A 139,869-nucleotide genomic window follows, 5' to 3' on the forward strand; every position below is an offset into this window, starting at 1 on the left:
GGGGCACCCACAGGCTGCGAGTGAAGTCCCGGCCTGAGGGAGGCAAGTGCCAGCTCCTGTACCTGTTTCTCTGTCTCATCGTTTAAGTCAACAGCAATTATTGGTCGAGTCTCCACCGCAGACTTTTGTGAGTTTTAATGGCTGGTGTGAGACCATTAGAAGGATTTTCGAGGTCCTCCAGCTGAACTGTCTCTACAAGGAGGAGAAAGAGATATGGAGGGGGCAGCTGCCTGTGATTTTATAGCTAGTTTTTTCTTCTAATGTTACTTTTCAGTATTTCATTAACGTATAATTTCCATCCGTTTCAAGTGTGCAGTGACTTTCAGCAGACTTAGAGAGTTGTGCGACCAGCACCACAACCCAATTTCAGAACGTTTCCATCACCCCGAAGAGATCCTTCAGGCCCACCCTCAGGGTCTCTGCGTTCGCGCTGTCATTCTGAGCAGGGCTCTATTGTGTGTGAGCCTCAGTCTTTCATCTATAATTTGGGATGGTTCCCCTCCTTGATCTCAAAAGACAGATGCCAATGTCACCGTCATGAAGGCTGAGGGACAGCGACGTGGTCATAGAAAACACGAGTTTGTACTCCCCCCTCCAAATGCTTGTGGTGACGGAGCATCGGGGGAGGCGGCTGCTGCTGACTGTGCGCGGGGTCCTGGGGGGGTCTGTGCCCGCAGGCGCAGCGCCTCCCCCCCCCTCAGCAGGTGCCTCTGTTTTCACTTTGCTGTCACAGCAGAGCCCCTGGGGCTCAGCGCCTACGTTTATCAGGACTGGTCTTCCTCCTCCTGCCCCTCATCCCTATGACCCTGCCTTCTTCTCCTCTCAGGGTAAAGCCACTCACCTGCAGTCCCGCCGGGATGGGGCAACTCATTCTGTTGAGTAATTTTCCAAGCCTCTCTCTCAAGTCCCGCTTTTGTCTGCCCCTGAATGCACCCAAGTCGCCGACTCCCCCCCTCTCCCCGTCACGCACTCACGCTGGGTGGGAACGACCCTCTCTCCCAACGGTAACAGCAGAGAGAATCGCTGAGCGCAGGTGTCCGTGCTGCTGTGATCGCAGGGCACGGTCACCCAGGGAGGGCGCCTCCGTGTTCCCGGCCCACAGGCTGAGCCGGCTTAGCCGTGGGAGCTAGGATTAAGCGACTCATCCAGTTCCGGGAGCAGGGTCAGCCGTGCACGGCACTCTCCGCTCTGGGGTTCTCAAGCGGGCACGCTCATTCTTACCTAGCTGTACTAAACCGGAAATTCCTCGTTTGCTTCCTTCTGACTTCATCTGGGTTTGCATCCAGCATCTCCTTCAAGGAGGTACGCTCCATCCGCTGTGTGGTCTGGAGAGCTGCCCACCTCTGTGCACCATTTAGTCTTGAGGTTCACCTTCTCGTTTTCCCATGGGGCTCTAATACAGTTTCGCTGTACTGGGCTACCTGGTTTAGTAAGCGAGAAGTCCTAGGTGTCACCTTCAGTCCTCACTGGTCATCCTTAGGTTACGTGAGAAGCAGATTACCGGTTTGTAAGCGCACTCTGGACAGAACCAGCCACCGACTTTCTGCCCATCGTGATGGCTTGCTTCAAACCGTGCTTTTCTGTGCTTTCTGTCTTCAGATGCAAGCTTTTTCCTCCTCCCTGTCTGTGTCTAAAACTCCACCAGACTTCATTTGTTCCTGCTGTTGGTACGCTTGTTAAGGACTGTCACTCCTCCCTTCACCTGCAGGCTCTTAAAGCTGGAACCTGGGTTCTCGCCCTCCCAGTTAGGTCCCTGCGAAGCATTGTGTATGTCTCCAAGTCCTCATCCCTCCCGAGTGTGCTGGTCCGCGCAGTCAGGCTTCCACCCTGGCCGCCCACCCCCTTCCTGAAACTCCTTCCTTCGCATCCTAACCAGAAAAAACACAACATACACAGTGTGTTCACCCTCTGATGGCTTTTCTATGACCTGGGTGACTTGTTTCCCTTTTACACTTTTTCGTTTTCTCTACAAAACCAAATGCGTGTTGATCAAAGACAGCGTTGAGAAAGGACCATGACAGGATAAGTGACCCGTGGCATGGAAACTCAGACCCGGCCTTGGGTTCGGGGTGTATATGCTTCTAGGACTGTTCGTCTGAGGAGGTGGCTGACTTGCTCCCCCGACGCGTAGCGTGTGTGATGACGTGTCGCGGTGAGCGTCCTGCTCTTCCCACTTAGCACCTTAGCGCTTTAATGTGAAATATCTTACAATCATGAGCCCTTATCTTACATTGTGTTTCAAAACATTTTGCATAATAAATTTTCTCACTAGATGCAATTTCCCCAATGTACTTACTGAACAGCTGTATTTCGTTTTGTGAATTACCTTCAGTGTTGTCCGTTTAATGCCTGAGGGTATAAGGATTTTTTTTAGACAATTTTTTTGGTTTGTTTTTGGGGGGAGGTAATTTGGCTTTTTTAATTATTATGTTTTTTAATGGCGGTACCGGGGATTGAACCCAGGGCCCCGTGCATGCTAAGCATGCTCTCTGCCACTGAGCTATACCCTCCCCTCCACGAAGATTTTTGTTTTTAATTGTTTCATTGAGGGAGGTGTCAGTGATTGACAGCACATGTTCTTGAGTTAAACTCCTTTGATAGAATTTGGCTTCAACTTGAGTGAATGTGTGAACTTGGCCCTGTGTTTCTCTGTGCCCATGGTCCTAAAACTAGCACTTATCATAATCGCCTGGAAGATTTGTTAAAACTGTTTTCTGGGCCCATCTCCAAAGTTTCTGATTTGGCAGGTCTGAGATAGGGCTTAAAAATCTGCATTTTGCAGGGGAGGGTGTAGCTCAGTGGCAGAGTGTGTGCTCAGCATGCACGAGGTCCTGGGTTCAATCCCCAGTATCTCTATTAAATAAATAATTGAATAAATAAACCTAATTACCTCCCTGTTCCAATTGGAAAAAAGAATCTGCATTTTCCCAAGTTCCCAGAGGATGCTGGTGGTCTGGGGGCCGTACTTTGAGAACCACTGCTCTAAGCCTTAGATATATTATATGAAGCATAGATAATAGAATAAAAAAGATTGTTGCAAGAAATGAATGTGGTCTGTGGAGGAGCATATAATAGTCCCCACACAAGGTAAATACTGATTGTCATAATAGCTCCTTAGAAAGACAGGGATTACAGAAAAAAGTGTAAAGGCGATTATCCAGATTGAAGGGTTAATGCTTGTAAAGGGAACATTCATGCAGTTGTATTTTATCCTTAGCCTAAATTCTGTCACTTCTAAGTCAAAAATCTACACTAACTTCCTCTTAATGTTTTAAATCGTAATTACGTTTTTGTGTGCATTCGGCTGTATATGTATAAGTATAAATATAACCTCTAGCTGGTAATCCATGTCGACTACCCTGATTAATAATAATCTGATTAGTGACTACATGAAGGTGTACGTGTGGGTGCAGTCACGCTCCCGGATCCAGACAGCCTTGCCAGCGCCGCAGGTGTTCACTTCCACCTTCGAGGTGTTTACTTGGAAAGGTGTTTTACTGGTGGTAGTTCTGACAGCTGCCACCACAGGATGGTTTTGCTTGTTACGAACTTTGTATGAACGGAATCAATTCAATTAGCGGGTTCTTTTTGTATGGTTTCCCTTACAGCTACAGTTGGGGGACGTGAAGAAAAAGGGTTCTGTGGAGACGTGCTTGCATCTTTGTAGACCTAAGCGCTGACTCACTTGGGGTTTGTAACTGGAGGATGAAGCGCTGGGTCGCCGAGCCTACGGCGGCTGTGCTGAAATCGCCCACGAGCTCGGCAGTGCCGTGTTTTCTCGGTTTACTCCTACCTGCAATGCAAATGCCTTCATTGTAGGCAGCAGAGTCTTTAATTTTAATCGTTCTGATGGGGGGGAGGTCATTGTCTATTATCTGGGTCTTAATTTGCATTTCTCGGGGTCTAATGAGTTTGAATGTCTTTCCATATGCTTATTGGCCATTTGGCCATTCTCTTGGGGTCACCTTTCCAAATCTTTTTGATTTATTTCCATGCAATTTTATCTTGTTTTAATACCTTGGGGAGGAAAAAATGTTCCTCTTCCCTTCCACGTTCTTCTGGCTGATCTATAAATTAAACTGACATGAGACAGATTGACAAGAGAAAATCAAATGTTTACTACCGTGTGTACCCGGGAGAGGCCCAGGAAGACTGAGTAACTTGCCAAAGTGGCTAAAATGCTCACCTTAAATATTTTCTTCAGCTAAAGACAAGAGGATGTCGTGGGTAGTGGTTTGGGACTTTGAAGGGGAGGAAGGTGATTCACATGGAGATGGAAAAGCAGATGTTTGGTAAGTAAATGTTTGCCCGGCCCTGCAGAGACAATGGGACCCCGAGTGGACTCTGATCTCTAGGACCTGCTGAATTGTCCCCACCACACCTCGCCTGTGTTCTTTGCAGATCTCTGGTGGTAGCTCTATTCTCAGAACAGTCCCTCTATATAAAATTTTATGGGGAGAAAAAATTTCTTCTATATAGCACAGGGAACTACGTTCAATATGTTATAAAAACTAAAATTTTAATTTAATTAAAAACATGAAAATGATTATATGTATACATATATGCATGACTGTGATGTGCTAGACACCAGAAACTGACACATTGTAATTGACTGTACTTCAATACAAAATTAAATTAAATTAAAAATTTTAGGGGGAAAGTCAAAGTTTCTGAGTCTTTTGGGCCTCTATTATTTTCAGCTCAAAATAATGTACATACCAAAGAGACATTTTAGGGTGGCAAGTTTTGCTCCCCTGCAACGGGAACTGTACAACAGTTTGGAAAGAACTGTTATTATAAGACAGAGCTTTCCAAACCATGTATATTATTTCTCCATTTATTGCTGATTCCTTCACTGTTGTCTACAAACTTGTGGCTCTCAGGGGAGGGACACATGATTTTAGACTTGTTCGTAGGTGTCTCGTGTGCACGTATCTGACTGTTCCCCTAGCATGTAGACTTGACAGACTCCGTCCCCTCTAATAGTACGTGTACTCTTTGGGCTTGCTTTTGATGTCACAGTTCAAGGTGGACGAACCAAGAAGGCAACAGACTTAGGAGCAGACTCTGTCTATGAAGCTCAAACATTATGCTAAGTGAAGGAAGCCAGACACAAAGGGCCACATATCTGATAATGCCATTTCCATGAAATGTCCCAAATAGATAAAGCCACCAAGACAGAATGCAGATTAGTGATGGCCGGGGCTGGGAAAGGGGGAGATGGGGAGCAATTGCTCAGTGGGTCTGGGCTATCTGTTTGGGAAGATGAAAGTCTTGGAACTAAATAGTGGTGATGGTTGCATAACACTGTGAACGTTTTCAGTGCCACTGAATTGTACACGTTAAAATGGTTAAACTGGGTGGGGAGGGTGCAGCTCAGCGCATGCTTAGCACGCACAAGGTCCTGGGTTCAACCCCAAGTACCTCCTCCAAAAAAATAGATAAGAAAACCTAACTACTCCCCCAAGGGGTTAAATATTTTATGTATATTTTACCATAATAAAAATAAAGTAGGCTCAAGAATACTTAAAATTCTCTTTATCTACAATAACGTCTCATCTAGGAAGCACAAACAACCCTGTGGGTCAAGCTTTCATCCTCGTGGAGTTAACAAAGTGTATGCAGTGCAAAGACTAGAGAACCCAAAGCTGGGAGAGGCCCAGGAGACTCAGAGGTTAGAGAAACCCCAGGGGCGGAGGGGGAGGCGCTCCTGTCTTAGAGGCACAAGCTCAGTGTTTGATAGTGGGCAAGATCATTTTCCTCTTCTTGGTATTCCTCATTTGTGGTGTAGGGGAGCAAAATTTGCCACCCCAAAATGTCTCTTTGGCGTGCAGATTATTTCAAGCTGAAAAGAGTCAAGGCCCAGAAGACTCCGGAAGAAACTGACTTCGCCTTAGCTACCTACAGGACAGAGCTGCCACTGGAGATGTCTGCAGAGAACGTGGGCTCCATGTGGTGGCAGAACGCAGTAGGACCTACAGCTCAGAGTCCACTCTGTGCCTCCTCGTCTCTGCGTGGCCCCAAAACATGTCTACTGAACACTGGCTTCTGCATCTCAGTGTGTATTTCCTTGCTCCCTTGTGAAGTCCCAGACCACGCCCCTCAACATTCTCTAGCGTTTTAGCTGAAGATGGGATTCAAGGTGAGGGTTTCAGCCATACTGGCGAGTTCCTGTCTTCCTGGGTCTCTGCCATTATACACGTTATTAAGCTTTTGTTTGATTTTTCTCCTGTTAGTGTGTCTCAAGTGAATTTAATTCTTAGACCAGCCAGAAGAACTTAAAAGGGTAGAAGAACACACATTCCTCCCTGACACTGGTCCTTCACAATGTGCGTCTTCCAGCTGAGTAAAACCACTGGCACCCCAGCTCTCTCCCATTCTCTACTATATAGGTGAAGAGGAGAGAGAGGGAAACACATGGAGAAATTTTCTTCTCTCTGTAAGAATATATTTTGGCCAGGAGATGCTGGTGATCTTTACTACAGCATCACCCAGAGAAGCCAGAGGTTAGTTGGTGTCAGTCTTGAATCCCCCAACCCCCATCCAGGTGACGCCACTTAACGGCGGTGCTGCAGGGTCCCGCGGGCGCCGGCAGGACCACGCCGGCAGAGCGGCCGACGCTGGGCTGGCCGCGGGGCAGCCCGGCGGAGACCTCGGGCCCCGCCTCCCGCCTGCGCCGCGGGGCGCTCGGCCGCGGGGGCGCGCGCACGTTTGCGGAGGTCGAGGGGCTCTCGGCGCCGGCCGGGGGGGCGCGCTTCCCGCGGCGCCCGGCAGACGAGGCCCGCGCCGCGCGAGCTCCGGGCCCGCTGGGGGGCGGCGCCGGCCGGCTGCCGCCGCTCCTCCGCGGCCGCCCCGGGCGCGGCCTCCGGGCGGCGCTGCGGGCCGCGGGCCCCCCGGCTGCCCGGGGCGCCTGGGCGCAGACGCCTGTGTTTGGCGGACAGGCGCCCCGGAGGCTCGGGGTGGACAGCAGTGGTCTGCAGGAGAGCCGAGGCCACGGGGGCTGCCATGCCTTCCTCCGCCTCAGCGTCCGGCAGCTTCCTGCCGCCGCGTTCCGTGCTTCGGAGGCGGCGGAGGACGAGGAGGACGAGAGCAGCCCCAGCCGGGACGCTGGGGATGTTCAGCAGCTGCTGTCCGAGGAAGGAGGGCTGAGGAGCCCCGCCCTGACCCAGGTGGGCTGCTTCCTATCTGGCCTCCCCGGCGAAGAGAGCGCCAAGGCGCTGGAGACAGCCTTTGGCTGCCAAGTGTCAGCAGAGGTCAAGCGGGGGTCCCTGGAGTGCAGGTCAGCGTCCGACGGGAGTAAAGCCTGCTCCTCAGCGGCGGACACGACGGAGGTTTTGTACTGTCTCTGCGAGTCTCAGGACGAGCAGCTCGTGAAGGATGCAGTGGCCCAGGTCAAGGAGATTTCTGTTCACTTGACAAGTCCATCTGAAGTGATGCGGTCTTCTTTCTGCCTTAAACATTGTCAGAACTTGGAGAAAGTTTCACTGCAGGTGGACAAGGGGATATTCCTGGAGAACGATGCTGCGCTGAAGCCAGACACTCAGGTTGAGAGGTAAGAACTCCCTTCTCACCAATTTTTCCATCTTTAGCCTCATCCCATGCTCTGTTCGGAAGAGGACAGTTTCATACTCTCTGTGTCTTAGGGTCAGAATTTTCTTCTTGCTGAAATTTCTTCCTGCCAACTCACCACTGAAGATGGGAAACGTGATGTTCAGATTAGGAACGGAGGCTTTGCAAGCTTACTTTGTTTTAGTGTTCAGTGTTACAGTTTTCATGTGGGAAAGGGGCTCCGGACACCCTAGACATTTCATATAATTTCCCTCCCTACCAAGTCTTTCAAAACTTTTGTTTTAAACTGTAGTCACTGTGCTGTACATTCCATCTCAGGACTTAGTTATCTTATAACTGGATGTTTGTAACTTTAGATTACCTCACCTATTTAGTCCTGCCCCCTCTTCAACCTCTGGCAACCACCAACCTGTTCCAGCCTGTTTTCTGCATCTATGAGCTATTATTTTTTAAAAAATTCCACATGTAAGTAAGATTATATAGTAATTGTCTTTCTTTATCTGACTTGTTTCACTTAGCATAACACCCTCAAAGTCCATCCATGCTGTTGCAAATGGCAGGATTTCCCTCTTTTTTATAGCTGAGTAATATTCCATTGTGCATGTACCACATTTTCTTTAACGATTCATCCATCAATGGACATTTAGATTGTTTCCATATCTTGGTCATTGTAAATAATGCTGCAATGAACATGGGGGTTCACATATCTTTACCAGATAGTGATTTTGTTTTCTTCAGATAAATACTCAGAAGTGAGATAGCTGGATCATATGATAGCTCTGTTTTTAATTGTTTGAGGACCCTCCATACTGTTTTTCATAGTGGCTGCACCAATTTGCATTCCCACCAACAGTACACAAGGGTGCCCTGTTCTCCACACCCTGGCTAACATTTGGTATTTCTTGTCTCGTCGATGATAGCCATTCTAATAAAGGCTGTGAAGTGATGTCTGATTGTGGTGTTGATTTTCATAGCCCTGATTAGTGATGTTAAACACCCTTTCATGGGCCTGTTGGCCATTTGTTTATCTCCTTTGGAAAAATGTCTATTCAGGTCCTCTGCCTACTTTTTTAATCCATTTTTTTTCTATTGAGTTGTACAAATTTTCTATATATTTTGACTATTCACCCCTTATCAGACATAGGATGTGCAAACATTGTCTTCCATTCAGCAGGTGACCTTTTCCCTTCAGTTCATTTTGCTGACGGTTCCCTTTGCAGGACAGCCTGCCAGCTCTTGGCACTTTTCCCGTACGTCCTTTTCACAGGTGCTCTTGTCTCTTCTTCCTCCGCGGTCACAGCACGACCATCACTCTCTTCATTTCCGGGCAGATCTCTGCTCTGTGTTCAGTTCAAACAAGAATCTGAAGTTTCTGGATGTGAGGGAAGGTTTCCTGAGTCAGTCCTCGGTGAGGATTCTTTGCCAGCAGATAACCCGCGTCACCTGTCATCTCCAGAAAGTCGTGTAAGGGGAAGCCAGTCCTGCGACGGTGATCCCCAAGCACTTTCCATGTGGGAGCCGTATGTGAATGCCCGGCCAGGCTCCAGCCAGCCAGGTGCTCAGAATACGAAGAAATGAAATGGTTGCTATCCTTACATGTGTCTAGTGGGAGAATCCTATTTTATGTTTGAGTCATTTTGATGAAATCTGACAGAGTTTGGATATTTGACAACATCGACTGTGGGGTGCGTTGGAATCATACTACATTAAGTCATGTTATGAAATCTGGCCGAGAGCTTGGATGTTTCTGTACGTCTGCTAAGGGGCACATTCGAAACTCAGCCTGTGGAAAACAGTCACATGCGTGTTAGGAGACCTGGGCAGGAATTGCAGAAATATTCCAGAGATCAAAGTTTCAAATACGTGAATAACAGTGTGTTGATGGAGCATTTATAACTGGTGTGTGGAACAGACTGAGAAATTTAGTCTGAGTAAGGTAGGTTGTGGCAGAAGAAAACCGAGATGTGGGTCACATGGGCAGGTGACCACTAGCGCATCCTTTTAAACCAACACGTGTTCTTTTGACAGTGGCCATTCTGTCAGGTGAGGTGATGTCTCGTTGTGGTTTTGATTTGCATTTCCCTGATGATAAGTGATGCTGAGCATCTTTTCATGTGCCTGTTGGCCGTCTGTGTGTCTTTTGAACGAGGCCTATTTCGGTCCTCTGCCCATTTTTAAATTGGATTATTTATTTTTTGATATTGAGTTGTATGAGTTCTCTAGTTTGGGTATTAACCCCTTATTGGACATATCATTTGCAAATATCTTCTCCCAGTCAGTGGATTGCTTTGTCACTTGGTTGGTTTCCTTTGGTGTGCAAAAGCTTTTTAGTTTGATGTAGTCCTATTTGTTTTTGGTCTTTGTTTCCCTTGACTGAAGATGCAGGCAGGAGCTCTGAGCAGGAGCACCCCCTGTATGCCGGCTCTCTCTGTCCTGAAACTGAACTTTGAAACTTCTTCTGAATGAGCCACAGGGAAGGTTCATTATCCACAAATGAAGGGTCGAGGGTTGTAAGACCAAGTGTGTGCTTAGGGAGAAAAGTATTTCACAACAGGGAGATGAGTTGCCAGGTTTGAAGGTACCAGATAAAAGCTAGTTTAAGAAGTTCTAAAAATACAAGTGACAATGAAGGTCTGACATAAGAGTGTAGTGGGAGAGGCAGTAATGTAGGTAATGATTTTTATCTCAAGTTAGGGTGGATTGAGCATGCTTTAAAAAGAGGCCCTAAAAAAAGTCCTTTCTCCAGTCAGTTCTTACTATATACAGAGGAAAACATGATTAGCTTCATTATTGTATAACATGAGGTTTACTGAGTCTTATCCTGAAGAAGATGGTACAATCAGGTCCTGGGGAAATTTTTTTTCACACTGAATTGTTCCTTGAAGACCAGAGTTTGATTAGAGAAAATCTAATCCACTGAAGTGTTCTATTCCACTTAAAGATTTTTTCAATTCCATGTAAAATTCTACAATCATGATAGATATTGGGAAAATAAGCACCAAAAACAGCTCTTAATGGTCCATACCTTCAAGGAGTCTGTAGTTTGTTAACTTTCAAACCCTAACTTACCGTCGCCTAAATGACAACCACTTTGTGGAAATGCAAATGCATGGGGATATGGTAGGAAGTGATTTATTCTTACTAGAAAGCCAGGCATTGAGGAGCAGGGAAAGTTGTATGTGAACTGAGTGTTGAAAGAAATAGAGAATATGACATTGGGAGGAAGGCATTTTCCTCTACACTTCTGGGTTCTTCTGGCTGGCCTAAGAATTCAATCGACGTGAAACAGAGCAACAGGAGAAAATCGAAAGCTTAGTAACATGTGTGCATACAGGAGAGACCCAGAACGCCTGATTTCCTTCCTCAAAAGGCTGAGATCCTCGCACTAAATGCCGTCTTCCACTGAAGACAAAAGAGGACGTTGGGGCAGTGGCTTGGGACTTCAAGAGGGAAGGCAGTTCACATGGGATGGAAAAGCAAGTGTTTGGTTAAAAAAAGAAAGTTTGGCCCTGCAGAGACAGTGGGACCCGGAGCGGAGCCTGCTCTCCAGGCCCTGCCGAGTCCCCCCGTCACAGCAGCCTGTACTCCTTGCGGTACCTGCGGTGGTAGCCCTGCTCCTGGGGCGGCCCCTCCGGGTTCCTCAGGAAGTTAGCGGGAAGGTCAAAGTTCGTCCTGGGTATTTTTGGTCTTGATCGTTTTCAGCTTGAAATAGTCTGCATGCCAAAGAGAAATTTTGGGGTGGCAAGTTTTGTTTCAAAAAAAACAAACACGGGGATGTTTCCTCTGAAGACCGACATGAGCGTACAGGACAAAGGTGTGTCAGGCCCTTGGCCATCTACTTCCATCTCCCGCCCATCGCCATATGCTACTTCCATTAGGAGTCTGTCCTTTTCTTCTCTCTAGCTGTCACTCCATCGGCTTGTCCTTCAAGGCGGCTTCCTAGACCTCTCCCTGTCTCCGTCTTGACTGGTGACTTCTCATTCCCACTTGGTGTTCACAGCACCAGCCATCTGCAACACCCAGGATGGAACCCCTTCTTATTTTCCCTAGGATTAAAAACATCTCCCCTGCCGACGCCTATCGGGACTTCCGCCTGGCTTTCGTTGGTTGGAAGCCTCTGACAGACCTGGTCCTGGAAGGCAGTGTCCACAGTGATAAGAGGCTGCTGCTGCTGCTGTGTGAGCTCTTGAAACATTCAAGGTGTGATGTGCGTTGTCTCAGGTAGAGCTCACGTCATTGCTGTTCTCAGCATCGAAGGGATGCTACGAGCTGCATCGTGCTGCTGCATGAACAAGAAAGAAGAGGGTGGTCGCTCTGACTGGACGCCATACTGAACAGGGAAACATTCTCAACGAGAGTGTGGATGGTGTGTCAGCCTGTAATCTCTCCCCAGCCAGCTCTGTCCTCTGCAGTGAAAAATGAGCCCTGAATGCAAAGAAACACTCAGAATTTTGTGTCATCTTCTAGCTTAGGGACATGGCACTTCAGGCTGCATGCTGCCGACCTGCTGTGATTCAGAGCAGTCATCAACCTTAACTGGCCACTCAGTGATGCTGTAGAAGCATCAAGTGTCCTAATTCCTGGTAGCTTTCTGGTTCGAGAGATTCCCGTGTCCTCAGGGAGCTCTCCATCTTTGGGGTACCATTCCCTCTGCCTGCCGAGTTGAGTAGCAACCTGAGGCACTAGCTAGCAACACAGGTTTTGGGATTTGGAAATGAGCCCTGATCTTTGCTATGACATTTATGACCTATATGATCTTGAGCTGTTTCTGTCTCTATAAATTGGGGTTTCGAGAACTGAATGAAACATGGGATGTGAACTGCTTTCCGTAGGGCCAGACACAGCTGGCAGTTCTTACTATCATGGCTAATTTCTGATAAGTGCTGCTTTTCATTGAATTAAAAAATCTATTAATGCTGAAGTTTTGATAAATGATGTTTGATTAAATGATGTTTCTCAGTGGATACAGTATTCCAGGCTCCAGAATGACAAACGGCTGGTGTAGAATCTCCTGTTTTTGCTCACTTGACTTGAGACACTTCATGTTCTACTTTTATTCCAGATACTTAACTAGATTTATAGTATCCTTGTTGCAGGTTAGGCTACAAGGAAAGAAAAGTACTAATTCTAAGAACTCGAACTTTACTTACGACATACATTCTAATGGGCACAGTATACAGATTGCTTGTATCCTGTGTCTGCTTGACGTAAAGGTATCGTCTCTCCGCAAAGTATATGTAAGGGGAAAAATTAAAAAGCTTAAGTAACTTGTAAAGATTTTGAACATATCAGGGGGCAGAGCCATGATTCAGACAAGCTTGTCCAAGGGTCGCATACTCTGATCTACGTCCGCCAGAGCAGCTGAGTTTCAGAACCCGCGTAATGGGTGAATGGATTGCCTCAGCGTTCTCTGAACCAGCTGCCCCATGTTCAGATTTCCATCAGCAGAGGGAGCTTCCAGTTCTCATTTCTGCAACACGCACTCAAACAGATTTTGGAATTAGCCACCTGAGTGGCACGTGGTAGCTTCTTGTTTTAATTAGCATATGCCCTAATCACTTATGAAGTTGAACTTTTTGAGTATCAGGCATCAGTTTTTTTTCCTATGGAGCCACATGTTTAAATCTAAGTGGTACTAGGACAGATCCAGGTTGGGGAAAGTGATCGTTTACAAAGTGTGAGCACTACCAGGCCATGCTGGTGAAACTTCACATAGAATTGTATTATGGATTTTTCCTCTTAGAGATGAGGCTGGATATTGATCAAATGGCTGTGGAGACATCTGAAGAAGTAAAGGAGATCAACTCTAATAATTCAGGCCCGGGTCTGGCACATACTAGAGCAGAATGAGGTGAGAATCAAGGTCACGATCTTTAGGGAAGCACAGTTAGCTGATAATGGTCTCTGTTCTCCCAGAAGAAAGACTTGCCCCCATTTAATCCCACAGGTTGGGATCTTATTCTGACACTGCTCAGCGGTGGGCTGCTTTCTCCTCAGCTCTCAAAATCATCCAGTCCCTGAAATACCTGGGTCTCACAGCCAGTGAGTTCCTGGATGAGGGTGTCAAGTTGCCATGCACAACGCTGAGACACCCAGAGTGCTTCCTCCAGAAGTTGTCGTAAGTCTCTCATTTGTTCCCATGGAGCATCTCTGTTTTAGGTCTGGGGCCACACAGAAGAGCGACGGGGAGACTGAACTTACAGGGCAGTCCCTTTGGGACTTCTGACCGACGCAGACATCTGGTTCCCAATTTTGGTCCCAGGCAGATGACTCATGCATTTTTACCTGTCATTCCTGGTCCTTTAGGCTTTGATCACCAGCACGAGATAAAGAGCGTGGGAAATTCACAAGAAGGGCCATCAGCTGAGAAGGTTGTGGGGGAACTGTCTTACCACTTAGGTGGTACTTTTGCAGGTTGGAAAACTGTCACCTTACAGGAGCCTGTTGTAAGGAGCTGTCTTCCGCTTTGATTGTCAACCAGAGGCTGACCCACCTGTGCTTGGCCAGAAACAGCCTAGGGGATGGCGGGGTGAAAATTCTGTGTGAGGGACTGAGTTATCCCGAATGTAAACTACAGACTTTGGTGTAAGTCCCTGCTGGCTGTGTGTGCATGTGTGTGCGGTGTGTGGACGTACATACACCCGGATTCAAGTAGGGCAGAAATAAGAGCACTTAGTAATGCCACTTGAATGAAGCCAGCAAGACCTTGGTGGAAATTAGGGAAAGAACAGGTAGAAACAGATGTTAAGTGTTTGCGTGTCTTTTAAGAGCAGGGTTGACTTTCTGGCCTCTTCCTATTCTGAGAATTCGAGATAAGCAGTTGGTTCTCAGGTTTGATGTTCTGGATACATCCTGAAAATTCACATGACCTACTTCTTCCAGCAATTGGGAATGGAGTGAGTTATACGGACGGGTTTAAGACTAGAAAGGAAAAACAAGGACTCAGTTTGTAGTGGCAGATAGAGGCAAGGAGAAGGCCGTGTTTCTGCCTCAACAGCACTCATTAGAAGAATGTAACGTTTCCTGTATGATGTCACCGCATAGACTGCCTCGTTTTAAAGTTAGAGTCGATTTGGGCATCTAAACAACAGAATATGTCTGATGCTTAAGCATTTATGTGTATTGGGGACTCTACTAAATTTTACAAGAATGATCTTTTTAATCCTTACAACCACGTGTGATAGTTACCTTTATTTCAGTTTTGCTAATTAGCTAATTAGAAAAACCAAAGCTTAGCCACTTAGCTTGCCCATGGTCACATCTGAGTAGTAGGTATGAAGCCCTCTCTGTAAACTGAATTGTCAACGATCATTATTTTAAATACCCATAGTCAGTGTTTGACCAAACCTGCATTTTGTAAGCTTTCAAAACTTAATTTTAGATTTTGCTTTAGCCCCTCTCCCCAAGCTCTGTAGGTTCAAGTACAATTTTGGAATCTCACACAGTACAAAGCATGGCGTCTTTTGTCCAGTTACTGCCCACCTGCTCTTGGTCATGTCCACCTGCTGCTGTCACACCATGCTTGGGGCACAAGGCTGTCAGGTGGGTTGTAGGTGACCTGCCCAACTATACCATGGGGCCATCCTCTGTGTGGTCTGGAGGATTTGTAGAAGTCTAAGCTTGTAGGAGTGTCTACAGTGTTTAAATTAGGAACACAGCCACTATGATGTTGGAACATTGGACTTTTGGTGTACCACAGTTATGTCAGGACGATTCAGTACTGGACTGGAAATAAAGCGTAAGATGGGGAGAGTGGCATCCCAGTGACCTGACCGTGCAGGAAAGAACTGAGGCCTCAGATTCAGTCTCGGGTCTGTCTGAGCCCAGAGCCCTGGACCTATGTGATTTGCCGTCATTCTAGGGAAATCTCCATCTTAGGAGATGTGTGTCTGCTTGTCCATAATACAAGGTGGTGGACAAAGGCCAGTTTAACTCTCTGCCACTAGGTAGGGTAGAAACAATGATCATTCCATGTGTATGTGTTTATGCACAAGCCTGCCTGAGAAGGCACAGTGCTGAAAGCAGCACGCCCTCACGGGGCGCGTGTCACAGGGGGATGACAGACTTCTCTTCACGTGACTGTCCTTGCAGGCGGTGTCATTGCAACATAAACAGACAAGGCTGCAGATATATTGCGAGGCTTCTCCAGGGAGACTCCAGCCTAACAGGCTTGAGCCTGGGTTTCAACCCCACGGCCCCTGGATTGTGTTTTCTCTGTGAAGCTCTGAAGAAGCCAAACTGTAACCTGAAATGTCTGCGGTAGGTAGTTCTTCTTCATTTTTAAGACGTTTTAGAAATGTTTGATCTTCTGAAATTTTTGGAACATAAACTGCAATAGTATCACTCCTGGCCCAGTTTTAGGAGCAAACCCTTGTGGACGTTGAGTGGGTGCTTGCAGAGTCGGCCAGAGGGCTTGGGGAGTGAATATAAGCTGGGATGGCTTCTGGTGAAGTAGGCTGCAGGAGCACACTGCTTCTGCTGGGGTCCAGGGATCAGGACACAGGATCTGCCCCAGCTCCGTACCCAGGGAACTGCAGGTGGGTACTGCCCCCAGGATGTGCGGTGGCTCCAACAGGATGGTGAGCTAGGAATCACTTTTCTGTTCCAAGTCTGTCAGATGCATCGCACTGATGTACCCAACTTTGCAACCAGAACCCTAATGGAAAGAGAATCTGGGTCACATAAGCCTTGAGCAGAAAGAACACTAGGATATACGGTGGTTTTGTTTCGTATCTTGACATCTTGGCTGTACTTGGGGAACTTAAATTCTTGATGGTCAGATGAACTAAATCTAGGAGGAAGTGGACCCAGGCAGTAGTCAGGTTACAGTGTTGTGTCAGTTTCTGGTGCACAGCATCATGCTCCAGCCATACACATACACACGTGTATTCCTTTTCATAGTCTTTCTCAGTATAGGTTACTGCAAGGTATTGAATAGAGTTCCCTGTGCTGCACAGTAGGACCTTGTTGTTTATCTATTTTGTATATAGTAGTTAGTATCTGCAAATCTCAAACTCCGAATTTATCCCTTTCCCTCCTGGTAACCATAAGTTTTTCTATGTCTGTGAGTCTGTTTCTGTAAATAAGTTTGTGTCTTTCTTTTTAAGATCCCACATATAAGTAATATTATATGGTATTCTTCTTTCTCTGACGTACTTCACTTAGTGCGATGATCTCCAGGTCCATCCATGTTGCTGCAAATGGCATTGTTTTATTCTATTTTTATGGCTGAGTGGTATTCCATTGTATATATATATACCACATCTTCTTTATCCAGTCATCTGTTGATCTGGGCATTTAGGTTGTTTCCAGGTCTTGGCTATTGTGAAGAGTCTATGAACATTGGGGTGCATGTATCTTTTTGAATTAGAGTTCCCTCCAGACATATGCCCAGGAGTGGGATTGCTGGGTCATAGGGTAAGTCTATTTTTAGTTTTTTGAGGAACCTCCATACTGTTTTCCATAATGGCTGCACCAAACTACATTCCCACCAGCAGTGCAGGACGGTTCCCTTTGCTCCACAGCCTCTCCAGCATTTGTCATTTGTGGACTTTTGAATGATGGCCATTCTGACTGGTGTGAGGTGATACCTCATTGTAGTTTTGATTTGCATTTCTCTGATAATTAGTGATATTGAGCATTTTTTCTTGTGCTTATTGGCTATTTATATGTCTTCATTGGAGAATTGCTTGTTTAGGTCTTCTGTGTATTTTTGGATTGGGTTGTTTGGTTTTTTCTTAAGTTGTATGAGCTGTTTACATATTCTGGAAGTTAAGCCTTTGTCGGTCACATCATTTGCAAAAATTTTCTCCCATTCCATAGGTTGTTATTTTGTTTTGCTTATCATTTCCTTTGCTGTGCAAAAGCTTGTAAGTTTAATTAGGTCCATGTGTTTTTTTTTTTAATTTCTATTACCTGGATAGACTGCCCTAGGAGAACACTGCTAAGATTTATGTAAGAGAAAGTTTTGCCCATATTTTCTTCTCGGAGGTTTATTGTGTCTTGTCTTATATTTAAGACTTTAAGACATTTTGAGATTATTTTTGTGTATGGTGTAAGGGAGTGTTCTAGCTTCACTGATTTACATGCTGCTGTCCAGTTTTCCCAACACCACTTGCTGAAGAGACTGTCTTTTTTCCATTGTATATTCTTGCCTCCTTTGTTGAAGATTAGTTGACCATAAGTCTGTGGGTTTATTTCTGGGCTGTCTATTCTGTTCCATTGACCCATATGCCTGTGTTTCAAGCATCAGAATTTTTAAAGGATATTCCAGTTGATTCTAACATTGAGTCAAATTTGAGCTCCTCTGAAGTAGAAGTTTGAGAGGAAAATCCATGGTACCCGCAGGTTGGAATTCATCTTTCTAGATCACTGAACAAGAGCCCAGCAACAGAGCAAAGGCACTGACTAGGGGCTTGGACATCAGAATATGGTTCAGGTCCCATGTGATATTAATGAGCTGTGACTTCTGACATCTAAGCTTTTCCTTACAGAATGGACGGTTCTTCTGTACGACCTATCCTCGTAACAGCACAATTAATGCATCTAGTGAATTACTTTGTAAACTCACCGGCCTCGTTGTACAAATGTTTATATGACAAGCACGTGGGTCCATATTTGCTACCACGTCCCAGCCGTCATCTGTGATGGAGCCCCTTCCTGTCTCCCTAACTTCACTGCGTGCTTTCTCCTCACCTTGGTGTGTAGCACTCAGCTAGCCTCTCCGTTCCTAGAACCACTCGTTTTTTTTTCCCCACTGCAAGGTCTTTGTTCTCAATTGTCTTTTTTTTTTTTTTTTTGACTAGAGCATGCAGACCCTGAAATCTGCAGCGCTATCTGCCAAAACTCACTTTTCACCTTGGTTACTATGGGGAAGAACAAGCTAGCCTTGATGGTTCAGAAGTCTTTTATCTATTGAGCCATGACCTGTTCTCTATAACAAACAGTAAATTGTTTACAGTATTGTCCTGCCTAATCACTAGAACTGTGTATTTTTAAACACTTTCTTACTGAGGTGAAAGTCACATAACATAAAATGATAAACCACCGAGTGTCCAACTCAGTGGCATTTAATAGACGTACAATGTTGGGAAGCCGCTGCTACTGTCTAGTTTCAGGACTTTTTCATCTTCCCACGTGGAAAACTCTACCCGTGAAGCAGTCATTCTCCGTTCCCCTCAGTTCCTGGCAACTTTCCTGCTCTGAAGATTCACTTATTCTGTATATTTTGTATGTGGCTTTTTATAAAGGGGTTCTTTCAGTTAGCATAATACTTTCAAGGTTTATCCGCATTGTAGCACGTGTGTTTCCTTATGTGACTAAACAATATCCCATGTGTGGATATACCACATTTCGTTCATCCATTTACTCTTTGTCAATTTTCAGAGAGAAGTTGACTCTGTTTTCTGTATCTCCAGTGCCTGCCATCGTGCCTGGGGCAGCCCACGGATGGTTAGCGAGCCCGTGTGTGGATAGATGTGCACGTGGTACGGTGGTCACGGGCACGTGGCTGAGGGGCCAGTCTGGCTTGAGTCGGCTGGCTAGGTGTATGTAAGCTGGCGTGAGCTCTGTCTGCCCTACATAGTGCCTCCCTCTGTCCTCCGCTGGCAGAGGCATCTTCTAGCAGAAGTGTGTGGAGGCACTGGTAACATTACGTATTACCGAGTGTAATTAACTCAAGTTGCTGTAAGGAAAGGAGGAAACAATCCAGTCACTCCCTGACTCTCAGGTTTCTGATCTTTTAGTCCTTCCATCATTTCACACCTCACGTTTGGAGCATTTGGAGACACCTCCTTCCAGATGCCTGGAAGATGACCGTCTGCCTCACCCCCCACCCTCTGAAATGCTGCCGTCTGAGCCACTGACTGTCCCAGGATTACTGCCTTGTCGCTCAACTAGTCTGCAGCTTTGGGTTCTTGATTTCCTGGTGTTGGTTCTCAGCTCAGCACCCCAGGGGATTGTCAACTTGCAGGTCAGGCTACAGCACTTGTCTTTCAAGACTCCAACGCTCCTCATATCGCCGCGGGTGAACCCTCAAGGCTTCGCCATCGCTCACGGGGTCCTGTGGCCCCTGTACTTAGCAATGAGCCACTCTTCCCGCTCTGCCTCTTGCTTGGGTTTCAGCTGCACTGGCTCCTTCCCCCTTATATCAGAACCGTTCACTCTGCACTTTTCTTTGCTTTCTTTTTCTCATTATTTTTCCAATGAGGAATTCACTGACCGTCACAAATCTACCTGATCCTTCTGTCCTATCTATTCTAATCCTGTTTGTTTTGTTCCAATACCAGTATCCCGTCTTCAATACATGTCCTGATGTCACTAAAATCAGCACCATGAAGAAAACATGTGTATATATTTTCCATTTCTTCACTACTAGGTCCCCATCAAGTGAGAGTCTGCCTGGCCACGTGTCGGTTCTCAGTAAGACCTCACTTGACGAGTGAGTGGGTTTCTGTTCTTTCTCAGCCGGCTCTGGGGCTGTTCCACTGCTCCTTACGGTTATTGGAATCTCACATCTGCTCTTGGCAGCAAGCGGAGCCTGGAGACTCTGGACCTGGGCCAGAAGGCCCTGGGGCGGAGTGCGTGATGGTGCTCTTTGAGGCCTTAAAACAAAATCATGGCCCCTTAAAGAAACTCAGGTGAAGACAGACGACTCAACCATGGAAATCCAGAGGCTGTTGAAGGATGTGAAAGAAAGCAGCCCCAAACTGACCGCTGAGTGTCGGGATGCCAGAGCCACCGGGTCCTCGTGCTGTGACTTGCTGTCCTGAGCGCCCTGGGACAATTCTCCCAAAGCGGGAGGGAGGCCATCTGGTGTCCCTAAGGCCTCTCGTTAACGGAGACCAGGTTGTCAGACGTTAGTTACTGGATCAAAATACAGAATTTAGCCCTGGTTTCCACTCTCTGACTTTTGCTAAATTCTGCACAAGTCATGTACCCACTTTATGTTAAAATGTCTATAAGGCTAATAAAGGGCAAAGTGCTTTGTCTGAAGCCGTGCCCGTTCACATGCCAGGAGCTAGCGGAGTAGGCCGTATGCGCGGCGTACTTGGTCTGGGAAAAAATAGGACAAAGGTTGCACCTGACTGTGTGGGTCGCTTCTGTTGTTCTGCCCCAGTGCAGGTGCTTCCTGGCCTGATTTGCTAGCTGCCCACTGAGTCTGCATGATCCGTGCAGTTTGTGGCTTCCTTCATCATTTCTAGGATATTCTAACCCAAGAGGCGTTCAGCTTCTGTGAAGGGCTGGAAAGCTAATACTTTTAGGTTTTGCAGGCTGCACGGTCTTGTCACAACTACTCAGCTCTGCCACCACGGTGCTGAAGCGGCCAAAGGCGGCACGTAAAAGAGCGAGTGGGGCTGTGCTCCAGTGGAACTTCACAAAGACAGGCGTCAGGCCAGATCTGGCCCAGGGGCCGCAGTTGGCCAGCCCCTGGCCTAGACTCTCCTGCTGCTGATGAAGCGCAGATTGGATTATGCCACTGTTTTCTTCAAACTTTCTTCTTCCTCCTTTTCCTCCTGCCCCTCCCCTCCACTCCCCCTCCCTTCTTCTTTTTAATCTCCATAATGATTCTGCTTCGGCCTTCCAGCTGCTTCTCCTATTCCTGTATCTGACATACCCCACTTCTCTCTAGTTTTTTCATTGACGTACAGTCAGTTTACGAAGTTGTGTCAGCTCCTGGCGTCCAGCGTCATGGTTCAGTGACACATCTGCATGCCTATATTCCTTTTCATACTCTTTCCCATTATGGACTACTACAAGATATTGAATACGGTTCCCTGTGCTGGACAGCAGACCCTTGTGTATCTATTTTATATACTGTAGTTGTCTTCACCCTTTCAGTAATTCTGTGTGTACGTGTGTGTGCGATCCACAGCACTGGAGAAAACAGCCTTTCTGTTATGTGTAATCTAGTGCTGTTGGCTCACAGAAAAGGCAGAAAAGCCCCGTCAGCGCTTTCTTTAAAAAATATAACCACCATTTAGTGCTAACGTCTAGGTACTGACACTAGGGAGCGATCTGTGTGACCGTAAGACCGCCTGGAGTGTCCCCGTGCGGGTAGGGACGCGGGACACTGGACGTGATCAAAGCCCCAGCAGTGAAAGCAGCAGCCCGTACTTAGTGATTTAGGTTGAAAGCTTAGACGACACAATTTGTTTTGGATTCAGGATAATGGTTTTTCTCAGTGACATTTTGTCCCCAACAGTTTTCACCTGATAATAAAAAACCTCGACATTTCAAATTTTTAGGTGAGATGAAATGCCTTTTTTTAAAAACACTATTCTTGAATATTTTAGCTGCACGTGATTGAAAGCTGCAGTCATTACCCCTCAGCATCTCGGAGACACGGTCCCCGGGGCGGGGCCTCTGCTGCAGGCGTGGGACTGTCTGCTCTTGGCCCAAGTGCCGTTTCTTTGCAGCCAGGTGCCCATTTCATTTTGGCTGCTGTTGAGATGATCTCTCTGGTTTGTCTTTGAGCCCTGGTGTGTTTAAGCATGGATTTCCTTTTTATTTTCTACTTTTTGCTGTTAGGGATTTAGAATTTTAGGAAAAAAAACTTAAGCCTCTATCTTTTTATACGTTGTCTCCCGTTTTCTGCATCGTCTCATGTTCCGTATCCCCTTCACGCTGTTGCTTCTGTGCTATGTTTTGTGGGTTAAACATCACATTAGTTCTCTTTCAACTAGTGAACTAGGGAATGCCACAAATTAACGCGGAATGATAATTAACTCAAATACGGAGGTAGTGTGGCTTAACTTGGTGGCCCAATGACACCAAGAAGGACCCGATTTCTCTTCCTGCTTTGTGCTGCTATCCTTATCAGACCCTAATGAGGATAAATCTGCTCAAATGTTCAAGGTTGCTGTGGTGTTTGGGGTTACTCAGCCGGTATTGCCTTAAATCAGACTTTTGGAGAGCAGTGTTTCGTGGACTTGGTTAGGCAAGGACTTCAAGGGCATATGTGGTGCAGGAGTTGAGTATGGATGGGGAGCAGTGGTCAGGTTATTAGAGATGAGTGAGTGAAAATCCAGCATCCTGCTTGAGTACAAAGCTCAGGGGGAGGGTCTGTGTTTTCTGAAAGATGCAAACATGGCTGAGGGAGGTCGTGATTGGCAGCGCCTGGGTCAGACCCTCTTGCTGGGTATTTTAAATACATTCTGGTTGACACTTTGTAGCAGTTCATCCCCCCCAAAAGATCATGTTATTATTTTGTCTATTTATAGGGAAGATAACACAGTGAGAGGACTCAATGCCCCTATATTTCATAGACTCTAAGAAGCAGATTCAGACCTGAAAACGAAGTTCCTCCGACTGTAAAGCCTGGGGCTTGTCTTATCGCTTACTCTGTGTCGGAATTTTAAAATCTTAAGGAATTTGGGGTAGAACAGCATAGTTTAGGACACTGTAGGTGGCTCTTGGTGGGGTAATTTTACCGCCCAGGGGAAACGGGGCAATGTTTCAGGTATTTTCATTGTCACAACCAGGGGGCACTCTTGGCATCTAATGTGTAAGACCAGAGATGCTGCTGAACGTCTTACAATGCACAGGACAGTCCTTGCCACAACAGAAAAACAGTCCCATCCAAAATTGCAATCGTGCTGAAACCGAGAAAGTCTCCAGTCCAGCTGTTCATGACTGTAGAATAAGAGTGGTCCTCAGCTGAGCCTGCCTTGGCCCCCAGTCTGGAAGAGCTTGGAGACCTTTTATAGATTGTGGCGTAATACACATAACATCAGTTTTACCATTTTAGTCATTTACAAATACACAGTTCTGTAGCAAGCAGTATATTCCCAACATTGTGCAGCCACCGACACTGCCTACTTCCAGAGCTTTTTCATCTCCCCAGAAGGAAATCCTGTACCGAGTAATCTACTTGCTGTTTCTCTGGATGTGACTAAATTCTGGGTTTTTCTGGTCACAACTGGTTGTGCTCGTAGCTTCTGGGGGCGAGACCAGGGGTGCTGCTCTGCACCCTACGATTGCACACAGCCACCCCGCAACGAAGAATCGTCCTGTCCTGAGGTTGAAAACCCCGCTGCCGATGGAGAGCACGTTACGTCTCCAGGATATTGTGCCCTTCTGCGGGCCCCCCGCTGGGTAAAAGAAAGATCAGAGAGGTAGTTTATTTTTCTTGTCTCTTCCTTTGAGAGAGAGAAGGTGTTAAAAACCTCAGCCTTATGGTGTCAGGTGGGCGTCACTCCCTGCACTTGGTGCCTCTTCCTGCCTGGCCTCCCAGCATCAGTCCCTTCATAGCTCGCTCTCCGGGGCCAAAGGGCCTGAATGGCTGCAGAATTGTGTTTCCCACTCTCACCATCCTGCAGAGCCTTGGCAAGTCCCAGAGAGAAGGTGGGGGCCATCTCTGCCTAGAAGTGGAGGTAAACTCTTGCCTTTGGGTTGATCTCATGAGGGCTCCTTTCCAGGGCTGTGTGTATGAGCCAGAAGATCCAGGCACGGGACAGTGAGTCCTTCCCCCGAGCTCACAGTTACTGAATTTGCCTCTCATTTTGCACATGGTGGTTGTGGAAGACATATTTGGGGTCATAAAGTCACTTCCATAAAAGTCTCAGTAGGAGGGATAGAGCAGAGAGCTGAATCCAGGGAGACTGAGGGCTTAACCCTTCTTCCCAGAAATACTTGCCAGACCTTCTTTTTCAGCCATCCCGATTCCATGATTCCAAGCAAGAGGTCTGTGATCACCAAGTGCCTGGGTCACAGAAGTGGAACATTCCATCATAGGAGTCAGAAGCAGGACACCCCATTGTGGTCCACGAGGGGAACCTCAGCGTGCAGAGCGCAGGTACAGGGCACATCTAAGAGATGGGTCCGCCTAGATCATGGAAATACCATTCTTTCTGTGGAGGCAGAGAGTGACCCAATGGAGCAGTCAATGATGGGTGACTGAAAGTCACAGGGACACTTTGGTCAGGGCTGGACTGGAATCTGTTGTCTCCAGCAGATCCTCTGCCCAGCATCCCATCCTAAATCTCAGTCCGTTTGGGTCTCACTCAGACTCTCATTCAGACCTTGCCCAGCTCCCATTCTGGGGCCCAGCAGTTCTCACGTGGGGGTGATCCTTCTCTCTCCTCGCCCCCCACGTCAAGAGACATTTTTGGTTGTCTCAGCTGGGAGGGGGGTGCTACTGGTGTCTGGTGGGTGGAGTCCAGAGATGGTGCTAAGCAACCTACAATGCACAGTGGAGTGCCCCACCCCCATGTGACAAATGATTATCTGGCCCCAAATATCAACAATGCCAAGGCTGAGAAACCCGGCTTAGATGATTCTCTGCCTGCAAATAATAACCACCTCTGACCACTCAATGTAGGGGGAAGGCAGGGTTACAAGTCTAGGGCAGCTCTCCAAATGCAGCTTACGGTAAGACGCCCCTGTTCTTAGACAACTGGCAATAGGTTCCGTGTCAATGAGCAGAGATGAAGAAGAAGCTGGAGAAGAGACACTGACTGAGATATTTCACAAAGAAAAAATTTAAACAGAAAGCCCTCTCTTTGGCCCTGCTGACCTCTCCGCTCACCCTTCAGCTGGGTTTCTCCTTGCTCGCTCTGCCCCAGCTGCGCTTGGTGTCGCCACCTCCCAAGTGCAGCCTGCCCTGGGTCCCGCTCTTGCTGTCCTCTCTTTCTGCCTGGTGAGGGTGTACTTGGGGGCATCGCAACATTTCACGTGGTCACCACTTTTCAGCACAGTCAGCAGGTCCTCACCCAGCTGACAACCAAGTCTCATGGAGGTTCCTCCCCATCACACTGAGGTGGGAAGCCCCATAAAAAACACTGGCAGGACGCCCAGTCAGGGCCACCACTCTCCTGCCAGCATCATTCAGTTCCCTGGCGCAGCAGCTTTATCTCACTTTTTGCCTCTGAAAGGGCTTACTTCTAGGAAAGTGGAACTTACCCCTAAAATTCTATTGGTTCCCTGAGCTCACTCCTGATTGGTTCTTTCTTTCACTCCTGATTGGTCTATTTCCCTCACTCCTGATTGGTCCATTTGTAGTACTTCATTTGCATGGAGCTCACTCCTGATTGGTTATTTCTCTCCCTCCTGATTGGAGGGAGAAAGCTTGTTCCTAATTAGTCAACTTTTGTTATACCTTACTTGCGTATGATGTTGCAAAGTGTAAACTGGCAGCCTATAAAAACCTGTGTAAACCTACAGACGGGCTCCAGAGTTTGGAGTGTTAACTCCTCTGGGCCCGCTGGCATAATAATCCGGAGTTTTCCAACTTTCCGAGTGCTGCTTGGTCTCACGCCTGGATGCAGGTTGCTGTCACAGCTGGGCTGTAACACTTGAGCCCTAACAGGCTTTTCTACAACAACACCTTCGTCCATCACCCTATTTATATCCTTCTAAGCCAGTGGTTCTTAATTGGATGATTCTTAACTTTGTCCCCAGGGGGACATTTGATAATGTCCAGAGATGTTTTTGGTTGTCACGTGTAGGGTGGGTGGGTGCTCCAGGCAGCTAGTGTGTAGATGGCAGAGATGTTACTCAGCGGCACACGGTGCAGGACAGTGTCTGCTGTGGACTGAACTGTGTCCCCCTCAAATGCACATGTTGACTCCCTAACCCCCAATGTGACTATGTTTAGGAGACAGGGTTTTTAGGGGATAAGGAAGATTAAATGGTGGTCGCCATAATGGTGGTCTCCTAGTTGGGTAGGACTGGTGGCCCTGTAAGAGGAGGAAGCCGGGGCTCTGTCTCTCCAAGTTCATGCACTGAGGAGACGTTGTCTGCAAGTCAGGAGGAGTACTGCTACCAGGAACTGAACTGGCTGGCACCGCGGCTTTCCAGACCTAGAACTGTGAGAAAATTAATTTCTGTCGTTAGTCCACCCGGTCTGTGGTGTTTTGTTACGGCAGCCCAAGCTGAATAAGGCAGTCCCCCACGATGCAGGATTACCTGGCCCCAAGTGACAGTAGTGGTGAGGCTGAGAAGCCCTGTTGAGTTTGAAGAGTCTCAGATGTGCGTGTGTAAGTCTGAGCTGTAGGTGGGGTGACTGACTCACCCTGCTTTTTTATATGAGCCATTCTATTACCTGACAGTCGACATAACAATTACATTAAGTTAATTTGCAGAGTGAACAACTAACTGCTACAATATAAACATATAGTGTATATGTATGTGTGTGTGGTACATACATAAAGATAAAATGAAATAGCTAATCTAAAGAAAAAGTTTAGCAGGAAAGATGAGGACACTGTGTGTTGTGGTTTTGAGGCCTTTTAAATGGAATATAGGAACAAAAGTATTTACCAAATCAAACATACTTCAATAAAAAATAAATTTAAAAAGTATTTACCTATGACTACACATAGATCAAAATGTTGCGAGTTACAGCTAGTATCATATATCGGAGGAACATGTGACACGAATACAACTAAAGCAATTGTATACATAATACAGTAAATGTTCCCAAAATTTATAATTATTTAAAAGTATTTTTATGAAAGACCTTTACCTGATTGGAATTTCAAAGGAGACATGAGGACACTTGTTAGGAGAAATAATAAATACACACGTCTCTACCCATGAACATATGAATGATAAACTCTGCTATTACTTTCTGGTTTGTGGGACACATTTTTTCCAGCAGTGACCAGCACAAGCATAGGTATAGAGACAGGAGCCCTGTAACCAGGGCTGGAATTTTTTTCAAGTTAGAGGAACCACTTTGGTGGTAGGAAGGTGATGAGTCCAGGCTGGTTGGAAAAAGCTGATAAATAATCTAAAGTCCCAGGGAAAAAACTTAGGGCAAATTTGGGCACCCATCTGAGGTCAACCCAGACTTGTGTCCAGAGAAAGGTGGGTCTACCATAGATTCTTAAAGGTCTGGCGCTGGAACGCTTGAGAGCTTGGTGGTGCAGGGGCGGTCAGAAGTGAGTAGGGAGAGATTTCAGAGAAGGCCAGCGAAGTGACTGTTTCAAAAGGAAGTGGTCGTCTACAAGTGAGAGAGAAACAGAGACAAGATGCAGGCTGAGAAGTGTCCACTGGTTCCAGGAAACTCACCGTTTGTCACAAAAACAGCCTCAGGGGAAATCTGGGGTGAGAAACCAGTTTCCAGTGGTTGAAGAATGAGCAAGGAGGGGCGAAGCAAAGACTGTCAGCGCGGGTAAGATCTCAGGGCAGTTGGTCCCCATATCCGTGGACCAGTGAGAGTGGGAGGGGACGGACATCCTTCCACATAACTGTATCCACGTTCTGAACCTTTGGCTCCTATTCCTAACTCAGAGTTGGAAGACTTTGCTACTAATGGTGGTGGTGGAACATGAATAAATCTCTAGGATGACACCGTGGACTCATGTATCACTAAGAAGCTGTTGTTCCCTCCTCTTGGCAAATGGAAGGTGAAAACAGAGGAGTCATATCTTGCCTCAGGAACACAGCTTTCAATGGAGATTGAATTTGGTCCTTTCCCGCTACCTCCTGATTCTGCGGTGCATCTGTTGTATGAAATGGAATGAAGGAAACAGATGGGGAAGGCAGACTGCGAGTCCGGCCTTATTGTTGTAATGGGAATATGGGAACTTGAGGGTAAACACAGAAGGAAGAGACGCTGGGCTGATGTAGGGAGGAGATGCTATCTCAGCCTTCAAACCTCAGCTTTCCTAATACCCAAGAGACCAGGATACTGTAGCGTCAACCTGCAGAAACAGATTTCCAGGCACTTTGAGAAAGGGAGGTGGGCTAGACCAGCGATGAGTGTGCCTGATTTAAAAATTACATATATGTATATAATTCAGCCACGAGAAAGAAGGAGATCTTGTCGTTTATGACAGCAAGGATGGACCTTGAGAGCACTGTGCTAAGTCAGAGAAAGACAATTACTGTATAATACCACTTATGTGGAGTCTAAAGAAGGCCAGACTCATAGAAGCAGAGAGTAGAATGATGGTTACTAAGGGCTGGGGTGTGGGGGAAATGGGAAGGTGATGTTTAAGGATATAAACTTGCAAGCAGTAGACAAGTGAGTCCTGGAGATCTGGTGCACAGCATAGTGATTGGAGACAACAGTATTGTATGACAGTCATCAAACTTGCCAAGAGACTAGATCTTAACTATTCCAACCACAAAAAAGAAATGGTAATTATGCGATGTGATGGGGCTGTTAGCCAACACTACAACGGCAATCATTTTACAATAGAAAAGTGGATCAAATCAACACACTGTACACCTTAAGCCTACACGATGTCCTATGTTGGTTGTATTTCAGTTTAGGAAAGCTCTTCTCAGTCTGAGATGACAGGTGCCCTCTTATGTCTCCAATGCTGCCGCAAACGTAGCCTCTTCTTACCGCACCTATCGTGGTTCATCTACACCATCAACACCAGTGGGTGAGAATGAGGGGGGAAGAGGTCCCCTTTATCCACCCAGTTGACCAATTTAGAGTTCTTGTTGATCCTACCACCTGCTTACCCATCATTTATAAACAATAAAATGAAGTATGGCTCCTGTGCCTAAAATATGTCAAAGTGTCCACCTTCTCTGAGTTGTTCTCAGCTGACATCTAGAATAATGTAGGAGGCTCCTGGCCGGTCTCACTGGAGATGTTCTTTCTCATTTTTCAGTTGAGATGAGCTTAGCAAAAGAAGAATACAAAGGAATTTTCTAATTGGAACAATGAGTGTCTACAAGAAACTGTAGCAATTAGCTTACTCAATGGTAAGGTATTAAAAATATTCCCCATAATATTGGTACTAAGAAAAGGACACCTGCTATCATTACTCATGTCCATTAATGCACTGGAGGTTCTAGCCAGGTAATAAGACAGTAAAAAAAAAAAAGGAATCAGTTTTGGAAAAAAACTCTAAAAATGTTTGAATCTAAAACTGTCAAAATTAAGATGTGAACTTTGCAAGACACATTCAGCATACAAAAATATTTTATTCTCACAGTACCAGCAACCCACAACAGCAATAAAATTATTCAAAGAATGACACCATTTACAAACTAAAAGTCATGCAAGTAGGAATCCATCTGGAGGTGATGTAACTGGTGGGTATATCTTGTGGGAGTTAACGAAAGTATGCACATTCTCTACGCAGAAGACTACAAGATACTCTTTAGAGAAAGTACTGAGATGAAGTTTAGTGGTGAAATATACCACATTTATGGTTGGAAACTTCCGGGGATGGAAAATTGAGATGATGGTTCTCCCTAAATTGATCTGTAGCTTCAGTACAATCTCTTGTGAAAGTCAGGAGCGTGCTTTGTGAAAACTGACATCCTAAAGTTAATACTGAAAGTCAAAGCGTGCAGAATAATCAAGGCAATCTTGAAAAATAAGAACGAAGCTGGAAAATATATGTTACCAAGCCTCGAGACCGTGGTGTAGTCATCACTCATAGCTGGACCCCCAACTGGGTTACCTGTATCAGTTATGGGACCCCTCTCCTCTGGGTTGTCAACCACAGAAATAGGTAAGTCATTCTCAACTCTTCTACCCAACCCCCCATGCTTTTGTTTTCTTCTGCATGTTTCCTTATTCTCACTGCAACCAGAAGGGTCTTTATACAGTGCACAGGCATCGTAACACATCCTTGATCAAAATGTTTAATGAGCTCCCTTTGCCTTAAGGATAAAATGTGTGTTTATTTACGTGGCTTCGATGGCCACGCTTGATCTGTCTCCTGCATTTCCCCAGCATCACCCAGAGCCTCTCTCTCTCTCTTTCAGGATCAAAGCTCCCATTATACTGCATGTTTTCACCCCCTATCTTGCACCTGAGCCTTTGTATAAACTGGTGCAGACACCCGCCATCATCTCCTTTCCTCACCTCTGCACCCTCCTCAGTTTCTCTATTTGACGGAATCTTGCACAGGAAGAAGCTCCAAGGGCATCTTTTATTTACGCTGTCACAGGACTTTTCCCCTTTTATTTTCTCACTTCTTTAAGATCTCTACTCCTGGGCAATAAATTCTGTTACGGCGGGGACGATCTTGCCTCGGTGTGTTACACCTTCCCCAGTGCCTGACACAGAGAAGGCTCTTGTACCAGAGACTAGAATTGCTTATTACAACTCTTATATCACTGTTCACTTCATTGCTAATGGGAACAGCTTGCCATAGAGCCACTTGGAATAAAGGCTCCATTTCTCAACCTTCCTTGCATCTAGGTGGGGCAAGCTATTAAGTTCTGTCCATTGGGAAATACATGGAAGTGTTTTTTGAGTGTTTCCAATAAATCTTCATAAGAAACAATTGGCCCTTATTTTACACCTCCCCCCCACCCGCTTCCTCCGCCCCTCCCTCTCACTCACTACTCACAGTAGTGAATTATAGAAAAATATAATTCAACATTAACTAGAAAGTCTTGGACCTTAGAGCACGTCGTAAATGAAGAACAGGAAGAAGGAAATTCAGCAGTGGGGCACTGGTAATAATTGGTGAGATTTTCCATTGCCTGTAGGACCAGGAATAATGATGGTTACCATGCACTGAGTGACTTACGTATGTCAGAGCTTATGCTGGCTTCTGGTTATTCTTGATCTCATTAAATCTTCATGTCACCCCTTTGAGGTTGGAGTTAATATCCTCTGCTATTTAAGAGAAAACTCAGATTCATAGAATGAGTTTGACCTGTTTGAGGTATTGGAATGTTGAGGAGAGGTGGTGACCCACATAATGGGCATATTGATGGACTGATCAAGTAGAAACTCAAAGAAAGGAAAGGGTTTGTGGTGCCCAGCCAACATTTCAAGGGCCATACTCAGGAGTCTCACGTTCCAAGCACTACTCCAGCCCTGTAAATATCCATTTATCCAACATATATTTCCTGAGAACTCTCTCAGTAGTGGGAACTATGAACACAGCCGTTAAATCTGACATAAATTTAATTCACGTGAGTTCACAGTAGATACAGGAAAATAGATATGAATGTAGTATTAGGGTTCAAGTGCTGTCAGAGAGAAATTCAAGGTGCTTTGGGAGCATAAGAGCAGTGTCTTCAGTCAAGCCGGAGGGTTTGGGAGACTTTCTTGGAGGAGATAATATTTACTAAGAGACCCAAGGAACAAGGCAAGGTGTGGATGAAGAGGTGAGGAAGATGAGACCCTTCAGGCGCACGGGACAGAGGGAAGGAGGGCGTGGCTGAAATCCAGCCAGGACACGTCTCATGGCCGTGCGGTTTGATTGCATCTGTTGCCTGGTCCCTGCCTCTCTGGCTCCCGTTCCATTTGATAAATGCCTATTCTGTACTGGTTGTTAAATATTTTGAATCACATCTGCTGAGAAAGCAAAGAAGAAACGGATAAAGACAAAAGTCGGAAGGAAGTGATTCCCGTGGCCATGCTGTTAAGGTGTTTTCGGGGAAGACCAGAGCGGTTAACGTCTGGCTTGCAGGGAGCCCGCGCGGTAATACGGAGAGCCCAGAAGAGACAAGGGGGTTTGTCTGCAGAGGAAACTGAGCATCTTCGTACCCACTCCTGCCGAACTCCGTGCAGTTCTGCCTCGGTTTTCTGCGACGACCCCTCCTCCGCTGGGCTCCCACAGCCCACATTCAGGGTAGGCTGTCGGCTTTGCCTGCGGCCACTACATCTCTTGGCTGTTTCTCCAGGGGTCTCTGTGCTCTGAACCTTCTCCGGCATTCCCGACTTGAAACCCTGTTGGCTCTCTTCTGAGACTTCTTCCTGTGAAGCCAGTCTTCAGCCAGGAGCCACACGAGGGCCACCAGGACCAGGAAAGCTAGGCCAATCCGAAGGAGATTCTGGGCAGTGTGATCCCAGAGGGCGAGATCTGGGGTCAGAAGAACAGGCGATCACTCACGGGAACCTACTGAGGCCCTTTGCCACATCTGTCTCCTTCCTCCTTGCCAGATCTTCCTTCCTCTGGCGCCTGCAGCCCCAGCTGCCAGCTTACCTTTCTCGAATGGTGTCTCTGTGGTTAACAGATAGGAGTCCCAGGGGTCTGCAGATGATAAGGAAAGTGAGGACGTGAGGAAAAGAGGTGATGGTGGCCTCCTCCGTCCTACCCTTGGATATAATCTACCCTGTGGCTTTTCTAGGTCTCCACCCCACACTCCAGGCCCTAGTGGCTTCATCTGACACACAGAATGGAGAAGTCAAAAGACAGATACGTCAGGGGAGTAATTCAGCTCCGGGACTATTACGAATGTGTCCTCAGTTTCCTCATTAGGTCAGTCACTGCCCCGTCTTCCTCCTCACAATCAGTCTCACCATTCAGTCTCGCCAGGCTTCTTCGCGGTCCCAAATGAGTGCCCCCCACCCCCCGGCCCGCGCACACCCCGCTGTCCCCTCTCTGGCGGCGTTTCCAGCCCCGCCGGCCTGCTCGCCGCCCACCCTGCCCGTCTTCCTGCCAGGGGGGGGCACGAGCGCGGGCCACTCCCTCTCTCTGGAGCCTTCTTTCTGCGGATAGCCACAGGACCAGCGCCCTCAGCTCTTTCAGCTGTTTGACGCCTCCTTCTCTGCGAGGCGAATTCGGACCACCGTGTTTGCTGCGGCGCCCCCCCCCCCCCGTCTCAGCACCGCCCTTCCCTCCCGTGTGCTGCTCTGGCGGCGGGTGTCTCCTGGCGCTGACCCGCGGTCTGTCCTCTGCTAGAACACAAGGGCCACACGAGCAAGGGCATTTGTCTGGCTGACAGACAGACTGAAGCTCGCAGCACACGCTCGGCACTCGGGACACTTGGCATGAAAACCACGGTGTCTCGTGTCAGTGGGCGGCTTTGATTCCGTCCCCAAGTTTAGAAGGAGCTGTGACTCACCAGGAGAAGACGTGTGCTCTGTGCGTGCAGCGCTGGTATCCCCGACATCGCCTGGCAATGGAGACAAGGGGAAAAGAGTCAAGGGGCTTGGGCTTCCTCTGGTCTTGCCGCCTAGCCTCTACACACTGCGCGCCCGCCTCCCTCCTGCCATCTCTCTGGTCTCCTCGTGAGCTGTCAGCTGGGCTTCGGGGAAACTGATGTGGACAAGGGCGTTGGTGAGAGGTCCCTTCTCTGCATCTCCCCACCTGCACCCTCACTGCCTTCCTCGTCACTGTTTGGGGTTCGCTTAGGGATCCAGAAAGGACGTGGGGGGGGATTCCTCACCTCTGACCAGGAGCTCCACAGGCTCACTGGGGAAGGACCACGCGTAGTTATTATAGGAGCCAAAACATCTGTACGTCCCTCTGTGGGCTGCGCTCACCGGGCCCACAGGGAACTCAGCCCGGATATTCCCGTATCTGCTCTGTGGGCGCCTGGGTGTTCCCTCCTTGAGCAGAAAGAACGTGTTTGTCGCTGTTGCCAGATGGCAGTAGAAGGTCACGTTCTCTCCCGAGGCCACCTCAGGCCTGGGCTGGACTGAGAGGGTGGGCGTGTCATACATTCCTGTGAGAGAAGGGGGCTGGTGGGCAAAGGGCATCTTTCTCCAGCCTCCTGTATCTCCCATCCCCCTGTCCTTGGGACCAGGATGGCAGGATGTCGCTGCCCAGAATCTCCACCTCTTCTTCTGTTTCCTAGATCTGCCTCGGTCACGGACACACCCTTCCCGGTCACTCCCTTCCAGACTGAGACAGTTACCCCCCTAGCTTCCAGGAGTGTTAATATGACTCTCTCCCTGGGGACTGCCCCACATCAGTGGTCCTCAGATTTGGTCCCTGAGACCAGCAATGTCAGCATCGTCTGGAAGGTTGTTAGGAAATGCAGATTCCTAGGGTCCGTCTCAGACCCACTGCGTCAGAAGCTCAGGGCAAGGGCAGCTGTCTGTGTTTTAAAACATTATTATTTTTTAAAATTATAGTAGAATGTACACAAACTTATCATAACTATTTTTAATTATAGAGTTCAGTGGTATAAGGTCCACCACACTGTTGTACAGCTGTCATCACCATTAATCTCCAGGACCTCTTTCATCTTGCAGAACTGAAACTCGGTCCCCATCAAACACTGACTGTTCGTTACCCTTCCCCCAGCCCCTGGCAACCACCGTCCTACTTTCTGTCTCTGAATTTGACCAAGTGCCCCGTATAAGTGGATCATGCAGTACTGATCCTTCTATGAGTGGACATTTCACCCCGTGTCATGTCCTCGAAGTTCATCCATGCTGAGCTGTGTGTCAGAATTTCCTCCCTATTTAAGGCCGAATAATACTCAGCTGTATGGATGGACCACATTTTCTTCATCTGTCCGTTCACTGCAGACACAGGTGGTTTTCACCTTTCGGCTATTATGAATAGTGCGTCCATGAACACGAGTTTATGGAAGTAACTGTGATTCTGATGTTTCCTTAAGTTTGAGAGCCGCACCCCCCAGCTATGGAGCCATCTGACCAAGATTACCCGGCCTCGCGATCGCTTCACCCCCATTCACCTCGTTTTTTTCCCGTAGCATCTTTTATCCTCACGTGCTATATAATTGATTGCAATTGTTTGACTTCGACTCATGGTCTGTCTTCTGCTAGAATACACGTGCCACAAACTCAAGGATATTTGTCTGGAACCGCCCCCGCCCCAGGAGTGGTTCTCATGCAACCCCTGGTGGATGCCGGGGTGTGCAGAGCCCCAGCCTCATTTCGAGACCACTCTGAAGGGCCACCCCAGTCCAGAGTTCCACGTTTGCCTGGCTGGGGTCCCCGCTGAAACTGCATCACAGTCCAACTCTGCCTTCGGCCCAGCCGCTTTCCCTCCCTCACCCCAGGCGGTGTGTTTGAGAAGACGCCACAGTAATCCCCCTTGTGCACAGATACCCATCTCAGACTCTCTTTTCTGAAGAACCCAAGACAAGTCTGCTCCTGGGACATAGAGGAGACACCTCTAAAGATAACCCCTTGTAGGAAATAATCAACCCCTTCACGTCACCCCCAAGACAAGGGCCAGTATCTGAGTGAGGCCTGGGAGAGACTGAAGCGGGTGGGCAAGTGAACTCTCTCCAGGATTCTGGCTGAGGAGCAGAGTGGGACAGTTACCTGTTACCACCAGATCCAGGGGGTCACTGGGCTCTGACCAGAGCTCCCCACTTCGGTAGGAGCACCTGTATATCCCCGCGGTGTGTGAGGTCATGGCCGGGATGGGGAACTTGACTTTGTTCGTCATTCTCGATGGCTTTGGTCTCTCTAAGGCAGAAAAGCCTCCCTCAAAATACAGCTGGTATTCAATGGCCCCGTGGGCTCCCTGACACCAGATGATCACCGGTTGTCCCTTCGGAACCATGAAACTGGGTTTGGCCCAGATGACAGGTTTCGAGAGAGTCTCTGGAAGAGAATCAGAAGCTGGAGTTCCTGATGAAGCCCCTGGCCACCCCACTGCCCGCCCAGCTGCTGGCATCCAGCCCTCCTAGCAAGCCAGAGCCCCTGCCCTCCCCCCCGGTTGCTCCAGGGCGACCCTTAGTCTGGACCCAGACTCTGCGGCTTTGAAGGGAGGACTCACGCTTCTGCGTGCCGATCCTCTGGCTCAGAAACAGCCCTGGAAAACAGGAATAATGAGACCTGCTGCCCTACCCGCACATGACCCCTGAACTGCATTTCTCTCCCATGTAAGAACTCACCAAGAAAGAGCAGGGCAGCGAACGCAGGAGGCATGGCTGAGGCTCTGCTGGGCTGATGTGGCGCAGCTGGGTGGAGACCGAGCCCAGCGGCCAGGGAGACGCACAGGATGTGGTTGGTGAAGCCCAGCATCAGTCAGCGTGGGACTTTCACACTGACCTTTTTCACGAGAAGATTCGAATGTCTCCCTCCACCTCTGGCCATCGGGTGTGAGGACAGATGCATGGTGCCCATGACACCTATGACTGTACCTGTGCTTTCTAACCAGAATCTCTGACAATTTTCTGCCCCACCTGAAACTCATTTCTGGGTCAGCTTCTAAATTGTGAAATATGGACATTATGCCCAGGGAAGACATAGGGCAGGGTATAGAGTAAAAACCTTAGAATCATAAAAATGTGTGTTTAACCTTGGCTCCCCTGCGTGCAGCATGCGTATGCTTGGGTGTTAATTCATCTCAGAACGGAATGGTAACACTATCTTCTTTAAAGGTTTCTTATAGTAGTTCAATAAAATGCTATTTTTAAGCAAAAATATGTTCTGTTTCTTACATAACAACATTCCTTTAGTCTGTCATAAAGCAGAAATTAAATATTAATATATTAAATACTTTAATATATTTTAAACTCAAAATGTTTCCATTGTTCTTTTTTTAAAGGCTCAAAACACTTTTTAAAATTAATTATTTAATTGAAGTATAGTTGATTTATAATAGTGTATTAGTTTCAGGTGTGCAGCATTGTGTTTCAGTAATTTTGCAGATTATACTCCACTATAAATTATCACAAGATAATGGCCGTAATTCCCTGTGCTATATAGTATATTCTTATCGCTTACCTATTTTATATATACTAGTTTGTAAGTGTTAATCCCAGACCCCTAATTTACTCCTACCCCCTTCCCTCTTCCATTTGGTAACCACAAGTTTGTTTTCTATGCTTGCGAGTCTGTTTCTGTTTTGCACATGCACTCATTTATTTCACTTTTTAGAGTCCACATTTACATGATATCAGACAGTATTTATCTTTCTCGTTCTGTCTTATTTCACTACGCATCATATCTAGGTCCATCCATGTTGCTACAAATGGCAGAATTTCATTCTTTTTGATGGCTGAGTAGTATTCCATTGGCTGTATATACACCACATCTTCTTAATCCAATCTTCTGCTGATAGGCTCCTGAGTTGCTTCTATGTCCTGGTTATTGTAAACAGTGGTGCTATGAACATTGGGGTGCATGTATCTTTCTGAATTAGTGTTTTCATTTTTTCCATATCTATACCAAGGAGTGGAGTTGCTGGATCATATGGTAGTTTTATTTTTAGTTTTCTGAGGAACCTCCATGGTGGCTGCAGCAATTTATATGCCCACCAACAGTGCAGGAAGGTTCCCTTTTCTCCACACCCACTCCAGCAATTGTTATTTGTAGACTGTTTGATGATAGCCATTCTGACAGGTGATACCTCACTGTGGTTTTGATTTGCATTTCTCTAATAGAGATGTTGAGCATCTTTTCATGTGCTTGTTAGCCATCTATACAAATGTCTGTGCAGTTCTTCTGCCCATTCTTTGATTGGATTGTTTTCTTTTTTTGATATTCAGTCGTATGAACTGTTTATATATTTTAAATATTAAGCCCTCGTCAGCAAGTCACATCATTTGCAAATATTCTCTCCCACTCTGAAGGCTGTCTTTTCATTTTGTCTATTGTTTCTATTACTGTGCAAAAGGTTTTGAGTTTAATTAGGTCCCATTTGTTTATTTTTGTTTTTCTTTCTTTTGCCTTAGGAGACGGATAAAAAAATATTGCTACAATTTATGTCAAAGAGTGTTCTGCCCGTGTTCTCTTCTAGGAGTTTTATGGTTTCCAGTCTTACATTTAGGCCTTTAAACCATTTTGAGTTTATTTTTCTATATGATGTGAGGGAATGTTCTAAATCATTGCTTTACCTGCGGCTATCCAGTTTTCCCAGCACCACCTGTTACAGAGAATGTCTTTTCTTCATTGTTCTGGTTTTGGTATCAGCATGATGCTGGCATCGTAGAAAGAGTCTGGAAGCAGTCATTCCTCTGCAATTTTTTGCAATTCTTTGAAAAGGATAGGTGTTAACTCTTCTCTAAATGTTTGGTAGAATTTTCCTGTGAAGCCGTCTGGTCCTGGACTTTTGTTTGTTGGGAATTTTTTTAAATTACTGACTCAATTTAATTACTGAAAGCTGGTCTGTTTATATTTTCTATTTCTTCTTAGTTCAACCTTGAAGATTGTACTTTTCTAGGAATTTGTCCACTTTTTTCTAGGTTGTTCATGTGATTGGTGTGTGATTTGTGCACAGGAGTCTCTTACGATCCTTTGTGGTGTTGCTTGTAACTTCTTTTTCGTTTCTGAAATCACTTATTTGGGCTTGATGTCTCTGGTTTCTCACGTACTCTCCTGAACCTATTTAATCCAGCCCCAGTTCTCACCTTAAGCTCACACCTGTATTCCGAGGACTATCCCCATACACAGACAATGAGCCCTGTTGGAGAGGATGGATTTCAAGTCGTCATTCAACCACTTAAAGAGTAAGTGACACTGAGGGTGTTACTCATAATTTAATCATTTTGATACTTGAAAAAAAGCCAACTTCATTGAGATATAATTTACGTGTTATACAGCTTACCCATTTAAAGTGTATAACTCAATAGGTTTTTAAAATTTTATTTTACTGAGTTATAGTTTCCAATGTTGTGTCAATTTCCAGTGTAGAGCACAATTTTTCAGTTATACATGAATATACTTACATTCATTGTCGCATTCTTTTTCACTGTGAGCTACCACAAGATCTTTCCCTGTGCTATACAGTATAAACTTGTTTATCTATTCTATATATACCTGTCAGTATCTACAAATTTCGAACTCCCAGTCTGTCCCTTCCCATCCTCCTCTCCCCTGGCAACCACAAGTTTATATTCTATGTCTATGAGTCTGTTTTTGTTTTATATTTAAGTTCATTTGCCTTCTTCTTCTTCTTCTCTTTTTTTTTTAGATTCCACATATGAGCGATCTTATATGGTATTTTTCTTTCTCTTTCTGGCTTACTTCACTTAGAATGACATTCTCCAGGGACATCCGTGTTGCTGCAAGTGGCATTATGTTGTCATTTTTATGGCTGAGTAGTATTCTATTGTATAAATATACCATAGCTTCTTTATCCAGTCATCTGTCAATGGACATTTAGGCTGTTTCCATGTCTTGACTATTGTAAATAGTGCTGCTATGAACATTGGGGTGCAGGTGTCATCCTGAAGTAGGGTTCCTTCTGGATATATGCCCAGGCTTGGGATTCCTGGGTCATATGGTAAATCTATTCCTAGTCTTTTGTGTAACTCAATAGTTTTTAATTATATTCACAGAGTTGCTCAACCATCACCACAATCTAATCTCAGAGTTTTTTTTTTAGATGTATTTTTATTGAAGTAAGTCAGTTTACAATGTTGTGTCAATTTCTGGTGTATAGCACAATGCTTCAGTCACATAGGAACATACATACATTCTCATATTTGTTCTCATATTCTTCTTCACCATAAGTTACTACAAGATATTGAATATGGTTCCCTGTGCTATACAGCAGAAACTTATTGTTAATCTATTTTATATATACTAGTTAGTATCAGCAAATCCTGAACTCCTAATTTATCCCTTCCCACCCCCTTCACTCCCTGGTAACCATAAGTTTGTTTTCTATGTCTGTGAGTCTGTTTCTGTTTTGTAAATAAATTCGTCTTTTTTTTTAGATTCCACATATAATATGTGATATTATGTGGTATTTTTCTTTCTCTTTCTGTCTTACTTCGCTTAGAATGACATTCTGCAGGTCCATCCATGTTGCTGCAAATGGCATTATTTTATTATTTTCAATGGCTGAGTAGTATTCCACTGTATAAATATACTACAGCTTCTTTATCCCAGTCATCTGTCGATGGACATTTGGGTTGTTTCCATGTCTTGGCTATTGTAAATAGTGCTGCTATGAACACTGGGGTGCAGGTGTCTTTGAATTAAGCTTCCCTGTAATTTCAGAGCTTTTTAATCACCTCCCCCCAAAAACTCAGTACCCATTAGCACTTACTGCCCATTACCCCCCCACTTTTCCAGCTTTGGGCAACCTCTAATCTACTTTGTGTTCCTATGGGCCGCAAAGAACTTTTTAAAAATTGTGATAAAATATACATAACAGAAAATTTACCATTTTAACCATATTTAAAATTTTTTTATTACAGTAAAAAAAACCCCACATGTGTGAAACTTACTGTCTTTACCATTTTTATGTGTACACCTCAGTAATTGAAAGTACATTTACATTGTTGTGAGGCAAATTTCTAGAACTTTTTCATCTTGCAAAACTGAAATTCGATCTCCCCAAAAGGGAGTTGTTGTTTAACGAGCATAGTTTCATTTTAACCATTTTTAAGTGTACAGTTCAGTGGCATTAGGGACATGTACATCATCATGCAGCCATCACCACCATCCATCTGCAGAACTTTTTCGTCTTCCCAAACTGAAACTCTGTACCTTACATTTGTATCATTATCCAACTCATATCATTTCTGAGCCTCTGTTTGCTCATGTGACATGTGGGTTGATTAAAATAAAATTCACAGGGCTACACTATGCTCATGTAAATAAATGGCCAGCACACTGACTAACGTAGACCTGAAGGTCATAGATTATAAGCCACCACACTACTTGCCCATAAGCCAAACCTTATACTTAACCTAAATCAATCTGCTATATGAACTGTCAAAGGCTGATGCACTCACTGGCCAGACGCGGTGTCGCTGAGCAGAGCCGACTGATGACCCTACACGGGGATTTGGGGTGATGCGGGTGTTCAGGGGTCTTGTGGTTTGACGTCGTCCGGAAAAGCGTGCTTACTTGAGGGAGGCCGTTTGATTGGCTGTCACTCACAGGTGTGTTCCCTGGAGTGAGCCTGTTTCTGACATTTAGAGCCAAGGTGCTGTCTGATTGGTTGGCTCTGCAAGGCATTTTCACTGAGGTGAGTGGTGGCTGGTGATGGGTTAAAAGCCAGTTCTGCTGGTTGCTTGTCTTCCCGGCTAGAGGAGAGTACATTCCTGGGAGCGCAGAACCTTTTTATGCTCAGAACCCCTTTTCCAAACAAGGTCCTACCACAGACAAAACCATGTGTGTGAGGCTAATCTTATCCCTCTCTTGGAATCAAACCCCACTGCATTGCTCTGGTCCAAATCTTGGCTCTGATGTAAAGTCTCTCATCAGCCCTCCTCTGAAACGGAGGCACTTCCCTGTGGTTTTGTCTGGCTCCATCATTAACATTCCCTTTGTCAACATAATTTAAATACGTATTTCCAGCGCTTTATGTTTTCTTGTGATGAATATTACAAAAAGATGAACCAACAGACTAAGTAGCTTAAAGTGCTGCGAAAATCCAAAGGGGAAGATTTTCCCACTGTTTTCACAAGTCTGTTTACTTTTCATTGGAGGCACGAGACATTCTGAAGTGGGTCAGCTTCATAAAAACAAGAAAGTCTTCTTGACAGCGGACAAAGCATGTGTCAACACACAAATGTTAGTGTCGGGAAAACTAGACGCAGACTTACGTCACAGAACGTATGGTATGCTGAGTGGACAGTGTTCATAATTAATGACTATGGCATTTATAATTGATGGAATTCTAAGTGTTAAGGTCTTCTATAGGAGGACATAATGGTATTTGGTTTTGTTAATAAATTCAAGACAAAGTGAATCGATAAGGCAGAACTTCTATAAAGGAAAGGTGAAAAGCAGTTGTCAAGGAGAACTGAAAATGCTTTGCATTATTTTTTATCACAGGAAATGAGTGAAGCCAAGATTATACTGAGAATTTTATCACTGATGTCTAGAAAGGCGGGCTGCAAATAAGTCAGAACATATAAGAAAATATCGTCTGATTGGTCTGAAAAGGGACCGAACTTGTCAGTGCCTCTTTCTCCCTCGTGTTCTCCACGCAGCTCCGTGGGACGCCGCGGGCGCTGACTCGTTCCTGCTCCAGTGCCTGGTGTCTGCCTGCTGACTCAGGAGTCAATCCAGAGGTTCATTCTGCCTGACATTTCTGTTCACTCCAGCTCAGTTCAGGCCGATCTTTCTGGTCTTCCTTGTGTGGAACCTGATGGCTGCGCCAATGTTCAGCCAGTATGGCCAGGAGAGCCGCTAGGACCAGCCCCGCCACACCCATCCGGATCAAATTCCCTGTCATGTAATCGTGGTTCCTCGTATCTAGAGACATAATTCAGAGGAGATGAATGATCCTGGTCACGTTCCATTCCATCCCCACCCAAGAGCCCTGGAAAGGGAGCTCATTTCCCTGTTTGTGGCTTTACTGGGACCCTCCCCTCAGTGAGCGCGTGCATCTGTGAGGCCACACTTCATCTCAAGCCCGGGTCCGAGGGTGGGGATCTGTGGTTCCCAGGGGAATCTTAGGTGGTCATAGGGAAGCTGTGTTTGCTTTCCATTCCTCCAGACATGAGGGTTTCACTGACTGTCTAATCATATCCCTGCAACATCTTCATAAATCCAGAGCCCGAAAGTCTCTCCTCTACTCTTCTTCACCCCACATGACAATTTGTGTTCCTTTCTCATACAAGACAGAGGGTACAGGATGGTTGGTGTCTGGGAAGCGGATGGGAGAAACATTTCAGAGAAACTTAGGTAAAATTTATCTCCACTATTGTGTGACCATCTAGACATTTCTCTTCTCTGAACCTTTAAAAGTGTCTTCATTTGTTTTATGGGCTTCATGGTTCTATGCTCCTTTCAGGAATGTAATAGCACACTGTGAAGTTACAAAGCCCAGAAATCCTAGTAAATCTCTCCTGTTAAAACACAGAAATCAATCCCAGATACAAATTTGGAACTCCAAAGTAATTCCTAAATAAAAATGCAAACGATTTCAATTTTGGCAAGATAATACAGGAGCGGATTACCTTGGCACTGGGCTAGCAGGCGATTTCTAAAACAAGACACAACGACTATCTACCCTAAAGGAAAGGACTACTGAATTCACCCATCCTCCGTGGATTCCCAGTTGCACCATTAACTGGGAAGGCCATTTAGCCCACACGATCTTGCAGTGCCATGACTCGTGTTCCCTTAGCTTGTAGAATGACTGGACAAGGCAGACGTGAGAGACAAATGTGGTCGCCCCGCTCAGTAGCCAGCAGTTGCCTCCCCTGCTGTAACTCCTGTCCTCTGGGCAGAGTGATGTATGCCAACCACATAAAAATGAGGCTCTTGATGGAGTTTTCTAGCGTCGTCCCCGTGAGCCATGAGTTACCAGTCAACCACTCAGAGTGGATTCTAGAATTGTAGGTCAGTGTAAGGATTCCCAGCTGCAACTAAGCACTTGAGAAGGGAGGCGGGTTACTGTAAGGTCGTGTCTGGTACCTACTGTCTCAACAATGCCCTTTAATGTGTGTGTGAACGTGGCCTCTCTGTTCTCAACAGGCCTCGTGTTTTCAAAGGACACTGTGTGGGGAACTCTAGGAGAGGATGTGAGTGTCAGACATAACGTGAGTGAGAACTGCTTCTTCTCTCATCATGGTCCTCCCAGTAACCACTCTCTGCTGCCCCACTGTTCATTCTCAGAGCATATCTTTGTAGTCCTGCCTGATGTCAGCCTGGTGGACAGCCAGGGAGAGCCCAGAGGAGGCGGACATAGGGCTGGGCTGGGGTGCCCTTACCTGTGACCACAAGCTGCAGGGCATCACTGGGGGCTGACCACACATAAGGGCTGCCACTGTTCCAGCCGTAGCATGTGTAGTTCCCTGAGAAGCTGGAGTTCACAGGGCCCAGAATGAAGTCACCCTGGTGTCCCGCATTTTGGTGCTGTGACAGAGTGGCGCCCCCCTCCTTGCTCAGTGAAAATCTATCAAACGGGATGTGTGCTGAACTGCACCGGAGGGAAATCTTCTCCCCCGGCGTCACCACAAGGCTCTGATTTGTCGTGAGGAAGGGTTTGTCATACAAGCCTAAAGAGAAGAGAGTAGAAGTAACTGTGAGCAAGGTCTGTTTTCATCCTTTATCCCTGTCCCTCCTGTTGGATCCGCACTAAGAGAAGATGCTGACATTCCCTGCTGCACAGCCATGGGAGCTGGGAATACCCCATTTCACTACCGCAGGCCTGTACTCTGTCCCAAATCATTGCAGACGTGGCTGAGCAGACAAGCAGCCTGTGGGGCTGGGAGGAGACGCCATCCTCAGGAGACAGCAGTCTAGCAGTCAGAAGCGCCGCACAGTTCTGCTCCCCACTGCAACGTGTGAGCTTCTCCCCACACCACCTAGCACTTCTGAGACACCCGGTGGGCACCCCGCAATTCAAACCAATTCTGACACGGTCTCCCTGGTGTTAAAATCAGATGGCTCAGGCTGGGGGCTCCGTCCTGCAAGGCCCGCCCCCACCTCACTTCAGCTGCCAGTCGAAACTCCAGGTGGTCACCTGTGCTTCTGGCTGAAAGGCTATAAACCAGAAGATTCCAGAAACCAGTTCTTGGGTTCAATTAATTTGCTAGAGTGGCTTACAGAACTCAGGAAACCAGTTTATTTACTAGATTCCTGGTTTATTATGAAAGCATGTACCAGGAGCAGCCAGATGGAAGAGATGCATAGGGCTTCATTACATAGGCGGGGCCGATTAAATCATTGGCCATTGGCAGTTGATTCCACCTCCAGCCTCTCTCCCCTCCCTGGAGGCCAGGCGGGGGTGGGGTGGAGGGTGGGGCTGAAAGTTCCAACCCTCCAATTAATTGGTTGTTTCCCTTGGCTACCAGACCCTATCCTTAGCTGCTTTCCAAAACTCACCGCATTAACATAAAGTCACGTGTGGTTGAAAGGGGTTTCTTATGAATACTGAGACGCATCTATCACTCTGGTCACTTGGGAAATTCCAGGGGAAATTGCCAGGAACAGGACAAAGACCAGGTAGCACCAGGTTACAAGCCGTATGCTGGTAAAGGGGGATGGTATCCAGATGGTTTGAGGGGCTATGTCAGGGGCTGAAGGAATCGACCTTGTGTAAATAGGATAGTTAGAAGGACCTGGGAATTTGGGGTGCAAACTTCTAGACACAGGGTTAGGCCCTGGCGAGGACAGAGGACAGAGCTTAGAACTGAGGGCTGGACCCATGCAGCAGGAAACCGGGGGAGACTGGGTGCTGGGCATACAGGAACTCTCCGTCACAGCTTCTCAGTTTCTCTGTAAATCTGAAACTGTCCTAAAAATCGCATCTCTGAAGAAATGAGAAAGGAAAAACACCCCAGGGCCACAGGGACCCTGGGTGCCTCCACACCTGTCACCACCAGCTCCAGGGCTTCGCTGTGCTCTGACCAGCGGAGCTGCTTCCTGTACTGGCACCGATAACGCCCCGCGGAGTTTACACCCACGTGGTTAATGGTGAACTCAGCCTCCTTCTGAAATCCCAGCTTCTTCTCCACCACTTTGTACGTGGCGTTTCCCAGGAGCTCCAGTTGGTACAGGTAAGACTCAGGAGTTCCACAGCACAGGATTTTCACAGACTCATTCCGGGCAACCAGGAAGCCAGGCGTGGCAGATATGGTGGGAATGGGAAGGTCGCCTGGAAGGAAGCAGAGCCCAGACTTGGGTGGCCTGCCGTGGAGAAACCAGATTTTTCTTTCTCTGTGGGCGAAACAAATAACGTGGGAAGGACTTACAGTTCCCTCCTTAAAATTTTTTTTGGGTATTTTCTAATTGTAAATGGTAAAATAAGATGTGTTATATTAATGTAAAATTTACCATTTAAACCATTTTTAAGTGTACGGCTCAGCGGCATCAATTACATTCACCATATTGTGCAACCATCACCACCGTCTATATTCAGGACTTTTCCATGATTCCAAACAAAATCCCTGTAACCGTTAAGCAGTAACTCCCCACCCCCTTTTTGCTCAGCCCCTGGTCACCTCTGACCTAAGCAGACGTGGTTAATGCCTTTAAGGGAAGAATGGTGTGAAAATGTCAGTTATTAATTTTAAAAATACAGAAGTGTGTGGCCGTTGGTCATGATCTATGGCCTGCAGTTACTGAGGTGTAGGACTTGGGGATCTGACGGCAGACAGGAGGGCTCAGCTGACACGCGAGGATTAGTAAGAGCCGCCTGGGTGGCGTGGATGGGAAGGTTTGGCGTATTGCAGGTACGAGGGGCCGAGGGAGATGGCCCTGGGTTAACACCGTGCAGTGAGTAAAAGAGAAACTAAATTCAGGTCGGCATGGGTGAAGGTCAGAGACTCAGAGAGAGGAGGAGGAGACGTGCGGACGAGCAACCACAAGCCCGGTGGGCAGGGCTTGAGGGACCTGGGGAAGCCCGGGGGCTTATCTGAAGACAGACTTCTGAGGTGGTTTTAGAGGGAGGTAAATATGTTTGTATTTTAGACACAAATAATCCAAGCTACGGTCTTTAGAAGGAAGTGGAAGAAACAAGACAAGGGTGGGCATGGGGTTACACCCGTTCGGAGGCCAAGGTAGGTGGGGTGATGGAATGTGCTGGGGTAGCTTAGCACTGCTCAGTGCTTAGGACTCCGGGAGCGCGGAGGAGTACACAGATGCTGCAGGAGGGCTGGACCAAGGCAGTGTCCCTTTAAATGAAGCAACGTGGATGGACTGGGGAGAACTGGTTGTGAAAACAAGTTCATTCGATACAGGAAGGATGTTAGGCAATCAGCTGTGGCTCCTGACTTCCTTATCCCTACAGTTGTGAGCATTCACAGTAAAATACACGTCTTTGCTGGACAATCGGCCTAACAGAGGCAAAGACGAATTCCAGGTCTGAGCATGATGAGTCAGAGGGATCAGGGATCTGAAGATGCCAAAGTGAAGGTGAAGTCGTTCAAAGGGAGCACAGCAGAGACAACCAGAATGGGGAATAAAGTGGGAATTCCTTTCGGCTTTAGACAATCTCTCCAGCCCTTCTAACCCAGAGACGCCCTGAGGGTGAAGGGGGCGTGGAGGAGATTTAGGGGAATGCTTACCATCCTGTGCCTGAATCTTCTGGCCCAGATAAAGCACTGGAAGAGAGACATTCAGGAAAAATCAACCCTCCAAATTCCAATCGTTATTGTAAATCACCCAACATAGTGACATACAGGCGTCATGTTTTTTCTTCTACAGAAAACACCGCCTTGAGGCTCATCTTGTAGTTGTATCTGCTAGGTTCCAGCCCCTGAGGCTCTCAGCTGTAGGAACTCTGGATCTCTAGACAGCGTGGCTTGGGCTGAATGAGCCCCACGAGGTCAACTTGGCAGCTTGACCACTGAGCCTTACAAGCTAGCACGGACTTGGACAGACAGATTCTGGGCAAAGAGTTACAGATTCCTGGGCAGAGACCACCTCTCCGCTAGGGCGATCAAAGTCTTCTTGGCAGCTGAATTCTCATGTTAAGAGAGATCTTGACTGTTTTGGGATTCCCCCGCCTTTCCTTCTGACCCACTCCATGTCAGGACTCACCAAGGCAGAAGAGGGCGGTGTCTCTGGGGGCCATGATTCTGACACGGCCAGCCTCAGCCCGGTTAGACTCTTGGTGCATGTTAGCCGATGACAGATTCTCACAAGACGGTAAGATCCAGAGGAAGTGTGAGATCAAGGCTCCTCGTCAGAGAATTTCTGCATCTATTGCTCCACAGGAATGGTTCCTTCCCAAATACTTAGTCCTGGGGAGCTCTTGGGTGGAGCCTAAGAGGGGGCTAGTCTTCCTGACTGTCTCAGATGAGTATTTTCCTCAACCAGTGTCTAATGGGGCTCACATCCTTCTTCAGATAAGACTGCACACCCAAATGGAGGGGCTTGGGACAGAATATAAGTTGGGTGCCACACAGAGATCTTTCTTCATTGGTCCATCAGTCAAAAGCCATATGGCCTTGCCTATTATGGGTCCACATGTCCTCCCCAGAATTCATGGACTAAAGATGCCCATTAGGGCTTGATCAGGCGGGCAGTATTCTCTTTTGCTGGGGTTATCTCAATGCCAGCACGTAGAGGGATTTTTTTTGAAGAAGATATCCATCAACTTTAAATAAAAACCTCCAATGCCCGTGTCTAATCTGTATCTGTGTCTATATCTACATCTGTAATCTATTGGTAAATGATGGATTGATGGATAGAGAGGACAGATAGATAGATAATTTGGTTATACCTGGCTTCTTGAATAACTAGTTCTTCAAGAATAAGCAGTCAAACATTTCAAATCTAACTTTCTATTGGCTTCCTCATTTTCATTGTGATACGTAACTCTTTCTTCCAGTTTTATTGAGATATATTTGACGTAACACCGTGTAAATTTAAGGTGTACAAGATGTTGGTTTGATACACTTCTGTACTGACAAATGATGTCCACTGTTACGTTAACTAATGCCTCCATCACCTCATGTAGTTGCCATTTCCTTTTTTGTGGTGAGAATATTTCGATTCACTCTCTCAGAAACTTTTAAGTATAGAACACAGTATTATTAATTCTACTCACCATGCTGTACATTAGATCCTTAGAAATTACTCATCTTACAATGAAATTTTGTGGTCTTTGTCCGACGTCTCCCCACTTCTCCGCCTGTTAGCCCCGGTAACCTTGCCTTTCAACACACTGAGTATTTTTTAAAGTCATGAGCTTCTCTCATCTTTTTTGAAGGCAAGTCAGCTCTCACCTGAGCTATTTTATTTTGTGCAAATTTAAGTTGTGTCTTTTTCATTGCATTTCGCCAGTCTTCATATATTACCTAAAAATTCAGTGATGTAGATTGTGGAAAATTGTCCATATTCCAGTTTTTCTTTTTTGTGATTTATCCTTCCTTCCTTCCGTCCTTCATTCCTTCCTCCCTTCTCATTTGAATGTGGCTTGGGTAGGAAGAAAAAGAATGTCTGTGCTCTTAGTTGCATATTTAAAAATGGGTTAGAGGAATAGTGAAAAAATTCGTGGATTCTAGAGGCAGAATGGCCTGATGAAAAATGCTATCATTATTGCTTAAAAACTAAGTGATTTTCTAGGGAGAAGAAACCATTGGTTGGTTGACTTGCAGGGACTGGCTGGAGCCACATTAATGAGCAGGGGCGCATTGGGTTAAGTCAGCATAGCTTTTGGTGTGAGTTTTTTCTTTCGTTACCTCCTTTTATGGAAGAGGAATGGTAAAGTGGCCTAGAGTCTTTCCCACGGATTGCTTTGTTCTCTCTCTCAGGCCAATTTTGGCCCATTAATTTCAATTGTGTTAGAGTCTCTCCTGAGTCTAGATGAATAAAGGGGAGCCCGTGAGTCTAGGCCTGGACTTTGGAGAGCTGCTGAGAAGCCTTCTCGGACCTCTAGGCCGACCCCCAGGGTCTGGTCCATGAGTTAGCACATTTGAAGAGCCAGAGAGTTGACCCTTTAGGCTTTGCGGGCCATGTAATCTCTGTCACAACTGATCGGCTTTGCCAGCGTAGCAGGAGAGTGAGTGATGAGCATGGCCGTGCTCCAGTAAGATTTTGTTTCCCAGACTAGGTGGGGTTAGACTTGGCCTGCAGGCTGTAGGTTGCTGACCCCATCTGCTAAAGCCCAGACACTCGGTTAAACATTGTTCTGGGTGTGCCTTTAGGGTGTCCGGGATGAGGTTAGTATCTGAATTGGTAGAGGAGGTGGGCAGATGGATGGGCCTCATTCGAGCTGCTTTGTATAAACAGAACAAAAGGACTGATCCTTCGTCAGTCAGAGGAAACTCCTACCCGACTTGCTTTCCTGGCCCTCGAACTTGCTTGATCTTGAACTTGAACATCAGCCCTCCTGGGTCTCCCGCTCGCTGACTGCAGATCCCGGGACTGCTCAGACACTGTAATAGCACGAGCCACTTCCTTACAAAAAATCTCTCTCTCTCCTCATGAGTACACCTGTATATACCATCTGCATATATCCTGTTGATTCTGTTTCTCTGGAGAACCCTGACTGACACAGCCCGCATGCTCCCGTCTCTGCTGTTCAGGAATCCCCTTAGGACCCATCTTGTAACAATCACTCTGTGGCCCAGGACGATAAGAATCAAAGCACCTATTGTCCTGGGTATTCCTGGGCCTCAGAACTAAGAGGAGTTTTGCCTTGAAGCTGCCTAAGCGGTTATCCACTCACCGCGAGCAGTCCCCTCCTCCCTGTGTGGGGTGACTGTGTCGATTCCAAGCTGTAAGTGGCGGTGGGGATCTGCAGACCTCACTGGGGTGTTGCAGGGTGTCCCCCCAGTACCTAAGAAGGGGGGAAGCCTTTGCTTCGAGGAGGAGGAAGGGCAGCTGCTCCTCTACCCACTGACCTCAGAGATACAGGAGGAGGATGTCCAGTTAGGGGCCTCCCTCTCGCGCATTTCCTCTCTCGCATTCCCAAGTTAGAGTGTGTGTAGGCAGCTGGTTGTAAGCTGGAGGATACACTGCACTTTGGGGTGACACAGCACGTCTTCCTGAAAATGAAGTTGGAACTTAGAGTCTTGAGGAGTGTTTAAAGAAGCCTTTCTTGGTGTATTTCGATATGTGAAATATTTTATATCAAAGAATAAATGGAAGTATGGCTTAAGATGCATATATCTTAGGCTATATGTATTTTATGTATGTGACGTGTGTATATATTTTCATGTGTGTATTTCTCTCACATGTATGAATATACATACATATATATGCATGCGTGTGTCTCTATCTGCCCACCCATCCATACTGCTGTCTAATAAAACATGGCTTTGTCATTGTAAAAAGTGCGCCTATCTCAGAACATGCCACGTGTTCGGAGGTTGAAGGCACATCGACCAGCTGGTTCTACTGAGATCGGGACAAGCGCTATATCCTAGGCAGGGGCTTATCAGCCTTAGTACTGTTGACCTCTGGGGGCTAGACAGTGATTCTCTGCTGTGGGGGCGCTGTCCTGCGCATCGTGCAGGACATCCGTGACCTCTGCCCTTTACATGCCAGCAGTAGCCTCCCCTACAGTCACGACAGCCGAAAATATCTCCAGGCATTGCCAGATGACTCACAGTGGGCGACGTTGCCCCCGCTGAGAACCGCTGCCGCGGCGTCTTTTGGCACGTGCAGGCTGAGGAAGCAGATCTTGTTCTGGGACGTCACTGAGCTGTGCGCACCCCGCAGCATCCCATGTCCCTTTCTTGAGGTGCTAAGCTTCCGCAGGACATGGGCCACACTGAGGACCATGGAATATAGGTCAGCCTGGTGGGAAGGCCTCTAGAACAGGTTTCCAGGCACAAATCCCCAAAGCATTCCTTTAATCTGCTGTAACATGGAGCCTCAACAACCAGGTCCCTCCCAGAATCAAGCCGATTCCAAACACTTTTGTTTTTCTTCCCAGATCCTTGAAGGAGCCTCTTTCTTCTCTGCCAAGAATGAAGATATTGTGGTTTGGGGAAAGAAAACAACTTGTCATACAGATTCATAACGCTCTAAGAGAAGCCACTTGGAAATTTAACCTCCTCCCCAAGCTCTTCTCTTACCTCTAGCTTCCAAAATAGAAGTGCTCCAAAGACCTGGGGTTGTGGAAAATCTCAGTCATCCTTGCTGACTCTCTTGAGTGCATGCCCTGATCTCTGAAAAATTCTGCCCTGCAATTCCAGGTAAGTCCACCATGCCTTTCCCTTCATTTTCCTTCCAGCTCTTATTAAGACCTAATATGCTATTTTCTTTTCTTGACTATTGCACACCTCTGTTACACAGAAACAGGGGCCCCACAGAACTGGCTCACGCACTGGTTGTGGTCTGTCAGGCCCCAGCGTCGCTTTCAGGTCCGTCTGCACACTGATGACAACAGAGGAGGCTAAACAGCTTCCTTCTTTTCCATGCTTAGCTTTGGTTTCCCCACAACACGGGCTGAACAAAAATATCTGTCTTCCTGCAAATTTTTTAGACTAAATCCAGAGTCTCACCTTGTCCCCAGACCCAAGTGTCTCTCAAAGCCCGTGTCTGGACCAACCCCCTAACTCCACAGTGTGATACATGTTTATAGGGGGTGGTTCAACGGACAGAAGAGCAGCTCAGGACTCTTCTGCTGGGGACCCCATCATGGTCGACAGTGGCTGCTGTGTTGTGTGGCCTTTAATCTCTTTGAATTTCCCTGCTTTGCAAGGTGGCGATAACAAGTATCTCTGATAAGTTATATATAAAGATTCGGCAAGAAAATACACGTGAAACACACTTCGCAGAGCGGGCGCTGCACGCGAAGCCATCGTCTCCACTGCTGCTCACTAGCGATGCTAACTTCGGTGCCCACTCTGCACCCAAGGTGTCGCTGGACCTGCAGTTGTGGTGGGTCTCCCAAGTGTCTTAGTTTCTTGTACTCTTGTCTTCTTTCAGAATCATCCAGATAGAGCTAACAGTTCACACTGGATCTCCTTGTCTTGAGCCTTGGGGACAGGTGTCTATACTGATTTGAGACATGGGGCACACGGGGCCCTATGATGCGCCCCGAGGTGGTAGCTGCAAAGGCGGTGAGGGCCAGACCCCATACTGGCAATGCTGGCTTGGACCTTCCTGGCAATCAGGGCTTACAGGTGTCTCCCATCTGCGGACGCCCAGGCCTGCCCTGGCAGAGCTTCCCAGAGTCCGGTAGGAATGGGTGGATCTATCTGGAGGGTTCTGGAAGGACAGGAGCACACGAAATTAAGACATCAGAGTCTGAGAGACTCATCAGAACTAGATGCACAATTTGACGTATTCATGCTATAGATTCTTACACAGGAGGGAAAAGGAGAAAGCTCTCACACACAAGGGGATGATTAAATTTCAGAATTCAATGTGGGATGAAAAAAGCCAGTCGTGAAAGTACGTACTATGCGATTCTGTGTAGATGAAATTCAGTGGTAGCAAGAAAGGGCAATGGTAGGTGACAGACAGGTTATTTACTTGTTTGTTTATCTGTAGCGACGTAGCAGCAGAAGTCCGAGCAGTGGAACCCCCGAGGGAAGCACGGATTTGGAAAGAGCTGAGGGATCCTTCTGGGGTGTTACGAGTGCTCTGCATTTTGGTACAGGTGGTGGTTGCAGAAAAATATATACTTAAAATGTTGTCAGACTGTACACAGAGATATTTCAAGCCAAAAGTGAAGAAATAAAGAATTTAGAATAATTATCTGATTATAGATTTATTTGATCTTTTTAAGCTATCTCTGTTTTCCAAATTTTATACAAAAAAATGAAAGCTTTTTTCTGTAGTAAGAAAAAATGATCAATATTAATAAAACTTATCTCTTATCCCTGACAGCACGTTTCCCATTTTAGCCCATGAGAACAATGCAATTGTTCGGTCCATCTGTATGACAAAATTATCTACAGAGTCTGAGCCCAGGTTCTGCCCCAGCAAGGGGTCTTGGAGAATTCTATTGTCATAATGGCTGATTTTGATAGTCAGAGGCAATACACGTTAGGGTGAAATTACCTAAATGATAGCAGTTAAAGACAGCACTGGGGTATGAAACTGACTCGGCGTCATTAGAATGAGACCTGTTGGCCGCGTCCAACAGAAGTCAGAGGGCAAGATGTCCTTCAGCAAGAGAACGGGTAAGTAAACTACAGCTGTATTTACAGTATTATCACAGTGCATCCAGCCCGTGGAATAATATTCACTGCTAGAAACAAGAGAGCTGTCCAACCATGGAGAGACATGGAGAAACCCTAAATGCATGTTCCTCAGTGAAAGAAGCCAATCAGAAAAGTCTTCCTACTCTGATACCAGCTATATGACATTCTGGAGAAGGAAGAACCATGGAGACAATGAAAAGTTCAGTGGTTGCCGGAGGTAATGAAGAGGCAGAGCACGGAGGGCTTTTAGGGCAGTGGAAGCACTCTGTGAGATGTTACAGTGATGGATATATGTTATTATCTGTTTGTTCAAACCCATACAATGGTGACACCAAGAGCGTTCCTCAGGTAAACTAGGAACTTTGGGAGACTGTGGTGAGTCAGTGTAGATTTATCCTTGGTAAAAAATGTACCATTTGGTGAATGGTGCTGATAATGGGGGAGGCTATGCATGTGTGGGGAAGGGAGTACATGGCAAGTCTCTGCATCTTCCTCTCAATTTCGTTGTAAACCTAAAACTGTTCTGAAAAATAAAGTCTTACAAATAAACAAGCGACACTGTCACTCACTGAAGATGGAGTGTTCAGCTGCATCATGAATACACCAGTTGGCTTCTCCACTAAAATCATACTATCGTAAAGACATCTAAGGACTTTTGGTTATCAAGAAATTGAAAATCTATTTCTGGGGCTCTAGAGCTCAAGTTGGGACATGAACTCACACTTGAAGAAAACTGTCTACAGCAAGGATTTCAAGCTAGGTGTGAAAGGAAAAAAAAGAGTGAGCACCTAACGTTTATGGACTATGAGTTACTCAGCATGGCTGTAACTTCCAGTAGAAATGTGAAAGTACAGGTGGCTATGATGTCGACGTTGGCAGTGGTCAAGTGAGACAGAGAATCGCGGGCTAAGCACGGGAACTTAGTTTCTCTCAAGGAGGTAATGAGGCCATAAAATTGGTAAGCAAGAGAGAGGCATGCTCGTATCTGTGCTGAGTAGAAATTGCTTGGACAGACTGACATAAGCAAAAGTGGCCAAAGGTCATGCAGGGAGGGGCTCTCTGCATTTCCCTTTCTTCCGTAGATGGCATTCAATAGTTCCACCTGCTGGCATCTCCTACTAGACCAAGATCCACAAGAATATGAATTTTCTTCGCTAATATTTGCTTAAAGACTTAGAAGACGCTGTACCTCTATAGAAGCCTGTTGGAAGAATTAATTCATTGACTAAATATATCATGATTTCTAGAATGTCATCAGTAGAATGTCAGAGAAAGTGGGCTAATTATGTTTGAATTTCTGGAACACTTGGGTGATTTTGTTAATAATACTGGAAATGAATGAATCATTATAGTAACATCCTAGAGTGGCTGGGGGGTTTCCGAGGGGCCGTGAGGTTTTAGAGATGCCCTGTGATCAAGAGGGATGACCCTGGAGATGCAGATTTACGCCCTCAGATTCTAGCTGTTGTTACGATGGAGTTGTCAGGCTGGGTGTGAGAAAGAGCTGTGGCATCCGTGGAAGGTCTTCCTGTGCGCATTCAGGGGAGAGGACTCCAGCCTTGCTCTGGTCTCAGTGTGCTGCAAGATCCGCGTACACACTGGTACCGGTTGAGGGTTCTGTGGGCCTCTGGGAAGTGGGAGCGACCTTTTTCTGTGTGGAAGTCCAATGATCCCACAGTGCGTATGCCACCTCCCTTGGTTCTTCTGTTTCAGGGTCCTGCATAAAGGGACATGATGAGTGAGGGTGTGCAAACACTTGTGGGGACTGCAGGGAAGTGGGACAACGTTGAGAGATTGCACGAGAGAGAACCTACCGCCCTATTCACCATCCTGGGCACCTCAGGCTTGCTGTTCACTGTGGCAGCATCTGTAGGCGACAGAAGTCATCAAAGCACTTGGGAGGGTGCTTCTGGACTCTCATTCTATAGATACAGGTACCAGTGCACAGAGAGATGCCATGGACGTCTGGGATTGCTCATCCACCCCATGGTAGAATCAGAAATTTTACCTCTTTGAAGTTCAAACACCCATCCCATCGACAGCTCCCAATTTCTATACCACTGATTCTCACCCCTACTTTTTCCCTTAGGTAGATCCTGTTTCTAGACATTAATGGCTACAGTGGACAAGAGGATACAGTGGAGAATTAGGCAATGGTCTGGAAAGGGAAAGAGACAGGGGCATTGATGCTTCCTCTGAAAGCTCTATCTCTACGGCCCCTGCCTTGAACCGGGTCTCAGCCTGCAGCCATAGGACACAGACCTGCACACCCTCACCCCCCACCCCCCACTTTGCCCAGATAGCACTGGCCCCTGCTTTCTGAGACTTACTCTTTTTGGCAGAGCACCAGTGACGGATGAGGAAGAAAGGAAGGATGGCAAGGAACAGGATGGCCGCTGAGGGCCCAACCACAACATGCAGGTTACCTGGAGGAAGATGTGGATCCAGTAAGAAGCAAACCATAGCAGGTCTCCGTTACTGGTTGCCAGGTAAATGAATACAGTACCCCTATCTCCACAACACGCTTGAATCAAACAAACTAAATTCTCCAAGAAAAGAAAAAGGTGAAATGAAGATCAAAGTAAATGAAGTTGTCTCATGTCAGACAGCCAGGAAATGACAAGACACATGAGCCCAGGGCTGCAGAATGCAGTGTATTTACTTTCTGTGATCTCGTGAGGTACACGTTAGGTTGACGCTCTGCTGGACATATTTTGTTGCTGTCCGTTCCCTGCCCCAACGAAACCAGTCCTTCTGGAAATCAGGAGGGAAGTGGGCCAGGAGATAGTGCTATGTCCCACCCGAGACCTGAACTCACTCAGAAGAATACTGTATTCACCTCCCAGGTGAATCTGTGTCTACACATATAATTGGAACCGGGGGTGAAGTGAAGGCTTGGGCGTGCGGGGGATGGAAGCGGGCAGGCGTTGCACCATGCATGCAGCACCTTCTCTAGTCCAGGACTGTGCTGTGGGGGAGGGTGTAACGCTTCACATTGCTGGTCTGACCTCGTCTTCACAGGAGCCTCAAAGGAAAGAGGTTCAGCTTAACTTTGTTGTGGGTAAAAGATGTAATCATACAGACGTGGAATAATAATGACTTGAAGCCAAGTGCCTCTGTCATGCTGGCATATTATTACTATTACGCTGAATGAATGCCTTTATTTGCACCACCCTATATTTGTTCTCTCCCCTGCCAAGTACGGATTTAGACGCAGTGGAAATAAATCTCAGGGAGTAATTAATGAGCCCAAGACCAAGCAACTGGGAGGTACCAGATCCAATAGAACCGCCCTCCAAAATGTTCTGCCACATGAACACATCTCACGTCCATCCACTTCGTTAAATCAGTGTCTAAGCTGGCGCCATACTTCACCAGGAAGGTAGAAACCGCTTAGCCAGGGGTCTCCCGGGCTCCAGTAACGCACCCTATTTGTTTCACAGAAGTTGTTATCAATCATAAACGGATTCCTAGTAGGCCCTTCGGTGGCTCCCAGTGGCAGTGAACGTATACCACAGGCCCCTTGTTCTCGCTTAGCTCTCTTGTGTAGCCTGGGTCCTCTCTATCTCCCTACGTTCATCTTGTAATTCTTTCCACCTCACTCGTAGCATTCCAGGCAGAGATTCCTCCCTGACGTAAGATTCTTCTCATGTTGGTACCTTCATGGCTGATAGCTTTGGAATTTTCTTCCACTGATCATCGAAGAGTTAAACGCGTCTTGCCATTAATGTCACAAGATAAATATTGCGTGATGAGTGAGATAGGCCCTCTCAGGCAGCCTACATTGTCCACTGAGCGTTATCTATCACTTCATTTAAAATTTCATGCGTAGTTGCTTCGTGATGGATTATTCAACCATTCTTCCATTTGTGTATTCACTTTCTGCCCTTCCACTTAACCACACTGCAATATCAACTCCCAAGAGCCGAGGCCAAAGTCACCTTGTTTACCAGTAGTAGACAGAAAAATATATCTGCCCCCAAATGCCTGTGTCCCAGTCCTCGTAACCTGTGACTGTGTTATATTACGTGAGGAGGAATTAAGGTTGCTTAACAGTTAACTTTAAAGTGGGGAGATTATCCTGGATTATTTGGATGATCCCAGTGTAATCACAGGGCTCTTAAAAGAGAAAGAGGGAGGGAGAAGAGAATTGGGGAAAGAGATGTGCGAAGGAAAGAGGGCCAGAGGGATTCGATGCGAACTAGACATGACCAGCCATTGCTGGTTTTGAAGACGGGGGAAGGGGACCGTGAGCCAAGGAGTGTAAGAAGGCGCTGGAAGCTGGGAAAGGCAAGGGAGTGGTTCTTCCCTGGGGTCTCCAGACGGAAGGCAGCCCTGCTGCCTGCTTGATTTTAGCCCAGTGTAACCCACTTCCGACTTCTCAGCTAAGCAACTGTAAATAACTTAAAACACGGTGGTGTTTTAATCCACTAAGTTTGGGAAGATCTGTTACAGAGGCCACAGGAAATGAACGCACAGTGCACATCCAGCGCATGGAACAGCGTTTGAACGAATAAGTTGATGAAGGAGCCGTATGTGTGGATGAATCCGGTTGCCTCTCACTGCAAGGCTTTTGCTCTACTGAACACATCAGGAGTTCATCCCCACAGGCAAGAGCTCATTTCCTGGCAAACAGGACTTCGCCCATCACCCTCGTCAGTCGCTGCCTTCTCCCTCCTCGGGTCTTCAGAATTCTCATCTCCAGTTGGGAATGGGGACATAATACTCATGGCGTTATTCTGGGGAAGGGGGTCAGGTTTATTTTTCTCATCCTCCTTTCTTGGAGGAGGTGAAGCGTCCTCACTGAGCCTTACACTGGCCCAGACTCCTCCTGCAGTGGGAGCGTCGGGGGTGGGGGGCGGGAGGCGGCAAGCCCGGGATCCCAGAGCTAGGGGAGGCGGTGGCGGCGCCCTGCCCCGGCGCTTTCCTGCCCCGGCTGTCCGCAGACGGAGGGAAGGGGGTCCTGTACTCACCGGTGTTGGAGCTTGGTTTTGTGCGACTCCTTGAAGAGTCTCCTAGAAAGCAGAACAGGAGATGGGTGAGGAAACGAGGCAGCCTGTCCTCTGCTGAACTGCTGCTCCCTTGTGATCCGACGCCGAGCTCCTGGGAGCCTTGGCGCCCCCTTTCTGTATTCCCTGGGGGCCTGACTCCTCCCCGAGACCGCAGGATGCAGAGGGGACAGGAGAGGCTGATGATGAGAGGTGTCTGTACCCAAGAGTAGGTCTCCCGCCTTGCCTCAGCGCCATCGGTGCCCCTGGGACGTTCGCTGTGGGTGACAGGTGAGGAGGGGCTTCTGGGAAGTGGTGATAGTGAGAGGCCAGTGCAACCTCTGAGCCCCCCAGACTGAGCCCAGCCTCTCCTCCTTCTGGGTCTGCCCTGCCCCCTTTCTCCAACTGCCTTAATAGACCCCTCAGTGTGGCCTCCAGGCAGGATGTGAAGGAGTGTCTTAAGGTACATCTTCAGTTTTTCTTTCTCTTTCTCTTTATTCATCTGTGCTTTTTTTCCCTCCAGAATTCCTAAGCATCTTCCCAATATCAGATGAGCTCTCCTTAGACATGGTCTTAATATTTGGCCTGAATCACAAGACAGGAGTGGGACAGGCTGAGGGCGCCTCACCTGTGACAGAAAGGTAGAGTGGGTCACTTGGGTCTGACCACCTGTAGGGGGAGTGGCTGGAAAGGCCGTGGCAACTATAGGTTGTGCTGTGGACTGGGCTCCCAGGACCCAGAGGGAATTCTGCCTGGCATGTGCCATTGTGGCTGTGCCCCGCAGCGAGCCAGCATCCGTGGCTCTCCCCCTCCCTGAACAGGTTGTACACGTCAAGGGAGCTCTTGGAGCGGCCGAATGAGGTCAGGTTCCCGCTTGACCTCACCATGGGGCCCATCTGGGCTGGGAGAGGAGGTTTCCTGCATAGACCTGGAAGGAGAGGTGGTTCAGAGGGGTCCTTCCTCACTCACACTGGCTTCAGCCCTGAACTGAGAGTCCTCTGTCCCGGTTCTCCTGAACTCTCCCCCCTTGCGCCCACTCTCTTGTTCTCTCTCCCCGTCGTGTCTGTCTCTCTCCTACTTTCTGGGTCTCTCTCTAGGTCTCTGACATTGCCTCCTTCCTAATTTTTTTCCTTTTTGTACTCTCTCGGCCCCTCTTTGGATGGGTTGGTTTGAGGCGTCCATCTTTTCTCTTTCATTCTGAGTCTCTCATTGTCTATCTTATCCCTGTCATTTGGCTTGCTTGCTTCCTTTCTCTCTTTCTTTCTTTCTTCCTTCCTTCCTTCCTTCCTTCCTTCCTTCCTTCCTTTCTTTCTTTCTCTTTCTTTCTTTCTTTCTTTCTTCCTTCCTTTCTTTCTTTCTTTCTTTCTTTCTTTCTTTCTTTCTTTCTTTCTTTCTTTCTTTCTTTCTTTCTCTCTCTCTCTCTCTCTCTCTCTCTCTCTCTCTCTCTCTCTCTCTCCTCCATCCTAGTCCATTCTATTCCATTCTGTTCTATCATCTATCTATATATCCATCCATCATTCCATCCATTATCCATCTCCCTGTCTCTCCATCTCTATGACTCTTTTGCTTCTCTGTCTCTCTAGGTCTCCCGTGGAATCTCTGTCATCCACCCCAACATGACCATCTTTCTCTATCTTTGGCCCCCCTTCACCAGGTCTCTGACTTTTAGGGCTTCTCTGCCTCCTCCCATCTTCCTCTCTAATTCTCTATCGCTTTTTACCTTCTTTCTTTTTATGTCTCGCTGCCTCCAGTCCTTCTGGCTTATTCTGTGTGTGTGTGTGTGTTTGTGTGTGTGTGTGCGCGCGCGCGTGCACCTGTGCACAAATGTGTTTCTCTGTCTCTGCTTTCTCTCTGATCCTACCTCTCTGTGGGCTTTTTACCTCCATAAGCCTGTAACATTTGGGGTGACCTTGCAACATGGCCTGAGGATACAGAATGAAGACCCATAAAACACACAACGTACAGGAACCACCGTTTGACTCCTACACCAGGGACTATGGTATCCTGGGGGCGCATTGTGGCTCAAATACATGGAACGAAGCCATGTCAGAGTAAACACAGCATCTGTGGGTGGGTGACATAGGGGATGAGAACACAGGGTGCGTGGGGAATCAGCCTGAGACAGGCCAGCTTGGTCATGCAATTTGGGTCAGATATATGGTGTCTCTGGGTTCTTTTAGTAAGAGGAGTGTAGAGTTAAAATGGAAAGCAGATTTCTAAACTGTTTCAAGTCTCTGAACAAAGTCAGGGTGGAAGGGCGCCCTCTCTCTGATACATTCATGTCTGCCTGTATCCCTCACCTCACTCTTCATCTCCTTTTCTGAGTGCCTCTGAGCTGCGCCTGCTCTTCACGTGATAGCAAGTTGTCTGTAATTGTTTCTCCTCTTTCGTTGTCTCTCTTGATGTAGATCAAACCCATTCTGTTTCTCTCCATAAGAAGCCTCCACTCATCTCCCTCACCACCACCTGGGGCTTCCGAGCCCTGGCACGTCCAGTTGGTGTTCCCAAGTAAGGCTGAGGGCAGGTCTAGACATTCTCACCTGTGATCGCCATGTCCAGAGGGTCACTGGGGGCTGACCACTCGTAGTGGGAGTGACTGAGAGAACAGAGGCATCTGTAGGTCCCTGCACAGACAGAAGTCATAGTGCCCACGGAGAAGTTGGCCTGGGAGCCCCCATCGTGGAGCTGCCTAACGAAGTGCAAGGGGTCTGTGGTTCCCCCCTCTCTGTGCAGAATCAGAATGAAGCTGTCAAACGTGATCTCTGAGCGACATTGTAGCGTTCCGTTCCGTCCTGATTGCACCAGGGGACCTGGCTGAGCTATGAGGGAAGGTTTCCTGTAGACGCCTGAGAACATAGATGTTCTGAGTTTAGAAGGAGTCACCCTTCCTCACCCCATCGCCCCCCACGTCTGTCTTTCTCCTTTCTCTCTGCGTCCTTTTCTGTCTATCTGCGTCCCCCTCCACCTCTCTCCCTCCTGTTTCTGTTTCTCTGTCTCTAGCAGCACCAGACTCCATTCTCACTGCGCTCACCCTTAGCACCTTTGCTGTTGTGTCTGATTTCCACAGACCCGTTTCCTGTTTTCTGTGGCGGGGGTGGGGGAGTGGCCACGGCAGACTGCATTTCCAGGCTTTCTTATCAGCCAGATTCATGCTCTTTTTGACAAACTGGAATCTCTGGTAGGAAGTAAAAATTAAGTAGTAGGGCAGGAACTGTAGTACCTCTCAGTGTTCACCCAGCTGGTGCCTGTGGATGTGTATGCGGGGGGAGGGGTACGTCTCCTGCCACATCCGTGCCTCCTCCGTGGTCCCCGCTTCCATCGGGCGCCCCTGAGACTGGAACCACGGGCACTGACCTGCGTCACTCCTGCTACCCTAACCTATTTCTGCACAGCTTCACTTCACCTGTTTGACTTCCTAGTGTGTCCTTCACCGGGGCACTTGCAGTGGTTACCTACTGCTGCTGTAAGAAGTTGCCACAAACACAGTGGCCAAGAACACAAATTTATTATCTTGTGGTTCTGGAGTTAGAAGTGTGACACGGGTCTCACTGGGCTGACATCGAGATGTCGGCAGGGCGGCGTTCCCTCCGGAGCTCTAGGGGAGAATTAGTTCCTGTGCCGTTTCCAGTTTCAAGAGGCACTTTGAGTTCTGTTTTTCATAACTCTGTCCTCTATCTTCGAAGCCAGTGATGGTTGGTGGAGTCTTTCTCATGCTGCCTCCCTCTGATGCTCACCCGCTTCCTTCTTTGCCTTCTATGGACCCTTGTGATTACACTGACCCCTCCCAGATAATCCAGGATAATCTCCCTCTCTCACGGTCACCTGCCTTACAACCTTAATTCCATATCCAGTCTTCATTTCCCTCGGGCCGTAACATAATATATCTGTGGATTTGGAGTATTAAGGTGTGGGCACCACGGGATGCCCTTATTTTGCCCACCACAGTACCCAACTTCCTGTATTAAATATCCTTGTATCTAAAATACTTGGAACATTTCCTGTTGTTTTGATTGGCCGCTGACTGACACTCCCACAAGAAGACTCGGGTAGGAAGACAATGGGTAGCCATTCTAGGCACGAGCTGTCTGACCTGTGACCACATTCGTCAGGGGGTCACTGAGCGCCGACCTCGCAGAGGGGGAGCGACTGTAATAACCGAGACACCTGTAGGTCCCCGCATGTGCTGAGGTCACAGGGCCCACAAGGAGGCTGTTCTGAAATCTTACGTCCTGGAGGTTGGGGACATGGCCTCCGGCATCCTTGCACAGCCGGAACCTGTCAAACCCGAGGTGGGAGTGGCACTGAAGAGTCACGTGCTGCCCTAGGGGAACCACAGGGCTTGTCCAGGCAGACGGGGAGGGCTTGTCATGGCCGCCTGAGGGAGAAGGAGGCACAGCGTTAGAGAGGAAAATGGGGAGCCCCCTCCCCTCCCTGTGCTCAGGGGCTGCCCCTCCTTCCCCGTCTCTAAGGCTCCTTTCCAAGCCCGGGGAATCCATGCGACATAAGCACACAGACAGACACAGCATCTCCTACAAGAAAGACGTACTGAGAATCTTGAGCAAGTACTGAACAATGCATTCTTACTAGATGTGGACAGTGTAAAATTAATTACATAGAACAAGACGGAGTAGACAATGGAAAAATAAGCTGTGTGAGTGAAATGGTGTCAGCTCACACGGAAAGCACGTGACGCAGTGCAGCCTGCAGCAGAACATTCTGGAATCTCGGGGGCATGGCATGCGGTTCTCCCTTCTTCTGACGGAAGGGCAGCAGCGACAGTGCTCTGCAGAGCCTGCCTTCGTGGAACTTCTGCAGAACCTGAGTTTCTGTCTTGCCCTCAGAAGGCCTGTTGTTCCTGGCACCGCCTCCCTCCCTCGCTCCACAGGAAACGGAAACCCCTCCCCAGACACCCCAGATCTGAGTCCCCTTTAGGTGCCTGCAGCGTCTGGCTCAGCAGAGTGGAAGAGTGCCTGGGGAGGGCCTCTGGGCCAGAACGGGGGGCTAGATGCCCCTGGGCCCCTCTTTCTACTTCCCGAGAGATTCGCCCTCTGTGATTATGACTTCCCATTGTCAGCCCATCACCCAACCTTCTGTGCCATTTCCCCTCCGATTATGGGGAAATTATACTTGAAGAGGATTGCAACCCAAGGTTTGGGGAAAGAACTCACCCACTTGTGCCCAGATCCTCTGGACCGAGAAAGACCCTGGAAAGAAAGACTCATGCAGGACAGTCCATCTCCATGTAAGACCCGGCCTCCCACTCTTATTTCCACCTGGCTTGCGAGCCTCATTGACCAGGACAGTGCTTGACTCAAGAAAGCTTGGCCATCAAGGTCCACCTCACCCCCATGGATGCAAGGGTCTCTGTCGTGGAGAACCCAACCTTCCAGGACAATATTTGCACCCTAGTACTGCTCCCTCCCCTTCATCCCCGTCCAGGACTCACCAAGACATGCCCGGCTGATGATCCTGGAAGTCATGGTGCTGCTTCTGCTGACTAGAAGGCAGAGACCCAGCAAAACTGAGACATGCACAGGATGTTGTGATGGCAGCTAATGTACTTGCAAGTTGACTGCAAGACAGAGAGGTGACCCACACATGCTCTTCTTACCTTAAATGAGGCAGTGTGTGGGGGCTGGCTGAGGGAGGAATTGCGCTTCCTGGAAAATTTTCAGACTAGACCTGTCTCCTCAGACCCTTTACAGTGGCCAGACTTGAAGTGCAGTCTCTGACCCGACCCACCTTTTGCTACATTTTCAAGTTTACCAAAAATTTAGTCTGCAATATCTAATCTGCTATTACTCCCATGCACTGTATTCTTTTCTTTTTTTCATTTTTATATGAATTTTCTGTTTTCTTCTTTCTTATATTAAAAATTTTTCCAAGCATTATATTCTGTTTTATCTTTAATCCCCAACCATCATGATATCCATAATAACATTTCTTAATTGAAAATGCAGGTTTTGTTACTTTTTAATTTATGGGTTTTCTTTCTATATTGTATCGTCTTTCCCCTGTATGTATGTACTTCCAAGTTCTTTGACTATCTAGCAGTTTTTAAAAATCAACGTAGAGTTGACTTACAATATTACATTAGTTACTGGTGTATCACACAGTGATTTAATATTTTTATAGATTACACACCATGTAAAGTACTATAAAATACTGAGTGCCTTCCCTGCGCTGTACATTATGCCCCTGTGACTCTCATTTTCTAACCAGCAGTTTGTACTTCTTAATCCCCTTCACCTGTTTTGCCCCCTCCCCTTGGGTGACCACTAGCCTTTCCTCTGTCTGATTCTGTTTGTTTATGTTTGTTCATTTGTTTTGATTTTTAGATTCCACATGTAAGTGAAGACATAGTATTTCTCTTTCTCTGTGCAGCTTATTTCACTAAGCATAAAACCCTCCAAGTCCATTCATCTTCTCAGATGGCAGGATTTTATTCTTTTTTTAATTGAGGTATAGTTGCTTTATAATATTACATAAGTTTCAGTGCACCTGAATCGCTGAACATAGTGATTCACGATTTTTAAAGGTTAACTCTCTTTACGGTTGTCATAAATTATTGGCTATGTTCCCTATGTTGTACTGTATCCTGTATATTCTAACTACATATCTTTGTAGATTATTAATTTTATACATAGTAGTTTGTACATCTTAATCTCCTACCCCACCTCGCCCCTCCCCCTTCTCTCTCCCCATTGGTAACCACCAGTTTGTCCTCTGTTTCTTTTTTGTTATATTCACTAGTTAGCATTTTAATATTGCACATGTAAGTGATATCACACACTATTTGTCTATTCACTTCTCCTACTACCTTCCAAGCCCATCTGTGCTGTGTGAGTGGCAGACTCTCGTTCTTTAACGGCTGAGTAGTATTCTGTTGTATGTATACACAGCAGTCCCACTTCACACATTTGTCTGTTGGTACACTTACGTTGCTTGGTAACGTCAAAGACCTCCGAGTTCAGGGTGCTGTGGCGCCCCTGCGGCTCTCTGCTTCTCCCTGGGGAGTGGTAGTAACAGGACAGCCCACGACTGAGGCGCCAGCGCAGCACCTGCCTCCACCCCCCTGCCCAGGTCCATGACACAAACAAAATGATTGACTGATTTGCCAGATGGATGCCTTAGGGGCTGCTCCACGAAGGATACTGATGCTCTTCTGGGAAACACAGAAATGTGGGGCTGCTAACTCAGGTCTCACTTGTGGTTTCTGCATGATGGTATAAGTGTTGATTGTTACCACTGCTCCAAGGTGGCCGGTGCCCGCAAGAGGCAATTAAACACTGACCACACCCTCTTTAAATAGATCGGTACAAAGACGCCCAGGTGAGTAGAGGTCTTTTGTAAGTGTGAGCAGCTGACCTGGTGCAACAACTAAGCTGTCCGTCAGTCAAGACCAGCGTGGCTGGCTTACCTGTATCCAGGTGTCCTACCCATAAAATATGCCAGACTCCACAATGAGCAGAAATATGACGGTTTGCATGGAACTACTGGTTTTCTGTTACCCCAAATTAAACCTTTTCATATGGCTCTCAAGAATTTGATTCGTTCAATAATATATAAGAGAAAACAGTATGGATGTAAAGTCGAAACAAGATATTGAAAATCTTGGGATAATTGGGCAACAGGGAAGAAGAAAATACTGTGTAAACAAATCTCATTCTAAATAGGAGCATTTTGTGGGGAGGGTGTAGCTCAAGTGGTAAAGTGCCTGCTTAGCATGCACGAGGTCCCGAGTTCAAGCCCCAGTGCCTCCTCCACAGATAAATAAATGAATAAACCTAAATAGGAGCATTTTCATTTCTCTGCTCACATGAGCCTGTACGGGCTTCCTTGTAGGAAGAAAACAAAGAAGTAAAACACGTACGAGTGGACACTCCATTGATTTATCCTCCCAGACCTGATAAAGTAGAAGCCACTCAAGTACAATCAAATGGTAGGAGCATCGAACACGGCAACTCCCTTCATGCATAATTAGTCATAAACCACTCTTTCCTTAACTCACAGTGTTTTCAGGGGGAGTAATTAGGTTTATTTATTTATTTAATGGAGGTACTGGGGATTGAACCCAGGACCTCCTGCGTGCTAGGCACGCACTCTGCCACTGATCTATACCCTCCCCCCTACTCTTTCCTTAAAAATAACTCTTATACTCTGTTACTCATGAATGGATCGTTTATTTTGTGGAAGGGAAATAGTGTGTGTTTCTTGCTCATGTGGTTTTCTCTGTGCATCAGCTGATCTTGTAGGATCACTACGCTTCATGCATTTTCCAGCGAGAAGAGGATGCTCTGGTCTTTACCTCTCTTGGTAAAACAGGGTTCCTCTAGGACCAGCCTAGCAGTGGAACAGACACTGGGGAGCCTGGGGTCATCGTTCAAATAGCCTGGCTTGGAGTATGCCTGTCATTTATGCTCGCGTCCATTGACCAGCATGGCTGCTAGCCCATGTCTCAGGCAGTGGAGGAGATATAATCCTCCTTTTTGTCCCAGTGAGATGAGGAACTGTCTTTGCATCACATTAGATGTTATCAGCAGTTATACCACCTTCCTCTGTCTGTTGGGTAGTGGATTAACTCACATTTGCCAAGCATGGGTTTCCTGAGACCTCCCATGGGCAGGACCTTGAATGGGCACCTGAGTCTCAGAGAGTAGTCATACTGCACCCTGCTCAAGAAGCTGATGACCCAGGCACGATGGACCAGCAGAGAACCGGCAATTGTAACTCAGCATAGTGGGCATGTGGGAGTGGTGGCAAGAGCACTGTAGGGACAAAAGATGAGCATGTAACTAAGACCTCGAGATACAGATGCTTGTATGAAAGTGATGTCTACACTGAGATGCTCAAGAAATACAGGAATTTTCCAGGTGGAGATAAAGCAGTTTCTAATTCCAACGCTGAGCAACGGTTTATTGCATGCAGCAATCTGTAGGCTGTTTTGTGAAGACACTGATTCAATTAGAAAGTAAAAAAAAAAAATTAAGGGTAAATGGAGAAATCCACAAAAGCCAATGTCCTGAGCATATTGTGTATTGAGAATAGATGTGTGGTTTCTATCCAGAAAACAATGGATACTAGGAGAATGTGTAAGCAGGAGGCGATATTCTGAGTTTGGTTGAAAACACAACTGGCAGACACTTTCATGGAGTTAGGAGGTGATTAGACCTTCCAGGAGGTGGCTCTTCTTGTTACTCATATTCCACTAGGCACGGTCACCTCAAAATACATGTTACATATGACCTCTGCCATCGGACTGAGCTCAGTGAGAATGTGGGCTTTCTTCAAACTGGTATCATCAATCTAGAACAGCTATTATGTTCTGCAACAATGAAAGGGTTGTATATGTGTTCTGTTCTGTGTGATAGGGAGCAAAGACATGTGGCTTCTGAACACTTGAATTTTGGCTGGTGGTGCTGAGGAACTGAATTTTAAAATTTATTTAATCTAATTTTAATTTAAATAGCCCTATCTGGCTAGTGGCTACCACCCTCGATACCTCAGACCTGGCATCTACTTCATCTCTATAAAATTTTACTGGATAATTTACAGAGCATATGCATCAGACTTTCCAGATTTGCTTTGGTAGAATTTCAGAAAAAGGAGGATGCTAATGATCAGATACCCAGTATGAGCAGATAGTACGATGAATCTCTGCAAATGGTGGGACAGTTAGAACAGAGCCTCTAATGGCTGAGAGGTGACTAAGAGGCCGTGGGATTTTGAAAATAATCCTACAAGTCTTTAAAAATGTTTATTTATTTAACTTCTTGCTTTTTGTTTTTGTTTTGGAGGGGGAGATAATTAGGTTTATTTATTTACTTGTTTATTTTAATGGAGGTACGGGGGAGTGAACCCAAAACCTCGTGCGTGCTAAGCAGGCGCTCTGCCACCGTCTCTCTCCCTACAAGTCCGAGGCGCCGCTGTTAACCTTGGAGCTGTCGGGCTGGGTTTGAGGAAGAGGAGCAGTGCCCGCGGAGGAACCCCGTTAGGAAGAGTCCAGATCCTTGCTTTGTAGCAGTCTGTGTGGTCCGAGCCTGGGGCCGTGTCGTGGCTCATGTTGACCGTGTAAACACTGTGCTCAGCTGAGGGCTACGCAGGGCTCAGGGGCTTGGGAGTCAACTTCATCTCTGAGCGGGTCCAGCGGTTCAAGTGGACATATGTCACGTCCTGTGTGTCTTCTGCTGCAGGGTCCTGGGAGCAGAGAGGTAAGAATAATGGACTGAGAGAGGGTCTCTGAAGGCAGGAGCACTGGACACGTGGGAAGAGCTCAAGCTGTGGTGAGGTTTTGGGCTGGGAGCACTCACCCTGCCGTTCACCATTCGCTCCTCCTTGGGCTCTGGGTCCACCAGGGCAGCTCCTGTGAGTGGAAGGAAGGCTCTTGGGAGGGTTCTTCCAGATCCTCACGTCTTTGGTGGGAACATCAGAGCCAGAAAAAGGCAGGCGGGCAGAGGTTGCTCAGCCTGTCTACCCTGCTAAATCGAAAAACCATCCCATATACAACCCCAGGCATACGTTGACTGTCCCAGCGTCCTGTACAAACCCACTGACCCCGTCCTCTGTCTTCTCTTACAGACCATCTTCTGCAGGTCAGTGGATTCCCCAGCACTGAGGGGGATACAGGGGAGAAGAAGGGATACTTGTGGGTTGAAGGAAAGGACAGGGTTCCATGGGTCTCTGGAAGATGTTCCACCAAGGATCTCAACAATAAAGCCACAATTTAACCCACAGGAAGTGAAAACATAATTCTGTGCTCCAATCACACCTCTCCTTCAGTCAACTACATTGCTCCCTCCTCCTTCAGACTTAGACGATTTCTGATAGAACCCCAGTAACAAACAAGAGCAGCGAGGAGATGCTAGCAGGGATGAAGGCTGTGGAGAGTCCAGGGAGAGCGTGCAGCTTGCTGGCATGGCCCTGAGGGGCTGAGTTTCTGTCAGTAAGCAAACAATGGAAGCTCTGCTTATTGGTTGTCTACGTTGTTGCCAATACACACTGGATTCATTGTGTCCTTGTGTCAGGCTGCTTCAACATCTCTCAGCCTGACCAACCATGGTCTCCATCTCGCAGTAGGTACAAAAACATCCAAGAGAAATGCTAACAGTGGACAGAATAATGAGGCCACGAAAGACCAGCAGAGGTGTAAACCCAGGTCCACCAGGCACCTTCTCCTGCTGCCCCATGTGACAAGACATGATGGTTTTGCGTGAACAGGGACTCCCTGCATCAACCATAGCTGAATGTCCTTCCGTCTCATCCTTCCCCAGGACGTGATAACGGCACAGTCTGAGAGCTGAGAAGGCCTGGCCAGAGGTTGAATTAGGTCATGCCTCTACCCCAGGTTCCTGTGGTTTTAACTTGCTTCAGAGAATCTTAAGGACCCTCTCCCAGGAATGACAGAATGAAATCCAAGTGCCTCATCATTGTTTATCAACCTGAACCTACTTGGGCTCCAGACACGTCTCTCATCTTCCCCTTGCACACCACGCACCAGGCGCACTCCGCTGGTGCTTTGAATGCACCAAGCTTGTTGCCACCGGACTCACTGTGTTCACCGTTCCATCTGTCAGAAATATCCTTCCACCAGGCTTCTCAAGGCTGGCGTTCCTTGCCGTTACATCACCCTGAAATGCCACGTTCTTCAGTAGAGCCTTCCTCGGCACTCACTCTAAATTATCCACTTAGGTTTTCCCTATCACATAGCTCTCTCTTGATGTATACGAATTCATTCATCGTAATGAATTTTAATTCTTTTATCCGTCAGACTTTTTCTCCTCCATCCACACACACCTGGAATGTGCTCCTCGTGGAGACAGGACCCTTTCACTTCTGAACTGTTGAATATGTTGCTTGCAGGACAGTAACAGATGGACAATACATATTTAAGGTGTTCCCTTAAATCCGCTACTTCCCCTATCATGTCCAGCCCTACAAACCCTGATGGAGGGAAGGTAAGCTTCTCCCCTGAGAATGGGGACCCCTTTGTCCAACTTAGAAATTCTGATTCTCAGAGCATGAGAGGTTCAACGTCCTGTCTGGTTCTCATGCTGACCACAGTCTCAAATACTGACGGGGAATTTGGGCATTAGAGAGGAAAGCTGACTAGCCCAAGGTCACCGAGCTTGTGAGGGACAGAGCCAACACTCACACAGGAGCCCTCTGTCTCTTTAGGGATTTATGAACTAAATTAGGGGGTATCCTTACCTACCTTTTATGGTGCTTGGGTCTGTGTGTGATGGACAAGTACTAGTAACGGATCCTAGGAAAAAGACAGAGAAGGGGTGAGCAAGTGACTTTCTTCACCCACTGAAGTAGGGCCATTCCTTCTGGAGGGTTGGCCTCCTGCCTACCCCTTACTCTGTCATCCCCCAAAGGGCTGATGGGGATCTTCTGGCCCCTTCATCTGAATGCCTTGAGTGGATACTCCCTCCCAGAGATGTGATGGTGGGAGGAAGCACTAAGGATATGCCTGTCAATGAAAGACAGCTATGAACAAGGGACATTATCCCCTCTTAGGTGATGAATATCTGTGCTTCTTTTTTCGGTGGAGGGAGGTAATTAGGTTTATTTATTTATTCTTAAAGAAGGCACTGGGGATTGAAGCCAGGACCTCATGCATGTTAAGCATGCGCTCTACCACTTGAGCTACACCCTCCTGACTTATGCTCCTTAATTGGTAAATGACCTGTATGTCAGAGGAGCTTGGGGGAAACAAAGGTAAGGGGAAACAGAGGGGCAAATATAACCTTTGATTTCCCCCAAACTGAGCCCAGTCTATCCTCCTCCTCCAGGGTCTGCCTCGACTCCTTTCTTTATTCGCCTGGATAGACAGAATCCTGATGTGGGCATCCATACAGGAACTGGAGGAGAGCTGCGGTACCACCTAGCATCCCCTCTTCCTCTCTGTGTTTCTTATTGCTTCCATTTGTTCAGAAGCCCTAAGATTCCCCCATCACCAACATGGAGCCTTCAGACAGAGCTCTGTGATGTAGTGTGTCTACAATTCAGTGTATTGTAGAGCACTGGATAGGATGAGTTTCCTCACCTGTGACTGAAAGGTACATTGGGTCACTCGGGTCTGACCATCTGTATGGGGAGTGATTGAAAGAGCACCTATAGACCCCACAGTGGGCTGGGGTCGCAGGACCCAGAGGAAAGTCAGACTGGAATGCACCAGTGTGACTGTTCCCTCCAGCAAGCCAGCATCCTCAGGCTTCCCCTTCCCTGGACAGGTGGTACACATCAAAGGAGCTCTCAGAGCGGCAGAACAAGGTCACATTCTCTCCTAACCTCATCATGGGGCCCAGCTCGGCTGAGAGAGCTGGTTCCTCGTGTATTCCTAGGAGAAAAAGAGACCTTGATCTTAGAGCACAACCTCACTCATGCTGACCTTGGACAAGAATGTAGGATTCTTTCCCCATTCTGCTGAGATCACTCTGTATGTGTTTTGGTGCCTCTCTCAGTCTCACTTTCATCCCTACAACCTGAACTCATATTGTGTGTGTGTGTGTGTCTGTCTGCCTCTTTACGACTCTGCTTTCCCTTGATTCTATATTGCTTTCTAACTATATCCCCTGCCTTACTGCCCTTAAAATCAATAAGAGATACAGGGTTTTCTTTTTTTTAATGAATATTTATAGTAGCTTTACTCATAAATACCAGAAACAGAAGGGGATAAAAAAGCAAATATCCTTAAACTGGCAAATGGATAAACAAACTGTGGTATTCATACAAAAGAATATTGTTCACCAACTAAAATGAATGAACCATTGATACATCAGCCGGGTGAGTCACAAATGCCTAATGTGAAGTCAAAGATGCCAGACACAAAACATTACATACTGTATGATTCCATTTATATGACGTTCTGGAAAGAGCAAAAATACAGGGGCGGGGAAAAGATCAATAGCTGAAAGGGGTTGGGGTTGGCGAGAGGAGTAGACCACAGAAGAGCAGAATGAGGGTGTTTTGGAGGGTGACGGAATGCTTCTGTATTTTGACTGTGGTAATGGTTACATGATTGTGCATTCGTCCAAACTCATAAAGCTGTACACCCAAAACAGTAAATTGTATTTTAATTTTTAAAAATTTAAAGCAAATATATCTATTTTAAAAAACACAAAGACAAGGACAACTTAAGATCCCATATCATCTCCACTATTTAATATGTGATCTTAGACAAATGACTTAATATCACAGAGGTTCAGTTCTCCAACTTTTAAAATTAAAAACATATTATTTCTATTTCACTGTATATTCTTATACTTAGTTCCTTAAATGTTCCGAGCGCCTGCATTTTCATATTCCATTCCTTCTTTCTGAAATGTTACTTCCCTTCCTCTCTTCATACTTTGCTTCCAACTAGGAACCTCTGGGACTATCAGAAAACACGGCATGGACCTTAGGCTCTCTGACCTAGAACAAAGAGATTATGGAGTGGAAATTGCCAGAAGCTCCACAGGATCTTTGAGAACCTCATTCTGTAGGGAGTGGCTAGCACGGCCATGCACCCTGAGGTGATGAAAGGGACCACTGGTGGCGAAGGTCGGAAGGGACCACTCCTTCCTCTTTGTGCTGAACGGTGTGTTAAACCATGATGTTGAGCAACCTCTGGGTCCCAATTCAGATCATCCAGGGGCTGGGCTGCAGGGATGTCTGGTAGCATTGTGTTCTCCTGGCAGAGGAAGGGAGCTGTGGTGTTAAAGTGGGAGACCAACCCCTAACCAACTGTCATTCGGCGCGTCTTTCTCCATCACTCTTTCATATTCTTCCCCCCACCGCCCCCAAGCGGGGCTGTGTCCGCTGGAACTACAACTCCCGGCGTACCCCGCGCCCAGGGGTCGTAGCCACGCCGGCCGCCCTCCCAGGGAATTCTGGGAAAAGAACGTCGCTCCCGGGGGTACGCCGAAGACGGCGTCGCAGCGACGCGCTGGTGTCACAGAGGTGGTGGACGCCGGAAGGCGCCATTACTGATTTGAACTGTGCTTAGCGATTTGAAGCCACGACAAGACTTCCCCTGTGGGATTCCTAAGTCTCCAGGCGAAAACGCCCCTTTTCCTCTGTCTTTCGAAATCCCAGAGGCCTAGCCGGTGCCCCTGAGCACCGACGGAGGCAGCGTTGATTACGTGACACCCGGAGGTTGCCGGCTCCAGAGCGGTTTCCCAGAGAACTTTCAAAGCGATTTGTTCTAAGGAAAGGAAGGAGCCGCGAGACCCTCCAGCTGCCCGGGGGAAGCAAGTTTTGTCTGGCACAGTTCTCGGTACAAGCAACCGACGTTCAACGGCCCCTCCCTCACCTCCGGGCACCTCCACACTGCGCGTGCGCAAGCTCCTCTCCCGCTCGTCCCCCCCCCCCCATTCTTGCTCTTTTGCTCAGTCGCAGGCTGTTTTCTCCTTAGCGTCTGACAAGTGCTGTCTTCTCTTTCTTCTTCTTCGTCTTCTCCGTCTTCTCCTCTCTCTGTTTTTCTCCCTCTCCTGAGTCTGTTAATGTCTGTCTGACTTCTCTCCCTGTACTAACAATGTCCTGGACACCACTACCACCCCGGTACTTCCACGACACCAAGAGAAGAGGGACTGGCCACACTCACCTGTGATCACGATGTCCACGGGGTCACTGGGGCCGACCACTCATAGAGTGACTGGGAGAGCCATAGCAGCTGTAGGTCCCTGCATGCACGGCGGTCATGGGGCCCATGAAAAAATGAGCGTGGGTAGGCCCACCAGGCCCACTAGGAAGCTTCTCTCCATATTGCTGGGAATGCGGCCTGCCGCTCTTTTTGTGCAGGATAAATTTGTCAAACAGCAATTGACAGCGCAGGGTCACAGCCCCTCACACATGCACAATGGAACCTGGGTGGGCCGAGATGGAGGGTTTTGTGAACAGCCCTAGGGGCAAAGATGTGGTTAGTTTCAGTGAGTCACTCTGCCTAAACTCTTACCCTGAGACCTGTAGGGGTGAATTCTCTCCTTTACCAGTGAAGCTGATGTCCCTTCCCGTCTGTTTTCTTGCATTTTCTTAAGACTCATTCTGTCTACTGGCTCATGACTTTTACATCCTTGATCTCACTGCCTCACCTCTATCTGCTTTTCCACTTCTCTTGGCTAAAAGCCTCAGCCTCCTGTGTGTTTGTTCTAAGCCCTTTCGCTGTTAGATCCACTCTTTAAAAAAATTTTTTTTGTGGGAGGTAATTAGATTCACTTTGTTTTTAAAAAATTTTCAGAGGAGGTACTGGGGATTGAACCCAGGACCTCATGCATGCTAAATATGCACTCTACCACTTGAGCTATACCCTCCCCCCATTGGATCCACTCTTTCTTCATCCCATCCCTAATCTACGTGGTGGTGATGGTGGTTGGGGTGGCAGGGGCCTGGGGTGATTCTGCAGGAAGTATTTCCTTCTCCCTTCACACACATCTCCCAGAACATAAGGGGTAACTGGCAGGAGATTGGGGAATAAGGTGGAGAAAAAAGGGACTATTTCCCAATTTCTGACCCATTCCATGCTTCTGGAGACATCTCTTGGGGGACCTTGTCTTACCTGAGACTTCTGTATAGGGTTACAACTTCCGTATGGGATGCAGGTGCTGGAATCAAGGGACACCACTGCTCCCTGGGTCCTCCCTGCTGGCAGGTAGCGGCAGCAGTCTGCTCTTGCTAATCCCTAGGTTGGCTCCCTGCTCCTTCACCTGGGCGCCCCATTCCTCTATTAAACACTCTGTGTTTAGATTCTCAGCGTGGGTTCTCATTCCATGATTAGGTCCTGGCTGGGCATCCTACGATAAGACTTGGGCTGCACTGGGCTGTGGACCCTGGGTAGGACCGTCTGCATGCAGGGCAGTCATGGGCTGGGCTGGGCTCCTCCTACCTGTGACCACAGTCTGCAGGGGGTTGCTGTGTGCTGAGCACGCGAGGGTGAAGCTGTAAAATCCGGAACGTGTAGGAGCCAGTATGTGCTGTGGTCACAGGACCCGTGGGGAAGTCATTGAGATATCTCTACAGTTCAGGGAAGTTGGCCCCATTTCTTTTGAATAGTTTGAATATCACACGTGGAAGATGGCAGTGACACTGAAGTGTCACATGCTCTTCGAGGAGAGCCACAGGGCTCGGCCAAGCTGACAAGGATGGCTTGCCAGAGAGAAGGAGAGAAGGGAGCACAGCCTTTGAGAGGAAAATGAGGGGCTGTTCCCTCTTTTCACTGCCCTCAGTGAGAGGTTGTTTCCTCTTTACATTCTTCCAAGGCTTCTCCCCAAAACTGGAGCTCCCTGATGCCCAGGGACACCTGGTGGGGCCGGAGACGCAGCCAGCCCAGCACGGACACCACAGATCTTCTCAGAACAAGAACTACACTTAGAGTGCTGATAAAATGTTGAGAAAGTTTCTCTTAAAACAAAAATCAAACATGGAAAAGAAGCAGAAGAGCTACTTGTTGGAAAAAAAAAAAAAAGGTAAGATGTGAACCTTGCTCTTTTGTTAGTTCTCTTGCATCAGAATGTGCCCAAGGTCCAGGTGGCCCTGCCTGATGGCCAGTCCCTTCCCCTGGGGTAGGTCTGGTGCAAGGCCCTGCATTTCCTCTTGTCAGTGGCGGGTTGGAGGTGGCATGAGCCACTTTGTCCCAGAGGGGCTTTGTGGGATCCAGCACCTTGTTCCCCTCTCATTATGGAGATGACACTCATCCGTCCCAGCTCCCAGCTCCAGAACGTCACACTGTCCTTCAGGTGAATACAGAGCGGGGTTAACCTCTGAGAGGAATGTAGGTAGAGGATCAAGGACAGAATGAGAACCTGGGATCCACAGGGCATACTGCTTTCCTTGTACCTCCAGAGGCCTCACCACAGCCCCTCAGTGTCACCTGCATGAGCCCCGCCTGCCCTGCTCAGCACAGCAGTGACAGGCCGGGGGGCTCACCCACGTGCGCCCAGGCCCTCTGGCCCACGCAGAACCCTAGAAGGAAAACCACACCAGAGATGACTTGTCCCGACTGCATCCAGGCCCCCTTGCACTCCCCACCTGTGTCGTCTGGGCACTGGTGTGAGGACGCCCTGATCTCCAGCGGAGCTGTCTCCTCCCTTCCCTTCCAGGACTCACCCAGACTCAGGAGGCTGAGGAGCCTGGGGGACTTCGCGCGGCTCTGTCAGACAGGAGGCGGGAGCTGAGCACAGCTGCCTGGCTGGCAGGATGTGGTGGGTAGGTTCCTACGCCGTCGCTTGTACAGCTGGCAGGGTTCATGTCACACAGGAAGATGACCAGCCTCTTCTCATCCTTCTCAAAGGGTGGTGGGTGCTGAGGGTCTGATCTGAGCCGTGTCACTCAACACACCTCATATCCTGAGTGTCACATTCTGTTTTCCGAAACCCTAAAGTCATAGGAGGATTTGAACAGATCTTGCTGCCTTTGGAAAGTGGTAACTGATTCAGTTTACACCGTGCAGTGTTCCTTTCCCAAGCTGATGTGTAAATATCGTTAACCTTAAACAGCTCTTTGTAGAAGAGAAATCAGAGGTATCCCACGTCATATTTTTGGCTCAGTATTGGTTGCAAATTAAGGGGTCGTCAATAGAGACTTTGATTCTGCATTTCTATAGGAGAACCAGACATGCGTATTCTGGTTCTGCTTGTTTATCTGAGGTTATTCTTGACTATGAGTGGAAACTTGGTGCATCTCTCTGTCTACCACTTCCTCCCTTTCCAATCCAAGGACCACATGTTTACACACACACACAAATGTGTGTAAAAGTGATTGTGGTGGTTTATTTATTTATTTTTGGTTTTGATGTGTTTTGCTGGAAAAAACTGGTGTAACATTGTTTACGTATTCAGATGAACACAAAAATGTGTAAAGTAGAAATTTTCAAACTCCAGAATGAGTGAGAGGTGTGCCAAGCATGGCCACAGTCACCAGCTCCAAAGCTGGACAGAGTGCTCCAGACCAGCCATTTCAGGTCTCTGGGGGCAGACACACACTGCTCGGCGTTTGCTCATGGACACGGCTGAATCTGAGTACTGGCAGGGGTTCCGGATTGCTGTGCTGGGGGTGGGCTCTGAAGGAGTGCTGGCTCCCCCTGCCCTGGCACAGTGTGTTTTATGCCCCGGCCATTGGGGGCGCCCTTCTACTGGAACACTGTCTGCCTGCAGCCTCTGGGAGGCGTTCCTGGGTGCCAGGGTCGTGCCTGTTAGGATGCTCTCAGATATCTGGGTGCAGGTGTGAGGGGAGAGCAGAGGAGCTGTGATCCTGGGCAGGGCCATCCCACCCACCACAGGACCAGCCTGTTCTTTAAAGGACGAAAGCCACCGGGCATCCCCCGCACTGGATCCAGGCTGAGGTGGGAGCCAGGGTCGCGCGTCTCTTCCATCCAGCCCCCTCCACTTTGCCCAGGCAGTTTAGAGGGTGCGTTCCGGGGTCCTGGCACCGCTGCAGCCCTGGTTGTCTGACTCTGGAGCAGAGGAAGGGGTGGCGGGGTCTTACAGAAATGCCAGGTTCCCGGGCTTGTTTTCTGAGAGCTTCAGCTTGGAGTTACCCCGACCAACGTGGTCGCATGAGTAGAGAACCATTGCCCCCCGTGACCGGCTGCTAGGTTGTCTCTAACCCTCCCGCCCCCCGCAACAGACAGACACACAAGCGACACACACACACTTCCCAATCCTACACACACATCCAGGAAACAGCAAACTAACCTTTTCTTTAAATTTACTTTTTATTGGGGTAGCTTTGGTTTATGACATTATGTAAGTTTCACGTGTCCATGGTCATATTTCTGCTTCCGTGTGCCTGCAGCGTGCTCACCACCAAAATTGTAGTTTCTGTCTGTCACCACACAGCTGACCCCTTAGCGACTTTGCCCTCCTCCTGCCCCTTCCCCTCTGGTAACCACTACCCGGTTCCCCGTTTCTACATGTTAGCTTTCGTTTGGTTTGTTCATTTATTTTGTTTTAGTTTGTTTGTTTTTATAATCGTAAAACCGTACAATATTTGTCTTCTCTTTTGACTCACTTCCCGTAGCATTATATTCTCAGGGTCCATCCATGTAGTTGTAAATCGCAAGATACTCTCTCTTTGTGGCTGAGTAGTATCCCATTTTATCTATACACCACATCTTCTCTGTCCATCTATCCACTGATGAGCACTTATGTTGTTTCCGTGTCTGGTCTGTTGTAAATAATGCTGCATTGCACACAGGGATGCATGCATCTTTTCAAACGGCTGTTTTTCTGTTCTTTCGGTAAACACCCTAGTGGAATTTGGAAGTGGAAGTGAAATACATGGATCACATGGTAGTTCTGTTTTGAACTTTACAAGGAAAGTCCATGCTGTTTTTCATAGTGGCTGCACCATTTTACATTCCCACCAAACAGTGTGTGAAGGATGACTTTTCCCCACATCCTCGCCAGCACTTCTTCTTTCTTGCCTTTTTGGTGATAGCCATTAACAGGTGTGATGTGATATCTCATTGTGGTTTGGACAAGCATTTCCCTAATAATTAGTGATGTTGGACATGTTTTCATGTGCCTGTTGGCCATCTGTATACCTTCTCTGAAAAAAAATGTCTATTCAGTTCATCAATCCATTTTTTAATTGAGTTGTTTTTATTTTTGTGGTTGAGTTATGAGTTTTTTAAAAATACATTTTGGATATTAACCCCTTCCTTGTCAGACATATGATTTGGAAATATTTTCTCCCATTCAATAGGTTGTATTTTTGTTTTGTTGATTGTTTCCTTCGCTGTGCAAAAGCTTTTAGTTTGATGCAATCCCATTTGTTTATTTTTGCTTTTGTTTTCTTGCCTGAGGAGACATCTCTAGAAAGATATTGCTAACACTGATGTCAAAGAAAGTAATGGCTTTGTTTTCTTCTAGAATATTAAGGTTTCTAGAGTTACATTCACATCTTTAATGGGTTTTGAGTTGATTTTTGTGTATGGTGTGAGATGGTCGTCTATGTTTTTTATATTTTGATGTAGCTGTCCAGTTTTCCCAACACCATTTATTGAAGAGACCATTCTTTCTCTATTTTGTGTTCTTTGTTCCTTTGTTGTAAATTAATTGTCTGTATATGTGTGGGTTTATTTCTGGGCTCTCCACTCTGTTCTTTGATCTGTGTATCTGTTTTTTTGCCAATATGATCCTGTTTAGACTTCTATGGCTTTGTAATATGGTTTGAAATCAGAGAGTATCCAACATCCAGCTTTGTTCTTTTTTTCAAGATTGCTTTTGTTATTTGTGGTCTTTTCTGGTTCCATGGGAATTTTACAATTTTTTTGGTCCTATTTCTGTGGAAAATATGCTTGGGATTTTGATAGGGATTACACTGAATCTGTAGATTGCTTTAGGTAATATGGACATTTTAACCATGTTAATTTTTCCAATCCATGAGCATGGAATATCCTGCCATTTATTTGTGTCTTCTTCAATTTCTTTCAACAGTGTTTTATAATTTTCATTCTACAAGTGTTTCACCTCTTTGATAAAATTTGTTCCTAGGTACTTTATTCTTTTTGTTGCAATTGTAAATAGAATTGTTTTCTTAATTTCTCTTTCTGCTAGCTCACTTTTAGTGTATAAAAATGCAGTAGATTTTTGTATGTTGATTTTGTACTCTGCAGCTTTACTGTATTTGTTTATAATTTCTATTAGTTTTTTTTGATGTTGTTGAAGTCTTTAGGGTTTTCTATATGTAAAATGATGTCACCCATGAATATTGACAGGTTTACTTCTTCCTTTCAAATTTGTATGCTTTTATTTCATTGTCTTGCCTAACTGTTCTGTCTAGGGCTCCCAGTACTATGTTGAATAAGAGTGGCAAGAGTGGGCATCCTTGTCTTGTCTGGATTTTTTAGGGACAGCTTCAATTTTCACCATTGGGAATGATGCTAGCTGTGGGCTTGTTATTATGGCCTTTGTTGTGTTGAGGTAAGTTCCTTCTATACCCACTTTATTGAGAGTTTTTATCATGAATGAGTGTTAAATCTTGTCAAATGTCTTTTCTGTTGAGGTGATTGTATGGCTTTTATCCTTCATTTTGTTAGTGTGGTGTATCACCTTGATTGGCTTAGGGGTGTTAAACCATCCTTGCATCCCTGGAGTGAACCCCACTTGATCGTGGTGTATGGTCCTCTGACTGTAACGTTGCACTGAAAGCTAAGGTGCTGAAAGCTTTTCCTCTAAGATCAGGAATAAGAGAAGATACTCCCTCTCCCCGCTTTTATTCAACATATTATTGGAAGTTCTAGCCACAGCAGTCAGGCAAGGACAAGAAATTAAATGCATCCAGATCAGACATGAGAAAGTAAAACTGTCACTATGTGCAGATGGCATGATACTGTATGTAGGAAGCCCCAGTTACTCCACCAAAACCTATTAAAACTAATAATTTAGTAAAGTTGTAGGATGCAAAATTAATATACAGGAATCTGTTGCTTTTCTATACACTAAAAGTGAATTATCAGAAAGAAAATCAAGAAAGCAATCCTGCTTACAATTGCTTCAGAAAGAATAAAATACCGAGGAATGAATTTAACCAAGGAGGAGAAAAAGTTGTGTTCTTAAATCTGTAAGATGTTGAAGAAATAAGTTGAAGATGACAGAAGTAGATGGAAAGAGATCCTGTACCCATAGATTGGAAGAGTCAGTATTATTAAAATGTACAGATTCAGTGGAATTCTTCTCAAAATATCAATGGCATTTTTCACAGAATTGGAACAAATAATTCTAAAATTTGTATGGAACCATAAGAGATCCTGAACAGCCAAAGCAATCTTGAGAAAGAAGAATAAAGCTGAAGGTTTCATGCTCCCAGACTTGAAACTATACTAAAAAGCTCTAGGAATCAAAATGGTGTGGCACTGGAACAAAAACCAACACATAGATCAATGGAACAGAATAGAGAGCCCAGAAATAAACCCCCCCACACACATACGGTCAACTAATCTACAACAAAGGAGGCAAGAATATACAATGGGGAAAAGACAGCCTGTTCTAAATGGTGCTGGGAAAATTGGCAGCTACGTGCAAAAGAATGCAACTGGATGACTTTCTTACACCAAATACAAAATTAAGCTTAAAATGGATTAAAGAGTTAAACATAAGACCTGAAACCACAAAACTCCTAGAAGAAAACTTAGGCAGTAACTATTTTGACATCAGTCTTAGCAGTAGTTTTTTGAATATAGCTCCTCAGGCAAGAACAACAAAAGCAAAAATAAACAACACAAAAGAACAAACAAAACAAAACAGAAACAGACTCATAGATACAGAAAACAAACTGGTGGTTATCAGAGGGGAGGGAGGGAGATGACAAAATATGTAAAGGAGATTAAGAGGTGCAAACTTGGCTATAAAAGAAATGTCAGGAGGGTGTGATTTACACAGGGAATATAGTCAGCAATTTTGTCACAGCAACACTGACAGAGTATAACTGGTTTTATTATGGTCATCATTTCATAACATATAAAAATACCAAATCACTATGTTGTACACCTGAAACTAATATCATATTATGTATTAATTATGAAGCAACAAAAAAACTTCAATAAAAAATTGCCAGTTTTCCAGAAGACCTTGTGTTTTCCATCTTGAACTTTATCTTCCAGCATCACCATACAGCTCACTACCCTAATGGATCACATGGAAATCATTTTCTTTCTTTACTATAGAGTTAACATTAGTTATGCCTCCCTAAATAATAAATCATGTGTCCTTTTGGACATTGTGTATGTAATGGGACAATCGTACAGTCATGTTTCTTAACATTTCCTTTTATTTAATATCACGTTTCAAAATTGATCTGTATTCTGTTTGTAATTTCAGTTTGTACATTTTTACTGCCATATAATATTCCACTGCATATATATAAACCACAGATATTAACTGTGAGATTGTTATCTATGGTTTTTGTCTAAAATGAATAACACCTCTGCCAATATTCTCATGAACTTGTTACCAAGTCCAAGCTCATACTGCTTGTCACAGGACAGAGAGACGTGGTGTTGGGGCAAGGAATAGCAACTTTATTCAGAAAGTCAGCAGACAGAGAAGATGGCGTCCCAAAGAACCACCTAACCCGAGTTAGAATTCAGGCTTTTATACTAAAAGAGGAGGGGATGTGGCTGGTTGTTGCAAACTTCTTGGTGCCGAAATCCTATGTTCTTGCAGCTGTCCCCTAGGTCTGGTCACAGTGTTCCTGTAAACCTCCAACAAGACAAAAGTTATTCTCTGTTCTGCAATTTTTTATCTCTGTATGAATGGAAAAGTGTTACACCCTTAAAGGTCAGAGACTTGAGAATGGGCTATCATGCATATTTCAGGCTGTAGGCAACGCATAGGCACACTTTTCCCTCTAGGGTGCATAGTTAGGGGCCAGAGGTACATGTGTCTTCCTATTAATGGATAATTGTTACCTACTTCTCAAGTTGACTGTAACAGTTTATACTCCTAGCAGTAATATATTGGGATTCTAGGCACTCAATAGTGTCTCCTGCAGTTAACATTGCCATTGTTTTCTGTTGACCTTTCTCATGGATGTAGGAGAATTTTGATATCACACTTTCACTGACACTGAGCATGACACTGATGTGGAAATTACCATGAATATTAAAATAGAAGAAGACATACATGCACATTGGGACCATCAGTGAGTTTGCTGCAGCTGGATTGTACTTACCTGGACATTCCACCTGTGCATACAGTGCATGCACGTGGGCACCATGAATTTGATCAAAAAGAGAGTATTTAAAACAGAGAAATAGAAAATGGTGACAATTAGGACTTTGGAAAAGTGACATGTTATTACAACTAGTTTACCAGCATACCAGCTAGATGTCTCTTCTGACACCATTGTGCTCATTCACACTGATGGTGTTTCTGGAGAAACCATACCAGGAGTCATCCAGTGAGGACTGAATGGATTGATGGGGCCAGGAAAAGTTTCAGGGAATGATCTTGGATTTATCTGTTCCAAACTGGACCTGATTTTTACTCATTTGTTCAGTTATTTAAACCATATTCTGTGTTCTGGGCTGAGGAGATGGAGGTCAAGAGCACACACCAGTGAATGTGGAACTTAAAAATAAAGCAAAATATATTACATGAAAGTGGACCAGGACCTGCAGGTGTGTAAGGTGCGGACACAGCCCTGCCGTGTGGGATGTTGCCTCACGGCACAGGGGGCGAGGAGCCGGGGCAGCGAGGGAGAGTCACAGCGGCAGGGAGGGAAAGCACCGCGGTTTAGGAGAGGAAGGGCCTCCCCAGGACTGCCCGCCCCTCTCCTGCACCCACACCGCGTCTCTCCCGCCACGGTCTCGGCAGGCAGTTCACGCATCGTCCCCTGCAGACTCTCTTGCAGGACCTCCTGGGCACATGAGACCATTTCGAGGCTCTACCGCGCTGGACGGTGCGTCATTCCCTCTGTGTTTACCTCCTGGCCGCATCTTGGGCTCCTCCAAGGTCGTGTCGAGCCTGAAACAGCAGGATCCCGAGGCCCACCAGGATCAAGGCAGCCACGCCCATGCGGATGAGATTCCCCAGTGTGTAGTCCTGGGGGCGTGAGCCTAGGGATTGTGCACAGAGAGGCCACTGAGGTCAGAGCAGATCAGAATCCCCCCACAGTCCTGGATGTCCACCCAGGGCACCCGCCTCCCCTTGCCAGGACGTGACCCTCGGAGCCCAGCCCCGTAGCTGAGAATTTCTCTGCTCACCACTTGTGGGGTCTGACGTGTTTTGTGATGGGTGGGTGGTGTCAGCTGCTCCTGAGAATCACACAGTGGGGGTGAGTGAGGGGTCGGGGAGACACAGCCCTTGTCCTGGGGTCTGTGTTGTCGGTGCCCCCAGTTCTCACAGCACAGCTGTCACACGGCCCTGTGACGCGCCCTGTCTCTGCCCGGCCAGGCTCCCTCTGTGCTCCTCCTTGGATTCCTCAGCTTCCCTGTGTTCTGTGAATTCAGAACCTGCTTTTGAATCATTTTGGAATGGAGTTGGCTGTGCCCCAGAAGCTCAGGATTAGTGAGAAAAATGGTCTTTCAATATAGAAATAATTGAGTGCTGTGTGTTCTGTGTTCAGTCTGAGATTTAAGACTGTATAATTTTATTCCTCTGCACCTGAGAGTCCCCATTGACTCAACAGTTGAGGACCCGGGGTCCAGAGCTGAGAGGCTCGAGTCGGGGCCACTGGACGTCCTCCTCTGCAGAGCCGCCTCTGTGTCCCCTCACCTATTACTGCCTCAGACATTTCTGAGGACAAAACTCCGGGCTGCCAGAGTCAGACAGGACAGGGTGGGGCCCCTCACCTGAGACCAGGAGCTCCAGGGGGTCACTGGGCTGTGACAGCAGGTAGGGGTCACTGCTGAGTGAGCTGTAGCACCTGTAGGTCCCCCCGTGGGCTGAGGTCACAGAACTCAGGGGGAATTCGGCCTGGTACTGCTGACCTCTGTACTTTGATCTAAGACGCAGTGGGGGACGGGCTGCCCCCTCCTTGGACAGAAGAAAGGTGTCCATCGGACTCCATGACTGACACAGCAGGGTCACGTTCTCTCCTGAGGCCGCCATGGGGCCCGGCTGCGCCGAGAAGGAGGGTGTGTCAGGGAGCTGTCCTAGAGAGAGAAAGCAGGGTGAGGGGCTGCCGGCCCACCTGGTTCTGAGCTGAGAATCAGCAGGGCCTCTCTGAGGACCCGCATCTCTGTCTGTCTGTGTTTCTCTGCATCTCTCCCTCTCCCTGCCCACCTGTCTCTCCCTGTCTGTCCCTCCTCGTGTGCCCCACCCCCCTGATCCAGCATCACCCCTGGGGCTCCCCCAGCAGGTCCTGTGCACAGTCTGGGTCCCCGACTGACCCACTGGCTCCTCACCTGCCACCAGGATGTCCAGGGGGTCGCTGGGGGCCGACCACTCGGAGGAGAGGTTGTGTCCCCCGTAGCATCTGTACCGGCCCCCATGGAGGCCGCTCACCCAGCCCAGGGGGAAGTCGGCTTGAGAGAGCCCAGCCTGGGGCTGCCGGCCAGGGTGCTGGGGGAGGTCCTGTCCCCCATCCTTGGACAGAGTGAATCTGTCATAGCTGATATCAGAGCGACACTGGAGGGTCAGGTTCTGTCCAGAAGTCACAACAGGGCCCTGCGGGGTGAGGAGGGAGGGCTTCCCAGACACTCCTGGGGGAAAGACCAGCCCTGGATTGTAGGGGCTGGTTCCTCCCATAAACCCTCTCCTCCCATCCTGGCCCCCAGGTCTCACTGTGTCTCATACTCTGTGTCTCTGGTCCAGGAGCCCTGTACTCCCCTCCCACCACCCACTCACATGGGGCTTCCTCTGAGCAAAGACCCCAGTAACCTTACTTGTGTCTCAAAAAGCATATGGGGCCAGGATGGAACTTCTCACCTGAGACCAGGAGCTCCAGGGGGTCGCTGGGGGCCGACCACACCTGGGGTTTGCTCCTGTAGCAGCCGTAGCATCTGAACGTCCACCTGGGGCTGGGGGGCACGGGGCCCACAGGGAACAGGGCCTGGGTCGGCCCGCTGGGCTGTGGCTGTGCGTCCAGGGCCCCGGAGGGCTTGTCTTCCCCTTCCTTAGTCAGGATGAACCTGTCGTATCCCTGCCATGAGCCACACCGGAGGGTCACGTTCCCTCCTGAGGTCACCACGGGGCTCGGCAGGGCTGAGAGGCTGGGCTTGCTGTAGGCTCCTAGAGAGAAGGGGGCCGCTTGTTCAGTGGGGCTCACGGCTCCCTCACCTCCCCCAGCGCTGGGCGGTGAGAGGGGCATGGCCCTGGGAGCAGCCCCCCTTCCTGAGGGCAGAGTCTGAGGCTGGGACCCCTGAGTGTCCTCTCACCTGTCATCACCAGCTCCAGGGGGTCACTGGGCTCTGACCAGCCAGTGAGGCTGTGATAGTAACAGTGATACCTCCCTGCGTGCTCCTCCGTCATGTGTGGGATGGAGAAGTTGGCCTTGTGCCCGGGCTCCAGTGGGGGCTGTCTGTCCCATTGCTCTGACATTTTCTCTTTATCCAGACGGAACTCCCGGGCCCCCAGGGTCCCCTGACACCAGATGGTCACGGGCCTCCACCAGGGGATCACAGAGCCTGGCTCAGCCCAGATGGTGGGCTTGGGGAGGGTCCCTGTAAAAAAATCTGAGGCTGAGTCCAAGGACCTCCCCACCTCTCTCTCCTCAAATCAGCCCAAGGCCCCTGTAGGTTTTCCCACCGTCGTCCTAGAATCTCAGTGCCCCCACTGTGTGCCTGGGGCTGAGGTGAAAGGTGGGGACATGGCAGCCCAGAGAGGACTCACCTGCAGGGTTTCGGGTCATCTGGTCCAAACTCAGCCCTAGAAGAGAGTTCCTGTGAGAGATTTGCAACCAAGTGTCTGAGCTGATGCTCTTCCCACCAGGAGCCCAGTCCACTCGAGCTGCCTGAGCCCTGAGCGTCCCCGTGCCCTCCTGCCGTCCCCTTCCCTGCTCTCACAACTGACCGAGGCAGAGAAGAGCAGAGAGGATGGAAATCATGGCCGCTGCTCTGGGTGCTCCCTCTGTGCAGATGAGACCACGGGGCCACGGAGGACAGACAGACGCGCAGGATGTGGCAAGTCAGGGGCTGTGGCTGCCCATCTGGGTTCCCACAGCTGTGGGCTCACAGCAGGCAGCAGCCCCGCCCTGGGCCTGGCTCTGGGATTCTCTGGGCAGGGGTCAGGAGGCATCTCAGCACAGATATGAGGTCTCATCTGATTCCCAAGACACTTGCTGCCTGGGCTGAACTCCTGCTCGGAAAGGGCAGGGCCCCAGAACTTATTTTTCCAGTCGCCATAAATGGAATTTACCTCTTGTCTGTGGCCATTTCATAAAGAAATGATTACGGAGCACCTACTATGTACAAGGCATTGATGGCAACACACTAGAAATACATCCATGATCAAGATAAACCCATTTTTCAGTATTTTGAGAACTCAGATTTGTAGTATTTGGGCATCAAATGCTAACAGTCACTTATGTTTTAAAAGGAGAGATATGAGGATGACTGGGGTCCATGTCTAGAGTACGACTGAAAGATATTTGAGGAGGCAGAGACACAGGGTGGGAGTGAGTACATTCGAGAGATGAAAGGACATTCTGGAGAACCCTAAAGATACAGAGACTGAAGAGGAGGGAGGGGGAGGAGAGGCCGGTCATACAGGGTGCCGGCCACCATGCAGGGATGTTGGAGTTTATTTTATTTATTTATCTGTCTATTTTTATTGAAGTACCATCAGTTACAATGTTTCTGGTGTACAGCACAGTTTCTCAGTCATGCATAAACATACATGTATTCATTTTCTTTTTTTTCATTTAAAGTTATTGCAAGATATTGAATATAGTTCCCTGTGCTGTACAGAAGAAATATATTTTTTATATAGTGGTTAACATTTGCAAATCTCAAACTCCCAAATTTATCCCTTCCCACCTCCTTTCCCCAGTGACCACAAGGTTGTCTACTATGTCTGTGAATCTGTTTCTTTTGTAGATGAGTTCATTAGTGTCCTCTTTTTTCTTTTTTTTTTAATTCCACATATGAGTGATATCATATGGTATCTTTCTTTCTCTTTCTGGCTTGCTTCACAGAGTGACAATCTCCAGGTCCATCCATGTTGCTGCAAATGGCATTGTTTTAATCTTTTTTATGGCTGAGTATTATTTCATTGTATAAATACATCACTTCTTCTTTATCCAGTCATCTATCAATGGACATTTAGGTTGCTTCCATGTCTTGGCTACTGTATATAGTGCTGCTGTGAGCATTGGGGTGCAGGTGTCTTTTCGATGGATTTTATTTTTAACAGAAGTGAAATATCTAAGCAAAGGACTGTATGATAAGAAAAGTTTATGAAGGTCATATTAGCTGCTGTATAGCAAATGGAAAGGAGACTATCAATAATTTTTTTATAAAAAGAAATAATAGTTAAACTCAAATTACTCTGAAACTGGTGTGTCAGCCAGTATTTTAAATGATTTATGTGGATTCCCTTTGTCATATTGAACCCATATACCTGTTAATGAGACAGAAACACATTAACAGGTGATAGAAATGATAGAGTCCGCCTCTGTGTCTACTTTTGACTGGGAGTTGGAAAGGGACTTGTTGTGGCTGAGTGTCCTGAGAAGAGCTGAAATGGGAAAGCACAGAAGTGTTACATGGCCCACTTTGTGTGTTTGTGTGTGTGTGTGTGCGTGTGTGTGTGTGTGTGGTGTAACTGCACCAGTCTGGTTTGGAGGGAAGCAGAAGTGAGAGATGAGTGTGGAGGGTCACATCTGGATGATATGAACAGCCTTGGGTTCAGATAGCAGGGTTTGGAGTACCTCCCACCCACCCCCTGCCAAGGACAGTAAGCACCATGGAAGGATCTGGGGCAGGAAACAGATTCTAAAATGGAAGTTAGAAAGACTGATAAGTGGAGGATGAACCAGAGATGGGACTGTGGGCCTGGAGCTCAGAACCCAGGAAGGTGGTGGGTGTTATCACACAGGCCAGGCGTGTCCAGGTGCGGGCTGTGGGCCGGCTGTGTGGGTGGAGAGGACAGCAGGGGTCAGAGGGATTCCTGGAGGCCAAAAGTCTCTTACTCTTGGCTGTGAGTGTTTAGAGTTGAGGAACTGAGTGTGACCTTCCCTCCCTGCCTTGGTTGGTGGAGACGCCAGTGGTGCCCTCGGAGATCTGGTGAACCAAGGAGTGGGGGAGGGAGGCAGCCTGGGGGTTTGTGCAGTGCACTTCTGCTCTCAGGAAGACACAGCTCTTCCTCTCGGCCCTGAATCCAGTGCGGGTTTACTGTCACACGCCAGTATCTGGAAGGAGCAGGATGTGTGTCTGTCACCTCCAGCCTATGCATTTGAGTCATTTCTGCCTCTTCAAAGCATCCTTTGATGCTGCGTGTTGCTCTCCACTTCCAACTGTGGAGACTGTTCAGGATTCAGACCAGAATGGTCCTCATCAGAGCTCCTGATTGAGGACAGTGATGCGTGGATATGGTATATTTCTATATAGTGAACTGAGAACAAGAGAGGAAGTAGCCTGATAAAGACCTTCCACCCCTTCAGGAAGTGGTATTGCCACCACTTAAGTCTGTCTGTCCACCCATTGTCTGTCTGTCTACCTATCCATCCATCCATCCACCCGTTCATTATCTATCTATCTATCTGGTTTTATTGAGATATAACTGGCATACAGCCCTGTGTAAGTTTAAGGTGTTAAGCTTAATGAATTGACTTACATATATTATGAAATATTTACAAGTTTAGTTAATATCCATCATCTCATATAGATACAAAAACTGTTTTCCCCCATGATGAGAACTTGTAGTATTGACTCTCCTAAAATTTTTCCGATGCACCCCACAGCAGTGCCAGCTAGAGCCTTCATGTCGTTATGGAGCTGAACTCGGGTCCGCTTGCCCAGATGCACACACAGCAGAGCCAATCTGCTAACAGTGGGTTGTGATGAAGGAAAGCTAGGTGTCTGTTTGCAGGGCGCCAAGCGAGGAAAATGGGCAGCTAATGCTCAAAAGAGCCAAACTCTGGATGGCTTCCAGGCAAGGGTTTTTAAAGGCGACATTAAGAGTGAGGGCACAGATGCATGATCAGCTCATGGGCATCCTTCTGATTGGTTGGTGGTGAGATAACAGGGTAGTATTTTGAGAAACTCTATTATCAGTATTCTGACTCCAGCCAGTCTGGGGTCTATGTACGGTGGTCAGCATGTAGTCAGCATCCTCCATCTAGGGGAGGGGGAATTAGCTTCTGCAAAACACCTCAAGAATATGGCTCAGAATATCTACAGCCTTCGAGGAGAAACTAAGGGGTCCTTGACTTTGTTTTATGGCTAACCTATTATTATTTTGTCTTGCTTGACTGCTTTCCTTTGTTTCTGGTATTTTCCCCTCATTTCTCTGATTCAGTTTGCTCTTTGGAAGTTAGTGAAGGCTAAAGCTTTTCTACAAACCAGAAGCAGAGGACGTGGGGGTGGGGTCTGTCTCCCGGAACACCCTGCAGGGTTCTGCTCTTTTTCAGCACCTCCCTTTTCTTCGATACTCCTCCGTCCTGAGGGGCACAGGGGCAACCACCGCTCTGGTTACTTCCTGCTGAATGGAGCAAATTGTTCGTCAGTGTTTTAGGAGAAAGGAGAGAAAGACATGGGCTGTTCACTTTTGTCTCTTTTTTTTTAGATTCTACTTATAAGTGATACCATATGGTATTTTCCTTTTTCTGACTTACTTCCCTTAGAATGATGACCTCCAGTTCCATCCATGTTGCTGCAAATGGCGTTATTTTATTATTTTTTATGGCTGAGTCATATTCCATTGTATAAATGTGACAACTTCTTTACCCAGTCATCTGTTGATGGACATTTAGGTTGCGTCCATGTCTTGGGTATTGTAAATAGAGCTGCTGTGAACATTGGGGTGCATGTGTCTTTTCAAATTAGAGTTCCCCCCAGATACATGCCTAGGAGTGGGATTGCTGGATCATATAGTAAGTCTATTTGTAGTTTTTTGAGGAATCACTACCTCTCTTCTTTGCTTTGTCACAGCACTTGGACAGACATTTGAAAATTAGTAGCCGTATCATAATGAGGATAATGGTCAGAATGCAGCCTTGTAGTCTCTTCTGAAAGAGCACTCTTACTTTAGATGGCAGCCAGGAACGTAAGTCTTGGATTGGGTCCTCATCACGTAGATCCTGTAACCTAACCAAGTAGCTTTTTGAATTACTCTGTTCACTCAAGTTTCAGCTTTGCTAGTGGTGTTTATATATGTGCAGCATGTGGTATTAGCCGCCACATATACCCCTCCCTGTTTTGACAGTAAGAGGTCAGGGCTAGGGGAGAGGGTAGTGGCAGAGCCCATGCATAGGGTTCAATCCCTAGTACCTCCATGAAAAAAAGAAAGAATACTAAATAAATTAATTAACAGACCTAATTACCTCCCCCCAAAACAAACAAACAAAACAAACAAACAAACAAAACTTAAAAAAAAAAACACTATTCTATTGTCCAGGACTACCTGAGCCAGTGACTCTAAAGATGTTTGTTGGGCCATGATCCCCTCAGCAGTTTGTCCAATTGTAGCCGACGAATTACACATCATATCTCTGCTGACACAAACTCTGGCACTTGGCATGAGGACATCAAGAAGGCTTTGTCCTATACTGCCCTCATACCCTGCCAACAGGTATGAGGCCCAGGTTATCCTAATTTCTACCAACTCTAGCCAAGTTAAGATGAGTTTGCTTGTAAAATAAGTCTGGTTTCAATAAACCTGGCCTGATTATCTGCATAAGTGTAATTGATCATATAGCCTATTTTTTCCTTTTTTTAAAGAAGCAAGTCCTTTTTGTTTGTTTGTTTTTGTTTTGGGTGGGGGAGGTAAATAGGCTCACTTATTCATTTTAATGGAGGTACTGGGGATTGAAGCCAGGACCTTGTGCATGCCAAGCACACCCTCTACCACTGAGCTATACCCTCCCTACCCCATATAGACTATTTTAAATTAACTGTCCTGGAACTTTTTGTAAGGAGTCTCAGAGTGAACTTTTTTTATTCTTATTTTTTATTGAAGTGTAGTCAATTTACATGTTCAGGTGTACAGCAAAGTGATTCAGTTACACATATACATACTTTTTTTTCAGTTTCTTTTCCATTATGGCTCATTACAAGAAGTTGAATATAGTCCACTGTGCTCTACAGTAAGTCCTTGTTGCTTATCTATTTAATATATAGTTATATGTATCTGTTAATCCCAAACTCCTAATTTATTCTTCCCACCCCATTTCCTCCCTTGGTAACCACAGTTTGTTTTCCGTGTCCATGAGTCTATTTCTGGTTTGTAAATAAAATTTGTATCTTTTTTTTTAGGTTCCACATATAAGTGATATCATATGACATTTGACTTTCTCTGGCTGACTGACTTCACTTAGTACAATAATCTCTAGTCCATCCATGTGGCTGTAAATGGCATTATTTTATTCTTTCTTGTGGCTGAGTAGTATTCCATTCTATATATATACCACGTCATCTTTATCCAGTCATTTTAGGAGGTTGCTTCCATGTCTTGGCTATTGTATATAGTGCTGCTGTGAACACTGGGGTGCATGTGTCTTTTGGAATTAGAGTGTCTTCCATATAAGTGCCCAAGAGTGGGATTTCAGGATCACAGGATAAGTCTATTTATAGGTTTTTAAGAACATCTCTTATTTTAAAGCCTCCCTACCCCCATTCTGACGTGTATGCAGGGTTGAGAACCAGAGGCCACGTGGTTTTTGTATCCGCTGATGATGACTGTCCAGCTTCACTGTCCAGTATGGTAGTCGCTAGCTATATATGGCTACTTAAACTAATTAAAATGATATAAAATTAAAAATTCAGCTCCTCAATCACAATGGTCACACCTCACGTGTCCAATAGCCACTTGTAGCCAGTGGCTACCGGATTGGGCAGCACAAGTGTAGAATATTTCCATCATTCTGGAAAGTCCTTTTGGGCAGTACTGATCCAGACCCTGTATCTCCCAGGAGATGCAAAAGGAGATGGCCTACTTCCATCATTTCTTCTTTATTTGCTGGCTGTAATCTTTACAAGGAAGAAACTTCTCTCTTTAGCTGTTTGCTTACTGAATTACACTTTCCACAGGAAAGGCAGGAGAAACACATGATACTTCTTAATTTAGCAATGTTTGGAATATTAAGTCGTTGTGAACCTGTGGGTTTTTATGTATTTGATGTTTTTTAATCTGCTGCTGGCGTGTTTCTTTTGAATCTCACACAGTTAGGTGAGGGTGGGCCGAGGGCTGGGCCACACAGGGAGGCGTCCCCAGAGGCTGCTGCTGGCACCAGAGCAAACATTGGTCTCAGACCACCTGTCTACAAGAGTTCAGTCACAAAACACATCCTGTGGGCACTTGCTGGGTGGGAGCTGTCCAGAAAGCTCTGGGAAGATGTCCGGCCTTGAAGAGGCCCACGGAAAGGGAGGCACGAGGCTCAAGTTTTCCTCTCTCACAGCACAAGCGAGCGCCTCCACGAGACTGAAAGCTCTCTCCACTTCCAACAGTCACAGATCCAGAGCAGGCGGGGGCAGGGGAAGATGCCAGAGACCAAGAACAGGACCATCAGGATCCAGCAGGAGACCCCGAGCTCCCTCCTGCTGCTCCTGCAGCTTCTGCAGCTCCAGCAGCTAACGCTGCTCCTGAAGATCCTGCCGCTCCTGCTGCTCCTGACGATCCCGCAGCTCCTGCTGCTCCTCAAGGTCCCGCAGCTCCTGCTGCTTCCAAAGGTCCTGAAGATGCTGCACCTGCAGCTGGACCGCTGGGCCACGGACAGCCAGTTCAGGCGTCACCAGCCCCTGGGGCTGAGCCCCCTCTGCGCCCACCCGCACCTTCTTCTTCAAAATCCCACCATGAATCCCCTCCCGCACCCGACCTTGACTTCCGTTCCCCTGAAGTGATTTGGGTTTGGTTTTACTTCACTTTCCTCTGTTTCTTTCATATCGGTTTTCGCATCCTTTACTTTGCCTTTTTAAGTTTCTTTTAATAAAATATAGACTTTGTTCCTCTGAAATTGTGCAATTCAGGAGCACCGGGTGCCTTCACGATGCCGTGCGACCATCACTACCATGCAGGCTCACACCATTCCTTTCTTCAAAGTAAAAACTTGGACCCACAGCACGCACTGCCCCCCACGCCCTCACCCCCCAGCCCCTGACAGCCCCGAGTCCTCTTCCCCTCTGGGTGTCTTTACCTCTCCTGGGTGTTCCCTGTCAATGAAGCCACAGGAAAGCTGGCTTTGCGTGCCTGCCCACGTGGCTTAAGCGGGGGCTGGTGATGTTTTCTTTTGTTTCCACTTGAAATCGCATTTTGATTATTTGAAAGGGAAATCCAGGTGGGCTAAAGAGGTCATGTGCAAAACGAAGCCCTTTCGGTAACGCTGTGCATAACCTCGGGGGAGGCACTGCTCTTCCCCCTGTGACACCACAGCCACAAGACAGAAGGGAGATGCTTAGCTCTTCCTGGGGCAAAAACAAAACCACGCAAATCAAGAAACCAGCAAAAGCCCAGAAATATACCCGGAAAGACGCTCCACGACCCGCAAGGTCCCAAGGTTGGAGAAAGGCTACACATCCCCGGGGTCCAAAAACCCCTCGAAACCCAGTGCTCTAAACAAACACAACACACACGGGCACTTCCAACGAGAGGCACAGCAGGTGGCCAGTGTGCGTTAGACGTGCTCGACCTCTCGGGGGAGGACACAGGCAGACGGACACACTGTGGAGACAGCACTGGTCACCATGACTCTGGCAGGTCTTTAGCCTGGTGACAGCCAGCCCTGGTGACAACGTGAGGAGGCAGAGGCCTCAGCAGATTCCCTGGAGGGACGAGACAACAGACACTCCTCTTCAGGGAAACAGTGAGCAGGACGCATCAAAGGGCCACAGGCGCAGCAGCCCTTCCCCGGCAGTGCTGATCCTTAGAGCTGACCCCACCAAAGTGCTCGCACAACTTGCAAAGAGGTTTTTACTTCAGCACCATGAAAAGAATTACTATGTCATCAAGGCATTTTCACAAGTGACCTGCCCTGGGCCCTAACGATACAAACACATGAATACACAGATACGCACGTAAATGTACACGCACATGCATCCAGGAAAAGAGACAGAGAGACTGAAACACAGACAGGCAGAGGGAGAGAGAAACAGAGAGAGAGAGACAAGACAGGCGCTGAGAGACACAGAGGGGGAGAAGGAACAGCGGAGCTGGGAACGAGCGGAAGTCACGCCCATTTTCACACGTCACTCTGCATGTCACAACCAGGTCCCAATGTCCATCCACCCTGCAGGGGAGGGTGTGGTGGGGGCTCACACGAGGACACGTGACCAGAAGGCATAAAAGCAGAGAGCATTGTGGGGCAGCCCACCCGAGGGCCCGAGATGACACACTGGGCCTGAATCTAAACATGACACAGTGACCCAGGAGGTGGTATGTCAGCGAGAACGAAGTCACAGTTATGTTCAGTTTCTCCCCCCCGCCACCCCGACAGGGAGCTGGGAAGCAGGTGGCAAGGGGAGTGACTTTCTCCGGACCCCAGGGCAGACCCCACCCAGCCTGTGTGGGGTGTGCTCTGCGCTCCGCCAGCCCTCTGTGGGGCCCTCCCTTTGCTGAGTCTGCGCACGAGCTCCCTGTGATGCCAGCCCGCGGGGCTGACAGGTGCGGTAGGTGTTTGTGCCTCTGGAGACACGATGGCTTCCCCGGGAAGGAGGGGCCAGGATGATCCCCACTGTGCCGATGGGGGACTGGGGAGACCCTGAGAGGCAGGCGGCTCGTCCAGGGTGACAGCACTGCGGGCGACGGCGGGCCGGGTCCGAACCCAGCTGCGTCCTCAGAGCTGGCGCCCTGGCTGCATCCAGGCCTCCGCAGGGTCCTGGGCAGGGGGGCCGCGTTGGTGTCACTGTGTGCGGACACGGCATGGGCTGGGAGGTGAGCAGTCAGCAGCCCAGAGAGGCCCTTGGGGAGCTCTGCGGAACGATGAGGCTTGGGGAGGGGACCCCAGGAAGTGACCTCACTTCCCTGGCAACCGGACCCAACACAACTTAGAACCCAGATCATCGGGCAACCACTCTGTCGAGAAGCCCCTACTCAGCTCACCCGGTTGGTCAACTCAGTTCAACTCAGTCACACATGTTCTGCTGCGTCCCAACACCCCGAGGCCGCGGTCCCCGGAAGGCCCGCAGCGAGGGCCTGGGCCAGCGGTGCCTGCGCTGGCTCAGCTCTCACCCCAGGCGCCTCTGGCCTTTTGGCCACAGGGACCCAAAGGTAACCCAGGGAGGCCCGGGGCAGGCCCGCCCAGGCCGGGCCACCACTCAGACCCCACCCGGGTATAGCCCCACATCCCCTTCCCTTTGCTGGTGGAGGTGGGCAGTCATGTTGGGCTGGGGTGGGGGGGCCTGCCTCAAGCACGAGCAGGTCAGAGGCCTGGGGGGCCTGTCACGTCCGCACGCCGCGTCCCAGATGGCGGGCTGGGCTGTGGCCAGCCGGGCAGGGCCCTGCCGCCCGAGTCGAAGCCCGTGCCCTCTGGCTGTGTCTCTTCCCTCCCGGGTGGCCGTCTCAGCTGACCAAGGCCCCAGTCTGATCTGGCAGCAGAGGGTCGAGCGGGAAGAAGCGGGAGTGGTCCTGGCCGGGCAGGGCTCTGAGACCTCTGGGCCGGGCCGGCTGCCGCTCACTGTCATTGCAGAGCCGGACACTGCAGGAGCCGCTGGATCAGGACACCCACGCCGCCTCCCCGAGCGAGGGGCCGCTGCACGCTTCCCAGGGCCAGCACCAGCTCCGTGTGAGTCTGCACACGGAGGGGTCCCCGCCACCACGACGTGGTGCGGTTTCTTCAAGTTGGCCCCCAAGTCTTTGGACAGAACCCCAGTAATTCCTGACAGCTTCGTATTTGTGGTGTGACAAGATGTTGCAGGCTTGCCTCCTCAGGCCTGGAGCTGGCTTTTATGGCAAAAAACTCAGATTACTCTCAGAGGGAAATAATATTTAGAGACAATCATCTATACTCCTAGAAATCTAGGCAAGGGATAACAAAATCTCCAGGCTTGCAGGGCTCAAGATGCCCACTGCTGCCCATAGCTCTGTGAGTAGGAGACACTTATTCTAGTTGTTCCACTGCCTCTGACCCTTGGTCTCTCCTCTCTGCTCCTGTCTCCTCAGTGTGCTTCTGTGTCTGTCCTGAGCAGGGTCTGTCAGATAAGCAGGAGGAGCTTCTGTTACATCCTGGTAGCCCACAGGGCTGTCCACCCTGTTACATCTGCCCACACTCCCCACCTCCGTAACCCATCCCACGTCCCCCTTCCCTTCCTCCTATCTGATATAATTCTCTCTCTGCTCTGTGGAGGCTGGCCTGGCCTAAGAGGATTGGAGCATTTGCTAAACAGGACCAGAACAGGGTCAGAGAACTGGCTGTGGGGAGACCCAGGGGCCAGGATGGCCACAGAAGGGCAGCAAAGGAACTGGAGACAGAGGAGCATGTAATTGGTGTGAGGATACAGAGACCATGGACTGGCCCCAAATGTAGACTTTGTAGGTACTGATCTATATATGAACAGATTTATTGATTTATAACAAGTTAACCAGCCTCTCTATAAACTGACAATTGAAAAGCCATGAGGAAAAACAGGAAATGAATCCCTACCTCACATCATACATACACAATCAATTCTAGATGCTTTAAGACCTAAATCTGGGAGATACAACTATCAAGATTTTACAGAAGAAAACAAATCTTTATGGCCAAGTGATAATGAAAGCTTTCTTAAACAAGAGAAAAGAAAAAAGCATTAAGTCTGGAGGGGAAAAGTACCCCCCGCCACCACCCCACGAACCCTGAGCTGAATACAAAGCAGTAGATGGGGACCTCAGACTGATGCCATCTGTAAACTGTTCTCAGTTTGTGACAAGGCAAGTAGGCATTGAGCCTCAGCTTTCATGTCTGCTTGAAAATAAATGGGGCTTATCTTGTGAAAGTTAGTTTGAATGTTTATTAATAAATTTATTTTGCTTTACGGCCCATCAGCAGGCCACTGATGGGTGAAAGAGAAACACTGGTTCATCACAACAGATGAGAAGCAGCACCGAAACAGACATTAAAATCAAGAAATTCTAGTTAGTAAAAAAAAGGGGGATATTTGCAACACTTTAATTACCAAGAGGGATCTAAAAATAAATTCAGACAAATTAAGAAAAATAGTTCAAAAAAAGGGCACTTTACAAGTATTCGTAACTTCCTGTGAACACATGAGAAGGGCTCAACGTCTCCGTCATTGGAGAAATCAAGGCGAAAATCACGAAGAATCCGCAAGACGGCAGACTGGCAAGCACTGAAAAGGCCCCGGTGCCCTCCAGCCCCGGCAGGCGCGCTGGCGGACGAGGCCAAGGCCGCGTGGGACGTTCTCGGGCACATTCCCCAAGGCGGACGCAGGCCGCGGCGGCCGTGCCGCTGCCCACCTCGGAACCAGCCCCGCCGCAGCGCCCTGGGTTTTCCGGGGCGGGGAGCCGTGAGGGCCGCCCAGTGGACACGCAAGTGCGCCCCCGCGCAGGCAGGACAGACGGAGGGACGCGCAGCCCGCGGAGTGACCAAGCCGCCACCTTCTCCACACCCAAGTGGACGCCACGCGCCGGCCGCTGGGGCAGGTGACTATAAATCCAGAAACTGCCTGAAGGCCGAGCCGTTCTCATCCACAGAGTCACTGTCCTTTTGGTACTCAGAGAACAAGGGGGAGGGGGGCCTCTGGGAGGGGTCCTGGGTCGGGAAGAGATCTGTGAAATTAAAGATCACAACAGGGTCCGGCCAGAAGTCCGATGCGTACGGGTCGTCAGGCCAGCCTGGGGCCGGAGCTGGGACTGGGCCTGGAGCAGCCGGAACGTCTTCCTGGGCCGGTCCCATCTGTGCCAGCGCCCACCCGGCAGGGCCGTGGCCCGAGACGCTGGGTTCCGGTGCTGGGAGCATCCTCGCGGGGCTGGGCGGAGAGGGGCTGCAGACACCCGGGCCCACTGGGAGCGCCGGGCTGCCCGGGGCTCCGTGGCCCGTGTGAGCATTGCCGGGACCCAGGCCTTGCGCCTGGGACAGTCGCTTCAGTCGAGAGCGTTTGGCCCGTCGGTTCTTAAACCACACCTGGGGAGACAGAGAAGACAGGGAGGAGGCGTAAGGGGAGGGGCCATGCGCAGTCGCCTCTGCCGCGGATGAGAAGGCCGGGCGAATGCCTCACGCCTCCCTCAGCCCCCAGACCCAGTTAGAGGCTCCTGGAGTTCAAGAGGCCCCCGTGGACTCGTGCAGAGGGCAGGAGAGGCAGGGCCTGGCCCCAGGAGCTCAGGGGCCGGAAGGTGGTCTGCCAAGAGGGTTCCCTGAGCTCGCAGAGGCCTTGAGGTCTGCGCTCCGGGAGACCTCGATGTGGAAAGGTGGCCCACTCGGGCGAGCGGTGGGTGCCGAGGTGGGGTCGGGTCTTGTGGTAACCGGGGGAGGAGGGCCAGTGAGGGCGCGCACCTGTACTTTGTGCTCCTGCAGGTTGAGCCTGGCCGCCAGGACCTCGCGGTCCGGGTAACCCGGGTACTCGTTCTTCCTGAAGTGTTCTTCGAGCACTTTCAGCTGTTCTGTGGTGTACACCGTGCGCTCCTGCCGCCGCCTCTTTGGGGCTCCTGAGCACCGTGTGGGACCTGGCCAAGGGGAAACAGGGTCAGATGAGCCCTACTGCCAGTCCTCCCACTGCCTGGGCCAGGCCTTTGCGAGCAGGTCGGGGTGCGCAGGCCTGAGGCCGGGAAGCAGTGCATGGATAAGTGAGTGGCATCTGGGGTTCTTGGTCGGACCGGCTCTTCGCCTTCCAGCCCTAGTTACTGCACCTCTCTGGGCCTCAGTGTCCATATCTTTGAAATGGACCTGGTGACAGCTTCTGAAGTAGTACAGGGCCCCCAGCCTGGGAAGGCAGGCAGGGCAGGCATCCCACCCCATCCAAGGGCTGAAGTGACCCTGACATTTGCAGGGGGCCATGTGTGCTGGCTGTCTGTTCTTCTTACCCCAATAACGTAATTCAACTCCCCTAAATCTACTAGGACCCCCCCCCCCAGCACAGCACAGGAGGCCCTCGCAGTCAGCTGGGCCCTTCTCTGGATGCCCAGGAGGCCTCCCATCCTCAGCCACAGGATCCCACCCGCACAGCCCCACCGCAGGCCCAGGCCCCTCACGGTGACCCAGACTCACCCATGAGAGCTCGATTCTCCGCTCCCTCACTGCTGCTCTGCTCTCTGCGCTTGAGGCTCTGTCTGCAGATCTGGGGTCTGGGGCTTGCATGCCAGCTTTATGCTATGCTTGCCTAGGCACACCCTAAGGGGACCCACCCTCTCCTGCCCCACCCCCTTGCAGGAGACACAGTGATTGATTAATCCTTTTATTATTGAGCAATTGCTGTTCACTGGGCCCTGTCCTGGGGGCTGGGAAACCCCCGTGGTAAGACAGCCTGGGTCCTGCCCTTTTCCCTTGTGAATGAATTACCTGGGTCTGGTTGGCTTGCTGGACTCAGGAGCTTGCGTCCCAGGAGTCCAGTCTCCTCCCTGCCCCTCCTGCAGCCGCAGAGACCTGGGTCTGAACATCAGGCTGAACTGGCTTGTGCTAAGGTCTCCGGGGGCCTCGGGTCAGGGGAGAACACAACTGACAGTGCTTGTCCCCAGGGACTTCTGTTACGATCAGTGAGGGATGAAAATCACATCAGTGGGCAAGTACCACTTGGGACAAAGCACAGAGATCTTGTTACCCGATTCGCCTCGCTCAGGACCCCCGCTCGCATGGGCAGTCCACCAGAAGTAGACCTTTCAGGCGATGTTCTGCCACGATTGCACATCTTTCCTGCTGCTTGGGTGGTAGGTAACATATTGGTCACTTCACCAAGTCAGTGGTGCTGCTGTCAACTGGGGAGGAGTGTTGTCAAGCCTCATAAATATGCTAGGGCCGCAGCAGTGACCAGGAGAGCAGTGGCCCTGCCCTCAAAGATTTTGCAGTGTAGCCATTTATTTGGCCAATAAAAGCATAAATAGATGGGCAGTCTCACTAATACTATTATTATGAAAATATACAAAGTTTTGGAAAACATACAATTTAAATGTGGAAAAGTTCATGGCAGCAATAGTCACAAGAGCTAAAATGTCGAAACCAAGTGGAAATGTCCATCCATTGCTGAAGGGATAAAGAAAGTGTCAGACATTCACACAATGGAATATTTTTTAACCATGAAAAGGAATGACGCCCCGACACAGGCTACAACTTGGGTGAACCTTGAAGAAATTGTGCTAAGTAAAGGAAGCCAGATGTACGATTCCATTTATATGAGATGTCCAGGACAGACAAATCCAAAGAGACAGAAGGTAGGTAAGCAGTTTCCAGGGAGTAGGGGGAGGGGAAAATTGAGACTAACCAGTGGTAGGTGTGGGATTTCTTTTTGGGGTGATGAAGATGTTCTAAAATGGACTGTGGTGATGGGTGCATAGCTCTGTGAATAAAGTGAAAAACTGAACTGTGAAATCTGAATTTTATGTTATATGAATACACAGCACTAAAAATATATAAATGAATGCAAAGCTAATTTTATTGCCCACTGGATTGATCAAGATGGTTGGGACATAGGATGGAGAATGTGTCTTTCTCTCACTGCCAATGGAATGTAGGTTGGTAAAGATTTTTGGAGATTTTGGAAACAGAATTGGCGACATCTGATAAAGGATCGAATGAGCGTGGTACCCTTTGACCCAAGTGGTTTTTATCATAAGAGACTTATCCTGGGAGAATTCTTGACCACTGTGATCAAGCACGAATATATTTACTTGAACTACCAATCAACTTTGTTAATTGAACTAATTCACGTCCGTGAATAAGAGAATGATTAAATAATTCTCGGCAATGTCAGACTGTGGAATGCTAGTTAACAGTTGAAACGAATGAGGGGTAGAATTTTTAGTAACAGCTGATGACTTTCAGTGTAGTCTTTGCTTTGTGTCTTCCTTTTGCCAAAAATAAATGTGTCTGGAACAGAGCTCTTGTTATGCTTTTTTTTTTTTTTTGGTCCTGAATCTCCTAGTCTAGAATGAGAAAAACGCACAGTTGATGACTAATGATGTGTTAAGTGATTGAATGAATGTGTGTGCAGTTTTTGACATGGAGTAATGTCTCAGATACATTGTTCATTTCTGAGAATGTATACATTCAGTGAGCACATGCAGAAGGTATATATAACTTGCATCCATAATATATTTAAATTGACAACAAAACACCCAGCAAAGACGTGTTACCCAGGGCATATGGGGAATGTTGTTCGTTTTTCTCTCTTTCCTACTGCTTAATTATTATTTTTCTGTTTATTAGTATTTTTTCAGTTTGCAAGCATGAAAACAAGGGCAGTTTCTGGCTCTGGCGTGCCTGGGCCACGCGGATTCCTTGCCCTCTGTTCTTCTAACCGGATTCATCCCAGGGCCGTGTGAAAACCCAGGGACAGCTTGGTGGGGTGGGATCTCCTGAGGGTTCCTCCTTGGGCTCCCAGAGTGCCGTCCAGTTCTCAGATTCGGATAGGTGGGAAGACCTTCCGTGGCCCAGCCGGGAAGGGAGTCAGTAGAAAGATGGGCTAAGAGGAAATAATTACTTCATTCATTTTTTATTCAATCAGAACAGAAACAGTGGCTGTCTCCCTCATCCCTCAGTTCCTTGGTCTCCCCCGCAGCCCCTTCCCCCGCATGTTCTGATTCTGATCCTCCCAGTGTGGTTGATCCATTTCCTTCTCCTGCCCCCAAGATGCCACAGACGGCGAGACCTCTCCCTGCTCTCTCAGCAATGAGAGGCATCACTCCATGTAGGGGATGAAAAAGAGCAAGCTGGGCTTTGGAGCCAGTGCTGGGGAGATGGAGAGAAGATGGGGCGGGGAATTTGATCTCTGCCTTCAAGAACCTTCCGGCCTGCCTTCTCGTCTTTGGGGTTCCTCTCTGTGACTCTAGACATTGCCCTGCCTCTTCTTTCACTGTTGAAACACAGTCGACCCCCGCTGTTTGCAGATTCCGTATTTGCCAGTTTGCCTGCTCGCTACGATTTCTCTGTAACACCGAAACGAAGACGACTGCTGTTTTGGTCATTCACAGACACGCGCAGAACTGTGAAAAATGCGAGGGCCTGACTTCACGTGTTCCCAGCTGACCTGGAACATAAGGACAGTCTACTTTCTTGTTTCAGCTCTTATACTGTAAACAAGTGCCCCTTTCGAGGTCTATTTAGGGCCACATTTTGGGGTATTTTAGTGCTGTTAAGAATCGTTAAGGTTTTATAGCATAATATTTATCATTGTAACCATTCGTTAAGTATACAACCCAGTAGCAGTAGACACATTCTCAATACTGTGTAACCACCCCCTCTCTATACCTGAAACTTTTTCGTCATCCTTAACAGAAACTCTCTACCCGTTAAACACGAACCCCTCCTTCCACCCTCCCCTGGGAAGCTCCCAGGCAGCTTTTGCAGTATTTTCTGTCTCTGTGAATTTGATCTCTCTAATCACCTCATGTAAGTGGAATCATACAGTATTTCTCCTTCTCTGCCTGGCCTGTTTCACTAAGCACGATGTCTTCAAGGTTCAGCCATGTGTCAGAACGTCATTCCTTTTTATGGCGGCAGAATATTCCATTTTATATGTACACCACATTTTGTTTCTCCATTCATCTCTTGATGGACCCTTGGGTTGTTTCCACCTCTTGGCTATTGTGAGTAGTTAGCTGCTAAACACATGGGCATGCAAGTATCTGCGCAAGTGCTTGCTTTTCAGTTCTTTTGGAGGTCTGCTTAGAAGTGGAATTGCTGGGTCAGATGGTATTTTTTGTGCTTTTTGCTGCTGATTTCAACTGTTTAAAATGTCCCCACGCGTAGTGCTGAAGTGCTGGCTACTTTCCTTCCAAGAAGGCAGTGATGTGTATTACAGAGAAAACCTCCTTCAGGTAGACGCTACAGTACTGTTGGCTATGAGTCAGTGCGAAAGAATCAATAAGGTGATATATTGATCAGCTGATGAAGACGCAAGCAGAGTCTCCCAGAAATGTAGGAGCAGAAATGAATAAGATAATCCAGGGTTTGGGGTGACTTTATAGAACATAACTACTCAAAGAATCACAGCAAAGGATGTCAAAAGTGAACTCCCAGCTTGGAAGGGAGGGGCAGGCATGACCAGCTCTAGGATCTAATCTGGTGGGGGAGGAGTCGGGAAAATTCCCAGCCAAGTGCCAAGTGCATGGAAGTGTTGAGCATCATACCTTCTCTCTGACCAGACAGGTTTCACCTCCTCAAGTTCCTCTCGAGGTCTCACCCCTGCTCGATCCAGCAGATTCTGGAAAGAATGTGGTAGTGGCATCTGTGAGTTCCTGGCCCTCTCTCTAGCCTTGGGGACAGTCCCAAGAGCCTTCATCAGATGCTAAAGGGAAAATGACTGCCCTCAGGGGCTGCCTGCTGCCCCGCTCTGCTCTGCAGACCCTTCCCTAGTCTGACTGTGGTCCGTCCTGCTGGGAAACAAAGGAGGGCAGTGGGGATGGGGGGACGCTCCTGAGGGCAGCCCTCGGGTCTCCAACATCTGCCCCATGAAAACGCACGTGCCAAGAGTTAATAATTATAGAGGAGAAAATAGGATCCCTCTAGAGAGGAGAGCTGGTCTGTTAGGCTCCTAGGTAATCATAGAAGTGGGAGTTAAAGGTGGGAAAACACTTTCCAGGCATGGGTGGTAAGACATCTCGGCTTCCAGGTGCCCCTCGGTCCCCCTACCCCTCGGTTCCCTCTCTCTCTGCCCTGTCTCCTCCTGGTGCCTCAGTATGCGAGTAGCCTCAGACTTCCATGTGGGGTTTCAAGAAACCAGGAGTTTTCATTCTATCCAGAGGTCTCGCCGCACCCCCCCCCCCACAGCCCATCTCATGAGTGTCCCTCTCCTGACTCTGATCTAATTATTCCTTGCTCTGCTGAGGCTGGCCTGGCCTAAGAGGGCTGGAGCATTTGCTAAATGGGACCAGGACAGGGTCAGAGACCGACTGTGGGAAGACCCAGGGGCCAGGGTGGCCCGCAGGAGGGCATCACAGGAAGTTAGGAGATGGAGGAGCAGAGGGGAGGGGAAGCGGGGCAGAGGGATGTACTCCCTGGCTGTTTAGGAAACATGTAAGAGTCGATCTTACTGATTTAAAAAATTTATAATGAACCTACATCCTGATTTCCTACCCATGTTCCCCGATGTGTCCCTTGGGACTAACAGAGAGTTCTGGAGACAGGGAAAGGGGGTTACAGATGTGGGAATCTGGGGGTGTCTGACTGGGGCCCTCAGGGATGACCTGGAGTTCCTGACCTGGGAATTCGGGAGGGGTCTCACCTGCCAGCAATCTTATTCAGGGGCCGTGGAGTCTACCTCTGACATGAGGCATCTTGCAGCTTTTGAGTGTTCAAATAAAACTTCATTTAAAAAAAATATATAGAATTTTAAATACACTGTTAATAAATTTTAAAATATTTAAAAATTACTCAGTTTTAACTTTGAATATCATAAATAGCAATTCATATAACTGATCTCAGCCAAGCTCTCTGAGTCCTCGATAATCCAAAAGCCCTGGGGTGAGTCTGTCCTGGTGAAGATCCTGTTCAGATTATGGACAATGTGTAGCAAGATCATTGAGGGTATGGTTTCCACGGGCAAAGAATATTGTTTCTATTAACCATTAACTGTGTGTCTCTGGGTAAGGCTCTTCTGTGTCTGTGTCTCAGTTTTCCTCCTCTGAAGACCTGAATTGGTAATCCTTACCTCTGGTGCTGACAGTTTGTTTAGTATACACACCAGTAGGAAGGCTCCAGCTGTTCCATCAAATAGGATCCTGAGTTTGGTCAGTACCTCCTCCCCAAAGTAGGGGAGCAACCCTTTCCATTTGCCTGGGCTCAGGGGGTCCTGGGATGTGGGGCTTTTCATGCTAAACCAGGAGTCTCAAGAAGACTGGATTGGTTGGGGTCCTTATTTTATCCCTCTGGGGCCCCATCTTGTGGGAACCCTGTATGTCCTTACAGTCCAGTCACTACAGGGTTAATGTCCCTGGGACCTGGTTCAGCACCCCAGGCTATGCAGTCACTGTTGGGCCCAAAGAATATTCCACACACACATACATTCATACACACACACCCACACACACATCCACACACCCACACGTACATACAGAGGCAGTGATTACTGGTGGAGACAGGACGTGTTCAGAGTGGACTTGAGCCCCCCCCCCCCAAAAAGAATGTCTGAGCCTTCTTCCACAGAAATTCACTGGCAGAGAAGCGCAGACTGAGCCTTTTGATGTTCAGGATAGGATTCAGCCTTTGATAAACAAGACAGTAAAGTTCCAAATGTCAATTGGATATAGTCAACGTCTCAGCCAAGGGGTCTGAGCCCACTCACCTTCAGCTTATGACTTCCAGTGAACCCTGAATCCGCTGAGCGGAGGGTGAGAGCCCACCTCACTGCCCTTCGCACTGCGCGTCTGATTCCACACGTGCCAGGGCGACTCGGAGGGGCGCCTGGAGTTCAGCACCACGGACAGAGGCGAGGCGGGGCTCCCGCTCCTCAGCGGGGCTCCCCTGCAGGCATTTCTCCCCGCACTGACCAGCCAGTGGTCCCAGTGACCGCAGTTATACTGAGACAGGAGGCCCCTCCCCTCATTCCTCCCCCGACCCTCAGGGCCTGGGGGAACAGGCCCTTCTGTAAATGCTTAGTGGGGACGGGTAAACAGAAGTTCAGGCCCGGACCAGGGAGACGGTCTCCTCTAGGCTAAGAGGACTGTTACTCAGCAGATGGGCAGTTTGTGCCTGTGGGTGAGGGTCTCACCACCTCAGGGCTGCCTTAAACAAGAACAGATGGGGGATGTCGGGTGTGGCTGGCTCTTCATGCTGTTTTTAGCTCCATGTATTTCCTCAAAGTTCAGAGCTTGACACTTTCACTCTCTTTTCTGCACCCAGCTAGCACTGCCTGGACCCCGGGGAGGGGGGTAAGTGGCGGAAAGGGAGGGGACCCCCCCGTATTATCCATCCCTCAATGGGGGAGGGGTCATCTGTGGCTGACATCCCTGTTGCTCCCTCCTTCCCATCCAGCCCAGAGCTCTCCTGGGACAGGGCTGAGAGCTGAGAGTCTGGATTTTCAGTGAATAGGGGGAGGGAGCTCCTCATCTGAGAGAAGGAGCTCCAGGGAGTCAGTGGGTGTGACAGCAGGTAGGGGGAGGTGCTGTGTGAGCTGTAGCACCTGTAGTCCCATTGTGGGCTGAGGTCACAGATTTCAAGGTGAAGTTGGCCTGAAAGGGTGCAGCTGTGTCCCATAGAAGAAGGTGCTGGGGAGGAGACAGTGACCCCTCCCGGGACAGAAGGAAGGCATCCGACCAGATCTCAGAGCCGCACTGCAGGGTCACGTTCCCTCCCCAGGGCACCGAGGCCCCTGGATGGGCTGAGAGGGAGGGTTTCTTGTACATTCCTGGGGAGAGGGAGGGGTGATGTGTGGAGAGCCGCCCACTCCCCATGCATGCTTGACCCTGAGCTGAGGGACCACTGTCCTCCCCCAGTGAGTTACCTGAGTGCCAATCTCCCCACCACATATAGCCACTCCAGGCCTGGGTAGATGACATGAGGTTGAGAATTCAGGGACGGGCCTAGGAACAGCCCAATTTGGGTTCCAATTCTTTTTTTCCTGCAAAAAGCTTTGTTGTTTCCATTTGGTCGAAGGCTCAGGAGGGGGCTCCAGGGTAGTTAAAAAGCTGCCCAGTGTCTACAGAGAGGGGCTCCAGGCAGGAACCCTGACAACGGGGCCCTTCCCAGTCCGCTGGGCTCCGGAGGCTCGTGGTGGTTCTTGCAGCTGAGCCTTTAGAGGAGAAACTCTGCAGCGCAGCTGGGGCCGTCCGCCCGCAGAGGTGGGTCAGGCGGTCGTCAGCTCCTTGATGCGCGTCACCTGCTCACCTAGGACGCGGTTCTCCAGGAAGTCATGGGGGGAGGGCGGGGTCTGTGCGGGCAGAACGCAGGGCGTGCGAATCCCAAAGGGCCTGGTTTGGTTTCTCCTCCGTGCCCTCGGGACTCCTGTAGCACCCTGGGTGTCCCCCCGGCGCATCTCCTCTGCCAATTCACGGGAAAAGTGGCCCCTGTCCTCCAGAGCCACGTCGTCGCGGTGGAAATAGAAGCCCTGAGAGAGTCAGGTGTCAGTGGCCGGCAGATGCATGTCGACCTGGCGGTGGACGGCGGCCTCCACCTGGATAGAATAACTCTGATAAACCTGCGAGCTCACGGTTGGTCGGCAACAAGGAGCTAAGCTCAGAAGTGGTGTTGGCTGGTCCAGGAAGCCAGGGATTGATGAGTGGTTGGCTCCAAGGCTGGGAGTGGAAAAAAGGTGGAGGGTGGTCGCAGGCTGGAGGAAGGGGCATCCTTGGTTGTCTTCTGAGCAAACTCTGTGGAGGCAAAAGGCAGATCCGCGGGACCCCAGCACACTGCCTTGTTTCAGTTCTAACCCTGTTTTTTATATTTATTGTAGACCTTGGCGACGTCACTTCCCTTTCCTAAGACACTGTAAATGCAAATCTTCTTCCTTCTTCCCTTCCTTCCATCATCCGGACAATCCACCAGTGTTTACTGAGCAGTTACCATGTCGGAGCTGAGATTCCTTCCCTGGACTCATGGGGCTCTGTGTTGATGACAGACAATACACACGTTTAGACAATAAATAATTTGGCTCTGGTTTTGGTAGATTGTAGAAAAAGAGAAAAACAGGGCAGTGAGATTCCTTATGATGGGTGTATGGGGGACCTTCTGGAGAAGGTGAGGCCAGGACTGGTGGAGGTGAGCACCAGCGTGGTGCGGGGACGGCCCCCTCAGCCAGGAAGAGGGCGAGCTGGTCTAAGAACTGGAGTAATCAGGGACTGCTACACTCTGGTCACACAGGCTCTAGTGCACCCTGCACGTGTCCCTGGATTGTGTCCTTAAGGGAAGAGGATAACTTTCAGGAAACGGAAGTACAAACACACAGCTGTGTTGAGGTGCTCCCCACTCCGCAGGGATTGGACTGCAGGAGGGCTCCATGGTGATGATCAGGGATAAAGCTCCAGCATCAGCTCCCCCCTAGGTGGCGAGTGGGCCAGCATTCTCAGTGGCTTATGAGCATTTCTCAGGTAACCCTTACACAAATCCTACAGCAAAATACATTCGCAGCTGAATGGGGTGAGTCAGGAAGACTTCTTTGTCATTATCATGGTCTAGGATGTTTCGAACGGAGTCTACGACGTAAAAAATTGGCTCAAGGATTTCCCCTCGAGAAGACACAAATGTGGCAATAACCCAGGTTGTGTGTTTTTCTTCAGGTGGAGGTGGTTAACGTGGATGAGTTTGGTTTGAGGTCGGAGGCAGCTTCGCTGGCCCCGTGATGTTGGGTCCTCAGCTCATTCTCATCATCAGCCTCTTGGAATGTCAGGTGGAGATACCTGGAATTTACCTGAGGGCAGGTGGAGACCTTGGATGGATTTTTTTTGCAGAGGGGAGGCCCGCCGTAGATCCAGCTGGGGCCATGAGTGAAATACCTCAGCGGGGCGGGAGGTCCTGGTATTGAAGGGCCCGGAAGGAGGCGGGCGGGGTCGCCCCACAGCCTCCTGAGTCTTCACCTGAGCTCGGCCAGGTGCTGGACCAGGGTCGTGGATCAGAAGGGCTCAGGGGCACGCCTGTTGAGTGGGCTCATTGTCTGTGAGATGGGAGAGACTGAAGAACTGAGGGCTCCTCCACTGTGCGCCTTGCCTGTCTAGAGGGGCCAGTGGGGCTGTCACAGGACGCATGGCCTCGGGGGAGGAGACGGCTTGGGGAGGTGTTTATAATACTGTCAGCCAACACACAGGGAAACCGCCAGCTCCCACTGGCCTGGATGTGGCTTTGTCTCCTCCTCTCTGACGGCCTTGTTTCCAGCAGCAGCAGCACCTTCTCGTCATCCTGCTCCATCAACACCTCTGAGTCATTTCTGCCTCCTCAGCACCTCTTGTCCGCTAGACATTAACTCTTCACCTGCTGCTGCGGACCGTGTCTGCATGCTTTGGGCAAAGCACGATTTGCAGACATGAACTGTGCTCTTTGTTTGCTTATCTGTTCATCAGTGACGGGCATTTGGGTTGTCATTTTCTGTCCACTGAGTATAGCTCAGTGCACACACTTCTGTGCACACACTTTGAATGTCTGTTTGCCACTTTTTCTTTCTTTCGTTGTGGTGGGAGCACTTAATATGAGATCTACCTTGGGTACACATTTTTGTGCACAGTGCGGGGTTGTCAATGATGGGCCTCTAGTGGCACAGCAGGCTTCTAGATCTGTTAATCTTGCATAACTAAACATTCACCTAGAAGTGGAACTTCTAGGTCACGTGGTAATTCTGGGTGTACCTTTTTAAGGAACTGCCAAATTGCTTCCCACAGTGGCTGAACCATTTCATATCCCCACCAGCAATCCATGTATATAAGCTCAGATTTCTCCATATTCTCATCAGCAATTGTTATTTTTTTTCAAGTTATGGTCTATCTAGTTGGTTTCAAATAGTATTCACTGTGGTTTTATTTGCATTTCGCTAATGACTAAGGCACTGAGCATCCTTGCATGTGCTAGCTGTCCGCTTGTATATCTTCAGTGTAGAAATATGTAGTCATGCCTTTTTAAAAACGATTGGGTCAGTTCTTGTTGCTGAGTTAAAGGTATTTTTTATAGTTTAGGATAACTGTGCTCTGGTTAGATGCACAAGCATTTGTTTCAAATTTTATAACTTGTCACTCATACTATTGATAGTGTTTTTTGATGCACATAAACTAAGTTTTGGTGAAATTGAATTCATGTACTTTTTTCTTTTCTGCTTGTCTTGTTAGTGTCCATGTAGGAGACGACTGTCAAAGTGAGAGTGGTGACTACTTACTATATGTTTTCTCTAAGAGAATGTTAGCTCTTATACCGATCCATTTTGAGCTAATTTTTGGACGTGGTGTGTGTGAGGTCCAGCTGGGTTCTTTTGCAGGTGGGTGTCCAGCTTTCCCAACCCCATTTGTTGAAGAGGCTGTTCTTTCCCCATTGAATAGTCCTGACCCCTGTTGGAAATCGCATGTGTGGGTTTATATGTCAGCATTCAATTTTATTCCAGACATGAGTCTGTCTATTCCTTGCCGACAGCACACCGTTCTGATATCTGGGGCTCTGTAGGGAGTTTTGAAATGAGGAAGTGAGTGGCGTCCAACTTTGTTCCTCTTTTTCAAAAAAAACTTTTTTTTTTCTTTTGTGGGTCTTTTTACAATTACCTTGACTCAGAGAAATGGCTTTTCAAAAAAAATCGGCAGAAATGGCCTTTTGGGTCTGATAGGGATCGAACTGATTCTGTCGGTTGCCTCGAGAGTGTTGTCACGTGCACGGCATTAAGTCTCCAAGCCAGGATGCTGGGATGTCTTGTCTTTAACTTAGGTCTGTTCCAGTTTCCCTCGACAAGTTAACAACGCAAACTGCTCAGTGTGAGTATTGTGATTCTTTGATAAACTCGTTCCTGGGTATACTTTTCTTTCGGCTGCTGTTATGAGTTGACTTTGTCTCCCTAAGTAACGTGCTGAAATCATCAGCCCCAGTCCCTGCGAAAGGGCCTTTTCGGAAGTACAGTCTCTGCAGAGTCATCAAGTTAAGACAGGCCGGTGCCTGATTAGTGCGAGTCCTCATCCAGTGTTTCTGGCGTCCTTAGAAGACGCAGAGAAGGGACACACGGGGAGAACGCCAGGGGAGGGCAGAGACACACGAGGAGGTGTCGGCCACGCAGAACTGGAGGAGAGTGTGGCGAGTGCTGCCACCAGCCAGGAGGGACCTGGGCCAACAGGCACTAGGAGGAGGCGGGAAGGCTTTCCCCCCAGAACCTTCAAGGGCTCGTGGCCCTCTGACACCTTCACTGTGGACTTCTCATCCAGAATTGTAAGAGGAGAAATGTCTGTCGTTTCAGTCTCCCCAGATTGCGGTAATGTTCCAGCTGCCCCAGGAAACGAATTCAAGGTGGAAAAGCACAGTGTTTGCAAGGCGGGGCTCTGGCATCCAGCAGGCCGGGCTCATCTCTGGATCTTTACAGTCTGTAACTCTGAGCCCCCGATCTCGGAAGCTCAGCTTCCTCGGGTGAACACGGGGATGGTATGAGCGATGCCCTCCCGAGGTTGTGACAGGACCGGTTACTGCATTTCAAACCCCACACAGCTGCCCGCCCCCTGGTGTCTGAGGGGGACAGACATTGCTTTGGAGATATTTCCCTGGGGATGCTGTGAGACTCAGCACCACCGTGACCCAGTCCTGGTCCCTGCGGTACCTCTAGCGGACCTGGTATGGATGGGGTCCGTGGGGGGAACACAGGCTCATGTCCAGCATGAGGACAGAAGCAGAGAAGCCCCTGCTGTGTCCCCACCACCTGCAGTGACACTTTCTGTTGGGGCATTTGCAATGCCCATGGCCATTGTGCACATGCAGTGATTGGGGACAGTTGTCTGGTCGTGGCAGGCCAGTGTGCCTGGTCATGCTGGAGCTCAGAGCGTCCCCCTTTCTCCAGGCATGATGGTCACACGCCCCGTGCTGTGGAAATGAGGCCAGCACATCTGGGACCCCAGTGCTGGGAGAGCCTTGGAGCAGATGGGAGCCTGTCTTCAAGGAGCTCCAATTTCCGCTCTTCTCCAGAAGGAAGATGTGTAAGGGAAGGAACTACTGCCTGTGTTGTGTCAGTTATTTCAGAGTTGGTCATTGGAGGCTTTCTTCTGTAGGAACCTCTCCACCCCCCAGATGTCATCTCCACTTCGGAAGACAACACCTGGCTTCGGGATACTGGGTCTGTACTTTGAGCTCAAATCTCCAGGAAGTTTCTATCTGGGAGTGGAATCCAGAGAAAGCTGACCTCAGTTGGCAGCTCCCCTGCACAGAGCTTCCTGCTTAAAATTACAGAGACTGGGGTACGATGGGGACCCGGACCATGAAGCTGGGAGTGAGGGTCCTGTCAGCTGCTCGGGGCGGTGGTTGGTTGGGTTGGGTTAGGAGGCATGGGGCTGAACAGGCAGATTCTTAGGGTCAGACCCATGCGTGGTTTAGATGGTGGCCTTCCTTCAAGAGACTTAGATCGTCTTTACAAAGGGGGAGATGACCCCCACCTAATAGTTGCGTGGTGGGGACTCGGCAGTGGTGGGTGCGCAGCCCCGCCTTGGGCACGGCGGCCAGGAGGCACTCAGAAAGTGGCGGTCTGCGCCGCGGGGCGCGCAACCAGGTAGCGAGCTGGCTTCGTGGGTGGTGAGCTGTGGGATGGGATAGGGCTTCAACTGGGCTAAGTGCTCTGAAGGTACCATCTTGAAATTTGAACACGGGGACCTGCTTGTACATTTTGCCCACAAAGTATTATCCATGCCTGCCTCCACAGTTGTGCTTTTGTACTTGATTTGCTCATTTTAGTTTGTCAGTTCCTCCTCAGTTGTGTGGAGTGGAAGACAGGAATCCTTGTACCAGGGAACTGAGAGACGGGCAAAACTTAAATAAGTAAAAGGAGAGGGGGGCAGGGGAGGATGTTGGCTTGAGTTACAGCAGATTGCAGTGTGCGCGCGTGTGTCCATAATAAACTTTTTTTCTGTCTGTCTTTTCATTTGCAATCAGCTGTTCATCCATACGTTCTGTCAAATTATATCTGCAGAATCAACTGTATTTCATACCGTGTCACATGTGAAAACGAAAGTAGGTGTGAAGCACGTGGATTCTGTTCTCTGGCCCCTCTTACTCTGGGAGTTGTGTTGGGCAGCAAACAGATAATTGTCAAACATACGTTTTGCACGATGACATCTATTATGTTGAATCAATCCTTGGAGGTTGTAGATGAGACAATAGAGAATCATAAAAAGTCTGCGCCTCATGGAAGGCTGACCTTGAGGCAGTGATGTGTGAGGATGGAATGGAGAGCCGTGGAGGGTCTTGGCTGAAGTAGGCGGGTGGTGAGAATTCCACAGAGAAGGAAGCGAATAGATAAATGTCCGGGGTGGGGAGGTTGCTGGCTGCTGAGTGCCGCGCGGACTCTGGCCGGCCCGGGATGTGGGCTGGGCTGGCGTCCCTGCGGCCCGCACCGCCTCATTCAGGCAGTGCAGGGCGGGGCGCACGCGGGCAGTCGGTGTTAGATGGGGGACAACAGAGTCAGAGAGAACAGAGTCACAGAACGTGACACACGGAGTCCCGCAGGAGAGGGAACCACTTCTCTCTGCAAGCACTCCTGCCTATCGAGGGCCAAGCAGAGGCCAGGCGTCCTGGCCGTGGTTCCAGCCAGAAGCGGGTCTGTCTGTGATCCGCAGCCATTGCAGAGAGGGTTACAGCTCGTGTTTGCACGAACCCCCATGTTCATATTGGTGATGCCCATCTGAGTTCAGATTCTTGGTTTCTGGTATGTTCAGGAGCCCTCAGGGAACCAGTTTAATTCTGCAATGCGTGTCGTCTGGTGTTGGACAAAGAGTGTGTTCAGAGGCCCAGTTTCTCACCTGGGCGGCGGCTCAGGCCGTGCTGAGCAGGCGGTGAGGTCCCGTTGTGTGGCAGACACGATGGCAGCGTGGGAAGTACTTGCTGGGACAGATCAACAGCCCCTCTGTTGTAAACGCGGTCACGAGCACGGGGTGGCAGCTGCCACCAGCCGCCTTCAACCCCACCTCACTGAATCGTCCGAAAAGTGGGAGAGGCTGCAGAGCCACGAGCAGCCGGTAGCAGCAACGAGGGGCAGACTGAGTCTCCGAGGGAAGGTCAGGACGGACACCGCCAGCGCTGCGGCAGCCCCTGCGCCCTCCGCCCGCCCGGCGCCGACGGCCGCGGCGCTCGCGTGGGACTGCGCCGTCCTCTTGCTACGACTGGAAGTTTGAGCACGTGTTGTCTCCCGCCGAGCTTCCCGTACTAGAGCGACCCTGCACGCATGCTCGCAGGGCTCTTGCTTGTTCACTCCCCGCCCCGCCGGAACACTGATCTGTACGAGGCAGGAGTCTCACTTTGTGGCCGTCCTGCCGCGTGAATCTCCGCTGCATCGAGCGCCCGGCCGTCGTGCTTGGCGAGACCGTGCTCTGCGACTCTGTCCGCTGTTCGCGCGCGCGTCTCGGTCACGCACACGGTTGCTTCCCGGCTGCGAGCCTGCAGGTCGGGGCGGTTAACGGGTCGTCGTTCCCCGCTCTGCAGATCGACGGGCCGCTGTGTGCCTCTGCCGGCAAGCTGGTGATGCTCAGCGCGCGCAGGGCTTTCTCCCACGACTGGTATTTCCGCAGGTCCCTCTCTTGCCGCTCTTGTGGATGCGCTAGAGTTTTGGCATGATGATTGCACTGAGGCTGTGGTACAATGACGTGGAAATGATCTTGTCTTCAAGCAGCAGGAAACATCCACGCACAATGCGGTACCCAGGGAGGTGGGCATCTGGGTCAGACACACTACTCAGGAAGAGCAACTCCATCTTTACTTCCCAGCCGCCCCTTCAGGGGATTCACATGAGCACCTTGAGGCTGGCCATGGAGACAGTATTTACACTAAGAAAGAGACAACTGCTACAAACCTGCACTTTTTAAAAAGCTGTATATTCTTAAAGCCTGTTTATCAGCACACCGCCTGGCTGTCATTTCAAACACCAGGGTCTTCCTTCAGTCTGATGCTGCTTCTGGAGACCCTATCCCAGGTGTCATCTGATGAGGATGGAAGGACTGAAGGGTCCGCAGAGGGTTTCAGGGAACAGTTCTGGACTTATGTGCTCCAAACTGGACCCTACTATCATCCATTTATTCAGCTGCTTAAACCGTATTCTGTTTCTGAGCGATGGGATGGAGGTCAGTAGCACACACCAGTGAATATGGGCATTAAAAATTAAGCAAAATATATTACAGGAAAGTGGACCAGGACCCGCAGGTGTGTAAGGTGCGGACACGGCCCTGCCGTGTGGGATGTGCCTCACGGCACAGGGGGCGAGGAGCCGGGGCAGCGAGGGAGAGTCACAGCGGCAGGGAGGGAAAGCACCACGGTTTAGGAGAGGAAGGGCCTCCCCAGGACTGCCCGCCCCTCTCCTGCACCCACACCGCGTCTCTCCCGCCACGGTCTCGGCAGGCAGTTCACGCATCGTCCCCTGCAGACTCTCTTGCAGGACCTCCTGGGCACATGAGACCATTTCGAGGCTCTACCGCGCTGGACGGTGCGTCATTCCCTCTGTGTTTACCTCCTGGCCGCATCTTGGGCTCCTCCAAGGTCGTGTCGAGCCTGAAACAGCAGGATCCCGAGGCCCACCAGGATCAAGGCAGCCACGCCCATGCGGATGAGATTCCCCAGTGTGTAGTCCTGGGGGCGTGAGCCTAGGGATTGTGCACAGAGAGGCCACTGAGGTCAGAGCAGATCAGAATCCCCCCACAGTCCTGGATGTCCACCCAGGGCACCCGCCTCCCTTTCCAGGACGTGACCCTCGGAGCCCAGCCCCGTAGCTGAGAATTTCTCTGCTCACCACTTATGCGGTCTGACGTGTTTTGTGATGGGTGGGTGGTGTCAGCTGCTCCTGAGAATCACACAGTGGGGGTGAGTGAGGGGTCGGGGAGACACAGCCCTTGTCCTGGGGTCTGTGTTGTCGGTGCCCCCAGTTCTCACAGCACAGCTGTCACACGGCCCTGTGACGCGCCCTGTCTCTGCCCGGCCAGGCTCCCTCTGTGCTCCTGGACTTTTCATCCATTTATCCTTTTATTAAATTATTCTTCATGCAGTTAGATATAGTAGAGTGAGACATACACACACTCATGCAAATATCTATTTTCTACAAGTGGTGTAACAGCAACAGGTACTGAAAGGCTTATTCCTGCCTTCTCGGGGGGTGAAATACATGGGAGACCACAACCAACGTGGCAACATACGAGACGGAAGATACAGAGTTTTGGACAAATATCTGTAAATGTTGAAGTGGAGGAATAAGTGTGGTGTTTCTACATGAGGTATATATTTACCTGTAGATAAAAGATACATATTTACATACATTTTATTAAAATATGTTACATTGTATATATTACATCCAACACATAAGTACACATGTATCCATGAAACGCTGAAGTTACACGTCAACCTGTGCATCTGTATTACGCTCTGGACCCATGTGTAGACTGCATACGTGTGCGTGTCTCTATATGGGCAGACACGCAGGTGAGACAGGGAGGAAAGCAGTGCGTACACAGCTGGGCGGGTCAATTCCTTGAAATAAGCAGGTGGTAAGGAGGCAGGTCTCCAGAAAGGTCTCAGTCTGCTCTTCAATAAGGAACAGGCCACGCCTGTGGGCTTAGAGAGGGGGCAGAGGCGAAGGGGGCTGACATTCGGCACTGAGCGCATTTGAGACACAACAGGGTCTACAGGACACAGGAGGGAGGCCCCCGTCATCGCCTTTCTCTCTCTTTTTGCACAGATTTGTGTATTTATATCCGCAAGCATTGCCGAAAAGTTCTCAAAACAGGAGAGAGCAGTAAAAGTGCACGCACGGAGCAGAGCAGACAGGAGTGCACACACACGTGCTGTGCCGTCCCCCCCGCGCCCCCCCAGCGGCCCTGCCCGGGCCCTGCTGAGTCTCCGTGCACTCGGAGCTGCAGGAAGGCCCCCGGGCGAGCGCAGGAGGGCCGTGCAGAGCAGAGCCCGCACACGGGACGCTTCTCTATAGGCCGGTGTCCGGGGAGCTGGGACCCCAGAGGCTCGGGCTCTGAGATGGAGTCGTGGGCAGGGGGGCTGTGTCCCCCGTAGCCTCTGTGCTGGCCCCGTGGAGGCCACTCACCTGGCCCGGGGTGGGGGTCGGCCTGAGAGAGCCCAGCCTGGGGCTGCCGGGCGGGAAGCTGGGGGAGGGCCTGACCCCCGGCCTTGAACAAAGCGTATCTTTTGTAGCCAACATCAGAGCGACACTGGAAGATCAGGCTCTGTCCAGAGATCACTAGAGATCCCTGTGGGGTGAGGAGAGAGGGCTTCCCAGACACACCTGGGGGAAAGACCAGCCCTGGATTGTAGGGGCTGGTCCCTCCCATAAAGCCTCTCCTCCCATCCTGGCCCCCAGGTCTCACTGTGTCTCACACTCTGTGTATCTTACCAGTGAGCCCCACAATGTGGCCTGACTCCACCCCTGCCTGTGGGGCTCCCCTGGGAGCAAAGAGCCCAATAAATAGTCTAGAGCCTCAAAAAGTATAAGAGACCAGGATGGGACTTCCTCACCTGAGACCTGGAGCTCCAAGGGGTCACTGGGCTGTGACAGCAGGTAGGGGTCACTGCTGAGTGAGCTGTAGCACCTGTAGGTCCCCCCGTGGGCTGCGGTCACAGGACTCAGGGAGAATTCGGCCTGGTACTGCCCACCCTGGGACTTTGATCTAAGACGCAGCAGGGGATGGGCTGCCCCCTCCTTGGACAGAAGGAAGGTGTCTCTGGAGAGCCTTGACTGACACAGCAGGGTCACACTCTCTCCTGAGGCCACCGTGGGGCCCGGCTGCACCGAGAGGGAGGGGGTGTCACGCAGCCATCTTAGAGAGAGGTGGGTGGTGAGGGGTAGCCGACCCACCTGATTCTGAGCTGCAAGTGAGCAGGGCTTCTCTGAGGACCCTCATCTCCTTCCCATCCCCTGCCTCTCCCTGTCTCTCCCTCCCCAATGGCCCCACCCCTTGATCCAGCATCACCCCTGGGGCTCCCCCAGCAGGGCCTGTGCAGTGTCTGGGTCCCTCACTGACCTGCTGGCTCCTCACCTGACACCAGGATGTCCAGGGGGTCGCTGGGGGCCGACCACTCGGAGGAGAGGTTGTGTCCCCCATAGCATCTGTACCGGCCCCCATGGAGGCCGCTCACCAGGCCCAGGGGGAAGTCGGCCTGAGAGAGCCCAGCCTGGGGCTGCCAGCCAGGGCGCTGGGGGAGGTCCTGACCCCCCTCTTTGGACAGAGTGAATCTGTCATAGCCGATATCAGAGCGACACTGGAGGGTCAGGTTCTGTCCAGAGGTCACAACAAGGCCCTGTGGGGTGAGGAGGGAGGGCTTCCCAGACACTCCTGGGGGAAAGACCAGCCCTGGATTGTAGGGGCTGGTCCCTCCCATAAACCCTCTCCTCCCATCCCGGCCCCCAGGTCTCACTGTCTCTCACACTCTGTATCTCTGGTCCAGGAGCCCCCATCCCCCACCCTCTCACATGGTCTCTCCTCTGAGCAGGGACCCCAATAACCAGTCTGGAGCCTCCAAAGGAATATGGGGCCAGGATGGGACTTCCTCACCTGAGACCAGGAGCTCCAGGGGGTCGCTGGAGGCCGAGCACACCTGGGGATTCCTCCTGTAGCAGCCGTAGCATCTGAACGTCCACCTGGGGCTGGGGGGCACGGGGCCCACAGGGAACAGGGCCTGGGTCTGCCCGCTGGGCTGTGGCTGTGCGTCCAGGACCCCGGAGGGCTTGTCTTCCCCTTCCTTAGTCAGGATGAACCTGTCGTATCCCTGCCATGAGCCACACCGGAGGGTCACGTTCCCTCCTGAGGTCACCACGGGGCTCGGCAGGGCTGAGAGGCTGGGCTTGCTGTAGGCTCCTAGAGAGAAGGGGGCCGCTTGTTCAGTGGGGCTCACGGCTCCCTCACCTCCCCCAGGGCTGGGCGGTGAGAGGGGCACGGCCCTGGGAGCAGCCCCCCTTCCTGAGGGCAGAGCCTGAGGCTGGGACCCCTGAGTGTCCTCTCACCTGTCATCACCAGCTCCAGGGGGTCACTGCGCTCTGACCAGCCAGTGAGGCTGTGATAGTAACAGTGGTATCTCCCTGCGTGCTCCTCCGTCATGTGTGGGATGGAGAACTTGGCCTTGTGCCCGGGCTTCAGTGGAGGCTGTGTGTCCCAGGGGTTTTGGCTTCCCTCTTTATCCAGACGGAACCCCCGGGCCCCCAGGGTCCCCTGACACCAGATGGTCACGGGCCTCCACCAGGGGATCACAGAGCCTGGCTCAGCCCAGATGGTGGGTTTGGGGCGGGTCCCTGGAAGGAAATCAGAGGCTGGGGTCACAAGACATTCCCACCCCCATCCCCCAGCTCTCAGCCCCACAGCCCCCAGCCTCCCCCATCCTTCAGCCCAGAGCTGCTGTTCCCTACCCCCGTTGCCGGGGGAGGGGCTGGCCCGTCCCCACAATGAGGAGGGGGGAGCGGGGACACCTGGGCACAGACTCACCTGCCTGCACCTGGGTCCTCACGCCCACACTCAGCCCTGGAAGAGAGGTCCCTGTAAGAGAGTCGCCCTGAACCTTGAGCAGAACCTCCCCTCCCCCGAGTGTCCTGAGCCCCGGGGTCTCCTGACAGAGCAGGCCTGGCTGTGGGAGGGTCCCTCCAGGGTCCCTCCCCGACGAGGACCGCCCTCCCCTCCTCAATCTCACCGAGACAGAGCAGGGCCGTGAGGGTGGGGGTCATGGCGCCTCCTCCCTGTGGTGCAGGCTGTGCAGATGGAGGAGACACGGTGCCCTCAGCACAGAGACCCACAGGGTGTGTCCGCTCAGAGGCTGGTCCTCCCCGTCACGGGGCTGTCACGTCAGCAGCCCCACGGGAAGGGGAACTACCCCTTCCTGAGAGCCTGGCTCTCGTTTCTGTGACAGATCAGCAAAGAGACCCGGTGTATTCCTGAGGTGCCCCTTGCAGGTGAGGGTGCCCAGGCCACGCCCTTCCCTCTCAGAGCCTCCGTGTGGGGCCTCCTTGGTCCTCAGCCGTCCATCAGCACAGCCCTGCGGGGTCCTCACCATGGACCCGGGTCACCTTCACATCTTCAGGGCAGATGCAGGTTCCTGCTGGTCTGCAGAGCTCAGATCAGCAGAGACGCACGTCGAACGTCTGACTACAGCTCGGTGGAGGTCAAGGGGGCAGTGAGCACAGAGGAGAAGCACCGGGAAATAAGGGCAGGAACCATGACTCCTCTCCTGGCCCCGGAGTGTGGGTTCATTTCCGTCACTGCCCCATCACTACTTCTCTTTTTCTTGCAGCAGCGTCCACCCCACCTCCTGGGAACTAGTCACTGAGTCCTCCCTGCCTCCTCGGTGCCCCGTTTTCCTGAGACAGCCTCCTCCTCATCCTGCCGTTTTATCCTAAAACTTGTGAAACGGTGATTTGAGTCGCAGCTCTGGCTTGTTGAAGAAAATTGATTTTTGTTTAAATATTTGTCTCCCACCTGTATGAATTGAGCAATAATATCATATTTAGATTTTCTCCCATTAAAAAAATTTGTTTTGCATCCAAGTTTATTTGGGAGACTGAAGTGTGATTTTTCCTCTCTTGAAATTCCTTGTCAGGTTGTCATGGTGGCCTGTGAAAATGTGTGGTAATGTGTTTGCTCTAGAAAATTCTCCATAAGACAAGCTTTTGATCTTCTGTGTTTGGAAAAGCTCACCAGGGAAACCTGCCAGAGCTGGAAAGAGTTTTTTTAAATACTTTCATTGTCCTTTAATGCATTTCTCCATCCAGACACAGACACACACGAAAAAATTACATGAAAATATTTTTTTCTGTGTTTTGATTTCTTGCCAGAGCATTGATTGACTCTTGGTAGGTTAGGATTTCTATTTTTTTTCAGCATTTTGAAAATTGAGTTATAGTCACTTTACAATGTTGTGTCAGTTTCTGGTGTACAGCACAAGTTTTCAGTCATACATGAACATACATACATTCATTCTCATACTCTTTTTCACTGTAAGTTACTACAAGATCTTGAATATAGTTCCCTGTGCTATACAGTATAAATTGTTTATCTATTTTATATACATCTATCACTATGTACAAATCTTGAACTCCCAGTTTATCCCTTCCCACCCCCTTCCTCCTGGCAACGACAAGTTTGTATTCTCTGTCTATGAGTCTGTTTCTGCTTTATATATAGGTTCATTTGTCTTTTTTTTTTTAAGATTCGTCATATGAGTGATGTCACATGGTATTTTTCTTTCTCTTTCTGGCTTACTTCACTTAGAATGACTTCCTCCAGGGACATCCATGTTGCTGCAAATAGAATTATGTTGTCATTTTATGGCTGAGTAGTATTCCATTGTATAAATATACCACATCTTCTTTATCCAGTCATCTGTCAATGGACATTTAGGCTGTTTCCATGTCTCGGCTGTTGTAAATAGGGCTGCTGTGAACATTGGGCTGCAGGTGTCTTTCTGAATTAGAGTTTCCTCTGGATATATGCCCAGGAGCAGGATTCCTGGGTCATACGGTAAGTCTATTCCTAGTCTTTTGAGGAATCTCCATACTGTTTTCCACAGTGGCTGCACCAAAGTGCTTTCTGTGGGATGATGTTAATATTCAGATGTAATTTATTTAATACGTCAAAGACAGTTCAGGTTTTCTGTTTATTCTTGAGCTTGTTTTGGAAAAAAATTTGGATGGACATTAGTCGAGTTCATCGAAATTGGGTAACGTTCTTCATAAGGTCCACTTATATCTATTGTGACACGATTTCAGTCTAAAATGGTACCAGAGGGTATGAAATGGAGAATCTTATGCATTCATCGTTCAGAAGCAAACTTACGGACCGAGAGACTGATTTCCTGTAAGTGCCTGACTTACAGAAAGCTGACACTTGTCCCTGGACCGGGGAATGTCCAGGAAGAGTCTGCCCGTCCCCAGCCAAGGAACTTGCTGCTGGGACTGTAGCTGAACTAGCCTCCTTTGCACTCCTTCCCCGTAAGCACACTCCCCCCAGCCGTCTCGGGACGCACCTGTAGCTTGCTACAGTTTGCACGTTTTGAGCTGCAATTTGTCTACTATTCCTGAATGAACTCATTTTTGTGGGATTTTGAGCCTGTCTCAGTTTACCTCTCGTGTTTTGGGTGACGCTGTAAAAGTCTGTGGGATCCTTGTGAGGCCCCATTTTTCGTTATTGATTTGGGTTACCTGGGCCTCACCTGTCCTGCTTCAGTGTTGTTGGGACTTTGTACATTTTAAGAAGATTTAATAATAAATATTTTTGCTCTGTTGATGTTGTGTACTGAATGCGTGTGTCCCCCAAATTAATACATTAAAGCCCTGACCCCAGTTTGTCTGTATTTGGAAGTGAGGCTTCTAAGAAAGAAGGAGAGATTTTAAAAGGCTGTAAATGCCATCCTTGCTCAATAAGACTGTGTCCTTCCAAGAGGAGGAGGCAGCGGACTCGCTGTCTGTCTCCCTCCGCGCTCTCACACTGAGGAAGGCTGTGTGAGCGACACAGGAAGAAGGGCCCCCATGACCCCGGGGGGCCCCCATCTGTGCCGACCCTCCTGGCAGCTTGTGTGGGACTTCCAGTCTCCAGAACTGTGAGAAAGGGAATTCCTGGGGCTTAAACCGCCCAGCCTGTGATGTTTTGTCACAGATGCCTGAGCAGACCGGCACAGATTTTAGTCCCAGGAAGTGTGGTGCTGCCGTAACAGCTACCTGATGTGTGGGAGCAGCTTTGGAACTGGTAGTGGGGGGGTGGGGTTGAGGTGTGTGCTGGAAACATGAGTGGACCGTGGGTAGCCATATGGACCTGAAAAGTGATGCTGGTGGGAGCTCAGACAGACGAGGAGGTGGGGAGAAAGCCTCCATCTTCTGAGAGAATACGCGTTAACCATGAGCAGAATGTTGGTAGAAATAAGGATGGTCAAGTCCCTTCGGGCAGAGCCTCAGACAGAAACGAAGAGCAAGTTGCACTGCACGTTGGAGATAAGTGATCTTGTTATAAAGCGGCCGAGAGCTTGGCTGAACTGTGCTCTCATGTTTGGAGAAGGTAGAACTTCCGAGCCATGAAATTGCATATTTAGCTGAAGAGGTTCCGACACAGAATGTTCATGTGTGGCCCGGGTCGTCCTGTGCTGACAGGGTTCCAAAGGGGAGAGGTGAATGGAAGGATGGCCTGTTAAGCAGATGGACCCAGAACTGAAAGATGGGTGGCAGTTTTCTCTGTGCTGGAACACACACCACAGCATGCTCGCAGGAGAGTGCCAGGCTGTGGGCCGCCTGCTAGTTGGCAAAGAGGTTAAGGGTCACAGGAGCAGAAGCACTGCCAGTTTGCCGTGAAGGGGCGGGAAGAGGGCAAAGTGAGAGAAAACCATCAGGCCCTTTGCAAGGAAAGGGGAGGATGACCCAAAGACAATTCAGAGATCACCAGGGCTGCCTCCTTGGTTTCAGCAGGGCACGTGGCCTCTGCCCAAAGCCTTGGGAGGGGGCCCTCACAGAGAGACAAAGGGGCTGATCTGCCACACACCCCTCCCCACCATCGAGCCGTGGAGGTGATGCTGCTGCCCCAGAGGACCTGATGGCAAAGCATCCAAGCAAAGAGGATTGTTCTGGAGCCTTAAGGTCCAATGGAAGCCGACTTGATAGATGGTGTGCGTGCTTGGAACCCTCTCTCTCCCTGTGGGCATGGGACTCTGTCTCCTAGGCCTGCCCCAGCATTGCATTTTGGAAGCACACAGTTTGCCTGGATCACCGGTTCACAGCTGCAGACGAATTCTGCCTCAGAGTGAATCTTACCCTGAGTCTCACCCATGTCTGGTGTGGCTGACTTGGAGATGTGACTTGGGATTTTAGATTTGATCATTGGTTCTTGAATGAGTGGAGATTTGGGGGACAGTGAGGATGGAATGAATGTGTATTTCACATGGGAGAAAGTCATGAATTCAGAGGGCTTAGGGGTGGAATATTGTGGACTGATTGTTGGAGCCCCTTAAAAATTCTACTGAAGCCTTAACCACCCCCCAATATGGCTAAATTTGGAGATGGGGCCTCTAAGAAAGTAGTGAAAGTTAAATGATATCATAAAGGTGGAGCCCTGGTCAGATAGGGTTAGTGGCCTTATAAGAAGAGACACCAGAGCTCTCTCTCTTCCTGCACACACACGCGCACACACCCACACCAAGCTAGGGTCACGTGGACACAGCGAGAAGTCAGTTGTTCACACCCAAGGAAAAAGGAACCATACATGAGGCACCCTAGTCTTGGTCTTCCAGCCTCCAGAATGTGAGAAAATAAATTTCTATTCTTTAAGCCACCAGTGTGTGATATTTTGTTCTAGCAGCCCGAGCAGACTGATAGAATGGATATTTTCCTCTTTTTTAATTCTTTCCATATAAATACACACTTTTCTTATTAGTATAGCCTTTTGTCCACTGTCATGGGGTGAATTTGCTATTTCTTTTCCTGACTTTTGTATATGTTTGCTTAGATCACTGATTTTCTGGCTTTCTTCATTTTTAAAAGATAATATCATTTAGGCACTTAGTTTTCCCGGTTGATCTTGACGTACACCATTGGCATTATCATTTAAGTGACAGTCTGTTTTGGTGTGTAAGATTTGCATTACCAGTGACATGAAAAAAGTTCTGTCTTCAATTGCGGTTTTTTTCTCTCACCTATTGGTTATTTAGAAGTGTATTGCTTTGTTTCTAAAAATATAGCGTTAATGTTTATCTTGGTTTTCAGCACAGGGTGACTTCTAAAGCCCCAGGGTATCCTGCTTGCTTATGAAAGATCCCTGGGCTCAGGGCATTAGATGTGTGTCCATGGGGCAGCCCCCTGCCTCCCGGGGTCCCTGCGGTCTCCCTCCTGGGAGTGGGGAGTCTGCGTCCTGTCCTGGGCTAGTGGATGGCGAGTGTGGCGTACACGCTGGGCTCTGCGGGGGGCTCCCCCGCCTGGGAGGGAGGGGGTGCGGTCGTCTCCCGTCTGAGGGTCGAGTGGGTCAGCTGGGCGTAGGTCACATCCTGGGGGGCTTCAGACACAGCAGCCTGGGGGAGCAGGAGGGTGAGAGTTAGGTATGTGATTGAGGTAGGGGAAAAGCCAGGGCACCTGGAACAGAAAAAACCCACCTGACTGTCCATCTGCCTCTCCTCCCCTATTCGTCTGTCCTTTGTGTCCAGCAGTTGCTCTGAACATGGGGGAGGAAGGGGGTCCACCCCGTGCTGGCGTCTTGAGTGGTTGACCCAGGCGTACGTCCTTCCCTGGGGATCTCCACCACCAGGGCTCTGCGGCGGGGAGATCGTGAGCGGGTGGAACTCCTCTCCTTGACTCCGCTCTTGTCCCTCTTCAGTTAGGTTTCTGCCCTGAAGCTAGAGAGCTGATTTTAAAACATAAATCCAACCATATGACTCCCTTTCTCAGACACATTTTCATTCATGTTTATGTCACCCAGGCTAAGGCTGAGCCTTGCCAAATACAGATCCCTAACAAACACTTGTTCACTGACTGAATAAATGAATGAGCTCGTGTGGGGGAAACTAGGCGTCTTGAAGGACGTTTGTTTGGTTTTGATTCATTCACTTCATCCATATACATACATACATACACACTAAATACCCAAATGTCTGGACATCGACGTGGGGACAAGAGAAAGAAAGAACTGAGTAAATACTGGATTTTTTTTGGAGGTGGTGAGCATTGAGGGGAAGTGGGAGATGTTACACCCAAGGCACACTGTTGTGCAGTTCCACTACGTCTAAATCCATGAGACTGGAGAAAAGAGTAAACAGAGATAAAGAAGGGCAGGGGTCCCAGTGCAGGGACAGGCCAGTCTACAGGGGCCTTGGTGCAAGTGAGAAAAGGCGCACCTCTCAGACCCCACCCTTAGGATCTCAAACCCTGAACTCTACTGTGCTGCACACACACTGTACAACTGTCCCTGGGTGCAATACCACAGGGGATATGGACGCACTAACCGTTACAAGGACCCAAGTAGAGGGACCAAGAAGGAGGGACCCACGTGGTGTCAGTAGAGCCCCACTGAGAAGTGGGGTCCCAGCAGCCCAAGGGTGTCACCTTTCAAGAGGAAGGCTGAGGTCAGATGCTGCTGAGAGTTGAATGATGGGAGGAAGAAGCATCCGAGGATTTAGCTTATTTGGAAGACTGTGTGGGTGCCCTGGACAGGGCAGGGGGCTCACCCGATTCTCCACCTGCTTGTCCTCCTCAGTCAGGGACTCTCTTGTGGCAGTGTCTGGAGGATAAGATTCTGTCTCATGCGAAGATTCTTGAACTCCTGCAGCCCTGCACACCCCTCTCACCCTTAGGTGGGGAGCCTGAGACCCAGCGAGGGCCAGGGAGGTGCCTGGGCTCACAGAGACAGAGAAGTGTTCACACCTCCACCTCCCGAAGCCCAGAGCCCTTCCCGCCCAGGCCCCTTGCCCCATCTCCCGCCAGGACCTCCATCCTCTCCAATTACCCTGATTCTCCTCTTGGACGTGAGTCATGGAGCTGGGGCTGAGTGGGGAGAAACAAGAACCTTAGGTGGAGGAGCTACAGGTGGAGCTGGCCAGTTGGGGGAAGTTCTTTGGGGAGAAATTACCTTTCCTGGGGGCTCTGGTCTTAGCTTCAAGATCTGAAGCACCTACACAAAGTTAGAAATTATCTTCTAAACTACCCCGGAACCCAGCCTCCAGGGCTGCATTAAGAGACTTATACACAGATCCAATCCAAAAATGGGCAGATCTAAACAAGCATTTCTCCAATGAAGACTACAAATGGCCAATAGATACATGAAAAAATGCTCAATATCACTAATTATCAGAGAAATGCACATCAAAACTACAATGACGTATCAGCTCACACAAGTCAGAATGGCCATCACTTAAAAGTTTATGAAGATAAATGGAGAGGGTGTGGAGAAAAGGGAACCCTCTTACACTGCTGGTCAGAATGTAGTTTGGTGTAACCATTATGGAAATTCCTCAAAACACTAAAAATAGACTTACCCTATGATCCAGCAATCCCACTTCTTGGTATAAATCTAGAGGGAACTCCAATGCGAAAAAAATACCTGCACCCCAGTATTCATAGCACCACTGTATACAATAGCCAACACATGTAAGCAACCTAAATGAAGCAACAGATGACTGGATAAAGAAGTTGTGGTATATTTATTCAATGGAATACTACTCTGCCATAAAAAGGATAAAATAATGCCATTTGCAGCAACATGAATGAACCTATAGATCATCATTCTAAGTGAAGTAAGCCAGAAAGAGAAAGAAAAATACCAGATAGTATCACTCATGTGCAATCTAAAAAAAAAAAAGACACTATGAACTAATCTACAAAACAGAAACAGACTTGCAGACATAGTAAACAATCTTATGGTTACCAGGGAAAGGGGGTGGGAAGGAATAAATTTGGGAATTTGAGATTTACAAATGTTAGCCACTATGTATAAAAATCGATTTAAAAAGAGAGAGAGACTTATACACAGAAAACTATAAACTATTGATGAAGGAAATTAAAGAAGACTTTAAAAAACAGAAAGATATCCCATGCTCCAGGATTGGAAGAATCAATATTGTTAAAATGATCACACTGCCCAAGGCAATCTACAGATTTAATGCAATCCCTATCAAATTACCCAGGACATATTTCACAGAACTAGAACAAATCATAATAAAATTTATATGGAACCACAAAAGACCTAGAATTGCCAAAGCATTACTGAAAAAAAAGAAAAAGCCTGGAGGAAAAACTCTCCTAGACTTCAGACAATACTGTTCAGCTATAGTAATCAAGACAGCATGGTATTGGTACAAAAACAGACATATAGACCAATGGAACAGAATAGAGAGCCCAGAAATGAACCCACAAACTTTTGGTCAACTCATCTTCGACAAAGGAGGCAAGAATATACAATGGAATAAAGACAGTCTCTTCAGCAAATGGTGTTGGGAAAACTGGACAGCAGCATGTAAATCAATGAAGCTAGAACACTCCCTTACACCATACACAAAAATAAACTCAAAATGGATCAAAGACTTAAACATAAGACAAGATACAATAAACCTCCTAGAGAAAAGATAGGCAAAACATTATCTCACGTACATCTCAAAAATGTTCTCCCAGGGCAGTCTACTCAAGCAATAGAAATAAAAGCAAGAATAAACAAATGGGACCTAATGAAACTTAAAAGCTTCTGCACAGCAAAGGAAACCATAAGTAAAACAAAAAGACAACCTATGGAATGGGAGAAAATTTTTGCAAATGATGAAACTGACAAAGGCTTGATCTCCAGAATATATAAGCAGCTCACACGACATAATAAGAAAAAAACAAGCAACCCAATCCAAAAATGGGCAGAAGACCTAAACAAGCAATTCTCCAAGGAAGACATACAAATGATCAATAGGCACATGAAAAAATGCTCAATATCACTAATTATCAGAGAAATGCAAATCAAAACTACAATGAGGTATCACCTCATACCACTCAGAACGGCTGTCATTCAGAAGTCCACAAATGACAACTGCTGGAGAGGCTGTGGAGAAAAGTGACCCCTCCTACACTGCTGGTGGGAATGCAGTTTGGTACAGCCACTGTGGAAAACAGTATGGAGATTCCTCAAGAGACTAGAAATAGACTTACCATATGAGCCAGGAATCCCACTCCTGGGCATATATCCAGAAGGAACCCTTGTTCAAAAAGACACCTGCACCCCAATGTTCATAGCAGCACTATATACAATGGCTAAGACATGGAAACAGCCTAAATGTCCATCAACAGATGACTGGATAAAGAAGAAGTGGTATATTTATACAATGGAATACTATTCAGCCATAAAAATGACAACATAATGCCATTTGCAGCAACATGGATATTCCTGGAGAATGTCATTCTAAGTGAAGTAAGCCAGAAAGAGAAAGAAAAGTACCATGTGAGATCGCTCATATGTGGAATCTAAAAGAAAGAGAGAAAGAGAGGAAGGAAGGAAGGAAGGAAGGACATAAATACAAAACAGAAACAGACTCATACATAGAATACCAACTTGTGGTTACCATGGTGGCAGGGGGTGGGAAGGGACAGACTGGGATTTCAAAATGTAGAACAGATAAACAAGATTGTACTGTATGGCACAGGGAAGTGTACACAAGATCTTGTGGTAGCTCACAGTGAAAAAAAATGTGACAATGAATATATGTATGTTCATGTATAACTGAAAAATTGTGCTCTACCCTGGAATTTGACACAACATTGTAAAATGACTATAACTCAATAAAAAAAAGTAAAAAAAAATCTCAGAGGATCTGAGCCCTCACAAGGTCATACACCCCTCGCCCCAGCCCTGTCCATTTGGAAATTCAAGGTAAACAGGAGTAACTGGAACACACATAACTTGCATGGATGATTTAAATAAGGTTTATGAATCCAAAAGAACATTTTTCAAAATTCTGAGGCTGTTCTTATTAAATCTCCACGTTCTAAATGATTTTATGCTAATTTTATTATTTTACAGGAAAAGTTTTAGGAATTGTTTTCCCCCACATCATCTTGACCTATATTCCTGATTTAGTAATATTTTACCAAAGTGACATAGAGATAGACATAAAAGCAGGTGTAATGATGGAGATGCAGGTATAGAATGACATGAGTGGATGGGGGATGGGGAAAGAGAGAGATCTGTTCTGTATGTATCTATATACATGCACATAAATGTAGGCAGATAGGTGGATACATAGATATATAGATAAGTAGGTAGGTAGGTAGGTAGATAGATAGATAGATAGATAGATCGTTTTTCTGATATAATGCGTCATTACCCTGAATACATCAGTGTGTGCCTCCCATAGACACAAACACTTGTCTGTATGACCCTAAACTCCCTATTTGGAGGTCTACACTGATGCAACACTTTCCCGAAATCCTCACTCCGAATTCACTTTTGACCAACTGCCTGAGAGCCTCTTTTTTTCCCTTTGGTCCAGAATTTTACCCAGAAATCTATGTTGCCTGTGGTTGTCCTGTTTATTACTCTCCCGGAATCTGGAAGTCTCCTCAGTCTCTCTCTGTCCCTTGTGGCCTTGACCGCCTTCAAGGATATGGGATTCATGTTGTCTAGGGGGAGCCCCAACCTGGTTCCCTCCAAGGTCCACTGCCAACCAGGCTCGGGCCACGCATTCTTGGATGAGCATCCCAGAAATGAGGCTGTGGTGGCCTCCGTCCGTATCAGGAGCCTAGGACGCTCACCCTTCCCAGCCCTGGTGATGTGCCCTCTGACCACCTGGCCAAGCGAGTACCTGCCAGGCGTCGCCTTCAGCTTTCCCTTAAAGCCTGACTGGTTTGGAGATAGATGTTTGTGTCTTCGTCAGATGCCGTGGAACTGTTTGTTGCTCCTTCTGCAGTGATTAGTCGGCATTCTACTCTAAGGCTTTCTCCTCTTCCCCGTTTATTTGCTCACTTGCGCCTTCACTCACTTGGCGTGTATCTCTGTGAACTGAAGGACTTCTGCTTCATTCAGCGCACTGTGATCCAGTTTTCTCATTTACGCGGATGCTCAGCTTATTCTTGATTTTCCCAGAGGGAGTTCCTTTCAGCTGGCTCCTGTGTCATTCTGACTCGTCTCCATCATTCTTTGGGAATTTTTGCACTTTCTGGCATGACAAGATGCTCGGTACTCCCCCCGTCCCAAATGATGGGCCCTAATACCCTGTAACAGGGGGTGGTGTTTAGAAACCAAAATGGAAGGTAGGTTTGCTCATGGCTACTGGGCTGTCGTCGTGTCTGGGTCCTGCTGGTGGACGTAGCTGGGATGGATGTGGTCACACGGGTGTGCACAGACTTGATAACACTTACACCCGTAACTACTGCTATGCCTGTACTTTAAAAATGAGTTTATACTGACATTTCTAAATCCTGTAGAACACCTCAGGGTTTCTTCTTGCCAACTGCCTTTGCATATATATAAATCCCTTCACAAAGCTGGAACATCTTGGCTCCCATTATCCCCAATATATGTACATATTTTCTCAAAGCAACTAACCTCCCAACTGCTTCCACATCTTCCTCCACCCCTCACCACTGTGCCCACTCCCCACGGCTCTTGGCTCCTGGTTGACAATAACACCTTCTTGTGACCCCCCCCCATCTCCAGCATGGTCCCTCAGGTCCTGGATACCCCCACCCGTGCTACCTCCAGGCAGGACCCCTCCCCTCCCAATCACTCTTCCCGGGAGCCCCAGATCACTGTCCAAGAAGATTATGGAGTGGAAGTTGGGTGGGAAAGAACTTCCTACAAATTTTGGACTTTTTAATTTTAGAATTTTTGAAACTGAACGTTTGGCCATGTTTTTGGTGCCACATTTTGGATGGTTCCCTATGAAGCCAGTTGAAAGGTCTTTGGAGTAAGGTCTCCCCTCCCAGGTAGACCAGACCCTGCATCTTCTACCCACCTGACTTGCTGCGTTTGCTCTGCTGCCTGTGTCGGATGAGGAGGATGAGGGGGAGGGAGAGCAGCAAGACAAAGGTCACAGAGACCCCAATCAAAACTTTCTGGTACTTTCCAAGACCTTGGGCACAAAGGATGCAATGAATGAACCGATGATGCCATTTGATTGAGCACCTACTGTTTGTAGGTGTGTGCTGGGGTCTGTGCATTCATCTCTAACTCTCACAACAAACCTACAACATGTGAATGCCCCTCCCAACACCACCCATTGTGCAGACACGTAAACTGAGGCTCAGAGAGGTAAATCGTGTGTCCCAGGTCACCCAGCCCGGAAGTGGCAAGGCTGGTACCAGACCCTGGGACTGCAGGTGCCCTTGTGCTGTTCTCATGCTGCATTCCAGGCTGTCAGCCAGCTTTGGGTTTGGGGACTCCTTATTGGTTGGAGTGGCCTGTCCCCTGGTCCTCATGTGTCCCAGCCTCTCCTGAGCTGTCACTCCCATTCTCCAACCATCAGAGGCTTCGGGGGACCAAAACAAGAGTGCTCAGAAGCGGGTCTGCTTAGAATGGACCCTGTGCCGTCCCCAGTCCCCAGTCCTGCCAAGAGCTGTCCTCCTCCCCTGCAGACCCCACACCTCCAGGCAGGGCCTGCCTGGACTTAAGGGTGAGCATCTAGGTGGGCCCATCCCATGCAGAGGGCTGTCACTTCCATGGTCTCACCTAAATCTCTTAGCAAACCTCTGAGGGCCCTGCCCAGGAGAGCCCCAGGTAAGAGACACACTTCACAGACAAGGAACTCAGACAGGGAGCTCAGACAGGGAACAGACTTGCCCGCGCCCGCGGCTGGGAAGCGGCAGGGCTCAGGTTGCATTGCAGCCCCACCTCCCAGCCCTTGCTTCTTGTTGTTTGATTCTGAGTTTTGTCACGAGAGCACCTCCATAAGGTCAGGCTGAGTACCACGGGGCTGATGGAAAAGCACCATGACATCAGGGTGCTCAGCGCTCTGTTCTTCCCTGGGCCCTTGACAACCCAACCCTGTCTGCCCTCCTCCTGCACCTGAGACAGTGACCTGCAGGGTCAGAACTAAGATGCCCCTTGAGAGTTGAGCCAGAAGTCTCCTCGATTGCAAATGAAGGAGCTGGGGCCCAGATGGTCAGGGAGCTGCCCCAAACCAGCCTCTCAGAGAGCGCTGGGCATCCCCTCAGAGGGTTCCTCACACTAGACCAGGACAGGAGGTGAGGGCGGGGGTGCTTCTGCCCACTGCAGCCGGGCTGCCGCTCTTCCAGGCTGAGCCCCAACACCTCCCCCTCCCTGACCCCCCACCCTTCAGCCATGCAGCTTCGGAACCCCAGAGCCCTGGGGTCAATCTGGCATCTCTGCCCCAGCTCCCAGCCCCCCGGGGACACAAGCCTGTGCTTGAGGAATGAGGGGGCATTAGATCCTCAGACACACTCTCACCCTGCCCCAGGGAGGCCCTTGAGTCACAGCTGTGAGATGGGCCAATACAGGTGGGACTGGGTCCCCCAGAGGGTCCTGGGAAGGGGGCCAGAAGAGGGCGAGGGACAGGAGCTCCCCACAGAGACCCCGTGTTTGATCACACTCTCCTCCTGTACCTGCTGTGTCCACCCCTAACCCCAGCGCGGCCTTCCCTACACACCCTTGGCGAGCTCTGGGGAAGGGCACGTGGAAGGGGAGAGCGGGGAGGCCCCTCCTCACACCTCTCAGGGGTGCGTCTCCCTCTGCATGATCCTCCCGGGACCTGCCCTTGGAGCCCCCTTACTTCCATACCATACAGGGGCTCTCCTGGGCCAGGCCCTGAACTGATCATGAGGACACAGAGGGGCCGGGATGGGACTTCCTCACCTGAGAGCAGGAGCTCCAGGGGGTCACTGGGGGCTGAGCACACCTGGGGATTCCTCCTGTAGCAGCCGTAGCATCTGAACGTCCACCTGGGACTGGGGGGCACGGGGCCCACAGGGAACAGGGCCTGGGTCGGCCCGCTGGGCTGTGGCTGTGCGTCCAGGGCCCCGGAGGGCTTGTCTTCCCCTTCCTTAGTCAGGATGAACCTGTCGTATCTCTGCCATGAGCCACACCGGAGGGTCACGTTCCCTCCTGAGGTCACCACGGGGCTCGGCAGGGCTGAGAGGCTGGGCTTGCTGTTGGCTCCTAGAGAGAAGGGGGCCGCTTGTTCAGTGGGGCTCACGGCTCCCTCACCTCCCCCAGGGCTGGGCGGTGAGAGGGGCACGGCCCTGGGAGCAGCCCCCCTTCCTGAGGGCAGAGCCTGAGGCTGGGACCCCTGAGTGTCCTCTCACCTGTCATCACCAGCTCCAGGGGGTCACTGCGCTCTGACCAGCCAGTGAGGCTGTGATAGTAACAGTGGTATCTCCCTGCGTGCTTCTCCGTCATGTGTAGGATGGAGAACTTGGCCTTGTACCCGGGCTTCAGTGGAGGCTGTGTGTCCCAGGGGTTTTGGCTTCCCTCTTTATCCAGACGGAACCCCCAGGCCCCCAGGGTCCCCTGACACCAGATGGTCACGGGCCTCCACCAGGGGATCACAGAGCCTGGCTCAGCCCAGATGGTGGGTTTGGGGTGGGTCCCTGGAAGGAAATCAGAGGCTGGGGTCACAAGACATTCCCACCCCCATCCCCCAGCTCTCAGCCCCACAGCCCCCAGCCTCCCCATCCTTCAGCCCAGAGCTGCTGTTCCCCATCCCCATTGCCCAGGGAGGGGCTGGCCCGTCCCCACAATGAGGAGGGGGGAGCGGGGACACCTGGGCACAGACTCACCTGCCTGCACCTGGGTCCTCACGCCCACACTCAGCCCTGGAAGAGAGGTCCCTGTGAGAGAGTCGCCCTGAACCCTGAGCAGAACCTCCCCTCCCCCGAGTGTCCTGAGCCCCGGGGGCCTCCTGACAGAGCAGGCCTGGCTGTGGGAGGGTCCCTCCCCGACCAGGACCGCCCTCCCCTCCTCAATCTCACCAAGACAGAGCAGGGCCGTGAGGGTGGGGGTCATGGCGCCTCCTCCGTGTGGTGCAGGCTGTGCAGATGGAGGAGACACGGTGCCCTCAGCACGGAGACCCACAGGATGTGTCCGCGGGGAGGCTGGTCCTCCCCGTCACGGGGCTGTCACGTCAGCTTCCCCACGGGAAGTGGAACTGCCCTTCTTGAGAGCCTGGCTCTCGTTTCCGTGACAGATCAGCAAAGAGACCCGGTGTCTCCCTGAGGTGCCCCTTGTAGGTGAGGGTGCCCAGGCCACGCCCTTCCCTCTCAGAGCCTCCTTGTGGGGCCTCCTTCGTCCTCAGCCGTCCATCAGCACAGCCCTGCGGGGTCCTCACCATGGACCTGGCTCACCTTCACATGTTCAGGGCAGATGCAGGTTCCTGCTGGTCTGCAGAGCTCAGATCAGCAGAGACGCACATCGAACGTCTGACTACAGCTCAGTGGAGGTGAAGGGGGCAATGAGCACAGAGGAGAAGCACCGGGAAATAAGGGCAGGAACCATGACTCCTCTCCTGGCCCCGGAGTGTGGGTTCATTTCCGTCACTGCCCCCATCACAGACTTCTCTCTTCTTTCTTGCAACAGCATCCACCACAGCTTCCTGGGAACAAGCCCCTGAGTCATTCTTGCCTCTTCAGTGCCCCTTCTTAGTTGAACAGATCTCTCTTCCGCATCCTCTGGTCCTGCCTATAAATTTCAGGGGACAGTGATTTCGGCTGGACCTCTGATTCTGAAGAAAAAGATGACCTTTAAATACCCATCTGTCCTTGTCTGTGTGATCTGGGACAGGAACCTCCAACTTCCTGGTCTGTACCCTTGGTGATGTCATGTTGTCATGACCTGCCCTCCTCTGGGCAGTTGTAGGGTAAACAGATCCCAGTGCGTGGAGGGGTCAGTCACTGTTAATTGTCACACCAGGTTCAGACATGATGGATTTGGGACATGAGGGGACCATGGTGTCCGCACTCAAGGTGCATGCTTTGTGCGTGCACTCAAGAGCTCTTGCTTGCTCCAAATACCAGTAAGTGCTACCTGCAATAGTTCTGAAGCACGTGTGAAGAGTCACATTCAGAAAAAGAGACATGAAGTTTTCTGAAAGAGACATGGAACCATGAGACAGAACAGAGGACAAAGCTGAGTGCCTGGGACCCTCAGTGAGTCACAGGGAGGTGGTTCCCACCTGTGTGGGCAGAAAAGGGCCCCCAGGTCCTCCCAGGTGGGAGGGCTCAGGGCTCCAGGTGAAGGTTGAAGCTGTGGCCCCCCTTCCCCCTGTTTCTGGGTGGACACTGGGCTATCTTTGTGCACTGACCCACGCCCCTGGTCAGCACTGAGCAACGTCCCCCGTGTGGCAAGAAACAGACTCAATCCAGTGTCGTCAGCGGTGGGCGTCTGCCCCACGTGTGGGAGTGAGGCTCCCACTGGACCATCCCTGATGGCGCAACGCTGAGCAGATGCTAAGTCTGAGACAGTGCACCCTGCCGGGCAGGAGGGGCCGCAGCAGCCTGACTCCCAGAACAGCCCTGGGAGAGACCTCTATGAGAGGTCAGGTGTGTGAGAGGGGACCTCCAGCAGGAGTGGGCGGCCCAGAGTGACCCTGTTATTGGTGGACCTTGCGACGGACAGCCCTCTACAGGTGTACTTGGCTTCGTTGTGGTTTGCAGATACTGCATTTTATTTCATTTTATTTTATTACAGCTTAAAGGTTTATGGCAACCATGTGTAGAGAAAGTCTCTTGGTGCCACTTTTCCAGCAGCATTTGCTCACTTTATGTCTCTGGGTCACGGTTTGGTAATCCTTGCATATATTTGAAGCTTTTTCATGATTATGATATTTAGTATGGTGATCTGTGACCAGTGACCTTTGATCCTACTATTGCAGTTCTTTTGACATTTTTAAAATTAAAGGGTTTCAGAATTAAGGTATGTAAATTGGGGGTTCTTTTAGACATAATGCTGTTGCACACTGAATAGACTACAGTAACTTTTATATGCGCTGGGAAGCCAGAAAGCTTATAGCGGTCCCTTTATTGTGATATTTGCTTCACTGCGGTGTCCTGAACCAAACTGGAAATATCTCTGCGATGTGACTTCCTATGGTCCCTTTCAGACAAAGTCTGGTGATGTCCTATAGAACGTGTTCGTGATACAGAGCTCACCAATGGAGGGAAGAGGTCTACCTGGGCTTAAAATGCAGTCTTGTGCATGCAAGCAATTTAAGAATGTATGCCTATTAAATATTCAGCATTAAACGTATGTTAATTAAAAACTCACATCGATACATTCCATTTCGTATACATTTAAGGGCCACTGGATGAGATATCCATCTCGGCACCCACCGGAGGGGCTGGGGCTGTCCGTGACCCCATGTTGAAATCACCCACGCACTCTCACTGTTTCCACACGGACGAGAGGAAGAGTGGGGAGACGGTGGTTGCTTGTGGACTTGGACACCCGTGCAGTTCCGGTCAAGGCTGGGCCAGGTTGGTGAGCGCGTCGTTCCTGAACTTGGGGAGGCGTCCCGACTCCTGGGTTCTGATGCGGAACCTTTGAGTTTTCTTCGCAGCAGCGTTTTGGTGACGCTCACTAGCCAGACACAGTGCTCAGCTCCCACTGGAAGCCTTCCTAGTGGGACTTCGGGTGACGTATTTCTCAGCAGCTACAGTGAAGGTCAGGAGACACTATTATCTTAAAGGAGGGCAATATCAAAACAGGATAATAAGAAAGCTACAGAAGAAAGACTGGACAAAACCCTGCAATGGGAGCAGGAGAGGACAGCCAGGTTTAAAGTGTGTCAGGCTGCTGTCTGAGGCAGCAGGAGAGGGCTACGTCCAGGCGGGAGGGCACACTCACATTGGAAGCTGCCTCGTGGAGACCAGGCCAGGGACGGACAAGACGGTCCACAACAAGTTTTCTAGTGACTCAGCTCTGTCTGCTTCACACACTTCTGTTCCTTTTCCAAATGTCCCCATCAGATTAACCGATTAAACCAATTAAACATGAAAGACTAAAACATAAACTTTTTATCAAAGTATTAAACCTATTCTTCTTTAGTGTTTGAACGTGTAGGATTCCAAGCACAACTTAAAAACACTGTGATGGACCTGATGTAGAAATCTGGATTGACATTCACTTGACAGACAAGCCTCAGGTCTGCCGTTTTTACGTATTGTTGTTGTTTAAATTGAAGCATAGCTGATTTACAATTTTATATTAGTTTCAGGCATTCAAAATAGCGATTCGACCATTTTGCGTATTATAGTCCACTGAAAGTTATTAGAAAAGAATGGCTATATTTCCCCAGACTGTGTGATTGATCCTTGTTGAGCATTTCTTTCACACACAGTAATTTGTATCTCTTAGTCCCATAACCCTGTCTTGTCCCTCCCGCTTCCACCTCCCTACTGGTAACAACTAGTTTGTTCTCTCTGAGTTTGTTTTGTTATCTTAATTCATTTATTTTATTTTTTAGACTCCACATATAAGTGAGAACATGAGCATATTTGTCTTTCTCTGTCTGACCTATTTCACTAAGCATACAACCCTCCAGGTCCATTTGTGTTGTTGCAAATAGCAGAATATCATTCTTTTTATGGCTGAGTAATATTCCAGAGTGTGTATGTATAGATATGTATCACATCTTCTGTATCCATTCATCTGTTGATGGATACTTGGGTTGTTTCCAAACCTTGGCTATTATCAATAGTGCTGCTATAAACATTTGAATTTGTGTGTTTTTTTTCCAACATATATAGCTAGGAGTGGAATTGCTGGATCATGCAGTAGTTAGTTGTTAGTTTTTTGAGGAATCTCCGTATTGTTCTCCATAGTGGCTGCACCAATTTATACTCCCAGCAACAGTGTACAGGGGTTCCCATTTCTCCACATCCTCACCAACGTTTGTTATTTGTAGACCTTTTTGATAACGTTCTGACAGGTGTGAGATGATATCCCATTATTGTTTTAATTTCAGCTTCCCTAATAATTAGCCACGTTGAGCATCGTTTTGTGTGTCTGTGAGCCGCCTGCGTGTCTTCTTTGGAAACATGTCTGCTCAGGTGTTCCACCCACTTTTTAACTGGGTTGTTTGTGGTTTTTCTTTTTTACAATGAGTACCATGAGCTGATTGTATGTTTTGGATATTAGCCCCTTGTCAGTCCTATCACTTGTAAATACGGTCTTCAGTTCAGTAGCTGGTCTTTCCATTTTGGTAATGATTTCTTTTGCTGTGCAACATCTTTTGAGTTCAGTTAGGTCCCATTTGTTTCATTTTGCTTTTCTTTTTTTTTGCTTTAGGAGATAGATCCAAATAATGCTGCTAGGATTTGTCAGAGTGATCTGCCTATGTTCTCTTCTGAGAGTTTTATGGTTTCAGGTCTTCATTTAGGTCCTTAGTCCACTTTGAGTTTATTTTCGTATGTGGTATGGAAATGTTGTAAACTTTGGCATGGAGCTGTCCAGTTTTCCAAGCACCACTGATTGAGGAGATCGTCCTTCTCCACTGTACAGACTTGTCTCCTTTGTCATCGATTCATTGGTCAGAGGTATGTGAGCTCATTTCTGGGCTCACTGTCCTGTTGCATTGATGTACGTGTCTGTTTTCA

At 48.7% G+C, this 139,869-nt stretch overlaps 7 protein-coding genes, 2 long non-coding RNA genes and 1 pseudogene across 10 annotated transcripts; 4 read left to right on the forward strand and 6 right to left on the reverse strand.

The window, feature by feature from the left end:
• The first annotated feature begins 3,347 nt into the window (after positions 1-3,347).
• On the forward strand, positions 3,348-20,339 carry LOC116282285 (NACHT, LRR and PYD domains-containing protein 2-like). The gene is given in 10 exon segments (XM_072968873.1): positions 3,348-3,489; positions 5,835-5,968; positions 6,576-7,549; positions 8,860-9,033; positions 11,620-11,790; positions 13,517-13,687; positions 13,984-14,154; positions 15,661-15,825; positions 20,035-20,164; positions 20,166-20,339. Coding segments are annotated over 10 exon segments (2,406 nt in total).
• LOC140698327 (uncharacterized) lies at positions 7,418-94,202 on the forward strand. The gene is made up of 6 exons (XM_072968433.1): positions 7,418-7,552; positions 51,402-51,663; positions 55,965-56,111; positions 75,851-76,057; positions 76,691-76,796; positions 93,591-94,202. Exons 4-6 carry the CDS (start codon positions 75,976-75,978, stop codon positions 94,030-94,032), a joined length of 630 nt encoding a protein of 209 aa, XP_072824534.1. The 5' UTR covers positions 7,418-7,552; positions 51,402-51,663; positions 55,965-56,111; positions 75,851-75,975; the 3' UTR covers positions 94,033-94,202.
• Positions 31,479-47,588, reverse strand: NCR1 (natural cytotoxicity triggering receptor 1). Its single transcript, XM_031681611.2, has 12 exons — positions 47,555-47,588; positions 47,080-47,115; positions 45,384-45,668; positions 43,780-44,067; positions 42,149-42,316; positions 36,049-36,114; positions 35,931-35,966; positions 35,471-35,755; positions 33,616-33,894; positions 33,292-33,342; positions 32,430-32,477; positions 31,479-32,306 (listed from the first exon to the last, which is right to left on the reverse strand). Exons 1-12 carry the CDS (start codon positions 47,586-47,588, stop codon positions 32,071-32,073), a joined length of 1,812 nt encoding a protein of 603 aa, XP_031537471.2. The 3' UTR covers positions 31,479-32,070.
• Positions 59,032-68,672, reverse strand: LOC102526501 (putative killer cell immunoglobulin-like receptor like protein KIR3DP1). The gene is made up of 6 exons (XM_072968874.1): positions 68,522-68,672; positions 65,551-65,619; positions 63,779-63,814; positions 62,701-62,985; positions 61,151-61,456; positions 59,032-59,538 (listed from the first exon to the last, which is right to left on the reverse strand). Exons 1-6 carry the CDS (start codon positions 68,670-68,672, stop codon positions 59,201-59,203), a joined length of 1,185 nt encoding a protein of 394 aa, XP_072824975.1. The 3' UTR covers positions 59,032-59,200.
• On the reverse strand, positions 68,706-75,599 carry LOC102526758 (putative killer cell immunoglobulin-like receptor-like protein KIR3DX1; annotated as a pseudogene).
• On the reverse strand, positions 83,774-120,619 carry LOC140698325 (leukocyte immunoglobulin-like receptor subfamily A member 6). 2 transcript variants are annotated; one of them, XM_072968390.1, is made up of 8 exons: positions 120,522-120,619; positions 120,320-120,355; positions 86,413-86,697; positions 85,964-86,266; positions 85,441-85,737; positions 84,886-85,188; positions 84,298-84,348; positions 83,774-84,150 (listed from the first exon to the last, which is right to left on the reverse strand). In XM_072968390.1, the coding sequence occupies exons 1-8, from the start codon at positions 120,553-120,555 to the stop codon at positions 84,014-84,016; spliced, it is 1,446 nt and encodes a 481-aa protein (XP_072824491.1). In that variant the 5' UTR covers positions 120,556-120,619; the 3' UTR covers positions 83,774-84,013. The 2 variants fall into 2 exon arrangements, with proteins under 2 accessions (XP_072824491.1, XP_072824492.1); XM_072968391.1 differs by lacking the exons at positions 84,298-84,348; positions 120,320-120,355; positions 120,522-120,619 and adding an exon at positions 87,047-87,080 and having other exon boundaries at positions 83,774-84,158; positions 84,885-85,188.
• Positions 91,138-93,292, forward strand: LOC140698333 (uncharacterized). Its single transcript, XR_012076074.1, has 2 exons — positions 91,138-91,240; positions 92,223-93,292. It is a non-coding gene; the product is annotated as an uncharacterized lncRNA (long non-coding RNA).
• LOC140698334 (uncharacterized) lies at positions 96,155-98,101 on the forward strand. The gene is made up of 3 exons (XR_012076075.1): positions 96,155-96,394; positions 96,813-96,908; positions 97,797-98,101. It is a non-coding gene; the product is annotated as an uncharacterized lncRNA (long non-coding RNA).
• On the reverse strand, positions 98,769-100,329 carry LOC140698554 (tetrapeptide repeat homeobox protein 2-like). Its single transcript, XM_072968851.1, has 3 exons — positions 100,326-100,329; positions 99,615-99,784; positions 98,769-99,245 (listed from the first exon to the last, which is right to left on the reverse strand). Exons 1-3 carry the CDS (start codon positions 100,327-100,329, stop codon positions 98,769-98,771), a joined length of 651 nt encoding a protein of 216 aa, XP_072824952.1.
• Positions 120,620-125,429: 4,810 nt separating the features above from the next.
• LOC116282209 (leukocyte immunoglobulin-like receptor subfamily A member 5) lies at positions 125,430-135,336 on the reverse strand. The gene is made up of 8 exons (XM_072968399.1): positions 135,250-135,336; positions 135,058-135,093; positions 134,584-134,868; positions 134,135-134,437; positions 132,279-132,395; positions 127,020-127,072; positions 125,952-126,191; positions 125,430-125,870 (listed from the first exon to the last, which is right to left on the reverse strand). The coding sequence occupies exons 1-8, from the start codon at positions 135,281-135,283 to the stop codon at positions 125,724-125,726; spliced, it is 1,215 nt and encodes a 404-aa protein (XP_072824500.1). The 5' UTR covers positions 135,284-135,336; the 3' UTR covers positions 125,430-125,723.
• Positions 135,337-139,869: the final 4,533 nt, after the last annotated feature.

This window comes from Vicugna pacos, chromosome 9 (assembly GCF_048564905.1).
Source record: "Vicugna pacos chromosome 9, VicPac4, whole genome shotgun sequence".
Classification (NCBI taxonomy): domain Eukaryota; kingdom Metazoa; phylum Chordata; class Mammalia; order Artiodactyla; family Camelidae; genus Vicugna; species Vicugna pacos.

What these genes read in the sequence shown, in the direction of transcription:
- LOC140698554 (XM_072968851.1), bottom strand. An exon ending in TGCAGGAGCACAAAGTACAG is followed by an intron (nt 99,246 to 99,614) that starts GTGCGCGCCCTC and finishes CTGTCTCCCCAG; the next exon opens with GTGTGGTTTAAGAACCGACG.
- NCR1 (XM_031681611.2), bottom strand. Translation starts at nt 47,588, where the DNA reads ATGGCCCCCAGAGACACCGCCCTCTTCTGCCTTG. An exon ending in GAGCTGGAGTGAACAGAAAT is followed by an intron (nt 36,115 to 42,148) that starts GTCAGGCAGAAT and finishes GTCTCCACCCAG; the next exon opens with CTGCGCCACATCAGCCCAGC. An exon ending in CGCTGCCCTGCTCTTTCTTG is followed by an intron (nt 35,967 to 36,048) that starts GTGAGTTCTTAC and finishes CCTGTTTTCCAG; the next exon opens with GGCTGTTTCTGAGCCAGAGG.
- LOC140698327 (XM_072968433.1), top strand. Translation starts at nt 75,976, where the DNA reads ATGTTGAGAAAGTTTCTCTTAAAACAAAAATCAAACATGGAAAAGAAG. An exon ending in GTTGGAAAAAAAAAAAAAAG is followed by an intron (nt 76,058 to 76,690) that starts GTAAGATGTGAA and finishes CTTCCCTTCCAG; the next exon opens with GACTCACCCAGACTCAGGAG. An exon ending in TGGCTGGCAGGATGTGGTGG is followed by an intron (nt 76,797 to 93,590) that starts GTAGGTTCCTAC and finishes CCTCTCTCACAG; the next exon opens with CACAAGCGAGCGCCTCCACG.
- LOC116282209 (XM_072968399.1), bottom strand. Translation starts at nt 135,283, where the DNA reads ATGACCCCCACCCTCACGGCCCTGCTCTGTCTTG. An exon ending in CCTGGAGCTCCTGCTCTCAG is followed by an intron (nt 132,396 to 134,134) that starts GTGAGGAAGTCC and finishes TTTGTGCCCAAG; the next exon opens with GTCTTGGAAAGTACCAGAAA. An exon ending in AGAGGCAGATGGACAGTCAG is followed by an intron (nt 125,871 to 125,951) that starts GTGGGTTTTTTC and finishes CTGCTCCCCCAG; the next exon opens with GCTGCTGTGTCTGAAGCCCC.
- LOC102526501 (XM_072968874.1), bottom strand. Translation starts at nt 68,672, where the DNA reads ATGAGCCACGACACGGCCCCAGGCTCGGACCACACAGACTGCTACAAA. An exon ending in GAGGATCTGGGCACAAGTGG is followed by an intron (nt 62,986 to 63,778) that starts GTGAGTTCTTTC and finishes CTTCTCCCTCAG; the next exon opens with GCGGCCATGACAAGCCCTCC. An exon ending in CCTGACGAATGTGGTCACAG is followed by an intron (nt 61,457 to 62,700) that starts GTCAGACAGCTC and finishes CTATGTTCTCAG; the next exon opens with GCGTCTACAGGAAACCTTCC.
- LOC140698325 (XM_072968390.1), bottom strand. Translation starts at nt 120,555, where the DNA reads ATGACCCCCACCCTCACGGCCCTGCTCTGTCTCG. An exon ending in CCTGGAGCTCCTGGTCTCAG is followed by an intron (nt 85,738 to 85,963) that starts GTGAGAAGTTCC and finishes TCTTTCCCCCAG; the next exon opens with GAGTGTCTGGGAAGCCCTCC. An exon ending in CCTGGACATCCTGGTGGCAG is followed by an intron (nt 85,189 to 85,440) that starts GTGAGGAGCCAG and finishes TTCTCTCTCTAG; the next exon opens with GACAGCTCCCTGACACACCC.